The sequence below is a fragment of the Chrysemys picta genome, chromosome 4 (assembly GCF_011386835.1).
Source record: "Chrysemys picta bellii isolate R12L10 chromosome 4, ASM1138683v2, whole genome shotgun sequence".
Taxonomy (NCBI): Eukaryota; Metazoa; Chordata; order Testudines; family Emydidae; genus Chrysemys; species Chrysemys picta.
The window spans coordinates 121,832,309-121,976,487 of record NC_088794.1 but is presented as its reverse complement, the minus strand read 5'-3'; the positions used below and the strand labels follow the sequence as shown (position 1 = coordinate 121,976,487).

General features: G+C 42.8%; 2 protein-coding genes and 1 long non-coding RNA gene across 6 annotated transcripts; 2 read left to right on the top strand and 1 right to left on the bottom strand.

Annotated features, from left to right (window-relative positions):
• Positions 1-31,232: 31,232 nt before the first annotated feature.
• Positions 31,233-47,560, bottom strand: GPR65 (G protein-coupled receptor 65). The gene is made up of 2 exons (XM_024103192.3): positions 45,858-47,560; positions 31,233-32,809 (listed from the first exon to the last, which is right to left on the bottom strand). The coding sequence occupies exon 2, from the start codon at positions 32,665-32,667 to the stop codon at positions 31,660-31,662; it is 1,008 nt and encodes a 335-aa protein (XP_023958960.2). The 5' UTR covers positions 32,668-32,809; positions 45,858-47,560; the 3' UTR covers positions 31,233-31,659.
• Positions 47,561-57,276: 9,716 nt separating this feature from the next.
• GALC (galactosylceramidase) lies at positions 57,277-116,425 on the top strand. 4 transcript variants are annotated; one of them, XR_010600721.1, is made up of 18 exons: positions 57,277-57,587; positions 58,895-58,963; positions 62,396-62,459; positions 65,343-65,456; positions 68,041-68,180; positions 70,465-70,503; positions 83,326-83,456; positions 89,463-89,618; positions 91,877-92,001; positions 92,998-93,125; positions 96,166-96,255; positions 97,849-97,938; positions 99,399-99,543; positions 101,957-102,137; positions 104,943-105,038; positions 107,190-107,353; positions 108,771-108,847; positions 113,638-116,424. XR_010600721.1 is itself a non-coding variant. In XM_024103155.3 (17 exons), the coding sequence occupies exons 1-17, from the start codon at positions 57,375-57,377 to the stop codon at positions 113,779-113,781; spliced, it is 2,070 nt and encodes a 689-aa protein (XP_023958923.2). In that variant the 5' UTR covers positions 57,280-57,374; the 3' UTR covers positions 113,782-116,425. The 4 variants fall into 4 exon arrangements, 3 of the variants coding, with proteins under 3 accessions (XP_008163921.3, XP_042714513.2, XP_023958923.2); XM_024103155.3 differs by lacking the exon at positions 104,943-105,038 and having other exon boundaries at positions 57,280-57,587; positions 113,638-116,425; XM_008165699.4 differs by lacking the exons at positions 70,465-70,503; positions 104,943-105,038 and having other exon boundaries at positions 57,279-57,587; positions 113,638-116,425.
• A 445-nt stretch (positions 116,426-116,870) lies between these two features.
• On the top strand, positions 116,871-131,692 carry LOC135983183 (uncharacterized). Its single transcript, XR_010600722.1, has 4 exons — positions 116,871-117,091; positions 126,294-126,430; positions 126,712-126,988; positions 131,561-131,692. It is a non-coding gene; the product is annotated as an uncharacterized LOC135983183 (long non-coding RNA).
• The last annotated feature ends 12,487 nt before the right edge of the window (positions 131,693-144,179 follow it).

Here is a 144,179-nt window from a genome sequence, read left to right as displayed (position 1 = left end):
TGATGTCATTCATAGGTGTTCTAGCAAAGTTCTGGGTTCCTGGCCCCTGAGTGCCTGAAAACATGTTGGGGTACAGTATTGCTAACAGAATGCAGATAGCAATATCTGTTAAAGTGTAGGTGTCTTGGCCTCCAATGCCATGAAGCGGTGTGCCTCAGTTTCCCCTTCCACACAGCAGTGTAGGCCTGTTATGCTTTTGCTGCTGTGCCAAGCTTCCAGCCTTTTTACAGTTATAAGCTGAAAAGCAACGTGCTTGTGGGACTGTCTTGTCACCATCCGTAGCATGTACAGAGGATGGAATCATTATTATTATTATTTATATGGTGCCACAGGCATGCATATCACTTTATAGATATAAAATAAGAAAAGGTCCCTGTCCAGAGGAGCTTACAATTTAGATGACTTAATGGATCATTTAATTATTATTACTACAATTCAAATATCCCTAAAGGGAGCTAGGAACAGATAAGTTTTGATATGTGGCTAGGTATTATTTTTGTACTAGGATTCAGATCTGGGTCCCATAAACTATTAATTAGAAACCCATTATCTACATAATAAGCTCTTTAATCATGTTCCTGGTGGATTAATGGTGTTGTTGCCAGTGCACTTAGCTTGTACATAACTTATTGACATTGGCATCGCCAAAGCCTGATTTGTCTCTGAAGCATAGTTTCATTCAATAACCTTGCTCTTATTAAATGTTCTTTCACCTTAGCTGTCATGATGAATTTCCTGAAAACAGCTTTTTACTCTTTAATAAGAAATCAAATAGATCTGGTGTGTGTGGTAATTTAACTCCAGCTAGTAAATGTCATTGGGGTTACTAATGCAGTGGGTACCCCATTAGTTGTAGTAGTTTAAGGGGGTAAGGGGAGAGAAATAAGTAAGTTTCTTTAAAACAGAAAGGCTGATGGTTTAGACAATCTTTCTTTAGGGGGAAATTTTAACATATGAGAGTATTTATAGAAATGTAAGTGTATCTGGTTAAGATTTTTCTCTTTGCCACTTTAGAAAATATTTGTGCTTCCTTCCTGCCATGGCTGAATTTCTACATCCTGTTCCTACAGTGAAGTGAAAGACCTGTGTTTCTGACACCAGGGAAATTTATCCTGTGCTACAGATATACCATGATTTCTCTACAGGATACGTTAGGTGGAGGAGATGGCCGGGGAGCGGGGTGGAGTGGGGGGTGGGGTGTCCTTGTTTAAATGCAATATACCCTTAGTAATTACCAGAGATGGACTGATGGCACTAAATTCAGATCTAGATCTGGCTCTGAAACCCCACCATATTATGGGGGTGTTTGGATCCAGGGTTTTGGTTTGGGACCCATCTTTAGTAATTACAACAAACATCAAACGCAGTTGCAAGAACCCCCAGATACAAGTAATAGATGAATTGACTTATTCGCCGTTGCCAACATGCAGCATTATCATAAGTGTTGCGACGAGCTGAGGCAGTTTTTGGGGTGTGATCTAGAGACAAAACACAGTTCAGGAATTTTGCGGGACCTGCCTGCAGTTTTCCTTTTTGGCCACTAGAGGCTGCAAGGCCACAGGCAACCACAGCAGCTGCCTGCAGTAGTAGGTGGGGTGCTCCTATGCACAGCTGACCCCTTTTGAACTCTGTCTACAGCATTGGTGTTAGCCCCTCACCACAGTGCAGGAAAGGAGAGACTGGAGGCAAGAGGCCCAGGGAAGCCCCTCCCCTGCAGGCTGGAGAGAAGAGAAGCAATTGCAGGAGCCTGCAAGAGGAGGGTGGGGAGCTGCAAGAGCCTTCAAGGAGCTGCAGGAGCTGCCTGGTGAGGCTGCAGGAGCAGATGGCAGTGGGATAAAGGGGAGCACAAAGGACAGCCAGGGAGAAGGGGCACCAGGCAGTTGGTGCCTACCGGTTGATGTGCACATTTGGTGTGCATTGAAGGTTGAATTTTCAGCCTGGAGTTGTTGCACACAGAGTGAGGTTGACTGGGGGAGTTCAAAAACCAAAAGGCTGATCCAGAAACATGATTGGTTGTATTTATTTTTTTTAAAAATCCTAGGGTGGGAGTGAGTTCTGATGCATGATTTTAAGCTCTGTGGGTTTAGGAATACAATACCCCGAAACATTAACAGTTTAGCAGAACTGTTACGGAATCAGTAATGGTTCTGCTGCTTTACTAAGGACATTGTTTCAGATGCCACTATATAAATGAAAACAAAACAATTCATAATGGGCTCTCTGGTCTAGGTAGCTGAGTCAGCGGGAGGAGGCATTGGTATCCCCTTTGTGTATTGCACCCTTTAATGTGGAGGCGTCTCCTCCTGCTACAAGGATAGCTGCCATTCTGTGTTTCAGATCAGATGCAGTATGTTACACAGGAAGGCCTTTCCTTTCCTAGGAAAAAAGATGGGTTCTTACCTCATGTTAGCTAATGTGGTAAAATCCTAGTGAAGACCAGGCACCCTGTGGTTCACATGTGTTAGCAGGTTGGCTCCCCATAAAGTTTACCATGGCCTCCTTATGTGTGAAAACCACTAATGGCCTCATCTTCCCTATACTTTTACCTCAGGTCAGGTTCTAGGTGCTAGCTAAGAGGTAAGACCACACCTTTGTTCCTAGTGTGGACGCACCCTTTGCGTCTGTGTCTGTGCTCTCTCCTTCTTGGAGATTGTCATTTTGTGCTGTCTTTGTTTACTTTGTTTTTTTCATAATCTTAAAAGTAATTGTGACTTGAAATACATGTTTCTTTTTTTGTATGAGAAATGATAGGCACAAAGTCCCAAACTAAATCCCTGGATTCAAGTAATCCTGAATGTGTGGGAGGTGTAGCATGTGGTTGCTGAGCTCTACTTATAAAAGCTGAGTATGCACTCAGGAGGCATGTTTTCACCACAGAGGGCAGGCACTGCTTATTAACTGTATGTGCCCCCAATCTGGTCTGACGATGGTGTCTCTTACGCTTCCAGACCTTGGAGCTGTTTAAAATGGGAGCATTTTATTAAACTTTTTTGTCAGAATCCTACAAACAACCCACTACAGCTTGTACAGCCCAAGTCTTTCATGAGCAGGACCCTAAGAAAATTGTGGATTTTCTTTTTAGAAAACTCATGGCAGTGTCATTGGTAAAGTAGAGAATTTCACAGAATATTCATGGAATGAAGTCAGCTGCCCTGGACCAAACCCCCCAAGCCTGCCCCCCAAGCTCCCACTGGCTTCAGGGGAGAGGTGGAGCGAGGGCGGGAAGAGGAGCAGCATGGGTGGGGCCACAGAGGAAGAGCGGCACATGGGAGTGAGGCCTTGGGGCGGAGTGTGGGCATGGCCATGGCCTGGGCACCCTTTCGGCGGCGGCACTCCAAAGGTGGCAGGCTGGCAGCGTGCCTCCAGAGGGAGGTGAGCCGCCATCTGTTTGGGGAGGCTTAGCCTCCCCTGGCCTATTATACCCGCCGCTTATGGGTGTGAGGTACAGTAGCCAGGGCTAGTGCCACTTGGAACACGTGCTACAAGCTGCATTGAGCATGAGATCAGAACACACAAATGCCCTCTTCTGCCCCCCTGCAGAGGCTGTGGCTGCTCGTGTTCCAAGTGGGTGGCAGCACTGGCCACTGTGTTTCACATAAAACTGGCTACCGAGCCCCCTTGAACTGCTATTCTGACATGGCACTGCCATGCTATGAGCTGCACTGAGCATGAGACTGGCACACGTGGATGCCTGGTTCTGCATCCCCACTGTTGGAAAAATCATGGTATTGGGCTAATTTCAGGATTTCTGTGCAGTCCATGAAATCACGATTTCTCATTACTCCATTTGCGAGTACCAAACTCTTCTGACCACACCCAGGTCACTAGTTCTAACCCTTAAAAGGACAGGAAAATATAGTCCTGGCATTCCCCATTCTTCTATCAAAAATAGTTCTCTTTACATTAAAAGACTCTAACGTACATATTCTAACTTACCAATGCTACGTGTGGAGTCTCTTGCCCCATTTCTATTATGCATAGAGATCATATCTTTGCAGTGTCAGTATCAGATATTGGAATCTAAGTCATAGTAATGACAAATCCTTATTAAACAAACTTTAAAGTGGCCTTTGATCAGCCAGGCCCTGCCCCTTCCCACCTTCTCTGGAGAGGCTCGGAACCATTCTTGTGCTCAGTGAACACAGGGACTATGAGAGTGCCTAGCCCGTGTGCAGGAGCATGAAGGATATGTATGTGGGGTTAGGTTTCTTGTGCCCCCCAGATCAGGCTCAAGCATATCTGATCCCTTGTTAATTTGGGGATTTCCATTATTCCAGGTCTTTGGAGCTGTGCTCCGGCTCTGCTCCAGCTCCAGGCAAAAACCTGCAGCTCCACTGCTCTGGAGCTGCTCCGCGTTCCAGCTCCGGGCTCCGCTCCAATGCCTGTATTCAAAGTCCCAAATTCAGCGTGTGACTTTCACTCTGATCCAGGCTCCTTAGTTGTGCCTGCTGTGGGGATCAGGAGGGTAGATAATGTGCTCAAAACGTATGTGTTTTTGAAAGGCATTAGAGGAACAGTGGATTGTGCTTTCCTATCAAACAGGAGGAAGGAACGAAATAATTGGCCAGGACCATGCTAAGGACCCTGACTGAGATGTCCTGATTCCTTAGAAGGCTCACGTTGTTACCACTACAGAGCTCTGCTTGCACAAAGCTGCTCAGTTTCCATAACTTGCAGTGCTGGATCATGAGTAGCAAACATCACAGTAGCTCCATGAGATCATAATAAGCCGGGGGTCTCAGGCAGCGGCAGGTTTGACTGCAGGCATGTGTCACCATGAAAGGCCAAACAGTCCCTGATTTGCCAAAGAGATACAAAATAGTAGGCTTGAAGTGTTCCTATTGATCATACCTCCTACATGGCTCCAGAAGTCCTGCTTTATGCATTCTTCTGCATTCAAACCAGCCTGCTCACATTTGCTGCTTGCTGAAGTATGGCTGTGAAATCCCCTGAGACGATAAGCATACTGCTGGCATTACTTCTCAGAAAGAGAACGTTTGTTTTTCTTTTCTTTGTTGCAACAAACAGGGCATGCTCACAAAGCCTGAAACAAAATATATATTGAGGTGGAACCAGTGGAAACCGCCCTTCCTTCATGCTCTTGGGGCAATGGGAATTATTACTACTGCTTCTTAGGCTATAGGTGAGGGAATGCTATTTGCCATAATAATTCAGTGAAGCACAAAACCAAAAACCTGCAACTCAGTGACATAACTGAGGTGGGCTCCATTGTTCAAGTGTTTATGCAGAAAATAAAAAGAAATAAGAACATACGTACTGCATTTTGACACTACTCCATTTCTTGCACCTGCTGTGACCATAAGATATTAAATAATGCATAAGCTTGGAAGGATTGGAGTTTTATTGGTAAATGTTGATTTCACTGTACACCACAAACTGACAAAATATTTCCATTGTCAATAATAGAAATTTACAGATAGGCAAAAATGCTGCTTGAGAACTTTGAGTCAGAAGTCAGTGATTTAGACTTTCAAATCAGGCTTGTTACAAACGGATGAGTGAGTGAAGAGTAAAAACAAGTATGATTTGTTGATTGAAGGATACGTATATTTTGATATGTATTGTTGACAATTTCGGTTTTAATAGTTTATAAAACTTTGACTTTTTGGATCTCAGTGTCTACTGTCATTAAATAATTGTCTGAGCCCTCCGTAATTTCCCACAACTGTGAATATTTCAATAGATAAAAAAGCTTAAATAAATGTTGATATTATCCATTGACATTATAAAATAAAAACTGAATTCTGCCCAGACTTAATGCTGCAGTGAACAGGATGTACAAGTAGAAAGCAGCCACATGTCTTTATGAGAGGGTGTTGCTATAAAGAGAGAGAGAGGGGGGAAAAGAGAACATTATAAAAACCTTGTTACCTCTGTAGGTATCATGATCTGTTTGCCCTGTATCAAGCAGTGTAAGAACACTATTAGATATTCATCTGCATATTGTTTTGTGCTTTCAAAGTGCTGTTCAACTTTGACTAATCTTCACACCACTCCTGTGAGATAATTAAGTAAATTATATCTCAGTTTTACTAATGGGGAAACCAAGACCGTGAATCTAATTCTACTCTCATTTACTCCCAAGCAACCGCTCTGACCTCAGTGGCATTGCACATGTGAAAGCCAGGCCAGAACTTGGCAAAGCCAAGTTAAAATGGGGTTATATTCTGAAAGGGGACTAAAAGTGGAACTGTCTTACTTTGATAGGGTTATTGTATCTTTTCATGTTCATATTTGCTGACGTAAGTGGGTTTTTTTGTTTTGTTTTTTACTCCTGTTACTGCTGCAAAACCACAGCTATTAGTGAAAGAGCTGGAGTTTATTCTGGTTCGTGCAACATCAATACTTGATGACAAAGTTCAAAATGAGGAGAATGGGTTTGCTTGGGTATAAATGAGCGCAACAAATACCTCTCAGAATCTTTCTTACTTGTGTTGATGCGTGAGTCACACAGAATACACTTTGGCTGCAGATCATAAATTGAAGTGTCAGCTACAAGGTCAAATGCAAATAAATCGTGTGGTTAGTAAAAGGCAGTGTAGTAGACAATACTTGAAAAGTGCTAGGTAATGTGTGTTAAAGAGAATACTCATAGATTCCAAGGCCAGAAGGGATTATTGTGGATCATGCTGTGTGACCTCCTACATAACACAGATCATAGACCATCCCCAACATAATTCTTAGATATGTCTTTTAAAAAAAGAACACCCAATCTTGATTTTAAAAATTGTAAGTGGTGGAGAAGCCATCATGACTGTTGGTGATATAGGACAAAACTTCCAGAATGAAGGTTAAATCTGGGTGAGGCCATGGAGGAAGGGAAAGGAGTTAGGAAGGAAGGGCACATAGGATCATAAGGTGACAAGAATGTGAAATGAGCATGTAAGGAGCTATTTATTACTTGTATTTCAGTAGCATCTGGAGCACAGCACAAGGTGCTGTACAGATGCGTAGTAAACAGTCCCTGTTCTGAAGATCTCACAACCTAGTTTATGACAGGACACAACAGGTGGATGGAGCTAGACAAGTTGGTAAGTTGAGGTAATAGTAAAGCAAATAGTCTGTCCTGTACTAAATAGCTCAATATCTCCCTTTCTATGGTTAGCTGGTAGTGCTTTGTAGGTATTATGCCCAAGGTAAGTTTAAAGGAAGAATGTGAAAGCGCATGAGGTAGTGTCTTTGCAGATCTGTCCATTAGATCTGCGGGGCTGTTCTGTACTTACCTAGATTCTGTTGCCCTCCTCTGTTTCTCCTTTGCTCACAATATGGATTTTCAGTTGAATCAATTATCTTATCTATGGGCCTCAGATACCATGGTAGTGAGTGTGATATAATTTGCCTAGATAGAACATTGTGTGGGTTCAAAGCCTCATACCATAAGTAATGCAGTTTGTAGACACCCAGACAGGAAATGGGTGGTCGCTGCTTTGTTTTAACAGAGATTCCTGTGCAGAATTCAAATGTCATCTAATGTGCTGCTAATATTAGAACAGTCAGCCTTGAGACTGGGTGAAGCATCTCTCCCAGGTGATCATGATTCATATGGAATCTGTGCATTGCAAAGTGAATCAACCCATGTGATTCAACAACAGGAGGGACAAAAACTCTGAACACAAAGTAGTTTCACCAATCTCCATAAGTTGTGCAAAACAAAGCCAGTTTTTTAACAGCTAGTTTTTACCAACAAAAGACCATCTTCTTCTCCCTGCCAATTTTCCTTCTCCCTCTCTTTGCACAGAGGAAGAAGCATCCTGTTTTAAATAGGCTGTTGTTCCTGCCTGACACAGCACACCTGCAGTTATTCATACTGTGTTTTTCCCCATATAATTATTAACATGATGTAATGACTCAGCTCGATTTCTCTCATTATCTTCTTCGAATGAAAGCCAAATGAACTGGCAGAGAGTTACCAGAGAGCTAAAGTGGTGTGTGAGAGACCACTGGGGTGCCAAAAGGTGATGGTTCTGTTCTACTGAACCTCTGAGTAAATATGTGACCGACATGTTCCAGCAAGTTTGCATCAAGCTGAGTGCCAGGTGACAACTAGCATTTAGAAGTTTAAAGCTTTGCTGAAATAAAAGCGTAACAATAGTTGTGAGCTGGTGGAATGGGTCAGAATTCTTAGTAGCAGCACAAGTGGGGATTAGTATCCACAGGCCAGATCCACAGCTGTGTAAATTTGCGTAGCGCCAATGAATTCAATAGATCTATGCTAAGTTGAGGATGTGGCCCTGAAGCTTTTTTCTCCTGATTCTGAGTGTACCCAAAAGAAGTTACAAAATGAGCCTCTCTGTCCCACACCACCATTCAGGCAGGTTAAACTTCAACTTTCTAGCACCTGGATATTGACCTCTGCCTTCTCTAAAGGCCTCTTTCATGAATGCTTCTGCATTGTTTTCTCGGCTTCCTCTCAGTGCCTGTCTGGACCTCCAATCCCCATCTCTCCTTTATTACTCCGCTCTAAACATTTGTGTGAGACTTATGCCAGGAATTAATGTCTTGGAAACCAAGTAGGGCCTGTGCAGACGTGTGGGAGTAGATAGGGTTTCAAGTAAATGAAACAGGATGGGGAGCTCTCACCATATCTGCCGAGGAAGAGGGGGAATGAAGACAAGAAAAGTAGCTTCTGTGGATGGGGAGGGGCCATCAATATCTACATGGGGAAATTGACCTACAGCTATTTCAGAATAGCTCCCCTTGGGGACATGCTGTTACGGAATAAAAGTAACTTTATTGTAGAATAATTACTCTACTCACACAACAGAGTAGCTATTCTGGAATAAACTCACTTTTATTCCATAATAGTGTATCCACACAGGGGAATTATTCCAGAATAGCTAAATTATACCAGACTCACTATAGCAGAAAAGTTATTCCAGAATAGCTGTGCTGGTCAGTTTCCATTGTGTAAACAAGGACTTAGTGTATATCGTGAATGGACCATTATACAGTCTTTTGTAGATATTTTTTAACATCATGTTATCCTACAGCAGCTAGATTGATGCAAATTTGTGAAAGAGCCTCCGACCTGGTGTTTGCCAATTAGTTTGTGGATTAATTAGGCTATAATGCAAACATTTGAAACTAATACCTTTCATGGTATTACAAAAGTTGCTCCATAGTAAATAAAAGTTTCTTTAATATATTCAGTATTATATTAATTGTAATCCTATTGCATGGGTGAGCAGATCAACATTTTTATTGTCTTCCTGGAAGATGTGGTACTGAATATTAAATGGGAGATTGCACTTGTGGCTTGTTGCTTCTGTAAATGGACTTTTGTCTAAAACACATGATTATCCAATCATTTGAGTAACCACAGCCAGAGACATCTTTAAAATGCAATTAAAAAAAAACCCCAGCAACCTCCTAGTCTTCTATAGAAAATTATGGATAAGAAAAATCAGGTTGTGAAACAGTTTAAAGTTCTGCAGCTAAACAATAACATTAACATGAGAGGGGGAAATGGATGTATGTGATATGGTCTGAGAGAAAAATGATTTTGAGTAGACAAGGAGGAACAAAGGAAAAGAAACGTAGCAAGTTTTGACAAAAAGTGACATAAAACTCATACAGCACAATCCAACCTATACTGGAGAACATCTGGATTCAGGTGTCAGGTGAGGACTTTGTCCTCACCCACAACTATTTCACATTTGGGGACAATATATACCTTCAAGTCAGCGGCACTGCTACAGTCAACTTAGGATTGAATAAGGACTGGGAATAGCTGAGCCATTACAAACATTGAATCTATCTCCCCTTGTAAGTATTCTCACACTTCTTATCAAACTGTCTGTACTAGGCTATCTTGATTATCACTTCAAAAGTTTTTTTCTCTTACTTAATTGGCCTCTCAGAGTTGGTAAGACAACTCCCACCTGTTCATGCTCTCCGTATGTGTGTATATATATCTCCTCAATATATGTTCCACTCTGTATGCATCCGAAGAAGTGGGCTGTAGCCCACGAAAGCTTATGCTCAAATAAATTTGTTAGTCTCTAAGGTGCCACAAGTACTCCTGTTCTTTTTGTGGATTCAGGTGGATTCAAAGGGGCAGATCCTCAGCTGGTGTATTCTGGCATAGCTTGATTGGGAGCTTCCAGAAGTCTCTTGTTAAGATTGAATTGCCAAACTAGAAGGTGGACTGGGATGGTTTGACTGGCCTACTCCCAGGATGAGTAGATGGACATGCATGCTCTGCTTGAGCTACCATGATAAAAATAGCAGTGTAGCCAGGGTAACATGGGCAGTGGCTCAGATTAGCCACCTGAATTCAAATCTGTCTGAAAATGTACTCGGTCAGCTAGCCTGAGCTACCACCCATGCTACCCCAGCTACACTGCAATTTTTAGCATGTTAACTCGAGGAGAGCTAGCGTGTCTGTCTACCCAGAGTAGGTAGCATAGGCCCAGATGCAGTGTAGACATAGCCTTGCCGTGTCATTCTGGTACAGATGGAGTAGCCGATAATGTATATAACCTGATGTTAAAACAGGAGCACAATAAAGCTCAGATTCTTTCTTAAGGCATGAGTCTCCACTCCCCATTGGTAAGCGACAGATGTTAATGAAATCCACCACATTGGGTATTCTTCTTGCTTCTTTTTCATATATCCTCAGGCAACATTATATGGAAGAAATACAAGAAGGGGTATTTTTAAAACTAGTCATTTTTATATTTGTTTCCATGTGGCAGCTTACTTTTGCTAAAACCACCTTTTCTACATTACTCATTGGTTTCTTCAGATCAGTCTGCTAGGTGAGAGAGAAAAATAAAACACTGATGCCAGGACACACAAGAGAAGCATGTTACTAGTAGAGATCAACCCATCTCAAGTTACAGTGTTGCAGCCTGATCCGACTTGGCACAGTATCAGACCTTGGAAGGGGGTTGTGTTACCCGCAAAAAATTCTCTGTTCCTGACCCACTCTAGAGGCACCCACCTTTACCCAGTTCCTAGGGCACAGGGCATACTCCTCTGCATTGTTTATGGGGTCTTTTACCAGTGAAAGAGCCTCACACAGTAATATCCTACTTAACCTCTATTTATTAACAATCACTAGAACAAAATGCACATACTACACATACAGTGCTCACCACTCCCAATAAGACAGATGGACTTTTCTTGATGGCCAGTCAGGATCAGGTCCATCTGGGGGACTCCAGTTTCTGTACGGTGTCATTGGCAGAGTGTTGAGGTCTGGCAGCTCTGATCTTTGGGGCTGAATCCTGGAGTTGGTTCTCAAAGAATCTCCTTTTGGACGCCAGTTTATATAGTGAAACTTGAGGCCTGCTTAGCTATACTTTAACCAATTATTTTACTAACCAATCCTAACATATTGTAACAAACTTCTCTAACCAATCCTACCCCATCACCTTAATTAATTTACACCTAGCAAAATAAATTAGACAGAAGCAATCAAAGAACCAGACAGAGGCCATACAGACAATAGGGAAGTGGGGACCATAAAGATGAAACAATAAAGAAATGAGGAGTTCACAACCACTACTAAGTGATTTCTTGCCAGACAGAATGCGATCAAACTAAGTTTTCTTTAACCATCTTAAGACCTGTTTCTTTATCTGGTGATATTAATGCTGTTAGGACAGGCTCTCCTTTTTTACAGCCTGATATTACATTGTTTTAATGTAATTTAAATGGAAAGTGAGGCTGTGACTTCCTGCTTCTTAGTTCATGGCTGCTGCTCTCTTAATATGGCTGCAGACAAAGGCCTTATCCTTATAGTTGGGCCTGAGGTTTTTGTTAACTTTCGAGCAAAGCCATCTTTAATCTTACCCCTTGATGCCAGCTGTGCAGATGTGTCTAGTCTGACCCTGTCAAGATAGTGCTGTAGAGCAGGCCAAGGCATTTATTTGCTAAACATGCCGAGTGTGATTCTCCACTGCATTTCCTCTTGTGCAATCACTTAGGCTACGTCTTCACTGGGGGGGAGGTCGATTTAAGATACACAAATTCAGCTACACGAATAGCGTAGCTGAATTCGACCTATCGGAGCCGACTTACCCCGCTGTGAGGACAGCTGCAAATTGACCTCCGCGGCTCCCCCATCAACGGCGCTTACTCCTACCTGCGCTGGTAGAGTACAAGCGTCGATTCGGGGATCGATTGTCGCGTCCCGACGAGACGCGATAATTCGATCCCCGAGAGATCGATTTCTACCCGCCGATCCAGGTGGGTAGTGAAGACGTAGCCTTAGATCTGTGCTAAGGGGGTGTAATAACACCAGTGTGCATGGAGAACATTTTACATCTACCTAGCCCAGTTCATTGGACTGAAAGAATGACAGAGGGCAACTGAGAAGGAGAGAAGGAATTTGAGGAAGAGAGAAGGGAAAAAGGAGGGAGTGAATGCCAAGAGGAGCAAAAAAGAGGAATAAGAAAACAATCAGTAAGTGAAACTGAGGGTTTTCAAAGTGATCTCTTTGATCAGCTTTACTTCTGAAATATTTACAAACATAACAATTCATTTGTGTCATTTGGCTTTCTCTTTTGTGTGAGGTCTATATTGCTAGCATGAACATCACTTCATGAACCTAGTCAGTAACTCCAACTATTGACATTAGAATGGTCACATTCTAGTCTCTTGGCATCATTTCCAGCATACCTGTAGTAATGACAGCACATGGTGCTTTTTCTGTATGTTACCATCTAGTGCAGGGATAGGCAACCTTTGGCACACGGTTCGCCAGGGTAAGCACCCTGGCAGGCAGGGCCAGTTTGTTTACCTGCTGTGTCCGCAGGTTCGGCCGATCGCGACTCCCAGCGGTTCGCTGTCCCAGGCCAATGGGGGCTGCAGGAAGCGGCGCGGGCCAAGGGATGTGCTGGCCGCCGCTTCCCACCGCCCCCATTGGCCTGGGACGGCGAACCGCGGCCAGTGGGAGCTGTGATCGGCCGAACTTGCAGACGTGGCAGGTAAACAGCCCGGCCCACCAGGGGGCTTACCCTGGCGGGCCGCGGGCCAAAGGTTGCCGATCCCTGGTCTAGTAGCTAGTCTATAGAAGAGATATGGGGCTGGCTACTGCTACTAGCTAGAGGAGTTTCATATATTCATACATTATAAGGCTAGAAGGGAACACTGTGATAATTTTATCTGACTCCTGTGTAACTCAGGTCACAGAACTTCCCTGAATTAATGTCTTAGCTCAAGGTGCAGAGGCCTGTGCTATTGAAGGTAGGGGACCAGGGTTTTAGTTCCAGTTTGTAGTATATGTGTGAGGTTATATAGTAACGCTGTCTGTGCAGCTTGTGCATCTCGTTACAACAGAGTCTGGGAAAAAACTTTTCAGGAAAGATGAATGCTGCCAGACTGGCACCTTGCGGACTGTCCTTTGTAAGGAGCAGCATGGAGGTTCCCCCTTGCTCCACCGGCAAAATAAGCTGCCGCAGCCCATTTTCTGGGGCCACTTACTTTTCCCTCCATATTTACTTTTCCCTCCATGTTTATTGGGGTGGGGAGGAGGAGCAAAGAGGTGAATGTAAGGCTCTTTCCACTCCCTGCCCCTTCAGGCCAACCTGTACCAGCTCAGGACGGAGCCTAAGGCATCACTACTGAATGATGCAACACATTCCCTCCTTAATATGAGACAAGGTGCACTGCACCAACAGTATTTCCAGACTCTCCTGTGGTGCAAGAGACAGGAGTTTGGAATTGCCTTTCACTTCGTTAAGTTAAAAGTTTTTCTGCTGTTACAGTCACGCCATAGTCTTTAAATCTGTGCTAGATGGAGCAAAATTGCCCCCTACTGATCACAGCGTCTCAGTTCACTCATTTAATTCCTTGAGTTGCTGTAGTGTATTTTCAAATACAGAAGAGTACAATGGTCTTTACATATATATTTGGTGACACCTTTCATAGTCAAAGTATTACATGCTTTGCAATAATGAGTTAGGCATGAAATTTGTTAAAGTGATAGAAATGCAGGTGTTGCCCCTATTAAACAGAAAATGATATGTTATCTCTGTGACAAGGTGGGTGAGGTCATACCTTATTGGACCAACTTCCATTGGTAAGTGAGACAAGCTTCTAAGCCACATGGAGTTTTTCTTCAGGATCTCTTAGATCTATGTCAGTGATTTTCAACCTGTGGTCCGTGGACCTCTGGGGGTCCACAGACTATGTCTAAGATTCCCAAAGGGGTCCACACCTTGATTCACAATTTTTAGGGGTCTGCAAATGAAAAAAAAGGTTGAAAACCACTGATCTATGGTATCTATGTTATCTCAAGCAGAGAACGAAGCTACACCATCTCATCCCCTTACAAAAAAGTTTTGGCTCATATGCAGTGTTGCAAATCCAATCATCAGCAATAATATTGGGCTAGTCCATGAAAATTAGGGAGTGACAGTGATAAGCAGTCTAGGAGCTCATTTCATACTGGTGGGCACGGCATAAAACTTTGGAACTGTTACCACCAAGTGGTTGGTGACCTTGGAGGGATCCAAAAGAAATATCAGACCCAAAGCCTCCACCTCCAAAATGAATAGTTTTCAGTTGCTGCTGGTTTCTAAACTACTGCCCAAATGTACTTGTAACTTTCCACAAAATTAAGCCTTTCTGCCCAGAGTATGAGTTGTTAATTTGGTTATGAAATACATCACCAAATTTATTGTTTATACCTAGAGCCCTGTGTCGATACAAGAATGTGGATCTGCATCCAATTCACATTTATGATAATTAAATTGTATCCAACCCATGATCCAACTGCACTCCTCCTTTTATATGGATCCACATCCGCACTAGTACCCTTTAGAGCAGCAGTTCTCAACTGGGCATCTGTGGTCCCCTGGGGGGCGTCGAGCCAGTTTCAAGGGGTCCGTGGCCCCGCAGGACAGAAGCCCCGAGCCTCAGTGCCCCCTGCGGAGCTAAAGCCCTGAGCTCTGGCACTCCCACCCATGGGGCTTTGGGCTTTAGCCCCATGGTTGGCACCAGGGCTTGGGGTTCCAGACTTCAGCCATGCGAGGGACACTGGGTTTTAGTTCGGAGGGGGGGATGGGGCTCAGGGCTTCAGTCCTGAGGAGAGTACCAGAAGGGGGCACCGGGCTCAGGACTCAAGGCTTTATCCTTGTGCCGGACCTCCTAAAACACGGCCCTCCAGGGGGGCGTGGCCCTCCAGTTGAGATCCGCTGCTTTAGAACTTTGCGTGGATAAAAATATGTGGATCTGCATTGGATTGGTGATCTGTAAAGATGGTAAACAAAGGAATGCATTTGCAGATGCAGATATTCCTGGATATAAAGTGGATATCCTTGGATTGGCACAGCTCTATTTATACATGACAAATTCCCGCAATAGCTGCAGATTTCAATGCAACCTAAACTGGAGTTAACAACGAATCCTCCATAATACATTGCAGTATGGTACTACTTCTGTTGTTCCCATAGCAACATATGTACTGGATTGAAATAATTCTGCTGTGCTCTAAAGACCTTTGCAGATTGGGAGGGAAGATTACAGGAGCACATGTCAACATAAATGCTCAGGAAATTGCATATTACATATCTGATGTTTCTGGTGCTATTTCTATAATAACAAAACTTGTTTATCTTTGCAAACAAAATGTGTGAAGAAAAATAAAACTGTGAGAGACAAACAATACAGGTTTGCACTCTCGGCTGAAATGCACCTGGTGCAAAGCTTTCCACATCACCTAAGCCACATGCAAGTCTACTGTCTGCAAGCCATGCAGGGATGTTTTTTTCCCTGTCTGCCAGGGCGGCCACAGAAGTATCAGCATAGGTCTATGGCTTGGCTTCCCAGGCATTTCCCTGTCTACAGCATGAAGTCCTCCTGGGCTAGATGGTTCTCCATTTCCCCTGAACTCTGCCACCTGGGATGGCAATAAAGAACCTCTTTGGAGACCTGTTACAGAGGTGGCAGCAGCTAGAGGGGGTTGGGTCTGAAGGTTGCTTGCACTCTCTGGCATTGGCAGTGTCCATGTTGTTTCCAGTGCCATAGCCTGCGGTGGAGGAAGCTGAGGGGAGGAAGTGGCTGAGCTCCGCAGTCAGGAGCATGTCTAGTGGTGTGGGCTCCAGGGAATTTTCCATCTGGCACGTTGCCCTTCTGGCATCATTCCCCTCATGGAGATTAGGGAGGGGGAGCCACTAGCCCTTGGATTTGGCTTTGTCAACCCTGCCTGCCTCCTTTGTACCATGGGGGTGGGGGTGGGCGGAGGGTGGTGCTACCAAGATGATGCCTGCATCTTACCCAGCAGAGACATCCTCACCAATTCTGACTGGCAACTTTCCTGCCTAGGCGATAGGGGACAAGGGTTATGTCTACACAGAATTTTAAAATGTGGCAGTTAGTCTCAGAGCCTGGGTCTATAGACTCAGGCTCGCAGGACTTGTGCTACTGTACTAAATACAGCTGTGTTGACGTTCAGGCTTGGGCTGGAGCTCCGGCTATGAAGCCCACCTCCTTCTCCAGGCTTCAGAGCCGGAGCTCCAGCCTGAGCCACAATGTCTGCGCAGCTGTTTAGTGCCGTAGTGCAAGCCTGAGGCTGTAGACGCAGGCTCTAAGACTCACTGCCATGGGTTGTAAAACACAGTTTAGGCATACACAGGGTGACGTACCCAGATTGGGTTTAGAGAGGGAATTGCACTCTGCCCCCACAGCCAGCTGCGCTCTCCAACAAGGCACTTAATGGTGGGGTAGGGAGCACAGGTGCAGGAGTCGTAGACCGTTCCTGTCAGGACTGAGATCCCCACTTTGAACTTTAGGGTACAAATGTAGGGGCCTGCGTGAAAAACTTCTAAGCTTAACTACCAGCTTAGCTCTGGTTCGGCTGCCACCATCAATGGATTCCCTCCCTGGGAAGCCTTGAAAAACCCTCACCAAATCCCTGGTGAAAACAAATCCAAAACCCCTTGGATCTTAAAACAAGGAGAAATTAACCATTCCCCTCCTTCCTCCCACCAACTCCTGGTGAATCAGTTCCAACCCCCCCCTGGGATCTACAACAGGGAGAAATTAACCATCCCCCCTCCTTCCTCCCACCAACTCCTGGTGAATCAAGATCCAAAACCCCTTTGGATCTAAAACAAGGAAAAATCAATCAGGTTCTTAAAAAGAAGGTTTTTAATTAAAGAAAAAGGTAAAAATCATCTCTGTAAAATCAGTATGGAAATTAACCTTACAGGGTAATCAAACTTAAAGAGCTCAGAGGACTCCCCTCTAGTCTCAGGTTCAAAGTACAGCAAACAAAGATAAACACTCTAGTAAAAGGTACATTTACAAGTTGAGAAAAACAAAGGAAAACTAACACGCCTTGCCTGGCTATTTACTTACAAGTTTGAAATAGGAGAGGCTTGTTTAGAAAGATGTGGAGAACCTGGATTGATGTCTGGTCCCTCTCATTCCCGGAGAACGAACACCGTCCCAAAACAAAGAACACAAACTAAAGCCTTCCCCCCCCCCAAGATTTGAAAGTATCTTGTCCCCTTATTGGTCCTTTAGGTCAGATGTCAGCCAGGTTACCTGAGCTTCTTAACCCTTTACAGGGAAAAGGATTTTGGAGCCTCTGGCCAGGAGGGGTTTTTATAGTACTGTACACAGGACAGCTATTACCCTTCCCTTTATAGTTATGACACGCCCCCCAAATCACAGATAGTGTTGGATGTTCGGTTCCACACTGGCTGTGATTTCTTCCTGGAGTTCTAGGAGAAAACAGAGTTAATAAGACACATGTACCTTTAGACATACTACTGATTATATAAAAACTAACAATATGTTTCATTCCAAGAACAATTGTTAACCAGTTAACTCTGGGAAACTTTCCCGGGAGAGTGCATCAGCCACTTTGTTAGAAGCTCCCGAAATGTGTTGTATTTCAAAATCAAAATCTTGGAGAGCTAAACTCCACCGAAGAAGTTTTTTGTTATTTCCCTTGGCGGTATGAAGCCACTGTAGCGCAGCATGGTCTGTTTGTAGTTGGAAACGCCGTCCCCAAACATATGGGCGTAGCTTTTCCAGCGCGTACACAATGGCGTAGCATTCCTTTTCGCTGATTGACCAATGGCTTTCCCTCTCAGACAGTTTCTTACTGAGAAACACGACAGGATGGAATTCTTGATCCGGTCCTTCCTGCATTAAAACTGCTCCCACGCCTCGCTCGGACGCATCTGTGGTTACGAGGAACGGTTTGTCAAAGTCTGGGGCCCTTAGCACAGGGTCAGACATGAGTGTTGCCTTAAGCTGGTTAAAGGCCTTTTGACACTCATCAGTCCACTGAACTGCATTTGGCTGTTTCTTTCTGGTTAGGTCTGTCAGCGGGGCGGCGATTTGGCTGTAGTGGGGTACAAATCGCCTATAATATCCAGCCAAGCCTAAGAAGGATTGGACCTGTTTCTTAGACTTTGGAACCGGCCACTTTTGGATAGCATCCACTTTGGCCTGTAGGGGATTTATAGTTCCTTGACCCACCTGGTGCCCCAGGTAAGTCACTCTGTTTTGGCCTATTTGACACTTTTTAGCCTTAACAGTTAGTCCTGCCTGCTGGATGCGCTCGAAAACTTTTTCCAGGTGCTCCATGTGCTCTGCCCATGAATCAGAAAAAATGGCCACATCATCGAGGTAGGCAACTGCAGATTCTTCCAATCCCGCTAGGAGACCATCTACAAGTCTTTGGAAGGTGGCGGGTGCATTTCGCAACCCGAAAGGGAGTACATTGAATTCATACACCCCTGCCTGGGTGACGAAGGCTGACCTTTCCTTAGCGGGTTCATCTAGGGGTACTTGCCAGTACCCCTTGGTTAAGTCTAAAGTAGAGATGAATTGGGCATGTCCCAATTTCTCCAATAGCTCATCTGTGCGTGGCATTGGATAGTTGTCAGGACGAGTTACAGCATTTAGCTTACGGTAGTCCACGCAAAAGCATATTTCCCCATCTGGTTTGGGAACTAGAACCACTGGAGATGCCCATGCACTCTTAGAGGGGCGGATTATACCCATCTGTAGCATGTCCTGGATCTCCCTTTGTATAGCAGTTTTGGCATGAGGTGACTCCCGGTAGGGTGGGGTTCTAATAGGGTGAGCATTACCTGTGTCAATGGAGTGGTATGCCCGTTCGGTCCATCCTGGAGTGGCTGAGAAAATTGGTGCAAAGCTTGTGCACAGCTCCTTGATCTGCTGTCGCTGCAGACGTCCAAGGGTCATGGAGAGGTTCACCTCTTCCACGCCACCATCCTTTTTTCCTTCGTAGTAGACACCTTCAGGCCACTCCGCGTCATCTGTTTCCTGGGCTGTAAACTGGCAAACGTTTAATTCTCTGGAATAAAAGGGCTTAAGAGAATTAACATGGTATACCTTAGGCTTTATGTTGGAGGTGGGGGAGGCTATGAGATAGTTAACAGCTCCTAGGCGCTCCTGGACCGTGAATGGTCCTTCCCACGACGCTTCCATTTTATGGGCCTGGATTGCCTTTAAGACCATGACTTGGTCTCCTACTTTGAAGGACCGTTCTCTGGAATGTTTATCATACCAGGCCTTTTGCTCTTCCTGAGCATCCTTTAGGTTTTCTTTAGCAAGGGCCAAAGAATGTCGGAGGGTGTTTTGTAGGTTGCTTACAAAGTCTAGAATGTTTGTTCCTGGAGAAGGCGTAAACCCCTCCCATTGCTGCTTCACCAACTGTAATGGCCCCTTAACCTCACGGCCATACACAAGTTCAAATGGTGAAAACCCTAAACTGGGATGTGGTACAGCCCTGTAGGCAAAAAGCAACTGCTGCAACACGAGGTCCCAATCATTGGAGTGTTCATTTACAAATTTACGTATCATGGCCCCCAAAGTTCCATTAAACCTCTCCACCAGGCCATTGGTTTCATGGTGGTAAGGGGTGGCAACCAAGTGATTCACCCCATGAGCTTCCCACAGGCTTTCCATGGTTCCTGCCAGGAAGTTAGTTCCCGAATCTGTAAGGATGTCGGAGGGCCAACCTACCCTGGCAAAAATGTCTGTTAATGCCTGGCACACACTTTTAGCCCTGGTGTTGCTTAAGGGTACTGCTTCCGGCCATCGGGTAGCAAAATCCATGAAAGTCAGTACGTACTGCTTTCCTCTGGGTGTCTTCTTTGGGAAAGGACCCAGAATATCCACAGCTACGCGCTGAAATGGGACCTCAATTATGGGTAGTGGCTGGAGAGGGGCTTTAACCTGGTCTTGGGGTTTTCCCACTCGTTGGCACACCTCACAAGACCGGACATAATTAGCAACGTCCTTGCCCATTCCCTCCCAGTGGAAGGACTTCCCCAACCGGTCTTTGGTGCTGTTCACCCCAGAATGGCCACTGGGATGATCATGGGCTAAGCTCAAGAGCTTTACCCGATACTTAGTGGGAACTACCAACTGCCTTTGAGGATGCCAGTCTTCCTGGTGCCCACCAGAAAGAGTCTCCTTGTATAAAAGTCCTTGTTCTACAACAAACCGGGATCGGTTAGAAGAGCTGAGAGGCGGTGGGGTGCTCCGCGCCGCCGCCCAAGCTTTTTGAAGGCTGTCATCTGCTTCCTGCTCGGCCTGGAACTGTTCCCTTGATGCTGGAGACATCAGTTCCTCCTTGGACTGTGGACTGGGGCTTAGTCCCTCTGGAAGTGATGCAGGTGCTGGGGCTGTTTCCATTGACTGTGAACCGCTGTCCGCTGGTGCACTATGTGGTAACTCAGGCTCTGGCTGAGCCTCTTGGGTAGGGTTATCTGCTGCTTCTGCCAGTTCAGGCTCGCTGGTGCCCTCTGGCATTGGAGTTGTAGACGGGTTTGCAAGCGCTGGACTCAGGGCTGGCAATGGTTCTGGTGCTGGTTGCGTTGCCAGTTCCGGTTCTGGGACTGGCTTTGGCTGGGTCTCTGGGATTGGATCCACTACGGCTGTTGCAGTCGTTGGCAGGGGATCCAGTTCCACCACCTTTGTCTGGGTCTCCGGTAACACAGACGGGGCCCTGGTGGACGGCTCAGGAACAGGGATGGGGGTGAAAGCTTGCTTAGCCTGGCTGCGGGTAACTATTCCCACCCTCTTGGCTACCTTCACATGGTTGGCCAAATCTTCCCCCAGCAGCATGGGAATGGGATAATTGTCATAGACTGCAAAAGGCCACATTCCTGACCAGCCCTTGTACTGGACATGCAACGTGGCTGTAGGCAAGGTTACAGATTGTGACACGAAGGGTTGAATTGTCACTGTAGCCTCTGGGTTGATGAGTTTGGGGTCCACTAGGGATTGGTGGATAGTTGACACTTGAGCCCCAGTGTCCCTCCAAGCGGTAACCTTCCTTCCGCCCACTCTCAAGGTTTCCCTTCGCTCCGAGGGTATGAGAGAGGCATCTGGGTTTGGGGATCTTTGGTGTGATTGGGGTGTAATGAACTGTAATCGGTTGGGGTTCTTGGGGCAGTGAGCCTTTATATGTCCCAGTCCATTACATTTAAAACATCGCCCTGCTAAGGTATCACCGGGACGAGGTTGGTTGGTGGAGACTGGTGTGGTGGGGTGAGAAGGCGTCTGGGGTTTCCCTTGGGATGTGGGTGGGGCCTTGGGTTGTCCCCGGTGGTAAGGTTTTGTTTCGGCTTGCCCCTTCTGATATTCGCTCCAACTGCTACTAGTTTTTTTCTTTTCTGCCACCTCCACCCATTGGGCTCCAATCTCCCCCGCCTCAGTTACAGTTTTGGGCTTCCTATCTAGGATGTACCTTTCTATTTCCTCAGGAACACCCTCTAAAAACTGCTCCATTTTTACTAGGGAAAGCAGATCTTCCAGAGATTTAACATTTGCTCCTGATACCCAGGCATCACAATTTTTGTCAATGTGGTAGGCATGACGGGTAAATGACACATCCGGTTTCCACTTTAGGGCTCTGAACCGCCGACGGGCATGCTCGGGTGTTAGCCCCATTCTGAGTCTGGCCTTGTTTTTAAAAAGTTCATAACTGTTCATGTGTTCCTTAGGCATTTCAGCCGCCACCTCTGCTAAGGGTCCACTGAGCTGCGGCCTCAGCTCTACCATGTACTGGTCTGCAGTGATGCTGTATCCAAGGCAGGCCCTTTCAAAATTTTCTAAGAAGGCCTCAGTATCATCGCCTGCCTTGTAGATGGGGAATTTTCTGGGATGGGAAGTGGTACCTGGAGGGGGGTTGTTAGCATTGGCTGGTGCATCCTGCTTAGCCTTTGCTACTTCCAGTTCATGCTTCCTTTCTTTTTCTCTCTCCTCCATCTCTTTTTCTTTCAGCTCCATCTCTTTTTCTTTCATCTTCATCTCTTTTTCTTTCAGCTCCATCTCTCTCTTGTGGGCCTCCTCTTTGGCTTTTTCTTCTCTTTCTCTCTGCTCTGTCTCGAGTTTTGTTAATTGAAGCAGTCTCTGATGTTTTCTTTCATTTTCTTCTGCTTCTAGTTTGGCCAGTTCTATTTTGTTAGCTACTTCTTTGGTAGTCATTTTCCTGTTTTCTTGTGCTGGGTAACCCCGTTTGCAGTTGACAAACTGGGAAGCTCTCAGCTCTGGCTGCTGCAGAGTTAATAGTAACTTTCTAACTAGCTACTCCCGAGGATGTAAAAAGAAAAAAAAACAATTCAGCTTGTAAATACCTTTTACCAGTCATTTGCTAATTGAACCCTTCTCTTAACAAAGGACCTGTAAAAAAAAACGTAACACCTCTGCCTTCAGGCAAGGAGAGATAAGATATGCATCTATCTACTTCCAGCTCGGCTTTCCAAGCAGCTAGAAGGAAAAAAAAATCTCACTGGCTTTTGGGTTTAAAATGATCCCACCTCTGCCACCATGTCAGGACTGAGATCCCCACTTTGAACTTTAGGGTACAAATGTAGGGGCCTGCGTGAAAAACTTCTAAGCTTAACTACCAGCTTAGCTCTGGTTCGGCTGCCACCATCAATGGATTCCCTCCCTGGGAAGCCTTGAAAAACCCTCACCAAATCCCTGGTGAAAACAAATCCAAAACCCCTTGGATCTTAAAACAAGGAGAAATTAACCATTCCCCTCCTTCCTCCCACCAACTCCTGGTGAATCAGTTCCAACCCCCCCCCTGGGATCTACAACAGGGAGAAATTAACCATCCCCCCTCCTTCCTCCCACCAACTCCTGGTGAATCAAGATCCAAAACCCCTTTGGATCTAAAACAAGGAAAAATCAATCAGGTTCTTAAAAAGAAGGTTTTTAATTAAAGAAAAAGGTAAAAATCATCTCTGTAAAATCAGTATGGAAATTAACCTTACAGGGTAATCAAACTTAAAGAGCTCAGAGGACTCCCCTCTAGTCTCAGGTTCAAAGTACAGCAAACAAAGATAAACACTCTAGTAAAAGGTACATTTACAAGTTGAGAAAAACAAAGGAAAACTAACACGCCTTGCCTGGCTATTTACTTACAAGTTTGAAATAGGAGAGGCTTGTTTAGAAAGATGTGGAGAACCTGGATTGATGTCTGGTCCCTCTCATTCCCGGAGAACGAACACCGTCCCAAAACAAAGAACACAAACTAAAGCCTTCCCCCCCCCCAAGATTTGAAAGTATCTTGTCCCCTTATTGGTCCTTTAGGTCAGATGTCAGCCAGTTTACCTGAGCTTCTTAACCCTTTACAGGGAAAAGGATTTTGGAGCCTCTGGCCAGGAGGGATTTTATAGTATTGTACACAGGACAGCTATTACCCTTCCCTTTATAGTTATGACTGTTCCCTTGGGGGGCACTGCCTTTTCCTGGCCTACTTCTCTCCCTGTAGCCTCCAAGGGCACCAGCTGCTGCAAACACCTCAGAAGGGGAAGCAGAGCTGAAGGACGATCTCCCCATAACACAAATGCAGCTCTGGGATACGGCTGGGAATTGGACAGACAAATTATTGAGCTGAGCTGACAGTCGGAAATTTGAAATCAAAGGTTGAAATTTTCTTCAGAAAGCTCTGCAGCGAGGAGGAGGTCAGCTTAACCAGCCGCCTGCTGCTAGCGAAGCAACAAGAGCAGGCAGGAGCTTTAGGGAGTGGGGCACTCTTTGCTGCCAGTGACTGACAGGTCGGGCTCTGCCCCAGTGCCAGCTGAAATACTTGTCATAGTGGGTCTGTGGACCTTAACATGATGAAGAATACTAACATCACAGCTGGTGCTAACTGGCACGCTCACTGGCAGTCTCTGCTGTAAGCCAAGGGGCACGGATGTCACCCTTTCAACTCAGGTGGCAGCACAGGACAGAGACTCATTTGCAAGGCAGTGTGTCAAAGCTTGTGCTCCTGCTACCTTTTCTGGTGCTAAACTGAGCACTCCTGTTTCCAGTGCTGTTAATTCAGCCCAGTTCAAAATAAATTTAAACATTAAAGAAAGGGGGGGGGGGAGGTGAATGAGTTTAGACGCTCAAAGCAGTCACTCTACAAACCAACAGGTGAGGCAATCAGCCATCAAGCCGCCAAATATTCTTGAGTGAGGGAGAGATGATGTGCCACTTCCTGTCACTAACCACATTTAGGTGGGCTGCAGGAGAGTCATGAAGTCCTGCCTGTTGTTTAAAAAGAAGCTGTTTTCAGCCTTTAAAGGATGTGTTGTCATGATCCTGTCACTGTGTGAAGTGTATTTCTCTGAGAGCTGAAGATGTGCAACTCCTGGTCCCAGACATCAACTAGCTAAGGGGAGAGAGTGTGCGAGAAGGGGAAAGAGGTTCCTGTGGTTTTGGAGGCAAGTTGGATTCCAAATGGCTGAAAGACCTGGCTCCAGCAGGCTGAATGCAATCCCCACCCCCAACACTGCAATTTTGTTTGTATTTGTTCTCCAAGTTTGGGCCCATTATTTGTTAAGAGGGGTTAATTAAATATTTCTTCTCCAGTTTAAATTGCAAGGATGTAGAATGTAGTTGCTCAAAATAGAATTTGAGAAGGAAACTGGCATTAAACCATCTGCTCTTAAAAAAGCACTATGGGGTCGTTATTCATCACAAATTAACTTGGTTTTATATCTTATCTGTGAATGTCATATATCTATCATACCTATAGGTCACCAATCTTCGTCACCAGGCATGCTATATAACCCCCCCACCAACCTCTCTTGGGGTACAAAGCTGCTTAGGTTGCCTTTTCTCTATGTACTTTAGTTTCCACGTGCAATGAGTGTAGTGCTGGGTGAAGTGCTTATACCCATATTAATATGTGATTAGACACTAGGAAATTGCATGTGCTAATTTTCTGTCATTTCAACTTCCTATCCCAGAAACAGTTCAGACCCTTAAAAAAAAAAGAAGACAAAAAAGAAGACAGTTTTGTCCTTGGCACTGGATTTTCCAGAAAGTGTTGCTATAGCAATAATTTCTCTCAAAATGCTATATTTAAAGTACCAGCTCCTGTGAGCCACCTCACTCCTTGTGATACACTGATCACCAGCGTCCTTCTACAGCTCACTTACCCCACTTAAGGAATGTGGAGGGTCACATCTCCTTTCACTGGCCCCACGCCCACAGCCTCCTCTTAGCAAAATAAAATGGTTTTGACTTGTCTTTTTATTGTTACTAGCTGCTTCACACCTCTTACCCTACATGCTTCCCTTTTATTATTAATTACTCTAATTTGGTTATAATAGTGTAAGGGAGCATGAGGTTGAGGCCGAGCAGTAGTTCATGGACCAGGGTTCTAGCTCCTAGGAACTATGGGCTAGATCCTCAGGTGATAACTTCAATTGAGCTATGTTGATTTACAATGGGAGAAAGTCCAACCTTGTTGTCACTAGCACACTGATTTGTTACACTGTGTTGTGTTTCTTGTGTAAAATCGGAGATGGATTATTTGATGCATCTTTTCTTTGGTTCTTCCAAAGTTTGAGTCAGGAAGAACAGAGATGGAATCTTTCCCGGTCATTATAAGGCACTGGTTGTAAAATAGCATTGTTTATATTACATTGGTGGTGTGGGTGTAAAGATTTCCTAAGCTTCATAACACTAGTGAGCTAGTACATTTGAATAGTAGAGCCGATATGGTATGTTGAAAAAGGTCTGGCATCGAATACTCCTACCTTTGCTTCCTCTTCAAGGTCTACTTGAGAAGGAAGCAGCTGGGTGAGTTGCTGATATCCCCTCAGCAGAACACTAGACAGAAGAAAATCTATGTAAGCAGGGTCTGAATGAGTTTTCCTCTGTCCTCTATTGATGAACTGGGGGGAAAGACACCAAGAGCAGACCATATTTGCATAGACACACCTTCAGAGGTGCTGGAACAATTTGTGTAGCAGGGGTGCTGACCGCCATTGAACCAAAATGTAAACCCTGTATATGATGGAAACCACTTCAAGCCAGAGGATGCAGCAGAACCCCCAGTTCCACCACCTATGAGAACATTTCCCCCTAAATCCAAGACTGAAGTAAATTTTAACCCAAAAGAGCCAAAATTGATCATTTTGGCAAAGCAGGTCTGTCTGCTGATCAGCTAGCTGCCGGCTGCCTGCCAGTGATGGGGGTGGAGAGGAGGCCTCAGCCTCTGCAGCTCTGGGCTGGTGCCCATCCGCCTCAGGCCTCCCCAGGGGCAGGGCCTGCCTCTCCCTGCTGCTCTGCATAAGTGGCGCGCTGGGGAAGTCGGTGGCTCCACCCCACCCCTGCAAGGAAACACCTCCTCTCTGCCGTGGGCACCACCAATGCCAGGTGGGTAGGACTGGGTGGGACCCCGGGAGATGGTGCTTGGCAGTGGGAGCGGTCAGTGTGGGGTACTGTGTAGTTATGGTGATGGGGCTGTGGGGAAGAGCACTGGGGGTTGGGGAAGATTGCCGATTTGTAAACAGTGCCCTCGTGCTGGGCTGGGTGGAATGGGGCCGCCCCTGCCATGCCCCATTGCCCCTGGCCTGCCCCTTGCTCCGGGGACCGACCTCCCCATGCCATGCTTCATTGCCCCCATGGGAGCCCACAAATATGTTTGGCGCTGGGCCCACAAAAGGTTAATCAGGACCTGTTTCAGAAGTGAGGTGAACCCATGTGAATGCACCACTGAATTCTAGGACTTTTCTGACTGCAAACAACCAACTGTGAATAGTGTGCAGCAGAGGGAAAGGAGCGTGGTGTGTTAAAAGTACATTCATCCATTGGACTTTCACACCATAGAGTGGGAAACTGAGCCAAAGAACTACTGCCCAACGTATTGTGGGGTAGATGTTTACTTGTTTACATACTTTTCAGTCATTTTTGTGATGTTTTCTCAAACTAATCACTTTTAGTATATGTCCTTGCGAGTGGAGAAGTATTGCCTCTTGGAGGCACCCAGAGGTGGTGGTTACTATTTCCCAGATTTTGGGGGTAAGGACTCTATCTGGTACTGGTTTGTAATGTTAAGAGGAACCCCTAGATATTGGACCCAGCCCTTGTTGCTGCTGACACTTCCTGGCAGAAGGTGTAATTCTATATGTAACTAACAGTGCCTTGATTACAATGGTAAAGGAGGATGGTAAATGGCAAACACCTATACTGTTTACTTATAATCACAACCACTTCTTTTTTTCCCCTTCATTTTCTTAATTAACACTAACAAATAACAACCAACATATTCATAAGGGTTTTATTCTTGAAGCTGTAATGAAATTACTAGTTTGCTTCTTGTTCAGTGGAACAAGGAAATAGAATATTTTAACCTTCATACTCAAACCACATTCTTTCCTGTTTCTCAAAAGTCAGATGTGTTTCATGGTGGCTGGGAGTTAAAGGAATGCTAATTTTGGAAATGAAAGCTACTGGCCTGATTCATCTCTCATGCACATCAACATAAATCTGGAGTAACTCAACTGAAGTCAAGTATCAGAGGGGTAGCCGTGTTAGTCTGAATCTGTAAAAAGCAACAGAGGGTCCTGTGGCACCTTTGAGACTAACAGAAGTACTGGGAGCATAAGCTTTCGTGGGTAAGAACCTCACTTCTTCAGATGCAGGTCTGAAGGTTCTTACCCACGAAAGCTTATGCTCCCAGTACTTCTGTTAGTCTCAAAGGTGCCACAGGACCCTCTGTTGCTTTCAACTGAAGTCAGTGGCACTACACTGCTGTGAAAGTGACATGAGAGGAGAATCAGGCCCTGTATTCTGGAGAGTGAGCCAGGGGACTTCTATTGTGAAGAATGTTCACAAAATATATTGGTGAAGTCTGAAATGTAACTGGGTCAGCCTCAAGGTGACCTCATTACTTGCATAGAACTTGTGTTATACCTTTATAACTGGGTTTACGGGACAATGATCCTATCCTCAGTTAATTACTGATGTACAAAAATAACTGTTATTGTGCAAACAATGCGACTGCTACTTACACTGAGCTTGCAAGTGCTGTGCAAATATTAATGAATTATTTCTCAGCAGTCACACACCCCATGAGGATTAGCATTCTTATTCTGTAACTTGGGAAACTGAGATGAAGAAAAGTTCAGTTCAGTGACTTACCTGAGACAATACATTATCAATGTCACGTGTGCCAAGGCCATATCCAAGTCTTAAAGAAAGCCGAGATTAGAACTCATACATTTCTCTTTCATTATCCTGTATTCAGCCCACTTCATAGTACTGCCTTATAATTTTATAGGCCTTTTGCCTGTTAGGAGGAATTTCCTTGCTTAGGGCAAAATTCTCCACTTGGGTTTGCACTTGTTCTATGAATGCACTGTCATCAGGAGTCCAATGCAGAATATGCAATAGTAATCTGCAGTATGGGTAAGTATGGTTAAGATAAATGCTTGGAGTTACAAGGATGGACCATTCCATACTCCTTGGAATGAAGGGAAGTATGAAGGTGGTAGCAATTAGAGAAAGGCTGAGGGAATCCAGGCTTAGAGCGTTTGGTCGTAGCACCGTAGTTGCGTTGGTTTGATTTTTCCCACCCTCTTTTTAATATAACACAAGAATTACATTTATAGCAACAGACATGTTATAATGTACTGTCCATCTTAGCATTGCAAAGTGCTTTGGAAAGGTGTGGGGAGAAGCACTTCCCACATTTTATGGATGAGAAAATAGAGACATGAAGATCTTACACTGAGATCTGCAGGGGCAAGCACCTGGGCAGCACCACGCTGAAGTCAGTGGGACTCCATTCAGATGCAGAGGTCCACCTGGGCAGAATTCAAGGTAGGATCAGGACCTTAGTGACTTGCCAAGTGAGAGACTAGAAGGCCAGTAACAGAACCTAAGTCTCCTGAATCCCACTGCCATACTCTATCCATACTGCAACAGATAGAGCACAGCCTGGCTGCCAAGTGAGTATTACAGCTGCGATTTTTTCCTAACCTTTTCCAATATGCGCTGAAAGATGTTTACATGTTAAGGTATTGCAGCAAGGCTGTTCTCTTTCTGAGGGCAGCTCACAAAGTTGGCCAGTTATCAAAGAACAGTACTTTTTACTACTGTTATGCTTCCTTGTAGCTGATCTTTTCAGGAGTCAACAGGTTCTGATATTTGTTCAAAACAATGCACATCAATGCTAATACAGTGGAGGTGCTTCCTTTTTTAATTCTTCCAGGGTGATGAAATTTCTCGTTCACTTATGAAATGCATCGTGTTCTCAGGCCAGCATTGAAGCACTTTGATGAAGCAACTGGCAGTGCTGCTTCCTGTGCTGTGCTGTCCTTTCCCTGTCAACAGTAAAATTCAACCCACAACTTAAAAGGTTAAAAGAAAGTAATTTTGGAACAATCACATTGAAATGCAAAAAGAATTTGTGGAACAGATGCTATCATGAAGACCCACTCCTTGGTGCTGCTTTCAGGGGCCCAAGTCCTTCTGATATATAAATATATATAGCAAGGCTTTTTTTTTTTAAATGGAAAATTGGGATTTTGCCTAAATGAAAATTTTTGCAGCAAAATGCTTTCCATACAAATGTTCTCTTTGTTGTTTTTGATGTTGTTGGAAAACCGGATAAATGAAATTTTTCAGCTGAAAAGTGAAGTTTTTGGTTTTTGGGTGACATTTTCAATGAAACACTTCCTGTTTTCTGAGACGCTCTAAAAATCAGCACCTTCACAGGAGACTCAGCACTACACAGAACCAAACCCATAGTTAGTATCTGTTGCACAGGTTATTGCTAGCTTCAGGTTTTGTTATAGTTTTAATTTTTTTGAACCAGATCAACAGCCCTGAAAACTGGAATGTGGACCAATATCTATTCTCAGTGAACTGGTGTAAATCCAGTTATGTGTGTGTTTCAACCATGGGGAGGCATAGCTGAGTGGTTTGAGCATTGGCCTGCTAAACCCAGGGTTATGAGTTCAATCCTTGTGGGGGGCCACTTAGGGAATCTGGGGCAAAATCAGTACTTGGTCCTGCTAGTGAGGGCAGGGGGCTGGACTTGACTTGACATCCTTTCAAGGTCCCTTCCAGTTCTAGGAGATGCAATATCTCCATTAATTAAAATTATTATTATTATAACAATAATTAACTTTTAACCATCTGAATCTGGATCTTCCTATTATAATGAAACTATCTCAAAAAGAGAAAGCATATGAATTAACAAAGACAAAAGCAGAGACTTTTTTGGCAAGCCTGTATAAATGTACATAGGTTTAAAACATTGCTGAAGATATTGGGGGGCTCCTAGAAACCTGCTTCTTAAAATTGCACAACCACATTAGAAGGTAGACTAAGATGAGTGCCCCACGTAGTCACCCTCTGTCTGACTACTGCAGTATAATTCCAGTCACACTTGTAACATTTATCCCTGTAATTCTTAGGCTCCTTTTGCTTTTGGAATATGGTTTGTATCAAAAAACCAGGTATTTTTAAAAAATCCCATGAGAGGATCCTTCCCCCCACAATCTTCATATGTATATTAAAATTGGAAAGCAAATAGATTCATAACCTTTCTGCCCTCTTCTTTGTGAGCACAGGCATGCCTGATTCAAGGTGTATGGAATAAGATAAGGGGAACAGTTTTGTGGGAGACACTTGTTAAATTATTGGCAGCACAGCACAAGGTAATTGCTGTTTGATTTCCGCATTTGTTTTTCACTGGTTAGAACAGGGATCAGCAACCTTTGGCACGTAGCCCGCCATGGTAAGCACCCTGGCGGTCTGGGCTCGTTTGTTTACCTGCCGCATCCGCAGGTTCAGCCGATCGCGGCTCCCACTGGCCGCAGTTCGCCGCTCCAGGCCAATGGGGGCCGCAGGAAGCAGCGCGGACCGAGGGATGTGCTGGCCACCGCTTCCCATAGTCCCCATTGGCCTGGAGCGGTGAACCTCAGCCAGTGGGAGCTGCGATCGGCCAAATCTGTAGATGCGGCAAGTAAACAAACCAGCCTGGCCTGCCAGGGTGCTTGCCCTGGTGGGCTGCATGCCAAAGGTTGCCAATTCCTGGGTTAGAACAATGACACTAGTCCTGCCTCTCCACTCCAGTTGTATACTGGTGCAACTTCAATGACTTGCTCTGGTCACATAATGAATCCCTATTAAATCCTCCAATAATAGAACCCATGAGTCCTGACTCACATTTACCTCCTTTAGATCACTAGACCACGTACTTGCCCTTGTATGGTATATGTAAAGCAAAAAAATATAATGGCTGAATTTTCCCCTCAGTTACACCCAGGCAACTCCACTGATTTCACATTATTTTGAATACTATACAGCTTCAGTGGTGTTTCTTGGGTGTAAATGAGGAAAGACTTTGGCAGTTCACTATATTGGGCATTTTGGACAAAAGTTCATTTTCACTTAAAGGTCTGTAGATGACTTCAGTGTCACTGCTGTAGTATTCTTTTTCATAATACTAGTCATAGTAGCATCTGTTGGCTGCTGTAATTCAGATTGCCGCACACAAAAGCAGCGCTTGAGCATGTTCAGGATATCCGTTCTCCCAGTTTCACTCACAAAGCAGTACAGAATTGGGTCAGCAATACAGTTGAAACTTGTTAAGGCCTGAGTAATTCTATAAGGCTTAAACATATGGATAAAGTTGCCATTGTCTGGCTCATTGATGCTGCGAATCAGCAACACAGCGTGGTAGGGAGTGAAGCAAAAGAAGAAAGTAATGGTGATGCTCAATAGCAGCTTCTTGACTTTCTTTTTTTCTCTATCTTCTGTGGCTTGATTATGCCTCACAGCTTGGTAGATTTTTTGGTAGCAAAACAGCATGATTGCCAAAGGGATCATGTATCCTGAGCATATCCGGAAGATGTTTAGTATGGCTTGCCATTTTTCCAAAGGGTATTTATCATAACATAAGACATGGTCAGTGGAATTGCAAACCTTGTGGAATGTTTCATCCTTCACCAGAATCATACCGTTAAGGCTGGTTTCCAAAACCCAAACAAAGATGCTAACAAGCAAGGCAGATCTTCTTGTGCGCAGGTGTTGGAACTTGAGAGGGTGAACTAATGCCAGGTATCTATCAACGGAGATGCAAGTGAGGAAGGCAGCACTGGTGTAAAAATTCATGTACATAAGGAAGGCAGAAATCCGGCAAAGCAAAGCAGAGAATTGCCAGGTATCTTCATGCCAAGTGTAATCAATCCACAGAGGCAAGGTCAGAGTGTATAGGAGGTCAGCTAGGGATAAACTGAAGAGGTATATAGCTAACTCATTTTTTTTCCTTATTTGTATATAAGATACACAGAGGAATGAACAATTGACAGGAATACTGACCACAATCACAATGATGTAAACAAATGGAAACAAGTTCTTATCCAGATTGTAATCATCCATGCACTCAGTGCTATTCATTGTCCCCTCCTTAGAACAATCATTGAGTTAATTCCAGCCTGGATACAGAAGAGCAATCTCTGTAGTCTTATGGATCACTTTCTTCTGCTAATTCCCCAGGGCACAACGACAAGGATCCCATCCACTGCACTGAAATTTCTTTCTGTTGCAAGAAAAAAAAAATCATTTAGTTGATCATTCAGTTAACCTGGTGCGCAAAAATGCAGTGGTCCTTCGAAAGCTCCAAGCCAATGCAGGAGTAAAAGAGCTAGACTCATAAGACTTGATTCTCATAGGGGCCAGTTGCTGCTCCCTGATTCAAAGCTGTCCAGCTTTGGCACAAATAGGGACGTATAGGGGCTGCCCCCAACTTATGCCAGTGGAGGAGCAGGCATAGTAGAGTGCTTCTGTACAGTGCCCCCTCCTCTCCCTGTCCCACCCGTGCCTCACCCTGTTAATGTCCCTGACACATCTCTTCCTTCCCCTTACAGAGGATCAAGCTGGTGGCTGACACAGATAGCAGCAGAGCCTCCTGCACCAGCTTCAAACCAGTGGAGAGTTCTTGTGCACAGGCGGCATTCTTCACTGGCCTTCTCTGGATACTTTAAAGCTACTCTGTGCTGGCTACACAGCGACATTAAGAAATAACTAACAGACTTGCCATCAGGTCAGTTTCATGACTCAATATAATACCTGTAGCTTCAAATAATTAATTCCAAGATCAGAGTCTATGCTGTCCTAATGCACAGGACAATCTCCCAGTTCCTACTCATGAAGCCAGCACCTTCCGCTCTTTCAGATCCCTTCGAAGAGCTCCCTACATGTTGCCTACATGAAATAAGTTTATTTTCTTATTTAAAAAAGGAAGGATTCCCATTTACTTCAATGGGCTTTGGATCAGGCCCATAGCGAATGTCGTAGCAACATCAAATCAAGCTTGAATTGCTGACAATTTCAAAGACAGATTAGGGTTTTTTTAAAGCTGTTCCTAGTGCCATACGCTGTATTGTTCTGGGTTAGCAATGTGCTTCTTAATGCTGAGATTCCCACGGTGATTAATTTCTCCAGTTCTCATTTTTATCTTTTTAAAAAATCGTTAATGATATGGCTCATCTGTGTGAGCCTGTCAACCTTCATTTCACTTATTCTCCATGTCTAAAGAGAATGGGCTTGACCTGTCCCCACTAAAGCCCCTTTACACTGCTCAAGGGGTGACCAGGCCCTTAAAGGGGACAGAAAAAGCCTTCTGAATACCCCAGTGCACGGGTGGAACAAGCAGCCCGGCACCACCTCCTCTCAAAGACCCAACATAGGGTTTGACCAAGGAAGTGGCCAAGGGGAAGTGGCCAAGGGAAGAGTAGACACTCTTCACTCTGGCTATTTAGAACTGTGGAAAAGCTCAGTAACTTAATGCAGAGGCTGTTTTGGCACCTAAAGCAACCCCAAATCTGCCCATTTTGCCCCTTACTCTTCTGAGTTGCACATTCTGTCTTGTGCATCCTCAGAGGTGCAGCATGGAACCTGGGCCATTCCTGAGACAATTAGTATAGGAAAGAACCAGTTCTGATGTGTATTTACTGAGTGAACAGGATATGTGCTTTGCAAAAATCAAGAGATCTCATCTTAATTTGTGTAAACTCTCCTTCTTTCCCTTCCTAATGCTTATAACATCTCCTTGTGTCCCAGGCCTAGTCTACACTACAAAGTTAGGTCAGTGTAAGCCACCCTGCATCGACTTACTCGTGCACGTATCTAGACTTAAATTTATCTCCCACTGATGCAGGTGCCTCATTATGCCAACATAGTAACACCAGCTCCCTGAGCAGCGTTGAGCCATGGTTGATGTATGGAGGTGAACACGGAATGAGAGTGGACACCATAGGTGCCGGAGCACCCACAGAGAAAAATTAGTGGGTGCTCTGCACCCACTGGCAGCCAAGCTCCCTCCCAGCGCTTCCCCCTGGCTGCCACCAAACAGCTGTTTGGTGGCGTCCTGGGAGTGGGGGGAGGAGCGGGAACATAGCACGCTCAGGGGAAGAGGCGGGGCCGGGGCGGGGATTTGCGGAAGGGGTTGGAATAGGGACAGGGAGGGGGCGGATTTGGGGCGGGGACTTTGGGGAAGGGGTTGGAATGGGGACAGGACAGGGGCGGGACCACATGGAAGGGACAGATTTTGGGCAGGGACTTTGGGGAAGGTGTTGGAATGGGAGTGGGGCAGGGGGTGGGGCCACATGGAAGGGGTGGAGTGGGGGCGGGGCCGGGGGTAGAGGGGGTCGAGCACCAGGAGAAAGCAGGGAAGTCGACACCTATGGTGGACACTCCGTTACCTTTGTCAACCCTAATTGTCCTCCTGCAGTTATCCCACACTGCCTGACACTGATTGCTGTGGACACACCACTGCCCAGGGGTCGCAGAGACCATAAGTCCCCCACATTTAAAATCTCTGAGAATTTTTGAAATGCCTTTTCCTGGTTGTCCAGCTTGGTGAGCACACCTCTGTCTGTTCTCCAATGTTACGTGCAGCTGCCCAGCTGACCACACTGGCTACACGCTCCAGACATGCTCCGGCCTGAAGTAGACAGGAGATATTGGATCTCTTGGGCTGATGAGGAGAACAGGCTGTGCAGACACAGCTCTGAACCAGCAGTAGCAATGTCAGTATCTATGAGTAGATTGCTGAGGGGATGCAGGAGAAGGGGTATGACGGGGATCAGCAGCAGAGCCACATGAAAGCCAAGGAGCTGTGGCAGGCATATCAGAAGGTCAGGGAGGCCAACAATTGATTCAGCACTGAGCCACAGACCTGCTGCTTTTACAAAGAGCTGCATGCCATACTTGATGGCTACCCCACCACCACCGCACACACACCACTGTGAATACCTCCAAGGAGCCTGAGTCGCAGGCCTCTGCCATGAACTGCGAAGAAAAGGAGGTAGACAAGGAAGAGGTGTATGGGGGACTGATGAGTGGGGGTCTACCTGTGCTGCAAGCCAGGAGCTGTTCTTGACTCCACTGCAGTTTAGCCAGTCTCTGCAGTCGAACCTTGGGTAAATAAATCTCCCATTCCAGGTACGGCTCCCACAACTTAGCAGGACTCAGTGATTGACTTTTCATTAATTTACTTGTACTAGAATAGGTAGTGGTACAAAACAGAGGTAGAGTTGCTGTCTGCTTTTCATTCCCTTCTAGAGTTGGGCTGGGGGGTGGGAGGGGATCAACCGTGCAGAGTAGTTTGTTTATGTACACAGGGATGTCCCTTTAATCCTCCTGACAGATCTCCATGAAATTTCCATGAGGGTACACTGCAATCCTCTTCCAGAGGTTTCTAGGGATGGTGGCTTTATTTTTTCCTCTGAGGTAGAATACTTTCCCATTCCAGTCAGCAATAACTTCGGCAGGCCCTATTGTCTTAAAGAGGCAGCATACTGGCCCAGGCAACTTTGGGACACCAGCAGCAGCTGTGCTCTTTTTCTCTTTTCAGAGTAGCAGCCGTGTTAGTCTGTATCCGCAAGAAGAACAGGAGTACTTGTGGCACCTTAGAGACTAACAAATTTATTAGAGCATAAGCTTTCGTGGACTACAGCCCACTTCAGATGCATACAGAGTGGAATAAATATTGAGGATATATATATACACACATACAGAGAGCATAAACAGGTGGGAGTTGTCTTACCAAGTCTGAGAGGCCAATTTTTAATAATAATGGAGATATCCCATCTCCTAGAACTGGAAGGGACCTTGAAAGGTCATTGAGTCCAGCCCCCTGCCTTCACTAGCAGGGCCAAGTACTGATTTTGCCCCAGATTCCCAAGTGGCCCCCTCAAGGATTGAACTCACAACCCTGGGTTTAGCAGGCCAATGCTCAAACCACTGAGCTATCCCTCCCCCCATTAAGTAAGTAAGAGAAAAAAAACTTTTGAAGTGATAATCAAGATAGCCCAGTACAGACAGTTTGATAAGAAGTGTGAGAATTATCAAACTGTCTGTACTGGGCTATCTTGATTATCACTTCAAAAGTTTTTTTTCTCTTACTTAATTGGCCTCTCAGACTTGGTAAGACAACTTCCACCTGTTTATGCTCTCTGTATGTGTGTATATATATCTCCTCAATATTTATTCCACTCTGTATGCATCCGAAGAAGTGGGCTGTAGTCCACGAAAGCTTATGCTCTAATAAATTTGTTAGTCTCTAAGGTACCACAAGTACTCCTGTTCTTTTTCTCTTTGTTACCCTCAGGAGTGAAATATCAGCTAAAATCAACACTACCTGTGGAAAATGGTGCCAGCATTCAGTTCCATTGCCCTATACTCATAGTTTCATACCCCTGAGCAATTCCCTACTCAGTTCTCTCACCCCTAGCGGTCATACTCATCATTGCTTGAACTGAGAGTGGCACTGGGCATGAGCACTCCAAAGTAGAAGTGTCAATAAGCACGTCTTGTTTAACACCTTAGGGGAGCAAGGGAAGGTGGGGGGGAGAGTTCTGACTCTTAAGTTTTTCTTTCCATTCCTACTATACTGACAATGGTACCTCTGTGTTTTATCAGAGGCAGCTGCTGTGGCCTTGAGGGGGACCCTCCACACCAGTGGAAGGACTGACCCAGATAAGGAGAAAAGAGAGGACATAGGAGGATGCGTTCTGTGAGATCCTGCAGCCAAATGCTGGATCAGAACATGAACTGAAGGCCTGGAGGGTCAATATTGCTGACTGTGTGGAGAAGAAAAAAGTGGACAGCTGAAAGGCCCAGGAGTCCCAGTAGGAAAAGGAGAGGGAGATGCACCAGGACAAAATGAAGCTTCTCTGGCAGCAAACACAAATTCTGCAGACTCACCGTTCAACAATCCTGGGCTAGACTTCCAATGCAGTTTGTGGAGAACTGCAGAACAGCACCTTCCTACACCCCCTCAGCATTCCACATGGCCTCAGGGCCCACACACTTACCCCTACCACTCCACCTTGAGGGAAAGCATGGACAGCCGCAGCGGCATGTACAAATCAACTGTAGCTCTCACAGGTCAGTCTGTATCACTACAATGGATATCAGTGTTCCTTCCTCTTGTTTATTTATTAAAGTTCCTAAAAAAATTTAAGTTAAAAAGTATTTACTTGTAACTTCAGATTTTTTTGGGAGCTATTTTTGTAAGTAAATAAAAACCTTTTGTTTTGAAAGCAATTAATCTTTATTAGTTTACAACACATGATGTGAAATGCCTGCTGCCAGTGAAAGTAGTGGTCTTGTTCTCACAACCCATAGGATCAGTGCCAAACAGTGTAGTCATAATAAATGTACACCAAGCACCCCAGCATTAATAGGTGCACTGTCAGTGATATATGCACAGGTGTGCAGAAAGCATCACACAATTTCTACAGCCCCAGGTTGAGCACAGTACACCACAGAACGTTACTGTGGCTCGCTGTGCTCTTTCAAAGCTTTCCTAAGCCATGAGATTGTTTGATAGCCCTTGTGTCTGGCTGTTCAAACTCAGCAGACAGCTGCTCCAACTCCATGCCTGCAACAAGTTTTTTCCCTTTTTGCTTCACAAAATTATGCAGGACCCAGTAGGCAGCTATCCTTATTGGGGTATTTTTGCACTGAGAATAACAGTTGAATGTGCTCTTTCAATCTACCAAAGATTAACTGTGATGCTGCACCTGCTGAGCCTGTAGCTGAATCTTTTCTTGGTGCTGAAGAGGTAGGTAGTGTTGTTCCTAAGAAGGGAGATGAACAGAGGATATTTTCTATGGCTGAACTTCAGAAAATGAAGCACTGCATAGTGATTCTCCCCCTCCATCTGAAGCTTCCATCTGTGGCACCAAAAGCTCCCCAGAGTCTTGTTCTAGTGTGAAACTTTCCAAAGTTATATGCTTCTGCCTGGATCATAGAAATCAACAATGGGAAAGACCTGTTAGGTCATATTGGTTCATTCCCAACAAATTATAATAATTAATGGAGATATCCCATCTCCTAGAACTGGAAGGGACCTTGAAAGGTCATCAAGTCCAGCCCCCTGCCTTCACTAGCAGGACCAAGTACTGATTTTGCCCCAGATCCCCAAGTGGCCCCCTCAAGGATTGAACTCACAATCCTGGGTTTAGCAGGCCAATGCTCAAACCACTGAGCTATCCCTCCCCCCAATACGTGAAGGGAAGGTCTTGAGGCTAAATCCCAGGACTAGCTTGTAAAATACTGAGAGTGTATTTTCCCTTCTCAGTTGCAGACTTTCTATGTGACTTTGGGCAGACAAGAATCATAACTGGAAGGGACCTCGAGAGGTCATCTAGTCGAGTCTCCTACACTCATGGCAGGACTAAGTATTATCTAGACCATCCCTGACAACTGTTTGTCTAACCTGCTCTTAAAAATCTCCAATGATGGAGATTCCACAACCTCCCTAGGCAATTTATTCCAGTGCTTAACCACTATGACAGTTAGGAAGTTTTTCCTAATGTTCAGCTTAAACCTCCCTTGCTGCAATTTAAGCCCATTGCTTTGTGTCCTATCCTCAGAGGTTATGTCCCATCTCAGTCTTCTCTTTTCCAGACTAAACAAATGCAATTTTTTCAATCTTCCCGTATAAGTCATGTTTTCTAGATCTTTAATCATTTTTGTTGCTCTTCTCTGGACTTTCTCCAGTTTGTCCACATCTTTCTTGAAATGTGGTGCCTAGAACTGGACACAATACTTCAGTTGAGGCCTAATCAGCGCAGAGTAGAGCGGAAGAATTGTGTCTTACTTGCAACATTCCTGCTAATACATCTCAGAATGATGTTCGCTTTTTTTTGCGACAGTGTTACACTGTTGACTCATATTTAGCTTATGGTCCACTCTGACCCCCAGATCCCTTTCCGCATTACTCCTTCCTAGGCAGTCATTTCCCATTTTGTATGTGTGCAATTTGTTTCTTCCTAAATGAGGTACTTTGTATTTGTTCTTATTGAATTTCATCCTATTAACTTCAGACCATTTCTCCAGTTTGTCCAGATTATTATGAATTTTAATCCTATCCTCCAAAGCACTTGCAACCTCTCCCAGCTTGGTATTGTCTGCAAACTTCATAAGAGTACTCTCTATACCATTATCTAAATCATTGATGAAGATATTGAACAGAACTGATCCCTGTAGGATCCCCTTTCAGCATGACTGTGAACCACTGATAACTACTCTCTGAGTATCAGAAGGGTAGCCGTGTTAGTCTGGATCTGTAAAAAGCGATAGAGTCCTGTGGCACCTTATAGACTAACAGACGTGTTGGAGCATAAGCTTTTGTGGGTGAATACAAATTCGTATTCACCCATGAAAGCTTATGCTCCAATATGTCTGTTAGTCTATAAGGTGCCACAGAACTCTTTGTCGCTTTTTACTTTCTGAGAACGGTTTTCCAAACCATTTTGCACTCCCCTTATCGTAGTTCCATCTAAGTTGCATTTCCCTAGTTTGTTTATGAGAAGGTCATGCGAGACAGTATCAGAACTTTATTAAAGTCAAGATATACCACATCTACCGCTTCCCCCCCATCCTCAAGGCTTGTTACCCTGGCAAAGAAAGCTGTCTTTTTGATTTTTAGATCATTGAAGATCTCCTGATTAAGAAGGCTCCATCTACATTACAAATAACTGTTGTGTCACCCCTCTTCTTTCTTGAGCTAGTCAAAGAATAGTTCAATTTTGTAATGTAAGATGGGCCTTTCAACTTCTTGTGCTTCATATTCACCATTTGTGAAATGTTGTGAATGATACCTACGACCTGATAGTGGTGAGTGGTGAGGCTCAGTTAGTAATTATATTGGGAATGGGCTGCCTCTTATCACCCTTTGCCATCCTTCTGGTAAATAATATAAGTAGGGAACATAAGGCTATAGTTTTAGGGTTCAACTAGTAAAAGTATCTAATATCTACTTCTTCCCACCAGCTGGTTGTGAATCCAAATATCTAAGTAAGAGTCAAACCCACCAATGAGGCAGATTTCTAAATTTCCTTTCCCTCCAATCCAAATATCAAATGTAGAATTAAACTTGAAAAAACATTATTTTCTACATCCTCATCCTGAATCTGAATACCACAATTTAGAGTTAACCACAAACCTTCTGATTTTCAAAATAAGTTTTCCTGTAAATTTGGTTGTTTGCTGAAGCTGTGTCAAATGCATGGTGCCCCCCCCCTTTAAAAATAGGGGTTTAATGTCCCTGCATAGATGCCACGGCTGCTGATTTGAAGTTTCATGTAGTAAACTGCACGCTATTCAGTTTGTCAATCTCAGAGGGCTCTGGTCAATAAACCATCCGGGGATTTGAACCTGTGGTTGTAAGCAATCTGTAGAATAGTCAGCTTAGAGCTCAGACTTCTAAGCCACAACTTTTGGTCTTTAGTGGTGCTTTTACTTCAAGGTTTGCTAAATAAAGTTCAGGAGATAGCACATTTCAATGGGCCATTTCAGTTGTAGTGGGGTTTGCTAACTAATACAGAGAAAGGAATGGTTCTCTCTGACTCATCTGTGGTTTTAGTGTCAGACAGTGCGTCAGCAGAAGAGAAGGAGAAGTTTGCTGTGGTATGAGAATGTTAGAGGCCCAATGTGGAAGAACCATGCTACTGTCAAGTACATTGACTGAGGCTACAGCAGTAAAGAACTGTTCCTGTAAGGGGACAGTTAAGGAAGCCAGCTGGGGCACTGGGATTTCTGAGCGGTGTTAGCAATTTCAGCCTATGCTCTATGGACTTTGCATGCATGGGCTAAAGTTTGTGGATTCATCAGACAGAAAACCCAACATCAGATGTGAGTAGTCTGAGGTTCACGGTGGGTTTTTCACCCAGCTCTAGCGGTTATTGCACTACTTTCTTTACTATAGAGATACTTTCCCAACTCTAAAGGAGTCAAGTGGCATTCAGCACATCACTTGTCCTTGCCAATGTTTGACTCAAACCAAGGCAACTAATTCCTCATTTCTAGGAGCATGAAATTCACACAAATTGGAAAACGGGGGAAAATTCCTCTTAAAGAAAAGAGACCCCAGCCAAACTGAGCCCCTGTGGATATTTAATTGAGAGACTGAGATAATTAATTTAAAAAGGAAAATTTAGCAAGGAGAAAGGAGTATTTAGCAAGAGTGAAGGGGAGCTGCCTTCCATTATGGTTTGCTAAACTGTCTCCCTAGTGACTAGGGCATTTAAATGTAGGCAGAATTATTTCACTTAAAGCACAGAGATTGAATATTTGCAATCAGAGCCTATTTGCAGGTGTTTAGATCCTGGGTTTTGGTCAGGCCCTTTTGTAACAAAGTAAAGTAAACACATGTAGGAAAGCAGGATGAGCAGGAAAATATGCTGCTGTTTCACCCTCCCAACACCTGAGTCACGGCACTCTTCCCTTTCCTGTCATCTACTGTAACTGCTCTCTTGATTCCTCCCACCGTTTACTGTCATACCATTCCCTACTCTTAGACCAGCATCCTGGTCATCCTCCCATCCTTTCTTCTATAATCTCCTCACTGACCATGAGCCTTCTCCTCGTGCTAAAACTGTTGTCTCATGTATTGTATTTGTCAGACTTAGACTGCAAGATCTTTAGGGCTGGGAACTTGCTTTGCTTTTATTCTGCAAAACACTGTATGCAATAAAGATTAGAGATTAGTTTCAGAGACAATTTTGCATGGAAAAAAAAAAGATGGAGAGATGAAGCAAGAAAGGTGAAGATTCAGAGGACAAGTGGACTGTCCCTCCCCAGCAATTCTTTATGTCCTTATTTGAATAGGTCACTGTCCGCAAATGTTCTTTACTAATATCCATCAACAGCTACAACATGTTTCAGCATGAGCTCTTTGACAAAGGAAAGTGCTTGTGCCAGGAGGCAGCTTCTGATCTCCTAAAAAAACCTGTTTTCAGGCCATATTGTTACTATTACTGACATATTGATACTATTTAGGCCCAGTCATGCTTTCAATAGGAGCATCCCATTAGAAGCCTGTCATTCTGTCACTGAATAAACCTGGTGAGTAGCCTGCATTGCATATACTTAAATTTGTAGCTACTTGAAGAGAATCATAACCAGGACTGGCTAAATTCTGCCTTTAGCTACACACTATTTTATTGGCTGGGAAGGGAAGAATTTGGCTACAATGTTTATTTCACCACTTCATGATTCTTGGTTGGAATATTTCATACATAACTCACCTTTTCTGAATGACTGAAATGAATCATTCCTAAAGCCTTCATTCAATAGGTAGTCTGTTCTTCTGTTTTGGGGAGTTATAGTTATTGCTTAGAATGATATTGGGTTATAGTTTTGGGAGTTATATCTATTTATTGACCAGACTGTTTAATCTTCTCCATTATAGAATACATATAAATCTAATTTTGAGTTTGCACTTCAAAAAATAATTTTTATAGGACCAGATTTACTCTTAGTTACATTGGAGTAAATCCAGATTTTGGAGTTCTTCCAGCCTCATGTTTGTGTAACTGTGAGAGTAGAATTTGGCCCATCATATCTTACATTCTGGTTTCCAAATTAGATATATCCCCAACATAACACTACATGGGATTAACACATAACACAGGTGGGAGGGATAGCTCAGTGGTTTGAGCATTGGCCTGCTAAACCCAGGGTTGAGAGTTCAATCCTTGAGAGGGCCATTTAAGGATCTGGGGCAAAATCAGTACTTGATCCTGCTAGTGAAGGCAGGGGGCTGGACTCAATGACCTTTCAAGGTCCCTTCCAGTTCTAGGAGATAGGATATCTCCATTTATTTATTTAATTTAACTTTCTGTTCATTTTCTCCTGTGTCCAGTAGTCCAATAGCAACCAATAGTCCTGATTATTTATCAGTCTATTTCCTTGATCACCATTTTGCTACTTTCTCCCCACCACTCTAGTATAGGAAACCAGCTGTAGGAATAGACTGGGAAAGTTAAATATGGAATAATAAACTTGGGTAACATCTGGAGAAATGGACTGGGAAATCATATCCTTTTGGAGAAGTATGTAAAGAAGCTAATAAGAACCCTTTCTAATCATTCCAGGAGGAAAGTGTATCTCATCTATGGTATCTCTACAGTTCCCATCACCATAGTATGTGTATTCTGAACACTGCAGTTTAGATCTACAGAGCATTGTCCAGAGAGGACTTTGGAGATTCTCTTTGCACATTACCGTTTGAACGCAATAGAATCAGCACCAAAAATATCCTTTGATTTGATCATAAACATGAAATGAAGATTCTAGTAACATTCTACCATTTTCTGAAGAGACCTCCTACTTCAATTCAGTGGAAGAAAGTCTTCCCTCCCCCCTCCCCCCCCCGGACTGGAGAATACCTTAGTCTTGGAAATTAGAAAAGCCCAAGCAGAGTCTGACTAATGGTTTTGTGTTATGAACAGTAAGGCTTATGCGCTCATTCCAACAAATCCTACGTTAGCCACTAACAACCAGCTTAATCTCCTTTGAAGCATCTGCAACAAGCACATTTCACCATTCCTACATTTCTAATTCAAAAAGATCCAACTAATTGCTACAAGCAATTTTCAGTATACGGTGCTACACTGCTGTAAATAAATGGCTCTGCAGGTAAGATAAGCAATTAGAAAACTGTGCTGCAAAAGCTGGAAGATCTGTGAGGGCTGCTGCTGCAGTGGTTCTATACAAAATAGTAGTAAAGCAGCCGGAAGTTGTTGGTGCAGCTAGTTGACCTGAAATGCCTGTTTCCTATCAGACCCAGGTTGAAAATTGTATTGTTTCATGTGCTTAAAATTGAAACCCTCTAACAGTAATGCCTCCCAAATCTAGATTTCAATCTGAATTTTGCAAGTGGTCCCTATCTTTAGAATGAGCAGATCCAAAAATTCAAGTCCGAACCTTGACAAAATTTTGGATGTTTGAAGACCGGATTTTTAATTGGACTTTTTATGCTTGAGCCCATATTTACTTAAAATGCATCCTATACTAGTGTGGTATCTTTTGTGCCCCATGCTTAAAAAAAAACAAAAACAAAAACACGCATCTTCTTTCATGAATTGTTAAATTATACTCACAACTGTTATAAATGTAGTCTCTTTATTAGGGAGCCAGGGAAGCCTACAAAAGCATTAACTTCTGTTAACTCTGAGATATACTTACAAGACTATCATAAAGCAATAAAAAAAATCCCAAATATTATTGTTAAAATAAATCAGCTAACACATAAATAACAGAGGTCATTGGTTTGGTAGGATGTAGTTCACACATTTGTCTATTACTATGATTTTGCTATACCTTATATGAAGCACATTTTTGCTATTGCACATTTAGAGAGAAACTATATGAAATATAATACATATGGTGCTAGAAACATTAATAAACCACTTTCTAGAGCATCTTGTCTTCAGTCTCTCTTGCTTAGTTTATAAGTTCTTTGAAGCAGAGACTATTTGATTTTTTTGTATTGTACATGGCTGTGCATATTATTGGTGCTAAACAAATAATAAAGAAAATAATCAGATGAGCTGCTGAAACTCCTTAGCCATGATGATGCTGGAGCAACATAGTAATGGAAACTATACAATAGAACCTCAGAGTTACAAACTGACCAGTCAACCATACATCTCATTTGGAACTGGAATTACACAACCAGGCAGCAGCAGAGACAAACACATGAAAAAAAAGGAAGTACAGCAGAGTACTGTGTTAAATGTAAACTATTAAAAAAAGGGAAAGCAGCATTTTTCTTTTGCATAGTAAAATTTCAAAGCTGTATTAAGTCAATGTTCTTTCAAAAGTTTACAGCTGAACAACCATAACATTTTATTCAGAGTTACAAACATTTCAAAGTTGTGAACAACTCCATTCCTGAGGTGTTCGTAACTTGGAGGTTCTACTGTAGTTTATAATCTGAAAACCCATCTGAAAATATTTTCGTTATTCCCCCCCTCCTCTACAAAACAATAGAGGCTTTTAACTCAGCCAGTTCTTTAAGAGCAATAAACCATGTCCACCAGGTTGGAGTAGTGTCTTAAATCACCCCATCTTTGGAATGATCCACTCACCCTTCTGCCTCATGCACATGTTGGTACTATAGCATCAGACAATCTCTCTCCACACCCTCGCATGCCTCAGTGTTTAGCAGTTCTGTCTGATGTTGTCACCATCACATTCAAGGAGAACCAGAAGGAGAATTCTACTAGAGGATAATGCTGCTGATAAAAGTTATGTCCCTGCTAGCTTCTTAGATGTTCTGGACTTACCTGGCAAGCTATGCTTTCCAGTGTTGCAGTTTTTACTGTGATACCATAACTACTGTGAACAGCAGCTGATTTTGAGACAGGAAACTACAGCAAAGACTGTCCCTAAAGAAACAGGAAACTGCAATGCATATATTTAATAGAGAATACACCAATGAGAAAGCAGCTCAATAGGTAGGATGTATGTATTCAGAATTGAAAAACAAATCTGCTTTACTTTTCAGGCACTAATTTTTGTCTTCCACTTTGTCCTATTAATCTTGGTTTGGCAGCAAGAAAGTGGGCAAAATGACTGAATAAGCCAAGGTGCCCAAACTTCGCCCATCTGAGGTTCTTACTGAGGATCTGATCCTACTGGCTGAAGTATCAGAAATGCATTTTTTATTCCAGCCTTTCTCTGGCAACCTCCCATTGAATCAGATGGGAATTGGTCTGAGCAAAGCCTGAGTATAAAGTGGAAAGGATCTAAGGGTTTGGCCCAGCAAGAATCAATTCACTTCAAAAACTGTAAATACAGATTTAAAAAATGTATTTATATTCACCCAGTTACAGGGGCAAGTCATTCAATGGGCATTTTGCTTCAGTAAGGACTACAGGATTTGAGCCACAGCATGAAAGTATAATAGACTATGCCTGATATGTAAATGTATATATAGTTATCATTTCCTATGAATTGAAACTAGGACCTGCTCCCACTTAAGTTAAAAGGCGGAAGTTCAGGCCCTTTGAATCTTTTAAGAAATAATCCTGGCTTAATGTGACTATTGCACAGTTGGCTAATCTATACAGATCCTCTTTTTTGATGTGGGTAAGACAATTTGGTTTTGCCTACATTAATTCTCATAACATCTGAGTTTGCATGGGAGTGAGTCACTTCTGCATTTGGGAAACTGGTACAACTTCACACCAGATTTCTACACACTGGGTAACACAAACAGATGGCCTGTTTGCTGATTCAGGTTAAATACCAGGAGAAATTAAATATAGGTCTTGGTGGCTGTAGCGGGGCAACGACTCACCACCGCAGCACCTCCTGCTGGTCATCCTGGGAATTAGCTCTGTCCATTCAGGAGCACCCTCTGCAGGCCAGTGTCTCACTTGCCGTTGGCCCCAGTGTCCTTCTCTTGGGGTTCTGCTGCCTGCAGTACCCCAGTCTCACTGGGTCTCCTCTCCCCAGAGAGCCTCCAACCCTCTATCTCCACCTTGCCTCAATCTTTAGCTACTGCCAGTCACCATCTAGCCCCCACTCACTGCATCAGACTGCAGTATAATTGCCACTCATCATCAACTAGGAGGGTCTGGATCTGCTGCCTTTGCCTACCCTTGGGCTGCCCTTGCAACCCCCATACCCTTCCCAGCCTTTAGCAAGGCCTACAGCCTGGGAGTTTTCCAGACCAAAGCTCCCCAGCCCTGCTCCAGTCTAGGTACCCTGCTCAGCAGCCAGACCTATCCCTCTCAATAGCTAGAGAGAGATGATCAAGCTCTGGCTAGCAGCCCTTTTATAGGGTCAACTGCGGCCTGATTGGGGCATGGCCTCAGCTGAAGCTGCTTCCCCAATCAGACTTTCCCCAGCCACAGCCCTCTCCAGGACTGTTTTTAACCCCTCCGGGCAGGAGCAGGGTGACCACCCAGCTACAGTGGCATATTTCAAAATCTTGAACTAGGATAAACAGCAAATACAGGCTCTGTTGAATCAGAAGACAATACCAGAGAGCTCTTTTCTGTTCGATTCAAAGTTTTGGATCCTAGTTTCCAGCCAGAACGAGACACAACATTTTAATATACGGTGTTTGCAGTGATGGGCTGGATACGTTGAACCTAAAATCACTGAATAGTTTCAGACTGAAGGATGCCTACAAAATGGGGTCCAGACACTGGTCCCCAATATGGCAATTGGGTGGCTTTCTGCAAGCTGGGATGGTGGGCAGATCAGGGCATTATTCTGAAGGAAATTTCAGTCAATCTTTCATTCTGCTCACTGTCAGAAACATTCTCTAGCTTCCAGAGCTTCTGACTCACCTTTCGCCTGCCCATTGTGGACTCAGGAGGAAACTGGAGGAAGCTCAGTTTTTCTGTTGAAGGTTCTCATTGTGCAGTGAGAAAGAAGCAATTTGTTTTTATCATTGTAAAATGTTCAGATTGCTGTTTTTTCCCCCCTTGTATTATGTTGTATATCAGCTACTATTACAAATTTCTTCACTGTGCGCTGATCAGAAAAGGAAGCAGAAAAGGAGATGATGCATCATACACTGTGCAAGAAAACACACTTCTCATAGGTGCCTGCTTGTACCAGGGTTGAATTTGTCCAGTGTCTGTGTCCCAAATTCAAAGAGATGCTGTCACTGTTGGATTGGGCATTTGTCATTGAAAAAGAGAAACTGAAAAGAAAAGAAAAAATTTACTGTGTGTAAAATGCTTTACATAGGAAGTAGATGGCAAGTATTTTGTTTAAAGCTTTAATATTTTTATTTAGTTTGGGATTAATAAGTGCTTCCCTCATTCCTCCCTGGGGTGCATGTACAAAAGCTAAAAGCAACAAATGTAATTTATTGGCAGCACAGCCGCTGACTTTTGTTTTTCCCAGAGGGTGCTCCACCCCTACTCCATGGCTCCACTCCCGCTCAGCCTCTTCCCCCAAGATCCCACCCGTGCTCTGCCTCTTCCCACTCCCCTCTTCCCCCTCCCCCGAGGACCCCGCGGTCCAACGCTTGCTCCTCTCTGCTCCCTCCCTGTGACTCCCACCAGCTGCTCGCTGCTCCGCTGGCCATCCTGGGGCCCGCTGAACAGCTGATCTGCGGCCAGCTCCAGGGCCACGGAACTACTGTTGCTGGTGGGTGCTGAGCACCCCCTATTTTTTTTCTGTGGGTGCTTGAGCCCCGGAGCATCCATGGAGTTGGTGCCTATGATTGGCAGAAGACAAGACCAAGATTCTCAACCCAGATTAAGATTCTTCAAATGCTGTCTATAATTGCCTGCACAGGAAGAAGACTTGGATGTCCTGATTCTGCAAGTTGCTTGGCACCCTCAACTACTGAGAGGTGAGGGGACTCGGCACCTTGCAGGATTGAGACCTGAGTCATGTCCTGAAAATCAACAGATTTGGCCTCTGATTGGCAAATGAGATGATGTTCATTCCAGAGTTGAGGGTCTTCTACTAAGAATAATATGCCTCCACAGATGTATTCATTTAGGTGCTCAGCAAAAATTACCCAACTGACTTCATCTGTCTCATCATGATGGCAAAATAATATTACTAAGCAGCTCATATAAAAGCATTAGGATGTGACAAGCTATATAGTCTAATGGATTGAATATGGACTGGAGGCCAGGAAGTCTAATCCTGGCTCGGCCACTGACTCACTTTGTAGCCTTGAACAGTCATTTAACTTCCTTAAACAGAGCTAATAATACTGGTTTACATATCTCACTGGGGTGTGGGAAGATTAACTAATTAATGTTTGTAATGCTTTGAAAATAAAAAATTGTATACATGAGCTCATTGTTATTAAGGATGAGCAAACAAACAGGAAACAGTCATCATTTAGACACTACAGTTCTTCAGCAGCATAAGGAGCAGAAGCAGTTGCTAGCGTAAGCTCAGCAACATCCCTTATGTGGATAAATAGATAAGAGCTGGCTTTCTACATCTAGATCTGACCCTGACTAGCTATGTGATCGTGGGCAAGTCCTTTCACCTCTCTGTGCCTCATTTTCTCCATCTGCAAAAGGAGTAACTATTCTTGTAAAAAGCAACAGAGGGTCCTGTGGCACCTTTGAGACTAACAGAAGTACTGGGAGCATAAGCTTTCGTGGGTAAGAACCTCACTTCTTCAGATGCAAGTAATGGAAATCTCCAGAGGCAGGTATATATCAGTGTGGAGATAACGAGGTTAGTTCAATCAGGGAGGGTGAGGTGCTCTGCTAGCAGTTGAGGTGTGAACACCAAGGGAGGAGAAACTGTTTCTGTAGTTGGATAGCCATTCACAGTCTTTGTTTAATCCTGATCTGATGGTGTCAAATTTGCAAATGAACTGGAGCTCAGCAGTTTCTCTTTGGAGTCTGGTCCTGAAGTTTTTTTGCTGTAAGATGGCAACCTTTACATCTGCTATTGTGTGGCCAGGGAGGTTGAAGTGTTCTCCTACAGGTTTTTGTATATTGCCATTCCTGATATCTGACTTGTGTCCATTTATCCTCTTGCGTAGTGACTGTCCAGTTTGGCCAATGTACATAGCAGAGGGGCATTGCTGGCATATGATGGCATATATAACATTGGTGGACGTGCAGGTGAATGAGCCGGTGATGTTGTAGCTGATCTGGTTAGGTCCAGTGATGGTGTTGCTGGTGTAGATATGTGGGCAGAGTTGGCATCGGGGTTTGTTGCATGGGTTGGTTCCTGAGTTAGAGTTGTTATGGTGCGGTGCGTGGTTGCTGGTGAGAATATGCTTAAGGTTGGCAGGTTGTCTGTGGGCGAGGACTGGCCTGCCTCCCAAGGTCTGTGAAAGTGAGGGATCATTGTCCAGGATGGGTTGTAGATCACTGATGATGCGTTGGAGAGGTTTAAGCTGAGGACTGTAGGTGATGGCCAGTGGAGTTCTGTTGGTTTCTCTTCTGGGCCTGTCTTGTAGCAGGAGGCTTCTGGGTACACGTCTGGCTCTGTTGATTTGTTTCTTTATTTCCTTGTGTGGGTATCGTAGTTTTGAGAATGCTAGGTGAAGATCTTGTAGGTGTTGGTCTCTGTCTGAGGGGTTGGAGCAGATGCGATTGTACCTCAGTGCTTGGCTGTAGACGATGGATCGTGTGGTGTGACCGGGGTGGAAGCTGGAGGCATGGAGGTAGGCATAGCGGTCGGTGGGTTTTCGGTATAGGGTGGTGTTAATGTGGCCATCGCTTATTTGTACGGTGGTGTCCAGGAAGTGGACCTCCCGTGTAGATTGGTCCAGGCTGAGGTTGATGGTGGGGTGGAAGCTGTTGAAAGCATGGTGGAATTCTTCCAGGGCCTCCTTCCCATGGGTCCAGATGATGAAGATGTCATCAATATAGCGTAGATAGAGAAGGGGCATGAGTGGACGGGAGCTGAGGAAGCGTTGTTCCAGGTCAGCCATAAAAATGTTGGCATATTGTGGGGCCATGCGGGTGCCCATAGCGGTGCCACTGGTCTGGAGGTATATATTGTCACCAAATTTGAAATAATTGTGCGTGAGGATAAAGTCACAGAGCTCAGCAATAAGTTGTGCTGTGTCATCATCAGGGATACTGTTCCTGACAGCTTGTATTCCATCTGTATGTGGGATGTTTGTGTAGAGAGCCTCTACATCCATGGTGGCTAGGATGGTGTTTTCTGGGAGGTCTCCAATGCATTGTAGTATAGTATCCTAGCCACCATGGATGTAGAGGCTCTCTACACAAACATCCCACATACAGATGGAATACAAGCTGTCAGGAACAGTATCCCTGATGATGACACAGCACAACTTATTGCTGAGCTCTGTGACTTTATCCTCACGCACAATTATTTCAAATTTGGTGACAATATATACCTCCAGACCAGTGGCACCGCTATGGGCACCCGCATGGCCCCACAATATGCCAACATTTTTATGGCTGACCTGGAACAACGCTTCCTCAGCTCCCGTCCACTCATGCCCCTTCTCTATCTACGCTATATTGATGACATCTTCATCATCTGGACCCATGGGAAGGAGGCCCTGGAAGAATTCCACCATGCTTTCAACAGCTTCCACCCCACCATCAACCTCAGCCTGGACCAATCTACACGGGAGGTCCACTTCCTGGACACCACCGTACAAATAAGCGATGGCCACATTAACACCACCCTATACCGAAAACCCACCGACCGCTATGCCTACCTCCATGCCTCCAGCTTCCACCCCGGTCACACCACACGATCCATCGTCTACAGCCAAGCACTGAGGTACAATCGCATCTGCTCCAACCCCTCAGACAGAGACCAACACCTACAAGATCTTCACCTAGCATTCTCAAAACTACGATACCCACACAAGGAAATAAAGAAACAAATCAACAGAGCCAGACGTGTACCCAGAAGCCTCCTGCTACAAGACAGGCCCAGAAGAGAAACCAACAGAACTCCACTGGCCATCACCTACAGTCCTCAGCTTAAACCTCTCCAACGCATCATCAGTGATCTACAACCCATCCTGGACAATGATCCCTCACTTTCACAGACCTTGGGAGGCAGGCCAGTCCTCGCCCACAGACAACCTGCCAACCTTAAGCATATTCTCACCAGCAACCACGCACCGCACCATAACAACTCTAACTCAGGAACCAACCCATGCAACAAACCCCGATGCCAACTCTGCCCACATATCTACACCAGCAACACCATCACTGGACCTAACCAGATCAGCTACAACATCACCGGCTCATTCACCTGCACGTCCACCAATGTTATATATGCCATCATATGCCAGCAATGCCCCTCTGCTATGTACATTGGCCAAACTGGACAGTCACTACGCAAGAGGATAAATGGACACAAGTCAGATATCAGGAATGGCAATATACAAAAACCTGTAGGAGAACACTTCAACCTCCCTGGCCACACAATAGCAGATGTAAAGGTTGCCATCTTACAGCAAAAAAACTTCAGGACCAGACTCCAAAGAGAAACTGCTGAGCTCCAGTTCATTTGCAAATTTGACACCATCAGATCAGGATTAAACAAAGACTGTGAATGGCTATCCAACTACAGAAACAGTTTCTCCTCCCTTGGTGTTCACACCTCAACTGCTAGCAGAGCACCTCACCCTCCCTGATTGAACTAACCTCGTTATCTCCACACTGATATATACCTGCCTCTGGAGATTTCCATTACTTGCATCTGAAGAAGTGAGGTTCTTACCCACGAAAGCTTATGCTCCCAGTACTTCTGTTAGTCTCAAAGGTGCCACAGGACCCTCTGTTGCTTTTTACAGATTCAGACTAACACGGCTACCCCTCTTATTCTTGTAAAGTGCTTTGAGATCAATCGATGAAAAGTCCTATTTACAGATAAGCAGTGTTAGTATTATTTCAGTGCATTAACAATTTGATGACCTTCCCTTTATACAGAATGTTTTATTGGAGTAGGATCTGTGTGGAAAACTTGGCTTGCTTTTACTGAATATTGTTTACTATTTCGGTTATTCATATTTTGTAGGTGCATGGCAGTACAGCAATTAAATATCCTCCAACGTAGATAATAAAAACAGACCCCATGAAGTGAGAACCTTCTCATCCCGCTAGGCACCCCTATACCAGACCATACACCACCTAACCCACCACACTCCTCCTTGGAAAAGCCTTGAAAAAAAAGTTTGTTATGTAGTGTACTCTGAAGAAGACAAAATCCAGGTTCTGGCACAGCAAAGTGAGAAGTGTATTCCAGAGCCAAGTATCCTTCGCCAATAAAACCCTGCCACCAGCTCACTACTACCTGCCAGGGGACGCTATAATCTTGTAGCCTTAGATAGGGCCGTCCTTAGGATTTATGGGACCCTATGCAATATTATTAAACTGGTGCCCCTATGCCTGACGGCAGCCCGGGGTCTGAGCCCGGGGAGCGGGGGAGGAACGAGGCAGCAAAGGATACCGAGACGCCCCGCTTGCCTCACGGCAGCGGAGACTCACAGTTCTCCGCAGAGAGCCTCATACCCTCTCCCTCATGCAGAATGTGCAGCGCCGACGCATTCGGCTCTGTGAAAATGGCCCCTGCCTCAGGAGACTGCAGTGAGCACTGGGTGTGCGGGAACCGACCCACTCTTACCTACTATCATGGGCAGTGGGTGAAGCTGCCATTTGGGAAGGCTAGTTCCCCAGCCCACATGTGGCCCCGCCCATATTCCACCCCTGCTCTGCCCAGGCCCCGCCCTCTCCCCACTGTCTCCCTTCTCTCTTCCCTCCTCCTCCTTGATTGCCCTCTTCTAGCCAAATCCCTGAACCCAAATGAAGCAAATGACATTTGAAAAAAAATACTCTTCTGCAATTTCTTTCTAAAGAAAATGGAGCATGTTTTCCAGTGCATGCCAGAAGGTATAGACTGAACATGCTGAAGGTACCTAATTAAAAGCACTAAACTTGGGAATAAAAAATGTCAGTCACGGGTTTTTTTGATATACCCTGAAGTTTGTCAGAGATTTATTTGCAAAAACTTTGTAGTAAGGGCAAGTCAGTTGTCTTGCTGAATACAACATTAATATTATGCCATACATGATGCAGCTCTTCTCTGTTTTACATTTTCTTAATCAGTATTTCTAAGCTGATTTTATATTTTAAATGTACTCTTAAACCTTCATAAAGTAATCATTCCAGATTACTACATATTTAACTCACTGAAACAAAGACATTATTTTAAATTAATCAGTCACAGAGGTTTAGTGTGTTCATAACAATGTTCATTGGGGAACACAAATTTACTTTGTGTGATTTCCATAACAATAGACATGTTTATGAAATTTCACCAACTTTAAAAAATATGTTTCCAAAGATTTAAGGCATAACAAAGCATTTTATATCTTACTAAGGTACTGATTTTGCTAGAAGGTTCTCTTAAAACTAGTTCATCAAATAGTCAGAAGTAAAGAAAGGGAAACTCGTTTGTCCAGCTATCTGGCAGGAAAGGGGTGTTGTCCCTTTAAGGGCTCTCTTCAACTAGGTCACTACAAAAAATAATTTTCCCTCTGCTGAAACTCACACCTTCTTGTCAACTGTTGGAAATGGGCCACCTTGATTGCATTGGCCTCGTTAGCACTACAAAAGTAATTGTCCCTCCCTTGGTATTCATCCCTTCTTGTCAACTGTTGAGAATAGGCCACTTCTACCTTAATTTAATTGTCTCGTTAGCACTGACCTCCGACTTGGTAAGGCAACTCCCATCTTTTCAGGTGCTAGAATATATATTGTTTACTGTATTTTTCACTCCGTGCATCTGATGAAGTGGGTTTTAGCCCAGGAAAGCTTATGCCCAAATACATTTATTAGTCTCTAAGGTGCCACAAGTACTCTCGTTGTTTTTGATGAAGATACTGTAAGATGACGGGAGAGAGCTCTCCTGGCAGTTTAGTTATTCCACCTCTGCAAAAGGCAGTAGCTATGTCACCAGCAGCAGCTCTCCCACCAACATAGTGCTGCCTACACGGGGAGGGTTAAGGTTGGTATAACTATGTTCCTTAGGATGTGGATTTTTCATACCTCTGAGCAATGTAATACCGAAGTAAGTGTGTAGTGTAGACCTGGCCTTATACTTTTACACTTGATTGCCAGAGTTCATGCTACTTTCTATTTTCATGAGTAGAATTTGACTTTATTTAAAGGATGCCTTTTTGCCTTTAGCTGCTGCTTTTACTGTGTTGCATAGCCATGATGGCATTTTTTTAATCTTCTATTTTTTTATTTGGATTACACATTTCATTTGTAAAAATGAAAAAAAAATTTCATGCAGCTTGTAGGCATTTCACTCTTGTGACTGTTCCTTTTAATTTCTGTTGAACCAGCCTCCTCATTTTTGCGTAGTTGCCCTTTTTGAAGTTAACTGCTACTGTGGCTGGCTTCTTTGGTATTCCCCCTACTCCCAGGGATGTTAAATTTAATTACATCATGGTCACTATTACCAAGCAGTTCAGCTACATTCACCTCTTGGACCAGATCCTAGGCACCACTTAGGACTAAATCAAGAAGCGCCTCCATAGGTTCCAGGACTAGCTACTCTAAGAAGCAGTCATTATGTTACATTGGGGTACAGCTGTTGAAGGTAGTTTATTGCTCCAGTGTGAGCATACTTGGCTGCTTGCATCAGTGCTGTCTAGTGTATTTACAATTATATTTTGTGGCAGCACATGGTTTACACCCTAGTGATTTGGGGCTGATATTTCCCCTCCAGACCCATCCAGCTCTGTGGTGCAATGGTTCACCTCAGACAGCTTCAGCAGGGCTTTGGAAACAGAGTCCAGTATCAGGTGGTGCAAATACACACAAAATATTAAAACCCCTACAGAGTTGCCAGATTCCAGTTTTCGACTGGAACTCCCAGTTGAACAGGGACCCTGGCGGCTTGGTCAGCACTGCTGACTGGGCCATTATAAGTCCAGTTGGCGGCGCAGAGACTGGCAAGCTCCCTTCCCTCCCAGGAAGCGGTGACTGGTCCTTCCAGCTCCTAGGCGGAGGGGCAACTACAGGGTCTCTGCGCGCTGCCCCTGCCATGAGTGTCAGGTTCGCAGCTCCCATTGGCTGGGATCCCCTTGACCCCAGCCCGGAGCCCCCTCCTGCGCTCTAAACCCCTCACTCCCAGCCCCACCCCAGAGCCTGCACCCTCAGCCGGAGCCCTCATCCCCTCCAATACCCTAACCCCCTGCTCCAGCCTGGAGCCCCCTCTTGCACCCTGAATCCCTCATTTCTGGCCCCATCCCTGAATCTGCACCCCCAGCCCAGAGGTGGTACTCCTTCCCACAAACCCAACCCCTTGCCTCAGCCCGGAGCCCCCTCCCACACTCCTAACCCTTAGGCCCACCCCTCAGCCTGGACCCCCTCCTGCACGCCAAACCCCAGAGCTCGCACCCCAGCCAGAGCCATCACCCCCTCCTGCATCTCAACCCCCTCTCACACTCAGAACCTCTCATTTCTGGCCCCACCCTAGTCCAGAGCTCATACCCGCTCCACAACCACTGGCCTCAGTCCAGAGCCCCCTCCCACACTTCAAATCCCTTGACCCCACCCAGCCCAACCCCCTCTCCTCCATCGCAGAGTTCAGACCTCCAGCTAGATCCTGCCCCCTCCCTGCACCCCAACCCCTTGCCCCAGCCCAGAGCCTCCTCCCACATGCCAAACCCCTCAACCCCCGCCCCCCAGCCCCCTCCTACACTCCAACCCCCAGCCCCAGCCTGGTGAAAGTGAGTGAGGGTGGGGGAGAGTGAGCTATGGGGGGGAAGGCCTCAGAGAAGGGGCAGGGCCTCGGGGCAGGGGGCGGGGCAAGGGTGTTAGGTTTTGGGCCGTTCAAACGATTGGCAACGCTAAAGCCAGGCTCCTGGCTCTGGCCCGCTCGGTCTCACTACGTCAGGCTCTGAACCTGCAACAGAACTTAATTCCTGCCGCCCTCTGTGGCCGGCGTTGAACCTGAGGCTTGACTCCAAGCACCGCCCTCTCTTCCCACGTGTGGCTGGACCCGCGCTTTGCAGCCTCACTCCTGTATCTCCCCCTCTGTACAGCCCTGGCGGAAACCCTTCAGCGCAAAGCTCCGTCCCAAAGCTAATACGGCGCCTACACTCGCTCTACCGCACTCCCAACATAGCGTCGCAGCGCCATTTTCCTGCCCATACACAACATGGCAGCCACTAGCTTCAGCTCACGTTATCACGTGACCTCCGGCCTCCCTCCCCTTTGGGAAGATGGGGGCGGTTCGCCGAGAGGTCTAGCCCCTGTCAGGTGACCGCCGGCTGGCGTGGTCATATGACAATGGCTGGCAGATGGTTGTAGCAGAGTTGCTGTAGGAACGGGCTGGCTGCTATGGACGCTGCTGGAGGGAGGCGCGTACGGCGCCCGGGCCCCCCTCGCCGGGCTGGTGCTCCCTGCGGGCGAGTTCTGCTGTGGGGCTGGGCCCTGCTGGGCTGCGCCTGGTGCCCTCGCCCCCCGGGGGCTGCTGCCGCCGGCTACGCGCTGGACGATTCGGGCGGGCTGGGCAGTGAGTTCGACGGCATCGGGGCCGTGAGCGGCGGAGGGGTGAGCGGGGATGGGCAGGGAATGAGGGGGTGAGGTGTGGGGCAGGGGTGGATAGAGAGGGAATAGGGGTGAATGGAGGGCTGGAGGGGCAAGAGGGTTGGGGAATTATTGGGTGTGGGGACAGAGGTGGGTGTGAGGGCGGGAGGGAACGAACGAACGGGGGCTGGAGAGAGATCAGACAAATTCTGGGTGGCCACCCACTCATTGTGCTTCCGTGTGGGGTGAAGAGAACTGCCCTGAGGTGACAGTCTCTTGTGCTGTCTGTGCATGAGGCCTGCTCCTCGGATTTGTAATGCAGAGTGAAGGGTTTCATCTAAGGAAAACAAGAAAAATAATAGTGTAGTGAAATTCAGAAAAATGAGCATGTGTCCATGTGTGATGGTGCATTGAGGGGAATGGGGTGAGCATATTGTTGCCAGTCAAATTTAGGTGCTAAAAGCATGGCACCAAGTTAGTGTTGGAGGGAGATGAGAAGTTCCCTAAATGTGAGTAGCAGGTCCTGGCTGAGAGAAGCATTTGAGGTTGAGGAACGGTGTGGGAGAGCGCTTCTTGTTCTCCTTTTCCCTCTTGCAAAAAAAATGTGGGATGTGTGTGAGTTGTGGTCTATTTCCAGTTAGGATGATAGGAGAGTCCAAAGGACAAATGAATCTTTGGTGTAACTCCATTGAAATCTTGGGATTAATTTTATTCTTGACCTACATTTTAAAGAGTTCTCTTTATTGTTTTTAAAATATTTAAACCACCGAATGACCAGTAATTTTCCAGGGAATTCTTCCAGTCCAATGATAAGTGTCACGAGCTCCATTCAAGCTCTACTGTGATAGGTAATTAGCACCTCTCTGGAGTTAGCTTGGCCATGTAGTCTGACTTGGGTTTAGGAGGAAGAAAAGCAGAGAAAGCTTTTAGAGGAAAGAAAACCACATTAGTAGGAAGTAGGTTTTTGCTTAGGAAAATGTTCCTGTCTCCTCATGCCCATGTTGGATCCCATTCTCTCCTCCCACTCCCCAATATATACTTCACAACACCATAGTGGTGCTGCAGAAAGCTGGACAATAGACATTTGTTAATGTTTTTCTACTATAAGACAGTAAATTTTGTGTCTTAAAGGGGTGTTGAGTTTTTGTGGTATGTGGCTGGCTGAGTTCCTGCTGACATGATTCCTTAGTTCTTGGTGGGATTTGACTGTGCTGTTAGTTATATTAGGTTGCCTAGAGCCTTAGATAGGAGGCTCTTTTTATATTATTTTATTTGGATTTAAAATAGTAAAGTAACTCTAAATATGCTCTTTTCCCTTTGTTCTTTTTCAGGCTACCTCTCGACTTCTGGTGAATTACCCAGAGCCTTATCGCTCTCAGATCTTAGATTATCTGTTTATGGTAATAGTTCTATATCAGTAAGACAAATATCTCCAGCCTCCTGTAGAGTTTAATGTGTACTCTTATTTTTAATGGCAGTTCTCTAAAATGCATCAGATACTTTTTTAAAAGTATAAAACCCCCTTATTTTCTAAAGTATTAGAGGGAGTGCTTAAATAAAATCATGCTGTTAATAATTATAATGATACGTAGGGCCAGATTTGTAAAGGTTCTTAAATACCTAGATGCTTTTGAAAATCCTACTAGGCACCTAAATACCTTAAAAATCTGGCCTGTAAGCATTATACAAAGATTAACTAATACTAATTTATTAATTGACCTATAACTGTGATTGCAAACAATATTTTGTTGTCTTTTAGCTGATAAGTAGGGCTTCTGATGTTTGGTTTCTAATTGATAAACACTGACAAAACATTCCCGATATAGAAATATGAAATAGGTGTTTATCCAATAAACTCCAGAAATGGTTATTTGTCTCTAAGCACTTGCCTACATAGAGAAATAATGCAGACTGTGGGCCTGTGATTTCTAAAGCATGCTAATATGCTGCATGTAAATTGGTACATGTAGAATCTGCTGGTGTGCACTAAAGACTTCCTATTTAACTTTACCATAGTGTGGTCTGGAATAGTCCTATGTGAAAGTGCACTAGGGTACAGTACAAAAAATTACTCAGTACAGTATATACAAAGAGAGAGCCCTAACTATCCTCCTCCTCCCCCCTCCCCCCCCCCCCCCGGCTCCCTGGATTTTTGGACGTCCATGTACACCGCAAAAATTGCTAAAAGTAACCATCCCCCCAAAATAAAATTAATAAACCCCAATAAACAGAATTCTTACTGATGATTGATCTAGGAAATCTGTATTCTAATTCTGGCTCTGTTATTGACTGACGTGATTTAACTTTGGGTAAGTCACTTAGGTCCTGATCCTGCAAACACTTAGTATGTGATTGTTTCTTTGCATGTAAATAGTCTTGTTGACTGCAAAGGAACTACTTGTGTGTAAAGTTAAGCATGTTCATTAGTGTTTGCAAGATTAGGTCTTAACCGCAATGAGACCAACTGTCTCTATATGTAAAACAGTAAATACTGGCCCAATTCTGCAGCTTGGTTTGCAATCCTGTCTAAATACAAGATATTATGGTTAAGGCTAAGATTTTTGTCATGGTTATTTTTAGTAAAAGTCATGAACGTGTCACAGGCAATAAACAAAAATTCACAGACGCCGTGACCTATCTGTGACTTTTGCTGCTGCAGCTCCATTTTTTTCCACCACCAACTTGATGGCTGGGAGCTGTGGGGTTCCCACTCCGCCCATGGTGGCTGAGACCTGCAGGGTGACCATATTTCCAAAAGAGACAATGGGACACCCCAGCTGCTCGACTGAGGCATCCCCCTTGTCCCCGTGTCTCTCCCCCCCTCCCCCCCCGTGAGGCTGTCGCCCATTACTGGAACCCCAAGGAGGGTCCCCTCAGGAGTTTGTCACCTGTGGCTGGAACTTTGCAGGTGGCCCCTTGTTGCTGATGTTGCCTGTGGCTGGAACCCTGCCAGGGCCCCACTGGCTGTCAGCTCCAGACTCCTGCAGACCCTGTGGCTTTTGAAGCCGAGAATGTCAAGGAGGTCTCAGGACCTCCATGACCTAAATGTAGCCTTAATTATGGTTATGAATACAGTAACTTGAAGTTACTGTTTGTCCTGTTTGTGTGGTGATAACTTTTCTGGGACCTAAATTTTGAGGCTGAACAATCAACTCTTATTACTCCAAGGTGTGGTAGCTGCCAAGAGTAAACACCCTTGTTAAGTTAAGAGGAAACAACTAATTATACTGAAATGACTAAACAATTTGAGGGTACTTCCTCTTTGATTAGCCTAGATTATGGTTATTACCATCTTGTTATTTCTGTTGGGAGTTTATTTAATTTTGGAAATAGCGATTACTGAGATTCCCTCTTATTGCTATTCTGAAATAGCTAATGATTAAATATTTTGGGATATTGGGCTAGAACTGGAAGGTTTTTTTTTTTTCTAGTTTAAAGGTGGATAAAGGAAGGATTGAGGTGGTCATAATTATTGTGGGTAGTAAATCCTGAAGGCAATATTGAATCAGAGTGCAAAAGTATGTATACTTCATGACTTCTGAAAATTACTGTATATTTTAGTTGGCAATTGCAGAGTATCCTTGCTCTCTAGCTTGTTAAGATTGCTCCATTTCAATACAATTAATATCCTAAGGTTTGCCTAGGATGCAAATTTAATTAGTTATGGTTCTGAATTCTTTAGATAATCCAGTAAAACACTTTTATACCAGTAAAGCTGTCCATTTAGAGGTCTGTACCACTTAACTATATCTGCACTGATCTAGTTACAGCAGTACCAAAACTGTACAGACAGGCCCTAAGTGCCAGGTAGGAGTAGTAGTTGCGCAATAATAACTTGTGCTGTGCCTTGAGAGGGCAATATGCCACTTTCAAATAGCTATTCCCTTGGCTTCAGCCCTGTGGAGCATAGTTTCTGTGTTAGAGAGAGAAGTAGCTATGGAGGTTTTTGATGGGGAGCGGGGAAGAGACATGATGTAGCTGCCTTTGCCTTCTGTGTACTCAGTCATCTGGAAAATGGTCTTTTTTGCCCTTTTTTTCACTGAATTTGGGAATGCAGCATATGACCTCTTATATGTAGAAATTACTTTACCCACTACAGAAATTAATCAGTTATGGTTCTGAATTCTTGAGATAAATGAATATAAGCACCTTTATACCAGTAAAACTGTCCATTTAGAAGGGTGTACCACTTTAACTATATCAGTGTCTAAACAGGGGTCTCAAACACGCGGGCCGCATGCAGAGTTATTTCCTGTGGCCCACCATAGCTCCCTGGAAAAGGTGTCAGTGATGTGGCCCGTGGGCCAATGTACTAGTCCTCGTGTGGCCTCCGTGGTAATTTGAGTTTGAGATCCCCAGTCTAAACTGATATAATTACATCAGTACCAACCCTCAAACTTGCAAACCTTTTTAGTTTTTTGAAGGAACATGGTCATTTTGAAATCTAGGCAACTTAAAATAGTATTGTCCTACATCAGCCTCTGGACCGCCGTACGCATTTTTTGGCTTTACCTTGACATCTTCCTATTTTGTTAACTTTGCTGTGCTAAAGATCCCAAACAGGGAAACATACTAATAACTACAAGAGAGACCGTGAAACCGACTGGAAACCAAGTACTCTCAATTGCACAAAATAAATAAACTGGAAAAAGAGGAATAGCTTTTCCTTCTAATCTTTCACTTGCATTAATCGTAGGTGATTGTAATAATAATGGGTAAAATATTCAGATAGAAATGTGACGAAGTTGATGGTGATGCACTTTTTAGTTGGACATTCTTCTGCTTATAGTGGGAATCTATATTCATTGATATTTTTTTCTCCTTTTTTAAAGCCAAATTTTGGTGCCTCTTTGCATATTCTGAAAGTAGAGATTGGTGGTGATGGACAGTCAACAGGTATGAATTCTTGGGGGACTGGGCTTACTGTTTTTATGCAGATCATTCTTCACTTCAAATGGTGTGGCGATGCAATAGATGAAATACTACCAGTTTAGTGATAAACATTGTGATTTGTTTCACCTCATTTGAAATAGCAAGACTCTACATGATACACTTGGGACTGCACTGCCATGTCTAAAAATGTTTGCTGCTAGCAGGCTTCTAGTACCATTTCTTGAATTAGTGTGGGAAGGGTCTTTTTTTACAAAAGAACTGTGGTACAGACTGTTACTTAGTATGGGTATGTCTATACTACCCGCCAGATCTGCGGGCAGTGATTGATCCAGCGGGGGTCGATTTATCGCATCTAGTTTAGATGCGATAAATTGACTCTCGAGTGCTCTCCCGTCGACTCCTGTACTCCACCGCCATGAGAGGCGCAGGCAGAGTTGACGGGAGCAGCAGCAGTCGACTCACCGCAGTGAAGACACCGTGTGGGAGTAGGTCTAAGTATATCAACTTCAGCTACGTTATTCATGTAGCTGAAGTTGCGTAGCTTAGATCGATTTCCCTCCCTCTAGTGTAGACCAGGGCTATGGTGTATTCTAGAACAAAATAATATCTGCTCCCAATGGACAGGGAGATCGTGCTAGTGAGATGTATTGTAGGGTTCCAGCCATAATATTGAATAGCTTTAGTGTTTCTCAGGTGTCAGCTCCGCTGTGTGAACTAGATATAAACCTTACTTAGAACAAGATAGTTCTTTGTTCTGCTTCCTTATTTGGACATCACACTTGCCTAAGAAAATCAGTTTCTGTGACATAAAGATGAGTGGTGTGTTAATTGGGTTTGATTGATATGAGTATTGTCTGTCTTAATGCTCCATTTTCATACTTTTTGACAGCTCTGGCGAGGTGTGCAAGTGCGACTATTACTGACTAGATTCTGGGCATTAAACGTTAATACTCTGGTACCTACAGTCCTGGATGTCTAAAAGTCCATTTTTTTGACAGGAATTAATTGATGTTCAACAGAGATTGTCAGTCAGTACGTTGCTGGCAGAAAAAGTGGACTTGTGCGTGTCCACAGGGAGAGAGAGATCTCTATCTATCTATCTCTTCTTGAAAATACTGTACTAACATTATTTAGTCCTGGTAAGTAGTGTCTTGGTTTTCAGATGAGGAAACTGAGGTACAGAGATGAAGGGACTTGCCCTTGGCCTTGGTGTGTGACAGAGCCAGGACTGGAACTCAAGAGTTCTTGGCTCACAGTCCTGTATGTGCTTGCATACTCAGTCTATGTCTAACACACACATCACTGTAGTTTCTGGCCATTCTCTTAAAAAATGAGATTTGCTATTATCCCTCTAATGGGGAGAACTATCCTCCCCTATTACTGCCACAATTTTAAAGTGTTCAAATCCTAATGGTTTGCCGATTATCTGACTTGCATTGTTCAGTGATGGTCAGTGTGTAACTGCACAAAACTTGAGTTTATCTTTTGCTAAAACAATTGAATATTATATGGTGAATCCCAGAACTTCTTCCAGCAGTAGAGAAACCCCTCAGTAATACTAGTCCAAATCTTATGTGAAAGGGAAACTTTTCATTATTATGATATAGTGTAGTTTTAACTGAACTCTTGGTTTCATAACAAGTTTCCTCCCCATGTGTTTGTTTCTCTTGCCCCCAAGAAGTAAACATGCAGTAATCTTTGCCACACTGCCTGTAGTTTCTCAGCTCAGAGTCCTTCCATGATGGTGAAAATATTTTTTGTTCTCCTCCTGATACTATTGTGATAATGTTCATGCTGTGATTCCTTGGCCCAAAATAATATTGAAGATAGACTTAGCATCACAGTAATTGGGGATATAAAAAATCGACTAGATCATCAATCAATCCTTCTGCAAGGATAGGGCATAGTCCCTTTGACAGAAAACATATTCATGTTAAACTGATACTGTACTTGATCATGGTCAACAGACATAGGCTATGTCTACACTTATGCGGCATGTAGAATATAGACACTGCACGTCACTAGCAGTGTGGATAGTGAACTGCGGCTTTGTAGAGTGTTGCATTACACAATTGAACCCCCAGGGTATATAGTCTACACAGTCAGCTCTGCTTCCCTTATCAACACTACTATTTTCAGCAGTTTAGTGCCGCAGTGACAAGTGTGGATGCAGCCTGCCTTTCAGTGCGGTGTGTAGCTGTGTGTAGTGCCTATACTCTACATCAGTGGTTCTCAAACTAGGGCCGCCGCTTGTTCAGGGAAAGCCCCTCGTGGGCCGGGCCGGTTTGTTTACCTGCCGCATCGCGGTTTGGCCGATCGCGGCCAATGGGGACTGCAGGAAGCGGCGCGGGCCGAGAGAGTTTGAGAACCACTGCTCTACATGCCACTGTACGTATAGCCACAGCCTAACATCTGCACTGCAATCAAAGGTGTAATTGCAACATGTGCAGATGTACTTGACTAGCTTTAATTTAGCTAGCATAAGTACCAATAGCAGTGCAGCTGCTGCAGCGTGGGCTGTAGAAGCCCACCCAGGACTCTGGGTACTTACTTAGGCAGCTAGCCCATGGTGCCTGTGGCTTCACTGCTATCGGTATGCGCACTAAATAGATTAAAGCTAGCTGGCGTATGTCTACATGTGCTGCAGTCACACCTCCGCTTGCAGAGGTGATGTACTCTAAGAAGGAGGGATGGCTAGTCATTCATGTTGGCTTCCATTGTTCACTTTGCTTTCAAATTTACTTCAAAGAATGCATGAACTGTGCTTGCGGTAATTGCCTAGATATTATGGTGATGAGCAATATTAAAAAAACCCCTAAGATGCATAGGAATTTGTCATGACACAGAAAACAATTTAGTGAAATATCTTTGTTGTTTCCTCTGTAGATGGTACTGAACCCTCCCACATGCACTATGAAAACGATGAGAATTATTTCCGGGGCTATGAGTGGTGGCTAATGAAAGAAGCTAAAAAGAGGAACCCCAACATTAAATTGATTGGTAAGGGCTTGTGTTTTCTCAATGTTCTGTCTTCTGGCTTTCAAACACGATTTCATACCTGGCTCATTCTTAATTGGCTCCTTAGCGTTAATGAAACAAAGTATTCTTTGTCACATTAGCCAGTGTACAGTCAGAGTTCCTTCAATTTGTCTTACCTCTCCTTTTAAAGAATATTATTGTGTGAATTTTGTAAGGTTTTATTGTGACAACGCGTTGTTTGGTTTTTTTTTTTTTTTTTTCCTCTTCTCCCCAGTGCTGGGTGATATTTATGTTTGGCCTAAATCACTAAACTAAAACAGTCAGTATGAGAGTGTCACACTGTGAGATCCAAAGGCTAGAGACAATACATTCAAGACTAAGAATCCCCCACATTATGCATGCTCATTCTTCCTTTTTCCCAGATACCCTTTTTAGGAGGAATCTTTTCTAATCCTACACACAATAAACTAACTTTTCATATCTTCCAGGACTCTATTTATTTCCTTCAGACTTCTATCAAATGCTTTCAAAAACTAGCTCAAGCAAATGTGCTTTGACTTCTGATTTTTCACCTCAAATGGGTAGACAAGTTCTGTGAGGCCTTTACTGTTCTGTTCAATTTAAGTCAGAGCCCAGTGTCTCCAGCTGTGGAATCTATCTGTTGCTACTGAAATGTTTTCCAAACTAGAAGTTGTCATTTAAACTAAAAAATGGTTTCTGTTCTTTTATGGCTGCAAAGAAAATGTTCCAAACCTGAACTGAACATGAACCAATGCAGTGATTTGGAGTGGGTGTCTGAGTTACCAAGCTCATGTGTAATTCCATAATTCCAAACCCACCTCCCATGTTCCAAATGACCCTAGAATTCCTTACCGCGTTGCCAAAACCTCCGGCTTCCCCTCTGACACATCTTTAATCCAGTTATAAGATGTTAATTCTTAGTCAGTCTATGGCAATTTGAAAATGAGAGACTTAGAGGCAGAGTAAATTAAATTGAATTTAATATCAAAATAATGAAAAACCCTATATTTGTATATAAAAATGAATAATATAATTTAGTAAAAAGCTTCGTTGACAAATTTACTGCAGGTTGCTGTGGACTTTCTAATCTACTTAATCAAAGCGCCTTAACTACAGAATCTTCCTGGAGAGCTGATAGGTCCACCTTGCCACTGCGCCACTATTATGCTCACACCAAAGTTGCCCCTAAAAAGTACAGGAGCAGCTGGAGGAGGAGCTCTCTTTCTCCTCACCAAGGTCCTGTGGCCTCAGGGTCGGCAGAGCTGCCCCCATCACTCGTTGTGGCAGAGCTGTCCCCCCTCCCTCGTTGTAACGAATCCCTAGCTATACCAAACAAATGGCTTGGATCCCCAGGGGTTCGTTATAGTGAGAGTGTACTGTAATTTATGTCTCCACTATTTATTTATTCAGTTTATACAGTTTGCCTGTTTGATAAACTCAGTATGAACATTCGTATTGCAATATAAGTGTTGCCGAAATAAGATTGCATACACATACACATAGGAAAATCTCTCCAAGCACAGGTTTACAGCAAGTCTATTAACTTTAAGTGTTAACATATTTGCTATTTGAATCTTCTTAATGACTGAAATCATTTTGAGTTCTTGGAAACCAATTTCTATGCTATCTCCCTTCTATTTGATCACTGGTTTACTGTCACACCTGTTCTGATACCTTGCTCTCGTGCATTTCTTCACCTGCGTAATGACCACACTGCCTTCTCTGCCCCCTGAACCATTTGCATTGTCTTAGAGTTCTGACTGGAAGAGTTGCCTACGTCATGAATTATGCTGTTTTGTAGTTTAGTGTTGCTTAATAGTTTATAGTCAGGAATATTTGGAGAGAACCATCTTTATATATAAAGAATGAGTGAATGATGGAGCTCTTCCTCCCATAGGGAAATTTAACGGTGCATCACTGCAAGGGGCATGAACTAGATTACTGTGGGAGTACCTAGAGTCTACAGATGAGGATCAGAAATCCGTTGTGCTCTATAAACATAGAGTAAAAGACAGTCCCTGTCCTGAAAAGCCCACAGAAACTTTGGAAGCAGAATTTAATTTTTTTTTTATATAATCATTAAAAAGAAAACAGACCAGTTATGGTACAAGAATTAAAATAGGACCAAATCCTTGCCTTACTTGAGAGATTAGTCCCATTCACTGCAGTGGGCTAAAAGTCTATGGTGAGCAGGATCAGACTCTTGTGTTGAAATACAACAGAATGTATTGCTTGATCCTGCAGTTCAAGAATAGTGGGTTTAATTATTATTATTTTTATTTTACTAGATGTAACTCATCATTTGAGCTAGTCAAGCATGATATGTTGGGTAGATGATTGTCATTGCTTAAAGATAGATTCTTAGGTGGAAAGATTTCACTAAGGATGTACAGCTTGTGCTAGATTCTCAGCTAGTGTAAATGAAGCATAATTTCATTGAAGTCAATGGAACTACACTGATTTGTAGTGAGGATCTTTCCTTGCATCTTTCAGTTAATATAGGTGGTAGCTTGCTCTTGTTTCTTATTGATGTATGCAGTGCGCCTAATTAACTGTCCTTCTCTTTTGATTTTTCTCTTTGTAGGGTTACCTTGGGCATTTCCTGGATGGATAGGGAGGGGTCAGAACTGGCCCTATAATCATCCGGATGTCACTGTTTACTATATTGTTTCCTGGATTCTAGGTGCCAAGCAGTATCACAATTTGGACATTGATTATATTGGGGTCAGTAAAGTACACATCTCAAATTTCTGTTTGTTTGTTTGTCTGTTTCATAATTGTTCTTTGTTAGTCCCTGATTTTGATTCTCCACTCCCATCTCCCAATCACTCTGTGGGAGCCAGTTAACAAATCATTCCATATCCAGAGCATTATGTTTGCCTCTGGTTTTTGGTGGAGCAGGCAGAAGTCACATGGGCTGGCTTTGTTTTGCTATTCTTAGGCCTTGGCTACACTTGGGACTTCACAGCGCTGCCGTGGCAGCGCTGTGAAGCGCGAGTGTAGTCGTGCCGCCAGTGCTGCGAGAGAGCTCTTGCAGCGCTGTATGTACTCCACCTCTCCGAGGGGAATAGCTTGCAGCACTGTGAGCGAGCGTGCAGCGCTGCAGGCTCTGATTACACTGGCGCTTTATAGCGCTGTACTCGCTGCGTTCGGGGGGGTGTTTTTTCACACCCCTGAGCGCAGCAAGTTGCAGCGCTGTACACCGCCAATGTAGCCAAGGCCTTAGTGGATGCAATGCTGATTTTCAGTATTTGAGGGTTCTGTACTCTAAACTGTATAAAATGAATGGCTGACTTTGTCTTGTGCAGTTTGAAGTTCATAGGTAGTAACTCAAAATGTATTAAGTGAAGTTTGAGAACTTCCCAAACCTAGGTTATATGACCTATGTCAGGGACTGGCAACCTTTAGCATGCGGCTTACCCTGGGGAGCCCTGTGCCAAAGGTTGCCGATCCCTGACCTATATAATGCAGTAAAAAGCAACAGGGGGTCCTGTGGCACCTTTAAGACTAACAGAAGTATTGGGAGCATAAGCTTTCGTGGGTAAGAACCTCACTTCTTCAGATGCAACCTCACTTCTTCTTGCATCTGAAGAAGTGAGGTTCTTACCCACGAAAGCTTATGCTCCCAATACTTCTGTTAGTCTTAAAGGTGCCACAGGACCCTCTGTTGCTTTTTACAGATTCAGACTAACACGGCTACCCCTCTGATACTATGTAATGCAGTGATATACTGACAATATTTTGCAAAGGAGCAACAACATACAAGTTCCCCCTTAGCTTGTGATAAATTACGTGATCCTGAGGTGCATGTGTTTGTAAGCAAGTAGAGGGACTGTGCTGTTTATTTTCTTATTTAAACAGATTGTTTCTTATAGCTAGAATGAAAGAAAGTGGCAGATCACCTGAGATCTGGGGACTTTGCCTCTGATTTCAGTGGAATTTCACCCACATGTTACAGGACTGAACTTGGTCCACTGACTATTTTGAAGCTGTAGCAGTGTGCTCAACTTGTTAAATATGAAGGGTTGGAAACCTAGTTTGGAATTCTGAAACTGCAGTCCATGGACCCCAGAGTTCACACGCACCTTTCAGCAGCACAGAGAATGTGTTATCTGATTTGTTTGCCTCAGCTGGAGGCTATTTCCACCCCTGGATATTGTTAAGTCCTTTCTGCCTGGGTAGATTTTTATATCCCCCATGGTCAGTGAATGAGGACGATATTTCTGAAGGGCAGTTTTATTTCTGTTTTGCCTTTGGAATAGTCACTTCCCTGCGAATAGCGTGGAGCTCTTGGTGTCTAAATTTCTCATAATTATTTGAGTTATGCTGTGTTTGGCTTCAGCACTATATTATACAGGAAACAATGTTTGGCCTTTATAAAGTTGATGGAAATATTTCTAAGTGGAAGCTTCATTTCTGTAGACTATATGCTCTTGGTGATATTTTGTTTGGTAGAACCCTTTGGTTATGGTGTCTTAAAAATGGGGAAATAGCGAAGACTGTATTGAGCAAGAGAAACTCATTGCCAGTTAGCTGTTTTAACGGTTTCATAGCCACCTCTTCTTGCAGCAGATGTGGTACAGATTAGATACCATCAATTGTTTTCTTAATATATGAGGAACTTCAGAAGCCTTTTCAATGCATGTGTTTTGATGGGACTTCTGAAATCAGTCCAGTAATGTTAGAATGTGCAAGTTCAAATTTGCAGTCATAGGCTTGTGTAAATGTAGAAACCTACTAATAGGCAAGTTATTCCTTTTCAGAAGGAAGATAGGTAGTTATGTCTAGGGGCCTTTGAACTTTATTTAAAGCTGCCACCTTTAGAGCCAATAACAAAAGCAAGTGGAGTTGCTCTCTCCTTACACAAGAATCTGAAGCCACAGAATTCAGTTACAATAGTGGCTGTATAATTTTACAGATTAAAATATTCCTTTTTTGTATTGATGTGATTAATTTTACTCTTCAGACTAATACGTTTATTTTTGAAATTGCTTTTTATGTTCTATAGATATGGAATGAAAGGTCATTTAATCGCAAATATATCAAGGTATGTAATGATTTTATCTTTGTATGTACAGTGCTACTATATTTTATCAGTATGTGTAAATGACTTTTGAAACTTAGAAATAAAGTGTTTTGGCAGTTGTATGTAGGTTGATCAGCTTTTCTGAATTTGACTGAGTTAGGGTTCAGTTCTGCAAGTAGAGCCCTGCGCGGGACTATTTTTTAATCCCACTCCTGTCCCGCCCTGCAATACCCACTCCCACCTGCTCCTGCATTGTTTCTTGTTTATCCTGTTCCCATTTGCAAAAACCATATATCCCACAAATCCTGCAAGAGACAGATTTCCCCATGTTACACTAAAAAATCCCCCCAAAACCCCACAGTTGGTTTTATATATAAATGGAATTCGGACACAATTTTCACCACTAAAAGAATAAAACAAATCTTGCTTAAACCATGTAAAAAATACTTACTCTTCTGTTAGAAAGAGAGTTGATGTTTATTATATCTCTCGCTTACATTTAAGTATTAAAACCTTTATTTAAAAAATATGGCTTTACATTGCTGAAATTCTATTTATGACAAACTGACAAGAGATTTAGTGTGTTTTCTGAAAATTACTGCAATCTGTTTCCCCTCACCCCCCAATCCCACCTGCAACAAAGTACATTTTTTCTGCTCCCACTATTATGGCAGTGGGTCCTGCGGGATCCCAGTCCTGCTGCAGGGCTCTGCCTGCAAATACACTGCCCACTGAACTCCCATTGTTGCCCATAGTGGTTCCAGGCGTGAAGTGCCTTCAGGGTCAGATCTCTCTCTTCAAATTTAAGTGGCTGAAATAAAATTGCTTTGAAGTCAGGATAGTATCACCTTAAATTGTGGGTGGTAATGCTCTCATGTGAGGAAGTTACATATGGAACTCTCATCCCTAATGGAAACTCCAGTAGACACCATTAGGATCCTTCAGGGTGGTCACTTTTGATTTCTGTTGGCTGCTACTGAAGGGCCTGTAGCCCAGTAGACATGTTGCATTGTTCCAAAACCTAGTTGCCAACTGGAACCAGTTGAAAATCTACAGAAATTCCACTGGGAATAATAACATCATCCTTTATCTTATCACCACAGAACTCGTATAAGGTTTTCATTATGGTACCAATTATAAGTTCTTAATGAAATGCAGAGTATATGTTTAATTCTATTTGTCATGGTTGAACTGGAAGTTTTCTCACAAATACCCATGGTACCTTATCAGGGGAACTACATGCCACTTCCAAAGCTAAATTCTGCAAGAGGCCAAACTTCTTCAACACCCATTTAAAATAAAGGGAAGTTAAAGTAGCTCAGCCCTTCACATGACAAGGCCCTGATGGTGACTCAAAACCAAAAATACTTACCGTTGACAGAAGATGTGTAGTAGGGCATGTAACATTAAAGTGGAATTTTATTAAGGCAGGTAAACGGTTTCTACCTTAAATTCAATTCTCTTTTGTTGCATTTTAATCTTTAGGAAATAAAAATTATTTTTCTCTTACATTTAATACTGGATTGTATTCTCTATGGACTGACATTGAATTTTCCATAGAAGTGAACAAGGATTGGATCCCAGACTAGATTACTCTATTAATTATAGAACTGCTATAGAACTTCGTTTGCCATAGAGTTTATAGTTTTTTCTACACATGATTATATTAGAACTGAGTCAAGCCAATAGTTCTAATGTAATTATTGGTAAATCTTAATATTGTTGGGTTTCATTCACTATATTGGGCCTGAACAATTGGATAGATAATTTATTATAGAAACTGTGGGGGATTTTTTAATGTTATTTTTTGACTTCCATATGTCTTAAGAAATTTGCCTGTGTTCATAAAGTTAACACTTATTTCTGTGTTCTTCATGTTCACTTTCTTCTGTTATACAGAAAACATTCCCTTTTTCCCATTCCACCTTTGCTTGCCATACAATTTTAAATCCAAGCAAAGCTAACTTGGCACTTAAGCAATAAAGGCCTCTATACAGCAGTACAGACTTGCAGTCATTGAGGCAGTTTTCTGAGAAAAGCTTTGTGGCCGATTGAATTGTTTGATTTTTAACTTGGCCCAACTACATGTGAGTTCTTCTGAAACTAGATTTTGTTTATCCCATACGCCTATTATAGAAAAATGCTGTTGGTTTACTCTGAAACCACAGAGTATTTTAGTTAACTAAGTCTAAACCTGGCCCCACTAATAGGATAGATCACTTTAGTCAACGTCTCTCTCCTTAAGAAGGAAACAATCTGCTCTTTGCTCAGGAGCTGGGGTTGGCTTAAATAGAGCACTGCTCACTTGAAAACAAAGGGCACGATCCTGCAAAGTGATGAGTGCCATCCACTGCCATTTAATTTAATAGGAGTTGAGGATACTGAACACCTGTTGGGATTAAGTCTTTCGGAACAGTGTCATCCATTGAGGAGGAAGAGGATTTTTTACTGTACCATATACTAGCCTTACATTTGCAGCTCCTTATTGGTTAGTGGATAGGTTCTGGTTGGGTAAAGCTTTCCTTAGACAAATGTGTCTTGTCCCTATATGCTGGATTTTGCCTGATCTGCCGGGAGAGGAGAGGATTTCGTCTCTACTTCCAAGTGGGTATTTAACTCTTATGAAGAGGACATAATCCTACCATGTGCCAGAATAAACTAATACAGCTGCAGTTTAGTTCTGTCACTGTTTTAGTAGCTTGGCTTCCTAGACCCTCCAAGTTTTGGACAAGATTCTGCCAGCCTTGCTCACCTTGAATTGTACCTGACTCAAAATAGTCCTATTAAAGTCCTAAAAGTAAATAAGCTTGGCAGAATCTGTCCCCATGATATGCAGTTGGTATTATCCTTTAAACCAGTGGTCCTCAACCTGTTTATCATTGTGGGCTGCCGGTTGAGAACCATGGCATCCCCCACCCTGAAACTGCCCACAGTCCCCTATGCCCAGCGCCCCTGTCCAGAGCAGGGCCAGGAGTGGAGCCCTGAGCGTGGACCGAACAGCCACAATGCACACTGCCACAATGTGGGGTCGGGACCCACGGCCAGCCAGCAGCCGGGACCCCCAGCAGCTGGGCAAGGAGTGGAGCGCCCAGGGGGCCAGCAGCCAAGACCCGAGAAGGGGGCCCAGGAAAGGAACCTCACCTAAAACCTCGGGCAAATCCCTAGTTCCCAGAGCGCCCCCAACCTATCCACGGACCCACTCTCCTGCCTTCTGCCCCACTGCGGCACTCACTAGCCTCCTGCTGGCAGGAGTGCTGGTGCAGGCTGCAAGACCCTGTCTCCCCTTTAGCAAGACCAGCCAGACCAGAGCAGAAAATTTAGAATTTTTTTTTTAGCGCGCAGCTGGGCTGCAGCTGTGGGCTAATTGGGCTGCGTGCAGCCCGTGGGCGGTGCGTTGAGAACCACTGCCTTAAACCATAAGTCTTCTTAGGGACCACCTCTATAGTAGGTGGGATTAGCCTGGGACAGTGTCTCCCAAACTTGGGATGCCGATTGTGTAGGGAAAGCCCCTGGCAGGCCGGGCCGGTTTGTTTACCTGCCGCGTCCACAGGTCTGGCCAATTGCGGCTCCCACGATTCGCTGCTCCAGGCCAATGGGAGCTGCTGGAAGCGGTGTGGGCCGAGGGACTGTAACTCATATATTTAAAAAAAAAATTTAGAGGTTTAACAACCTCTGGGATAAGTAGTTACAAAAAACAGGATTATTGACATATTTTCTGTAAGGAATATATGATATTCACACTTGATGATATCATGTGATACATTATATTTACTATGCTACTTGTTTTGCCCACCATTCTGTGTACCTGATACTTATTCTGATGTTTCAAATCAGCATCTTTGACCTTTAAATTCACACCCGCAGCATCTACATGGGGAAGTTACAGCACAGGTTGGTGTGCACTTCTATTCACATCCCCCTGAGGCTGAACTTCCGGGCATTGTAGACATGTCCTTAAATCAGCTATCATATTTAAAAGTCCAGTTGTCACAGAAATAGTGTTCTTCTGGCTTCACTCCCCTCCTCCTGCTGAAAATAATTACACTACTGAATTGGTAATATTCCATCCTTGCTGAGTTAAGAGGTTTGTGATCTGGTATCTTACAACAACACTTCAGGCCTAGAAATGGAAGTGCTGTATCAATTATTAGAGAAGATTCCTAGTGCTTATGCTAGCCCATGAAAGACCTGACATCTGACTTTTAAATATGCAATGTTATATGTAGTCATTTTCTGTTTCAACTGTGCAGAACTCAGAAGGAATGCAGTTACTAATGGAGTCTGGATTTACATTTGGAGGGATTAAAAACATCGCAATTTTCAAAACACTTTTTTTCTATAACGTGTAGCACATTCAGGATAGGTGACTGTGTGATATGCTGTTAAAGATTTTTATCGACGTGAACTTGGAATGACCTCCCTTATGGCTTTTGCTCTTGTGAGTAATGCAGCCTCACCTGATTCATGCAGATAAAACCTCTGTATCACACTATACTCCATGTACTCCACACATTGTATTAGCCAGGAAAAACTACTATTCTTTTCTTATCTAAAACTGAGTACACCTTATCAAGAACTTCTGTAAGCTGAGGAATGAATAATTTTAACTAGGAGTGTAAACTTTAGAATCAGGTTTCTGGCATGAAAACTCCTGATTACAAGTTCAAAATATGCTTTTGGGAAATGTTTTCTACCCTTGAGGAGAAGTCCTATTTTCCATTAAATTCTGTAACTTTTCTTTGTTTTTTAACCATCTCAGACAATGTTATAAGACTTGTATCCCTGCTATAGAACTATATAGTATGGTTCAAACAACCTAGAAAAAGGAATTTATTATTTTGTTAAATTCTAGAAGTTACTCTAAAAACCTATGTAAAACCCTGTTGGCTTCACCCCTATTAAATTGCATAGGACTTTTCCATAGGGGTAATATTCATTGAAAACTCATTCAAGGCCTGATCCTGCACCCTTTAAAGTCAATGGGAGTTTTGACATTGACTTCAATGAATGCAGAATTGAGACCATAGTGAGTATGACAGCAATGTTCAAGAATGATTGACTGGCAGGTTTGAGAATGGTCTTTGGTTTGTCACCTTAGAAATGCCAAACAGACACTGATAGACAGAGATGCTGGAACTAGGGATGTGGAGGTTGCTGCTGCACCCACTGGCTTCAAGTGGTTTCCATTATACACAGCAGGATATACGCTTTGGCGCACGGCCTGTCAGGGAAATCCACTGGTGGGCCAGCATGGTTTGTTTACCTGCAGCGTCTGCAGGTTCGGCCGATCGCAGATCCCACTGGCCGCGGTTCGCTGTTCCAGGCCAATGGGAGCTGCAGGAAGCGGTGTGGGCCGAGCAATGTGCTGGCCACCGCTTCCCGTAGTCCCCATTGGCCTGGAATGGCAGACCATGCCCAGTGGGAGCTGTGATGGGCTGAACCTGCAGACGCTGCAGGTAAACAAACCGTCCAGGCCTGCCAGTGGATTTCCCTGATGGGCCGCGTGCCAAAGGTTGCTTTCCCTGATATACAGGGTTCAGAGTTTGGTTCAATGGCTCTTGGCACCCCAATATAAAAATTGTTTTGGCACCCCTGCTGTTAGAAGTTCTTTGGCATCTGGCAGAGCACCACCTTGAATTCCTGATCACATGAAAATACATGACGTGTATGAACTCACAGTTGTGCTCTTGCCTGTTGAAACACTTACTGGATACATATTATTGTTTTTGGTCTAATATCCTGTGTGTTTGAAACCTTGGTTAGATACAGTGCAGATCAGTTTGATTAGAATTGCTTAATGTTTCATTATGCTCAGTTTTTAGCATGTGAAGTTAGATTAGTTAATTTAACTGAATTACTTCCCTATGTTTAGAAAAGGAGACAGACCCAGAATTTTAGGAAGATTTACTTTGGAATCACTGGCAGAAAGTTATTCTACAGTTGTAGTGAAGGTCACCTGTTCAGTAAACACTGGTCATCCATAATACTGTCATGATCTTTCTCACTGATGGACTAGTTACTGATAGTTTTTATATTTTAGGGCTAGTTGCTTATCAGCTATTTGTATTTCTAGGCTTGGATTTCTGTTGCTGTGTTTTGCTGTGTAATCCCAGGAATACTGCAGCTTCTTCTGGGGAGAAAGAAGAAATATTCCCACATACTATTGTCTTACTCCAGTTACTCTCCACTTTACCTGTCCATAAGATTTTTCAAGATATTTTTTAAAGAGCTTATATAAACTAATCTTCAAGTGAGCGAAAGGAGTCTCCCTTGAACCGGTATATGTACTCTTTCTATAGTGCACCTCCATGCCACCTGAGAATGAGGGCACATCTCAGTCCTAAACCTTGTGTTACTAGGCTACTGGGTCAGATCCATAGCTTCTCTAAACCAAAGAAAATAAGTTGTGCAGTTTCTGGCTGAATTGGTAGAACCAAAAGGGAGGATAATTCCACTGTACGATCTTGATTTAACTGCCACTGGAATATTGTTTGTGGCATGTTCTGGGCATCTCGTTACCAGAAAGCTAGTGACAAACTGAAGAGGTTTTGGAGATGAGCATCAAAAAGTATTAAGATACTGGAGGGATGTTATTTCTATAATATTTCTGCTAGCAACTGCAGATAAATGATTGGCAAAGAATCCTGCCCAGAGTACTTTATAGTCTAGCTGAAGGCTTGAGGAGAAGTGAAAAAAGACTAAGCTACTGCAAAGTATCCAAATCCTTAAAATATTGGTAGATGTTAGTATGTTTAAACACTGAGGAGAGAATGGGAGATTACTTAAGTAGGTAACAGAGGATATAAATCATTGGGAATAATGGACTAAAATCCGAGAGAATGTAGGCTAAATATTGGGGAAAAACTAATTGATATGTCATTTATTCTGTAGAATAATTTCTTGAAGCGGTAGAAGTACCAACTTTTGAAACATAGTGTATTAGAAAGTGTTCTGTAGGTAGTAATCCTACACTTGTAGGAATACTAAATAACAGTACAAATCTTTTCCATTTCTAAATTTCAGACTCTGTTTTCTTTATCCAGACCCCAGAATAAGGGCATGAACAGCTTTCATTTCCACATTTATTATGGTGTTTCCAGCTCTAAACTTCATTGTATGATTAACTTACTGCCATCACTGACTCTCTTTAGATAAATTCAAATATCCATGGCAATTAGTATACTGACTCAATACAATCAAGGATCATTGGGCATAGCATACATATTCAGGGGTGTGTGTGTGTGTGTATCAGAAATAGTACAAGGCATTGAGGAGACTTTACTACTGGAGAAACATCCATTTGGAGTAATGGTTGTCTGAACTTTGAAGTTAACGATTGTGTTATTGTTCACATGTAATTTCCCCTTTTATATGAGAGCCCCTATTGTTGATGTATTTTACTTGGAAAGCAATATTCCCAATATCTTATACTACAGTGTATATAATTACCGTAATCTTTCAGATTTATATTGTCGTGATAGCTGGTTGATGAAAGCTATGCTTCAAGTGTATTATCTCTTAATAAGATACTTTGCCATACTTTGGACAGAGTGGGTTTAAAGAACCTTGGTATCATCACTGCAGATGGAGATTGGGACATTTCAAGTGACATGATAGGTGATCCCTATCTTGATGATGCTGTTCAGATAGTAGGGTAAGTGTGGGAGCAAAAGGGAATTTTAGAGAATGTTGGGGGCCAGCTAACAATTTCCTGCACCTCCTAAAAAGTCAAACTTTTTAAAAAAAGTCTAAATTTGGAGTTTGGGATCCATTCAGATTAAGTTGAATTTGTACTCTTACTTTGTGCTTTGCTAGCTTTACAGCATTCCTTCGATTATCTTCTCACAAGAGGCTGAGCCTTACTTATTTCATCCCATGCTTTGACACTTTGCTCAAATCCCTCCTTAAGTGTGGATAAAAATCAGTGATTTAAAAAAAATAAAAATAAAAATCAGATTTTTTAAAAATTTTAATTGGGCATTTTTGCTTTTGTTTAAATTATTTTTTCTTTTAAAAATAAACCGGTTTAAAATTAAATCTGAATAGAATACAAAATATGTTAAGACCTAAACCAGTGGTTCTCAACCTAATTGTGGGCTGCATCCAATACTAGCTATATAGCCCTGAGGATGTCATGGGCTGCGGCTCTGTGCCGATCGGGCCGCAAGCAGCCCACAGTTTGAGAACCACTGGCTTAAACTTTATTATAATTTAATTGTAAATGTGAAACATTTTTTGATGAGAGAAGTTTTATGTACCCAAAACATTTAAGATTGTTTTGTTTAATAAAAATAATGTATGTGCTATTTTGGGTGTTTAATTAAATTCCTAATGCAGCTTGACACAAATCATGAGTAAAAGGTTAATTATCCAGTAAATAACAATATATCATTCACCATTTTCTAACCTAATAAATATATACAATTAATAAAGAATCTGAAAATATTAAACTACACATTTGCTTAAATAAATATACATAGTTATAGTGTACTTTCTTAGGTAGCAAAAAGATGTGCCAAATCTAGTGTAAATGCTGTATTTACTTGTAAATCAACATATTTTAATGGTTATATTAACCAATGAGTGCACCTTTTTAAAGAAAATAACTGAAGTATGAATGAAAAGTTGATTAAAATGAATGATTTAAACCGAGGCTTTCCAGTTGGTGATTTAAATTGCTGATTTAAATTGTCTTGATTTAAATCAATCCACCCTGCTCCTTACTTGCTGCTTGCTTCTGTCAGCTAGCTTGACACCATTCCACTGTTCTTGTTTTCTTGCTCATCTTTGCTTCCTCAACTACTAAATTTTATTAATGCATTTGAAAGGTCTACAATATGTGCACAATGCAAATAAACTTTATCAAGACTTGTTTGCATCTAATACATTCTCCTGACCTTCTACTGTTGTCACTCTTGTCGTTCCCACACCCCTTTTTGTTTCTCATCCCTTGCTGATCTGTGTCTAGGTAAGCTTATCACGACAGGACTGTTTCTGTTTTTTCGTGTGCTATGCACATTCTTTAGGATTTAGGGATAACTCTGTTCTTAATTCTTATAACATACATGTACAGTACAGGAGTTACTATTTATAATGCACCATTATAAGAAGAGATCCTGGTAATCAAAACTGAGATATTGGCACTATTGGGAAGAAAAGCTTTGTTTTTAGACATGTGCTAGATAGGGACACAGTTGGTGGTATAGACGTGAATGCTATTTCTGGAACACTTAGCTTATCGAAGGAAAATGAGAGAACCACAGTGCTATAGTTGTGGGTGAGCATTCTTTAAAACAGGATTTTATAAAGAAAGTAACGTTCCGACATGTTGAGCTTCTGAACGTTAACTATCTGGGAGATGGTGCTTAAAAATGTAATCTGAGAATATTCAACATAATATTAACATGGAGTTAGTTGTTGCATAGGAAACTTTTGTCCTTATAACTTGTATAGTGTAGGTAAAACTTCTAAATCGAAGCACTGTGACTTGCAAATTATGATATTTTTTTACTTTTAGATGTGACTTTGTTTATGAAACTTTCTGGATTAACACATTTGGAAACTGAAGTCCCCTGTATATCCACAAGATAAGCAGAGACAATACAAGTTTTTGACTATGACCCACTAATAGGCCTAACTCCTGATTGAGGATATATGGAGGGTAGTTCAGTCTTAAGTTTATTAAATCTTTGGCCTCTGTTTGACACTGTCAACAAGAGTGCCAGTAGCGGTGGGTTTTTATGTCCTACAGTCTTCTCAGTGTCTTGTCTTTCAGCTAATCTCTACATCTCTCCCCATGTCCAGTCTCTCTAGCCAAATCTGCTTCATTCTCTGCATTTCTGTATTCTTGTTCTTTCCTCTTCTGTCCCCTAAAATCCTTATTATTCCTTAGACATCTTTCACCTTCTGTAATCTCCTCCTCTGACCACCCCTGTTACACAGCCACCTTTCCGTGCTGAAATGGAATAATGGGATCAAATCTATATCCTGTCTTATGTAGGAGGACAGATTAGATGTTTAGAAAGATCACTTCTGGCCTTAAAATCTATGAAATAATTGACATTTCCAATGCTATGTTGTTTGCTCTGTGAGTTCTTTCACTGCCTTCGCTCACCCTTGAATCAAGCATCTTGTTCTTTCTTTCAGGATCCTGTATGAGTCCGTTCTGCCTACACCTCTCGTGTCTCATTCTCAGACCCACTCCCTCTTTTTCTGCTAAGTTCCCCCCTCCCCTCCACCAGTGCAAGAAGCTGAAGCATATTAGTGTTAGGTTATGTGATGAGGGTCTCACTGTCTTTCTCTGCTCTTGTTGAATGCTAGTGTGGGGATTGAAGTTTAGGACTTTATAGTTGCCATTTAGGTCCCAATGTTACTGAGCTGCTGCCACTCAGTAAATACCAACTTTATCCTTTGGTTGGAGTGGTTTTCTTGATGCACGTAAGTGCAGAATGATGTGACCTATGGTTTTGTCTCCACTTCATACCTTAGATGTTCTGCAGAGCTATCCATCTCTAACAGCACATTAAGTCTTTTCTCTTTGGAAAACTTTTATTGTTGAGATGCTTAGTTTTTCATCCAAATTTATAACCCCCCCCCCCCCCCCCAAAATGAAAGGTACTTACTATTTTTTCAGCAGTCTCCTACAAAATGTCTCATGTTTCAGACTCAAATTTTTTGCCATGCTTTCGAAAGGGCAAACTCACTCAACAGGACGCCCCTGCTTCATATGCTAATAACACAAATATAAAACATTGAGGGCATTATAGGATGTCTCATCTGATCCTTATTCTATCAGTAGATACAGTGAGAATAAGAAATGTAGATAAACTTAATTGTGTATTTCTGTAACTAAGAGTTAATTTTAAATGTTGCCCATTGGCCAGTGTGAATATGTATCAGGAAATGAAAACTTTTTCAATGACAAGTAATAGCTCTCTTGTCTCCAATCTGATTTTTAAAAAGTGTTGGCTCAAATTATGGTCTGTGATGATCATGGTCTTTAGAAATCCGTGCACAATTAAGCCTGCCTCTTAGAAGTCAATGGCAACACCCCATGGCCCTTGGTGTTCTGTAGGGTAGATAATGATGCTTCAGTTTCAATTCTTCTCTCAGAGGACACAAGTCACCCAATAATCATGGTATGATCTGTCATCAGTGAGAAAAAAGTTGCTGTTGAGGAGAGATTTTAGCTATGATCATAGTAGCGTGGTTTGTTAATGATTGCAATTTAGTGGAAACCAAATGTCTTTGACTCATAATTGAATGGCCCTCCAGGAAACAAGGGAAGCTCTGACTTCTGCTTGTATGAGGTGATGATATGTCCAAGATAGTAGCTTCTTAATAATGATCTCAAAGGCCATGTCTAGTCTGAAGATGTCTAGCTAATTGCCCCCTTGCTTCCTGTGAAGTAGGCAGCTATTACTATCCTGCTACAGTAGGAGAAACTCAGAAGTGAAGTGACTTGCCCAAGATCACATGCTGAATCATTGGCAGAGCTGGGATAGAACAATGAATTCTTGTCTTCTTTTCTGCCATGCAGCCTTTCCTGTAAATCAGAATTTTCGTGTTTGCATAGCTCAAAGAGAACAGAGGCTAGACAGTTCCATCTGGGTTTATTTATATTTTATGCTGAGACATAAAATAATCCAAGTTTGAAGGAAGCCAATTCAGGAGATTGTAGTGTTCAACATTCTACTTTGCTAGTTTTGTGATGTGCATGAGAAGCAATGATATCACATTATGAGAAAATAAGACCTGAACAGTCAGGAAATCTCAAACTGATATTCTCTGCTGTTAGCTCTGTCCTGTGGTATGCTGGTTCAGATTCTGATCTTTACAAAGAAGTAACTGAGCTGTCTTTGGCCCTCTGCATGTAGCATTTTCTATTCCTGTTTTTCTTCTCAAATTTCAGTCCTGTCATGATGATTAATATGTACCACAAAATAGATGCTATGCAAAGTGGGTGAACTAATGTTGCAGGAGAAACCTCTGCTTTTAGATTTTCCTTATTTGGCGTTTTTGTTTTCTTGACTCTAATATGATGTTAATGGTATTTTGAAGGCAGCAAACTTTACGTGTGTATCATGTAAACAATAGAATGTTCTGGAAAGTGCTTTCTCCTTAGACATCTAAATATGATTTTAACAAATACAGTATTGTCTGAGAGCAGCTTGCTTTGTTTCTGAAACAAAAACTTCCATAAGAGTAATTCCTCACATATCCCCAATGTGGACTGTAAACCTTATCTATGTTCCGTAGCTTCAGTTTTAAACTGAAACAGTCAGCTGGAGATGCAGTTGTTCTTCATTGTGTTTTTATTATGAAATATTTGCTTTAATTTCAGAAATGTTGTATACCTTTTGGATCAGACTTGTCCATGCTTTTCTGTATGTATTCCTTGTAACTTCACACCCAGACTATCGAACTGGTGACATTTTGTAAGTCACTGATCTGCAAATAGACTATATCTCATGAAATGTAGTTGGCTTTTCCTTGTCTAACTTTTTCTTTCATACATGCAGAGTGTAGATAATGAGAATCAAATGTTTTTCATTTTCCCAACCTCCCTTATGTACTGTGCAATCTGGGACTAACTGAACTTTAGGGCTTGACAGAAAGTGTTAAAAGAACATTTTGTCCATTTTGATCGCCAGCTTATGGTTGACACTTTTTGCTGAGTATACTCTTGACATAACTGTTCTGTATTGAGGTGTAAGAGGAAGATAATTTTTTTAAAAATTGTAAAATGTTCATTTGGTAACCAAGGAAAACTGCTTTCTGTTCCAAACCTGGATTTGTGCCAGTTTGACACACTTTTTTTTTTTCTCCTTCCACTTAAAAAAGCTATTAAGGTACACCATGGATAAACGAGGTCTGCAGCGGGTGAGGATCATAGCCAGTGATAACATGTGGGAGCCAATTTCCTTTTTCATGATGGTCGATTCTGAGCTCCATAAAGTGGTTGATATCATAGGGTAGGTCGCTTTTTTTTTCTTTTTTATAAAGCTGCTTTCTTGGTAGCCTGCTCTGATCATGTATTTCCACCGGTTGCTCATATATAACTTCAGAGGTAGCATTTGCTGGGAGCTTTGGCTTTGCTAAGCTCTCACCAAAGGTTTGATACCTTAACCTTTCTTGCTAAATAATGTACTCTGTTGGGTGTAGGGAGGTGATCATTAGAGCTTTGTGTACTAGCCTGGTTCCTTTCAAATTTCACCTGAGTTTTCCATCTGAGTGCACTTAGCCTTAAAATCTGCTGACAGTTGCATGCCCAATCAATTCAGTCATAGACCCAGGCCCCTTCTCTGACCAGCCCTGCCTATTTTGGGGGATGCTTGGAACTCCTACAGTTGGTGCACAAAACATGCTTTGACACCGCCCTCTTGCAAATATTCTGCTATGGCTGGTTTCCCCTAGGGTCTACGCTGGCAAAAACTGTCATTATCCATAGGTTTCAGGGTAGCAGCCGTGTTAGTCTGTATCCTCAAAAAGAACAGGAGTACTTGTGGCACCTTAGAGACTAACAAATTTATTAGAGCATAAGTTTTCGTGGGCTACAACCCACTTCTTCGGATGCTCTATATGCATCCGAAGAAGTGGGTTGTAGCCCACGAAAGCTTATGCTCTAATAAATTTGATAGACCATAGGGTGAATTGAGCCTTATGACTTCATCTGTGATTCAACTAGCAATGCTTGATTCAATTAATCTGCTGAGTCTCGTTACTGGTTTAGGTTAGGAAGGCAGGCTTTGTTCATGTGGAGGCCGATATGACCATCGGACGCGTGGACATGTTTTTCTAGTTGAGTTTCATTGGATACCAGTCTGGTGTCTCAGAAGCAGAAAATTAAAATTAACTACAGACCTGTATTGATTCTCCAACACTGGCAATTTTAAAATGAAAATTAGATGTTTTTCTGAAAGACATGCTCTAGGATAGTTGGGGGACGGGGGAAGTTCTATGGCCGAGGCTGTACAGGCTGTCAGACTAGATTATCAGAATGGTCCCTTCTGGCCTTAGTATCTAGGAATCATCTAACAAGTGAAGATGTAAAACTACTGTAAAAAGGGCTAAAATTATCAGCATGTGTTCATCTTACGAGGAACCTCTGGAAGTGCCTTTTCTTTTTAAGCCTGATATTACTGTTGACTTACTCAAGCTGCCATTCCCTGAAGACAAATAATAACTCTGTTTTTAATACAGTGCCTTTGGAAATAAAGGCATCAAATGTTTCTTAGTAGCTATTAATTTAAAATACATTATTGTGAAAGTGTCTATGGGTGGAATTGGCAGCTTGAGACTCATGTTAACAAACCTGTTCTTCTGAAGTATTAGAGGAGTAGCCGTGTTAGTCTGGATCTGTAAAAAGCAACAGAGAGTCCTGTGGCACCTTTAAGACTAACAGATGTATTGGAGCATAAGCTTTCGTGGGTGAATACCCACGCATGCGTCTGACGAAGTGGGTATTCACCCACAAAAGCTTATGCTCCAATACGTCCCTTAGTCTTAAAGCCACAGGACTCTCTGTTGCTGTTCTTCTGAGAGTATATAAGGTTGAATAAATACAGTACATCATTTCAGAAAAGTCTGCTTTCCTAGCCATTCTATCTGAGTTGAGTTAAAATGGATTAGATAATCAAGATGAGAAAGTTGAAGGGTGGTAAGAAAAAAAAAAAAAAGGCTATTATCCTAGTTAAAACTTAAACTTTCTTATAGGGATGATATTGCATAATTAAGACTTCAAGTTTTGTGCAAATAAGCCAATTTTGTAAAGCCTCCTCAGAATAGAATTTTTCAGACATTTTTTTATGACTTTAAATATTCCCTAGCAATGTTTTGCAGCCTGTATATCACAATATTGTGCTAGTGCATGGAAGTCAAAAAGTAAAATAAGCTAGTCAATTTTCTGTCCAATAGTGAGAAGTGCAAAAGGCAAACAGCATAAATAGTAAATCTGGAAAATCTAGTTTAATTTTTGTTCACTGTAGATTACTGTTAATTCCACCTTCAGTTATGAGATTTGTTTCCTAAAAATTATTTTTTTACCTTGTTGCTCTAACTGGGATTTAATTTAGTTCCCTCATGCAAAACTTCTGCCACTCACTGGACTGTTTTTCTATGGGAGTGCTACTAGTCCATCACCTACTATACAAAGATATATTTAATGTTAAAATGCTTGATAATATCTAGACATGTATTATAGTAGAATTTAGGTACCTTGGTCATGGATCCAGGACCCCATTGTGCTAGGCACTGTGCAAACACACAGCAAAAAGATTGTCCCAGTGTTTCTTGAAAAATGCAACACTCAATACATTGCTCCTTCTTGTCTGAAAGATTTTGTTTTTGTTTTTGTTTGGTTTTTTAAATGGAAGGGGGCAATGAAAATACTACTTAGCCAATGGCTGTGGAATGGAGAATAAATGTCAAAAGCAAGAGCAGTTTCCCTCCTTTATTAAAAACATGATGTTGTTAGTATCATTCTGTTTTACTTCTGTATAGCCTTTTCAAAACTCATTCCTTCTGCCAATACTTCATGCTGGCTTGTTAATTTCCCATCGTCCTACATCCTATGTACTGGCCTTGTCCTATCTCTTCCCTCCACATACTTTCAATTTTTTCTACAATGTGTCTGCTAAAATAATATCTTCAGAGGATTCTTACCAACTCTCCCCTTACTGGAATTTTGCAGTGCCTTTTCCTCTTTTGGCATTGAGCTAACAATGCTAATTCTGTGGAACTCCATTCCTATCTACCTCTCACTACCTGCTCTCCATCCAAGCTTCTCTCTTGTCCCCCATTGCCCACTCCTGCTACTATACTTCCTCTTCTTCCATATGTTTGGAGCAGCTTCCCTGTTAAGGTGTCTTTAGTTCTTTGCTGCTGTAAAATAAGTCCTAAAATCTTACCTATTCTGTTAATGCATCCCAGCTTTATGGATCACTCCTAACTAGGATATGGATCACTCCTAACTTTAGCCTGTAGGGCTCAAATTCTCTGCTGCCACCCAGAGATGGGGAGAAGCTGAGAAGGAAGAGATACCAGGGAGCCAGTTATGACGTTCTAACACTTTAACCTAGTGGTCCCCAAACTGTGAGGTGTGGCCCCCTGAGAGGGAGCGGGGGCACAGCAGGGCCTGGGCCAGCCTCCCCAAGGGTCAGGGAGGAAGCACCACCCAGCCCTGCTTCGCCCTCAGCTCTGCTCTGGCTCCGCCTCTGGCCCCAGCCTGGGCCCCTGACCATGGCTTGGCCACGGATTCCACTCCTGGCCCCTAGCATTGGCCCCCAGCTCCGCTTCCAGCCCTGGCTGTGGCCCCAGCCTCGGCCCCCTTACCTGTCTGTGCTCTCCCCCCACCCCCTCCCTCCAGGAGCCGTGGCCCCCCTTCTGGCCCTGGGTTGGGGTGTGTGTGCGCGGACACAGGTAAGGTGAGGTGAGACTGTGAAAAGTTTGGAGACCACTGCTTTAACTAGTTTTATACACTCCATAGCACACTAACTCCCACCACACACCAGTCTGCTAGCTAGGGGTAGCTTCAGAGCAGTATGCTGTGGCCGTGTCCCCTGTGTTGGAGCATGCTCGGGGCGTTGGGGTGGGGGGTGGGAAGAGGTGGGGGTGGCATAGGAACCAGCTGTTCTAGCTCTAAGGCTGTTGGGGAATCTACAGAAGAGATGGGAACAGCTTGCTCTGCTGAGGAAGTTGGAAGACGTGAAGAATCTGGCCTTTTGCTCTCTGTGAAAGGAACTTGTTCTGTGGCACAGTGCACCTCTTGCTGTGTGCCATATACCTTATTTGTCAGGTCAGTGTAGCTGAGGTGCTCGGGTGGAAAGGATAACTTAAAAGAAGATTGCAACCCAGTCTAGTGTCCTCATAAGTTTTAAAGTAGTGATGGATTCAGCAGACTGAGAGCATATTGAAGGGCTATTCTGATGGTGAATGCTTATTTGGTGCCATTAGATGTTTAAAAACTGGTGCTTGGCAGTGTGAGTGAATCAGCTAATTACTATAGCTATAAAAAGTCAGCCCATGGGGTAATGAGGCTTGAGCTGTGGCCTACTCTATGTGGAGTCATTTAGGTCTTAATAAAAGAAACCAAAGCACCTAGGGTACAGGTAGTGTCCAAGGAGCAGAGAGTTCATGATTATTGCTCATTCACTAGCATCTGGGGGGAGGGGGGGAGAATGACCCACTTCTCACTTTTGGTGAGACTGTTCCACTTAAGCACACACTAATGAAACAAAGGGGAGTGGGTGGGGGGGTTGTCTGATAGGATGTGGTCTGGAAGTGGAGCAAAGCTGCTCATAAATATGTTCTGAAAATGGTCTTTCTGCCCTTTTTGCAAGACCCAGTTTCAGCTACTTCTTTTTTAACCTTAATCCTTTGGTCATCCCCTCTTCTTAATGCTCTCCTCTCATTCACATTATTTGATTATTCCACCTCTTATTTATTTTCACACACTCACAGAGAGAGAGAGAGAGAGAGAGAGAGAGAGCTTGGTCTTTGTAGTTAAAACCAATACCCAGACTTGTGTTTTATTACATTGCATTCCTGCGTGATCTTGAGCAACTCACTTTGCATCTTTTTTCCCCCTCTTCTGTGAAATGGGGATAGTATCTGCCAGGGGTGCTGAGTAATAATGTTTGTAAAGCATTTTGAGAGCCTTCGAGAGAGGGGCATAGAAGTGCACATTTTACTCCCTCTCTGCTTTACATCTGTCTCTACAAACTATGCTTTTCATCTAATCACTGAAGCATCAAAGTTAATATTTTAGTCACTTACATTTTTGCTTCCAAACCAAAAAGAGTTGAATGTGTATACAGTAAGCCTAACAGCAGAGGGATGAATATTCAACGTATTTATGAGCATTGTATTATGCCTTTATTAGCTTAGTAAAGCTATACGTGAATGAGTACCATATCTGGAGATGGTCCATACTCCTCTTAAAGGAAAACAGATCACTTAGTTGAATTCTTTCTTCTTTGTTTTAGAAATATTATTTCCTTTCCTTGCCCACAAATCAGCAAGGTTCCTCCTGCCTCTATATTAGACTAATATTAAGGACCCTTCTCAGACCTCTATCTATAGAGTTTATGGTTTTGTTTTCAGTGTGTAGTTAAGTTTGCTTCCTTGTTGGTTACTCTGTTATCTGAGGGAAAACTAAAAATGCCCCTTATTGTCTGAAAGAAAGCCTTTGAAACTGTTGTAAGACGAAATTGCGTTAGTGAATCAGTGGTAACCAAACCAGTTTGAGCACAAAAGGTCTTCTTTGAGAACAAATATCTCCAATAAGAGTAGGAAAGATCTGGCAAAGAGAAATAAGCAGAACTCCTATCATATTCTGTACAGAACCTCAGTTTATTGCAGCTGCTCCAAACTTTCAATGCTTTTTCTTTTGGCTTTAACAATATACTTGCTGAAAATTCAAAGATTTGATCTCTGAGGAAAGAGTATAAGCGTAAGCATAAATAGCTTGGTTAAGTGATGACTAAGGGGAGATCTCACTGTATGTATAGGGCTTTGAAGATACCCAGTGCTAAGCATTATTATTAATCCATAAGTATGTGAAAGTCATAAAAACCCCGGAGAGGATTTATTTAGGGTGGTACAAGGTGGTATAATTAGCAGCAATGGGATAAAAGTATGAGGGCACTAGTGCTGAATATCAGGAAAAAATGTGCACCCTGGGATATGGAATAAAAAAGCCTGATTTGCATTTGATATTTAAAACTAGACTTGCTAAAGCATCAGAATACATTATAAGGAAAAATTGTTCATTGGCACAGATGGGGCTAAATTATTAAATATTCTAGCTCTCTTCTGGATCTAACTAGTACGATTCTCTGGAGTGAAATCCACATATGACTTTTTTTTTTTTTTTTGGCACCAGTCATTTTGTTGGTGCTTTGAGCTAATAATTGAATGTGTCTTGAGTTCTCCTGCTTTTCTTGTGTTAAGTGCTGTCCTTTTTTTGAAATGCTATCCAGGGCTCATTACCCTGGAACAAAAACAGTGGCTAGTGCCTTAGCAACTCAGAAGAAACTATGGGCTTCAGAAGACTATAGCACTTTCAATGATGAAGTGGGTGCAGGCTGCTGGGCTCGGATCCTGAACCAGAACTATGTGAATGGAAATATGACATCGTAAGTTTTGCATGCAGTCAGTTATTTTCATAACTTCAGCATAGTGTCATGGTTACAAGGCTATCTGTACTTCTCTGGTCTCTTTGAGTGCACCCCTCAGGTGTCAGGCCTTGTGTCTTTACTACTCCTGGCTGGAATTCCACAGTTTGACCACTTTTAGACCAGACTGTGGGCCGCGGTGTCTGTGTTTCAACCGTGATTACCCAGCAGATCCAGCTGAGTTTGGACAGCTGTGGTTCTTTTCTTTGGGGGTCTGACAGTGGTGACAAAACAGCATCCTTAAGAGAAAAGTGTATGTTTTGGAGTAGGAAAACACATGAGAGAGAGAGAGAGGAGGATTTTATAGCAACAATCAACACACATCTGTCTGATCTAAAGGCTTACCACCCCCTGATGATAACCTAGGGAGGCCTAACTTGACATACCCCAGCAGGTACCTGCATTTTCATCTGGTTCTGCTGAACAACTCCCCCTTATGCCCCTCCCTAACCCCCTTGAGAGATTTTTCTGTTTTAAATCTGCCACAGTTCTTTTCTTTTAATTTTCTGGTTCCCAGGCCTTTTCCTGTCTTGGCTAGAGGCGGGTGTGAACTGTTTTGTGGGAAAGTCTGTTCTGAAAAACAATAAAACCAAAAAAGTTGGAAATTTCCCACAAAATGAAATTGGGGTCTGGGGGGTGTGGATGGAGAAAGAGGTTGGATTGATCAAAAGGTTTTGTTCAGATTTCAACATTTTAAATTAAAAAATGTTTATAATATAAAATATTGAAATGAGAAGGAATCTCAAAATGAAAAATCAATGTTTGGTTCCTAAAATTTCAAAACATTCCATTTTGATGTCAAAATGCTTCATGATTCTTTTTGAAATGGAAATCGGTCAAAATCTACCTTATCCTTTGAAACGATTCACTGTCGATGAATTGGCATGTTCAGACAGTAAAACAATCCACTGGAAGATTCCCAATCTGCTCTAGTCATGGCATGCTCTCTAAAAAGCTATCAAGTGTTTGCTCAGTAGTGTCTTATCTTGAGTCATTCTTTTTCCCTTTCTGCTTGTTTTTTCTTACAGTCCTCTATTAAACTAAACCAACATATTCATACAGTAAACATCCCAATAACCACATCAACACACAATATTCATCAAGTATTACAAGCAGATCCATATCTGGTTTACATTGAATAATAAAACCATGTTGGCCTTTCTACAGAAAACAGGCTAGTATCTAATTATCTGCATGCCTTTGGACTGAAATTTGCTGTAGTTCCTGTCAGCCAAGTTGGAGCTCTTGAACATTTAAATAGAACAAGTTGTTTAGTGTACAAAGCAAAAAGTTTTCTTCTGAGCATCTTTTTTGTCGACTTTTTAGGACCCCTTTTTAAAAATTCAGGTGCACAGTGGTACACAGTTATAATGACCACTTGTGGGAATTAGGTACTGGCACATACCAGGGGGTACTAAAAGAATAACTATTGTTTGCCCACAGCAGCGACTAGATATGTATGCCATCACAAATGGGGGCTGTAATTTTATACATGCAAATATGCCAATCTGAGAACAAGCTCTCTTGATTTTTGGGTTTCTTTAATTTTTTCAAAAGTAGTTGATCAGACTAATGCTTTTTTGGTGTACTGAGAACTTTTCCTTTAATGACTGAGGTTCCTTGAGAGGACAATGTGGGGTAAAGGTTGCGCTGCTGCTGTCTGTTTTGGGTGGGTAAAAAGAGTTCATTCCACAAGTTACTTCATTTAGCTTTTTTCACTAGTGCTTAAAACCATATTATAGCCTTAAAAGTTCTTCATATATAAACCAAGTGCTTGACTTTTCCTCTTCAAATTTCCCAAAGACCTGATGTGGTGAATTGAGCAAATATCATAAATTGATAAACGGATGCTTTAATTAAGGGCTCTACTGCAAATGAGGTTAGGATGTGCAAGTTGAGCATACTAAGGATCTTGCAATACTTTTTAGTCAAGTTAGTCTTGCTAGTCTTCCTAAACTTTCTTTAGGTGCACAAGTATAGAAACACAGATACCTGCAGAGCTGCCACATTCTGTACGTCCCACCACTGAGAGGTGAAAACATTATCTACTATCTGTTCTTATCAACATTGTTTAATATCTGCCAAAGGAAGTAGCTCCATTGAAATGTTTAGTTTATGCAGACACACATGGGTGTTCAATCTCAGCACTATCAGAAATATTTTGTTAAATTTTCTGCACTCAAAACTATTGTGACTTTAAAAACAAAACTATTTTCCAGCACCATTGCTTGGAATTTGGTGGCTAGTTATTATGAAGTTTTGCCCTTTGGTCGAGATGGATTAATGACAGCGCAAGAGCCATGGAGTGGCTATTATGCAGTGGAAGGTCCCATCTGGATCACAGGTAAATAAAAAGTTCAGATAGACCTATAAAGTATAGACAATACAATACTCTGGGTTGTTTTTGTTATGCTAAATTAAAGTAGTACAAAGTCCCCTATTTTTGGTGTTTAATAATTTTCTTTTATGTTCACTTTTTATTGGATACAGTACTTTTATTGAACATTTTTACTTCGTTAGCAACTGGAAGACTCTCCCTTAATCATTTTAACTAGAATGGGGGCAGGAAGAAATCCTTACAGGGAATGAGATCTGGTTCTCTGCTCTGACTTGTGCCACACGTACAAGAATCACATCAATGTAGTTCATGGCTCCCATTATTAAAGATCTCTGTTTTCATTGCAAACGACTGTTTTTGGGTTTTGTAACATTTTTGTGTTTCTAAAAAAAAGGGCTTTGAGCTAAAACCTCTGTAAAACCTAGGACTCTGTGCCTGATTTTTATTTTCTATTTTATCTGCAAAATATCTGGGTACTCGAGTTCTGAGGGGGAGGAAAAGAAAACAGAACTGGAGTACTCTTATGTTCTGTTTGTGATGGTTGAGATTGTAAACCATCACTTTGCACTGTCTATCTAGTATATAAAAATTTATGTATATATGTATCCAGTGGCCACCCTCTGGTCCACCCATAACCTTTCTTGTTTCTGCAGAGTTGGTCACCAGATCAGGTGACCTGCCCCTTCCCCTATGTGGCAGGATCATGTGAAGTTCCCCTATATTGGATCTTCTGCTATTCATCTGCAGACAGAAAAATGTATCATGTAGCAAGGGGTTCAGACATAAGAATCAGCTATACCCACCTTCTTGATTCTTTGGTCTCTTTCCAATTAACTAGCCAGAAGTCGTGCCTTGTAAATTCTATGGAGATTTCTCTCAAAGTAAAGTGTATGGTTGTAAAACCAGTGGCATCAAAGTTACAAAATGGTAGCAAGATGACCTTCCTGGAATGAATGCTGACTTTTTTTTTTTTTCCTTTGGTTTCTTTTCACTATTGCACAGCACACACGACCCAGTTTACCCACCCTGGCTGGCACTACCTGCAGGTGGATGGACATTTAAAAGATGGTGGCAGCTATGTAGCTCTGACCGATGGCCTAGGCAACCTTACTATCATCATTGAAACTATGGTAATGTTCTCCAATAACCAACAAAGCAGTAGAGATTTAGGAGGATTTTTCTGAAAAAAATTGTCTTGCAGAAACTCATTATGTATGTGCTGCTTGCAGCTTTGCCAGGGAGAGCAAATAGAGATCCTTCTCTTGTCTGCCTGTGCTTGGATGGTACAGCTATGTAGATCTTCCTGGAAATCAGGGTGTGTGTCAGTCTTGTATCGCAGGCTTAACTTGTGACACAGTGCAGTAGAAAACTGTTAGATGAATAAAGTATTTACTACAGTTTTAACCTTTATAGGCACTTTATTCTTTTACTTCTTAAGTCACATTAACAAGTTCAGTATGTAACGAGAGCTTTCCAGCCTTTTTACTGTATAGATACAGTAGCATCTTTGGGCTTTGAAATATTTGTTTCTAATATTTACTCTGCATGTTCTATCATATTTTATAATGTGTGTGGTTTTTTTTTTTAAACAAGTACTGACGTTCACCAGCCTCTTCAGTGGTGGTTTGAGGGTCAGTACAGTCCTCCTCACCAGTCTCTGGTGATGGGGGTCTTGGAAGATGGTCTTTATTCTCTCCTGCCCTTTGAAATTTGAGCTGTTGATTAGTTGTGGTTGGTCATGGGGAAGGCCCTTCATTTTCAGTTTACTGCCTTTTTTATACTGAAAAATTCCCAGGTTATTCCAGTATTATCTGGCTTCTAGTGATTTTCTTTCATAGAATCATAGAATCATAGATTATAGGACTGGAAGGGACCTCAAGAGGTCATCGAGTCCAGTCCCCTGCCCGCATGGCAGGACCAAATACTGTCTAGACCGTCCCTGATAGACATTTATCAAACCTACTCTTAAATGTCTCCAGAGACGGAGATTCCACAACCTCCCTAGGCAATTTGTTCCAGTGTTTAACCACCCTGACAGTTAGGAACTTTTTCCTAATGTCCAACCTAGACCTCCCTTGCTGCAGTTTAAACCCATTGTTTCTGGTTCTATCCTTAGAGGCTAAGGTGAACAAGTTCTCTCCCTCCTCCTCATGACACCCTTTTAGATACCTGAAAACTGCTATCATGTCCCCTCTCAGTCTTCTCTTCTCCAAACTAAACAAACCCAGTTCTTTCAGCCTTCCTTCATAGGTCATGTTCTCAAGACCTTTAATCATTCTTGTTGCTCTTCTTTGGACCCTTTCCAATTTCTCCACATCTTTTTTAAAATGCGGCGCCCAGAACTGGACACAATACTCCAGCTGAGGCCTAACCAGAGCAGAGTAGAGCGGAAGAATGACTTCTCGTGTCTTGCTCACGACACACCTGTTAATGCATCCCAGAATCATGTTTGCTTTTTTTGCAACAGCATCACACTGTTGACTCATATTTAGCTTGTGGTCCACTATAACCCCTAGATCCCTTTCTGCCGTACTCCTTCCTAGACAGTCTTTTCCCATTCTGTATGTGTGAAATTGATTTTTCCTTCCTAAGTGGAGCACTTTGCATTTGTCTTTGTTAAACTTCATCCTGTTTAACTCAGACCATTTCTCCAATTTGTCCAGATCATTTTGAATTATGACCCTGTCCTCCAAAGTAGTTGCAATCCCTCCCAGTTTGGTATCATCCGCAAACTTAATAAGCGTACTTTCTATGCCAATATCTAAGTCGTTGATGAAGATATTGAACAGAGCCGGTCCCAAAACAGACCCCTGCGGAACCCCACTCGTTACGCCTTTCCAGCAGGATTGGGAACCATTAATAACAACTCTCTGAGTACGGTTATCCAGCCAGTTATGCACCCACCTTATAGTAGCCCCATCTAATTTGTATTTGCCTAGTTTATCGATAAGAATATCATGCGAGACCGTATCAAATGCCTTTCTTTCTTTCTTTTTTTCACCTGAACTTTGGATCACGTAAGTACATGAAAATGCTGATTGTGAAGAAAATACAGTATATTATATTAGATAGACTACCTTATTAACAAACACATCTATCTATTAAATTAAGTTAATGTAGAAGATATGCATGTGTATGTGTATTTAATGTACAGTTCATGAAATAAACCATTGCATTAAACTGCTTTTACTTTCAATATTCTTTTACTTTTCTCTATTTGTTGCTGTTCTGTCCTCCCGTCCCCCAATATTCACCCAGCAAACTGTGTGTAAAGTTAATTTTTGCACTGATTTTTCACCTGTTTTTTTTTTTTTTTTTAATTTTGTAATAAACACTGATAAATTCCCAGGAAGATTTACATAAATTAAAAACTGAAAATGAAGGGCCTTGGTCATGTGGTATTGTGAGTTCCTTGATTGAGTAGGCATAATATTTTAAAATCAGGCGGAGGGCTTGAATATCCCAGAAAAAGATAAAAAGTTTATAGTGAGAGGGAACAACAGATGAAGCAGGGCTAGGGGATGTTAGAATTTTTTAAGCTTTTTTTTTTTTCTTTCTGGGCCACATGCAGGTCTAAATGTGACTTGGGATTTTTGGGCCCAGTTTGAGATACCTTAAAGGGGTCTGATTTCAGAGAGTTCTGAGCAACCCTTCACCCCTGAAAATCACGCTTGTTTAAGGCTTCTCAAATTGGGTACCCAAAAAGCATCACTTCAGAAAATCTTGGTCATCATTCCTGCAGAAATCAAACTACTGCAAGATTTATTATCTGGATGCAGAGTTCATTTAACTTGGTCTCATCTTCACGCAAATCAATTTTGTGTGTGTTTTAGTCCTACTGGTGAAGGGTGTGATCAGTTCTTTCTCCAGCTCCTTAATTGCCTTAGTTCCATTAGATTGGCAAGGAGTCCTGGGCACCCTGTCACATTGCTGATTTAAGCAGCATCCCAAATAAAAATATGGTCTGCTGTTCTCTGACTCTAACTTCCATTACCCCCAAAATAGCAGTGAACTTGGAACCAAACCAATTTATCAGATCCCTTTTGTTACCATTTTGTTAACGTTTATGGCTTTTGGCTCATACTTGGAGATCTTGACTCCCATCAAAATTGGCAAATGACCGATTTCAGTGATGTATGTTCGCATCTGTTCCATTCATTTTCTTTCCAGACTTATCGCCACTCTCAGTGTATCAGGCCTCCACTGCTTCCCTTCATTGTGTCACCTCAGAAAGCAACTTTCTACCTCAAAGGATCCTTTGTAAGTAAATATTTGTGTGTATGTATCATATAAATGTATTCAGGGACATCAGGCTGCTGCATATCGTTTGATACATGTACACTGGGCTTATAACAAAATGAGATGTCACTGCGTAATGAACTGGCTTTGTGCATGTGCGTGATGTTGGCTTCTAAAATTGTAGCCACGCAACGGATAAGGGACTGACTACTACTGTAAGCTGAAAGTTCTCCTTTACTTATGTGGTGGAGGTCTATACTTTGGGGGATGAAAGATGAGCGCTGTCGTTCTCATTCTATAAGGTATATAAGAGACTTACATAATTATTGTATTCACAGAAGAACGATTTGTTACACTATGATCACCTTCACCTACCAAAAACTGATTCCCCCAACTCCAAAAAGCATTCAAAGAATGTTACTGTTTTTTCCTTAATGTTTTCCTGAAAATACTTTTTGGTGGTGTGGAGAGGAGAAATCCACAACTTTCTCCCTCCCTTGTGGGCATGTTTAACACTCACTTAATGGGGACAAATCCTCTTCTGTGAAACAGTTTGTTACCTCCTCCTGTAGCTATTCTGCTGAAAAAGAGAGGCCTATGTTTCAGCTTAAACATTCTGCTCCATGAAAAGGTAGTCTGGATACCTCTCGGTGGGTGGATGAGTGCAGCTCAGCTGGGAAAAACGTGAGCCATGCTCCAATAGCCACAGTAACTAGTCTTTGTTAAATGGCAGATTTGGGGAGTTACTTATCAGAAGGCAAAAGTGTTTGAACGTTCTTAGGTTTTAATTTCTAGTAGGATTGGTTCCTCTCCCTTCACAGCTGTACAGGCTGCTGTGTTGCCGGGGCAAATAGTGCCTCAGTCACCACTGGAATAATGGAATAAAAGACTTACGAGCAGCCCTCAATCATTGCTCTTGGAACACAGCCTCCCCTACTGCCCCAAGTGGTACTGCTCTTATGCCATATGGCTTGCCAGGAAAATTGTATAAGGTATCCTGTAGGAACAGTGTACACACCACGTCTCTAACTCTAGATTTTTCTCTTGCTAACTTCACTGTGACTAAATTCAAACTCTAGAATTTTGTTGAATGATTGTTTTTAAGTAACAGAATTATAGTTGCCCTCACATTCCTATAGTGCTGGGATGCATCAGCTGCGTTATTCAGTGGTTCCAATTAGGCCCAGGCACTAGTGATCAAAACTTGTGATCAATTAGTTATCCAGATAGCTCTGTGAAATGAATGAGGCAATCTAAGCCCAGTTGCTGGAGGTAGATGTCTGTATCAGAACCTTCATCACAGTTGACACTAATTGGCCATCTTGTTGGCATTCTTGATGGAAGCCAAGGATTCAATGGGCTATTAAGAGTGAATTCCCCTCTTCATAAAAGCTGTTCCTGTGTACTGGGGCAGAGACCCACAGATGTGAGGGAATTGTGAGCTGCCACTGCCCATGCTATACCTGTTCTGTGGATAAGCAAATAATGGTTGTCTTTTGGGCTGTCCACCCAACATGTTTCACTAAAACAGACTTAAATGTCTTTAAATCCTCAGTATTTCCAAAGAAGAATCTTATGAAAGTGTTTTTTTTTTTTTTTAATGTTTCTTCCTAGCATAAAGTGAAAAACTTGAAAATGTGGTATACTAAGCTTGGCTTCAAATCTGCAAATTCTACCTTATTCCATCCTCTTCCTCCTGTAAAGGTGGGTTTGTTACTTACTGATCGCTGTTAATTCTCCTCAAACTAGGGTGACCAGACAGCAAGTGTGAAAAATCGTGACAGAGGGTGGGGGGGTAATAGGAGCCTATATAAGAAAAAGTCCCAAATATTGGGACTGTCCCTATAAAATCGGGACATCTGGTCACCCTACCTCAAACCCTTGCCATTTTGTTATTCTGGGTGACTGATGGGGGGAGTGGAAGAAAAACCTGGCTTACAGATAAAAATGGTTTTGACACCTCTGATTTGTTCAAAGACTTCTGGCCATTCTGTATTTTATGTACTAGGGGTTTAATCCTATCCAGCTCAGTTGTGGAATGTTACATGTATAGGTGCAAAGTAAAAAAGTGGAATTACTTCAGCTTTACCCCAGTGTGAGAAAAGAATTTGGCTCTTTGGGCTTGACCCCATATGATGTAGGTGTACAGTATTCCTTGTGTAATCATAAAGTGCTGAGCAGGATGCTGAGTTCAAGGGACATTGATACTTTTGTTAGTGAGAGCCCTGCTGCGTGGCTGCCACATCACTCTTTCATGGTAGCTGGAGTGAATCTTGAGAGAGGAGGATGTAGCTAAGCGATTCATTAGCATAATGATATACTCAGAAAGAAACTCTGTTCTTTCCCCTGGTCTTGCCTCTTTTTACCCTGTACACTTGAGCACTGGAGTAGGTGCACAGTGGATCTGAGCCTTTACTGTTCAGTGCAGCACTTAAACTTGCTTACACCCACCTACGTGTCCCTGACATTTGCATTTGTGCTAGACTGCATCAGTCTTGCACTCTGTTGCTCATGGATTTGCAGAGTCAAGGCCTTATATTTCTCTGGCTGGGACCCCCCACATCCCACCTTCACAGCCTCGACCCAATGTCCTCTTCAGGACCTGCTGCTTCTCTGTGATGATGTTCTCTCCACACATTTAGAAGTAATGTGTGGGAAGAGGGACCCCTGTTGCCAGTGAATCTGTTATATCCCAAGTAATGAGAACATGAGAATACAGAGAAGCTTCTGCAGACTGGGTGCTGATTGCCTCGATAAATACCACTTCTCAAAAAAGCTGTTCTCAATAGTATGTGACCTTACTTAAATTCTGTTGTAAATGAGTGTTTCCAGATGATCTCTGTTCTGCCAACTGCTGCCTCTCCTCTTCACAGTAAGCTCCCTGGTGTCTTTCATGCTTGGAATGGACAAACAGGGCTGTGCCTCATTAGCTTGTTTATAGGTAGTTTGCAGTGATGCAGTTAACTGGAGGATGGAGTGAAGTACAGAGTTTGGGGGTAAAGCTCAACATACCTATAGGGAAATTAGACCTACTGATGCAAGACGGTATGCTTTGGTGTTAACTCGGAAAGTTAAAGGCAATGCTGCATTATTTTGGCACTCGCTGATGTGATCACTTTAGCCGCCTCTTGCATTTTTTTAGCTTGTGCTTTCTTTCATTACAGGTACATGAAGGGATGTTCAGCTTAAATCTGGATGTGGATGAAGTCTACACATTAACTACCCTCATGACAGGCCGGAAAGGCACTTACCCAGATCCTCCTCAGTCCAAGCCTTTTCCTTCAAATTACAAGGATGATTTCAACATTCGTAAGTCAACTCTTAATTTCTTAAGGTCTGTGCTGCCTGTGAGAGCAGAAGGGCTATGGTGCTTAGATGAATAATCTGCATTAGTACGGCCTAGTCTACGCTAAAATGTTAGGTCGACCCAGTTACATCGCTCAGGGGTATGAAAAGTCCACACTGCTGAGTGATGTTAAACTGGCCTAATCCCTGTAGACAGCACTGGGTCAAGGAAGAATTCTTCCTCTGACCTAGCTACTGCCTCTTGGGGGAGGTGGATTACCTACGCCGATGGGAGAACCCCTCTGATCAGCGTAGGTAGTGTCTACACTGAAGTGTAGACAAGCCCTTCAGCTGGTCTGTGAGAGAGTGAAATACATCACACATAGTATAGCCTTCTGGCTGCTACTGACTGCCCTGGAGTATAAATACTGAATACTTCAAGTGCTGGTTCCTATGTGTATTCCACTGTGGGTGTGCACGCGCCTGAGACTAGATTTCTAGCAAGTGGTGTCCACTGGTCTGCATCTGCGCAGTTGTTCCCCTTGTGCTCTATACCAAAGAGTTAGCAGTCCCAACTGACACCTCTCCAGTTCCTTCTGACGACCACATGGCCTGAGTCAGAATCCTGAAGTACCTGGAATTGATCCTCTTTGACATGCTTTCCTGTAAATATTTGTTTTATATATTGTTAGTTATTGTTAATAGTTTTCATAGTTTGATAAGTAGTTAGTTAATTAGGATCCCTATTCTGGGAAATCTTCCGATTCATTGTTGTGGGACTTGGATTATGCCCAGGCTCCCAGGCTTTAAGAATTGTGTCCCTTGCCCCCCGCTCCTTTTTGATCAGCAATGACCACCAGAGTTGCCTCTGCTGCCTTAGAGATGCTCCTGTCTCCACTAAGTGTGGTATAAGCTGCTCCTTTCCTTGCAGAACATGGCAGGCATGAGAACTCTGGCTTGGGAAGCACCTGCTGGAACATGTTATGAGGCCTCAGTTGGATCCAGGCCACTGAGACCCATCCTCCTGTACATCAGCCTGAGAGGTTGAGAATTGTGGTTTCTAGCTCGATGTCTGATTCAGGAGCAGTAACAGCTTGAGCGAAGGACCTTTAATAAGAGACACTTTCATAAACATCAGAGTGGATTCCTTCCTAGATCTAAGAAAAGGGATCCCTCCCTGATCATGTCTAGGTTGGATGAGTTTTTTCACCCAGGACACAAGGACTTAGATCCTCGTAAGCTTCATGACCATGCTCAAAAGGCACATAAGAGCAAGTCGTCTTCAGCACTGCTCCCCCATCATCTACACCTCTGTATCACTAACAGAAAGCCCTGAGAGCCAAAATATTGTGAACTGTTGGTACTGGCAATAACCATGTGGTCAGAATTGCTAACACCAGTGATACTGTCACAGCCTTGGAAGGAACGACAGATTACTAAGAGCTTTATTATGCAGACTCTGAGGGTGCGGGGCGACAAGACTCAGCCATCTAAGGCTCCAATGTCTAACCCCACATCATATTGTATCTTTGTCCTCCTGGACTCGCAATCCCCTTTGTTGTTGGGACTGACCCTCCCCAGCAAAATTCTAATGCCGGGGAGAATCTCATCTCCCATTCCATTCATTAGCCACGGTTTCCTGACACTGGTACCACCAATGGAACCGGACCCAACCTTATCTTCCAGAGAGTCTAACGTTCCAGTGGAACCATCTTCCTCTCCACTGAGGGAGTTCAGTCTGGACAGAGGATTGAGAGCCTCCTACTTCCAGTCTCATCTGATTAAGTGGGGACACCCCCTTGGACCAATGGTACTCTGCGTCTTAGTGACCATCACAGCCTACTTTCAATCCCTCATATTGACCTTATTGGGGACCATGGGACCCATATACACAAGAACCAGAGTCTGTGTGAGCCGGTAGGGAAATCATACCACCCCTTCCCTCAGGGGATTTGTTGGAGCCTTCCTAACCTATGGAAGAGGAGGAAGATGAACCAGATCCACTGTTACCACTAGTGCTAACCCATTTCTTCCTTGCTCGATGAGGTGATTGCTTCATCCTTGCCTTGTCCTTTAGTCTAGATGACCATAAACATTTCTAAAAACTACTTCAGAGAGTAGCAGAATAGCTTCAGATCCCCTTAGATGAGGTCTAGGATGCGCAATACAAGCTCTTGGACATTCTATAGCCCAAGGGGTTTAGCCTAATAGCATGCCCAGTCAATGAGGCCATATTGGAACCAGCAAGAACTGTATGGTAGAAGTTAGCCACTCTAATTTTGTGCTGCTGTTGATTCTCAAGCACAGATGTGCCGATGGAAGAAATTATAAATATGGAGAATACTTTTGAAAAGAACTTTCTGAAAACCTGAGGCGTGTATGGGAGTAAAAGAAATAAACCTAACCCTCATTGTTGGATTTGTTGTTCTTTGAATAGGTAATCCGCCCTTTAGTGAAGCTCCATATTTTGCTGATCAGACTGGGGTATTCGAGTACTTTGTCAACACTTCTGATCCAGGGGACCACATTTTCACACTCCGCCAGGTGGTGGTTCAGCGACCCATCACCTGGTCTTCTGATGCAGACCAGGCCATCAGCATTATAGGAGGCTTTAAATGGTATGTCGAATCCATTTTAACTAGGCTTTGCAGAATTCAGTTTTTAGGATTTTTTTTTGTAGTTTTGATGGATAATATCAATGTTTATTTTTAAGAACTTTATTTAAATTTTCAAGTTGCAGGAAATTATTGGGAGGGTGTCAGACAATTTATTAATAGACTGTGAGACTAAAAAAGGTAAAGCTTTATAACTGTTAAGACAAATTGTCAACAGCACGTGTCAAAATATACAAAGAAATATCCTTAAACTCTTTTAAAAAAAAAAAAAGTCAAGTAGCATTTTTTCTTTGCCTATCTGTAAATTTCAATTATTAATGGAAATATTTTTTTACTGCCCTGTGTGTGCATGGTGAAATCAATGTTTACTGACATTTACTTTTAAAAATTTCATCCTTCCAAGACTAATTTTAACCCAGTATTCCCATGCATGTGGCATCCCATGCCCTCTCACTGGGCAGCTTGTCTTGAATTTTCATTCCAAAGCTAATTTGTATCTAGACTAATCCACACCTGGGATAGATTGAGTGTACATATCTGTCTTTCTGAATGCCAAGTATTGAATGATTTTGATTTGGAATGCTGAAAAAATTCTAGGCCAAATTAGTGGCAGCTTGTAAACACAAATCTAATTTTAAGGTAGAGGTCAGATTTTTGTGAATCCAGTGCAAATATCTGTCCATGTGTTTGTAACCATGCTGAATAATTCCACTTAAAATCTGTTGCCCAAATGGGGAAGAGTGTATGATGACTTTAAGATGCAAAAGCTTTGGGTCAAGCTTGGCTGTGATCTGTAATGTCAATTCAAATGTTTGATGTTACAGAAGTGGGCTGTAGTCCACGAAAGCTTATGCTCTAATAAATTTGTTAGTCTCTAAGGTGCCACAAGTCCTCCTGTTCTTCTTTTTGAGAAATTTGAGAGTTCATTTGGTTACATTAGTCTTGTGGTGCCATCTTCTGGCCAGTCCCAAAAATTGCACTGACTTGATCTATAGAGCACATGGAATACTGCAGTTTAGGTAAAGATGGCTGTAGATGCGTCAGTGAGGTTAGTCAAAGTACGTTAGTAACCTGATAAACTGGAAGACTCCAGTGAGACTCTACACTTGAGTTGGAGGTCTGTTGGCTTACATGCGATGACTAATTGGAGAAAAGAGGGGATGCAGAATCAAAGTTGTGCACGGGTTGGGTGGTGTGGAAAATAATTGTGGGCATTTTGAGTTCTCTGTGTTTGTCAGTATCTGTTTATCCCATAGTATTGTCAAAAATGTTCCTCCTCCACATTACTGTTCTCAGATTAGTAGGACCCTTCGTTTTCATTTTTTATTTTATTTATTTTTTTCCCAGGAATTTATTGATGTTTGTTACAACAACAACAAAAGCAGCTGAAAATTGGGTGCAAAAAACTATTATTAATTTTTCTGGGCAAATATAAGGGTTCATTTTGGCGAACAGAAGGATGGGGAGGGAGAATATTCAGTAGATTACATTGCATTCCACTCAAAGCATTAGTTTGTTGCAGAACTAAAACAGAACTCAAAGCACAATGCCACCTCTGAGTTTAAGAAAATATATCTCTAATCCCCAAATAAAACTTTTCATTTGAATAAACATACTTTTGTAGACTTAGAACTATCAGCCTATAAATATTTACATTTAATAATTGGGCCCAATATTTTAAATATTTATAAATCCTCGCTGTCTTATGTGAAGTCCTTCAGTGTACTTCCTAGTGTTCTGAAACATTTTGATACAGATTTTCATTGTCTTCTCATTTTAGTGAGTCAAATCTTTACACCATTATCTGCTAACAGCTTGAAATGTGTACATGGTGGGCATGAGACTCGTCAGTATGTTCAGATGTGCACGCACTTCAGAGTTTGTGTGCATACCTGTTTGTTTATTGTGTGCATCTTCTAGACTAATACACAGCCTTACTTCAACAGGCAGCTTTGCATATACGCATAGACTAATGTATTATTGTAATACATATATCTCATACAATGTATTGTATTTTCTTAATTAAACAATTATTTTTTATATTTGAATGATACAAAAGTAGAGTGAAATTCGGGGGGGGGGAATGCCTTTTTTGTTGTTGTTGTTTGTTGTAAAACCCTGGATTTTTTTAAAAGTTTTAAACTGAAAACGAAGGAGTTTACAGATTAGCAACCTCGTATTCTCGTGTGTTGAATGTCTGAGCAATTGAATGTTTGCCTGATAATCACTAGTTTTACATATCTGTTGCATCTAATTAGTGCCCCTTTGATTTGCTTGTTTCATTCCCAGTTCAAGTCTAGCCTTAGCCTTGTTGAGGTACTTGTCCTTTGATATTCTCTGTCCTCATCCCTTGCTGTTGAAATGATGAGGTGGAGTGTTGAATCAGCCCATAACCTCATCTTGACCATAGAGTGGGGGATTTATCTACAGCCACCAGTAGATCTATCTCAGTTCTACTTCCAAGTCACTAACTTCTTTTTGTGTTGTCTGTTGTTCCTGGAGTGCTTCCTAATGCCTTGCTTCCCAGCAGCATTCTTTATTTGGTCTAAAGGCCATGTGGACCATTGTGATCCATGGTCCGTGGCAATAGCTTTGGATAGATCTGTGTTTCCTCCTGGCTTTTTGCATGCAGTCTAACTGATGACATGAGAAAAGGGTCTCTGTCTGCTTGGTGTTTTGTACTGTGGGTTTGCACTTCCAATTTCTTGGTACTATTGGCTTTTTGCTGAAGTATTTATAAGTGCTGTTTTTGAATCCTGTATCTAGTGAGTAACTGTATAACTGAGAAACTTATCCATCCTTTAACAGTGTTACAAAAGAGCCAAGCTTCAGACATATCTTCCAGTAGAAGGAGATAAAAGAAACAGATATTCCTTCAGATGTATTTATCAACTGACTTGAGGGGTGAGGCGTACACTAACAAGACTTTCTGAATAGTGGAAGTTTGCTGAATGTGTGGCCTTGAGGCACTATCTCTGTTAATGTCATTTATCTTAAGGCACTTCAGGTTTTAAACATATTGGGTTTTCAAACGGTTTGAGTTGTGGGTTTTTTTGTTTGTTTGTTTCTTTTATGAGCCAGAAAGTATCTTGGTACTGTGTAAAGGTGTAGTGCAATTTACACTGTAAGCTGCTTATCCTTATACTATAACTGCAGAAAAATATACTGCTTTGTAGTACACCAGGATGTCACCCTGGAATACTGGGGCCAGTTCTGGTGCCTACAATTCAAGAAGGATATTGATAAATTGGAGACCTTCAGAGAAGAGCCACAAGAATGAGTAAAGGATTTGAAAACATGCCTTGTGGTGATAGACTAAAAGAACTCAATTTACTTAGCTTAATAAAGAGAGGTTAAGGAGTGACTTAATTAGTCTGTAAGTATCTACATGAGGAACAAATATTTAATAATGGGCTCTTCAGTCTAGCAGGGAAAAGATACAACATGAACCAGTAGCTGGAAGTTGAAGCTAGACAAGTTCAGACCAGAAATAAAGGTTGTTTTTGATAGTCAACCATTTGAACAATTTACCAAGAGTCATGGTGGATTCTCCATCACTGACAATCTTTAAATCAAGGTAGGATGTTTTTCTAAAAGAAATGCTGTAGGAATTTTTGGGGGAAGTTCTGTGGCCTATGTTACACAGCTCAGACTAAGTGATCACAATGGTCAAATGCTTAACTCCCATAGTGCTTTTATCCATAAATCTTAATATTTTGCACAGCTGGGTAAGTGTCGTACCCATTTCACAGCTAGGGAAACTGACACACAGGGAGTTGATGTGACTTACCCCTGATCATACAGTGAGTCTGTTGAGAGTTGAACTTTGGTCTCCTTATACTTGGCTTGTATGAAAAGCTCTGTAGAAATAGAGGTTAATCTTTCATTTTTGTAGTGACAATAAGACCTGAAATATTGGGGTTGATTCCATTCCTCTAGACCAGGGGTCTCAAACATGCGGCCCACGGGGCTATTTCCTGCAGCCCACGCCCGCCCCACCCAGCCTACCTCCAGTCCAGGGGTGGGCAAACTAAACCCGCGGGATTGCCCTGCGCCAGCTGGCATCACATCCCTGCGGACAGGGGAGGAGGGGAGAAGCAGAGGGCTCCATCCATGTGTTGCCCTGGCTTCCAGGCATGCCCCCTGCAGCTCCCATTGGCCGGAAATGGGGAACCGCGGCCAATGGGAGTTTCGGGGGAGGTACCAGGAGGAGCGGCAAGGGAGCCCTGCATCCCCCCTCCCCCAGGGGCCGCAGGGACATGGTTCCAGCTACTTCCCGGAGTGGGGCCGGGGCTGGCAGCCTGCCACCCCGGAGCCTGGAACCCGAAGCCCTCCTTCACCCCGCCCCCCAACTTCCTGCCCTGAGCCCCCTGCTGCACCCCAACACTCTGGTCTGAGCCCCCTGCTGCATCCCACACCCCTCCTGCACCCCAACTCCCTGCCCTGAGCCCCCCTGCCTGCACCTCAACCCCTGCCCTGAGCCCCCCTGCCACATCCCACACCCCTCCTGCACCCCAACTCCCTGCCCTGAGCCCTCTGGTGCACCCCACACCCCTTCTGCACCCTGTGCCGCCTGCTGCACCTCAACTCCCTGCCCTGAGCACCCGCCACACCCCTCATGCACCCTCTGGGGGGCGGAGTTGGGGTGGTGACTTCGGGGAAGGGGTTGGAATGGGGGCAGGGAAGGGGTGGGAAGAGGCGGGGCCTCATGGAAGGGGTGGAGTGGGGGCAGGGTTGGAGGCAGCGAGGGGATGGTGTCAGTGATGCGGTCCTCGGGCCAATGAACTAGCCCTCAGGTGGCCCTCGTGGTCATTTGAGTTTGAGACCCCTGCTCTAGACTAAGGTTTGAGAGATTTGCTGGGATTTGCCAAAGCTGTGCAGCCCCCATTGAGGATAGCAATTGCAGGACTTAATCTTCATATTAAAAATACTTATTCCTCCAATGTGTGCCATTGAAATGGCCGTCAAGCTATACAGAGAAGACTTAAGGATAGTAGGGAAGCATCTTTATGCTTCTTTCTTTATTCTTTATTAAGTGTTAACTTTCTCTTGCAGGGTAAATGTGACGATAACTTGTGATGTCTACATAGAGCGCCTGGGCAACGGTGGTGTGTTCATTGCAGGAAGAGTAAACAATGGCGGGATATATGTTCGACGTAGCAAAGGACTCTTCTTCTGGGTGTTTGCAGATGGCACCTACCGGGTCACTGGTGATCTCGGTAAGTAACTCATTATTAACACACAAACCCTTTTAAAGGGCTGACACTTGCTTATATCTAACCTGAAATAAAGCCAACTGGAGGTTTGACGAAAAAGCTAGAGAAAATGCAGGATGCTTAATTTCATAGATGGCACTTGCATTATAAACCCATTGTCCTGTAATGACAATGTATCCTTCTTGCAGATAATGCCTGCAGGCTCCTGGACAAGTACATGGCTTCTTTTATTGATGATAGTTATCACTGTCTGTCTGTGCTGTATGCTTAGAATAATTGAAATTAATTGATGTAGGATGCCTTTGTCAAGATGACGTCCATGCAGGTGCTTAGATACCAGGGTGGTGGATGTGATATGAGAATGTAGGTAGATAGCATACAGCAACACTACACAATCAGTTTGATAGGATTTGAGAAGAAATTATACAGCTGAAACAAGGAGAATTTTGGTAGACAAAATGTGGTTCAAACTGGAACTTAGCGAGGTCATTAGATTTAACATCCCTACTCAAGGGGAGAATAATCACTGACGTTCTGTCTACATATGATTAATTAAAGTAGTTTTATTTATCTCACCTAGAAGATATTTCCAGTAAAAGAGTATTTTATCACTTAGCCTTCTTTCCTGTGAGTCAAAACTGAACAGATGTGTTATCTATTGAATCACTAACACTACTTTCTGTATCAGGGGGTAGCCGTGTTAGTCTGTATCTACAAAAACAACAAGGAGTCTGGTGGCACCTTAAAGACTAACAGATTTATTTGGGCATAAGCCTTCGTGGGTAACGAAAGCTTATGCCCAAATAAATCTGTTAGTCTTTAAGGTGCCACCAGACTCCTTACTTCTTTCTGTAGCAGTTGACTGTCTGGTCTCCTATCAAAGTTCTGATCATACCTTACCTGCTCATCTGATCAAATCAAAAGTTTAGACCCATACTGGTATGACAGTTTTTTGTTTAAGAATGTATTACATTTTGGCATATACTTAGTACATAAACGAAGAACTGCACTGAGATTGCTCTCTTACTTCAGTGGAATGACCATATTGCTGACAGAACTTTACTATTAACCTGGGTCAAAATCCTACCAGTGAAAGGATCCATATCCTGGGTTCACTCAACTGACTTAAAGTCAACAGAGACAACTGCTCTGTTGCCGACACTTGTTATTTTGGATGAAACAATGGAAGGACAAATGGTCTGGCTAGCCTAATAGGATGACTTGGTTGTTCTGCTAAGGGCCTGACTCTTTTTCCAGGGATTTGGAGTCTCTCCTCCCTCCACACTTGAGTAGAAGTTGCAGGTTCTCAACACCTCTGAAAATCAGGTGCTAAATATCAAGCCAAGAAAAGGAAGGTCCCTATTATGCCTATGGGATTTGGAATTGTTTGTTATCCACTAATATCGTATATGTGTTTCAGCTGGAGAGGAAGTCCTGATGAAAGGAATGTCTGGTGTGCGAGCCAGAGTATGGCACACACTCACTCTGAATCTCAAGGTAAGGATGCAAATTGAAAGCCACAAGAATTAACCAAAATATTCTTTGCAGAGATCACCTTAAAATACAGCACACTGGCACCCTGGGATATTGACTGTCCAGTAGCAATTGGTGATTGCATCAGTTAGTAATAGTCAAAGTAATGATAATACTTCATGTGTTACATCTTCAAAGAGCTTTACAAACATGAATCCTCACAACACCCTAGTGAAGTGTTAATCCTGTTTTGTAGATGGTTGAGGCACAGATTGGTCTGACCCAGTATGGCCATTCTTATGTTCACCAAAGGTCCATCAAGCCCGGTATTCTGTCCTCTGACAGTGGTCAATGGCAGGTGCCCCAAAGGGAATGAACAGACAGATTATCATCAAGTGATCCATGCCCTGTCACCCAGTCCCAGCTTCTGGCAAACAGAGGCTAGGGACACCATTCCTGCCCATCCTGGTTAATAGCCATTGATGGACCTATCTTCCATGAATCTATCTAGCTCCCTTTTGAACCCCGTTATAGTATTGGCCTTCACAAAACCCTCTGGCAAGGAGGTCCAGAGGTTGACAGTGCGTTGCGTGAAAAAAATACTTTCTTGTGTTTTCTTTTAAAGCTGCTACCTATTAATTTCATTTGGTGGTCCCTTGTTCTTGTATTATGAGAAGGAGTAAATAACACTTCCTTATTTACTTTCGCTATACCACTCAGGATTTTATAGACCTCTATCAAAAGTCCCAGTCTTAGGCTACATCCTCACTACGGGGTGGGGGGTCGATTTAAGATGAGCAAATTCAGCTACACAAATAGCGTAGCTGAATTCGACGTATCGGAGCCGACTTACCCCACTGTGAGGACGACGGCAAATCGACCTCCGCGGCTCCCCTGTCGACGGCGCTTACTCCTACCTCCGCTGGTGGAGTAGAAGCGTCAATTCGGGGATCGATTGTTGCGTCCCCATGAGACGCAATAATTAGATCCCCGAGAGATCGATTTCTACCCGCCGATTCGGGCGGGTAGTGTAGACCTGCCCTTATTAATCTCTCCTCATACGGAAACCAATCTATACCCCTAATCATTTTTGTTGCCCTTTTCTGAACCTTTTCCAATTCCAATATATCTTTTTTGAGATGGGGCGACCATATCGGCACGCAGTATTCAAGGTGTGGGCGTATCATAGATTTATACAGAGGCAATATGATATTTTCTGTCTTATCTTTCCCTTTCTTGATGATTCCCAACATTCTGTTCACTTTTTTGACTGCCGCTGCACATTGAGTGGATGATTTCAGAGAACTATCCACAATGACTCCAAGATCTTTTTCTTGAGTGGTAACGGCTAATTTAGACCCCATCATTGTATATGTATAGTTAGGATTATGTTTTCCAATGTGCATTACATCTCTACCTCGATATAACATGACCCGATATAACACGAATTCGGATATAAAGCGGTAAAGCAGTGCTCTGGGGGGGTGGGGCTGCGCACTCCGGTGGATCAAAGCAAGTTCAATATAACGCGATTTCACCTTTAACGCGGTAAGATGTTTTGGCTTCCGAGGACAGCGTTCTATCGAGGTAGAGGTGTATTTTGCATTTATCAACATTAAATTTCATCTGCCATTTTGTTGCCCAGTCACCCAGTTTTGTGAGATCCTTTTTAGATCTTCACAGTCTGACTAGGACTTAAATGGTGAAATGATCAGTGCAATACCACAGAGGGAGATGTTGGAACATTGGGATTAAACGCTGCAATTTTTAGTTCCCAGGAATGAGCTGTAACACCCCCTAAACTGTGCTTTGCATAAAGTCCTAGTGGAGTTAAAGTAACTTTGTTTTGCTTTCTGGTGATACCGCATTCCACTAGGTATAGAGATGTAGTCTGCCCTGCTGTATACCACAGGCCTTTATATTTCACCCAGTACCCCTGTATCGAACCCAATAACTTGTGTTTGACTAAAGTATATTTTACAGAGAGGCATCTAGACTTGACTTGAAGACATCAACAGATGCAGAGTTCACCACTTCCCTTGGTAGTTTGTTCTAATGGCTAATCACCCTGTTTTTTGTTGTTTTTAAAAATTCTGCCTAATGTGAATTTTTGTCTGGCTTCAGCTTCCTGCCAGTGGTTCCTTTGTCCACTCAATTGATGAGCCCGTTAGTAATTAGTATATTCTTCCGGTGAAGGTACTTATCCACTACAGTCAAGTTACCTCTCAGATCATGTGTATATGGTAAATTAGTGTGTGGCAAAACGGGGTGCAGATCTACAGTGCTACCTGTTATAGTGGGCCCTGCTGCTTTTACTCTTGCTTATTTTAAAATTCTGCAAAATTCTTCATATTTTATTTTGTCAAAATACCTCAAAATAATCATGCCAGTTTCAATTATTTTGGTAATTTATTTCAAATTACCTGTCAGCAAGTGTGTCTAACAATACAGACAACAAAAGAGAGTCAGGAAATGTTTTTTGGCGAATAGATTCTTTACTAGGCAAGTTAATACAGAACTTTGAGTAGTAATTCATTTAAAATACAATACAGAGATGTATTTCCTGCACCCCTGGAAGCAGTGCAAAGGCTTGGGGAAGTCAGGAGTAATGGAGGAGCTGAGGGAGAGGGAAGCAATTGCTGGGAAGGAGCCTGAGAGTGAACCTGGAAAGTTGTTGAATATTGGCACAACATTAGCACTTTCACATTCTTGTGGAATTTCCCTACTTTGCCATGACTTAAACAAATTTAACATCAGTGGGTTAGAGAGCTCTCTTAGGACTTTTGGGCTAATTATGCAGGCCTGCTGATTTTTAAAATGTTTATCCTTAGTGGATATTGTCCAACATCCTCCTCGGTTACAAATAGACTGGAAAGTACATTCTCCTCCTCATATAATAAGAGTACATTGTCACATTTCTTTTTGGGTTTGGAGCAGAAATATTTATTTAAATATGTTGTCTTTTTTCCTGCATCGCTACTAAGAATGTTACCATTTTACGTAGCATACCGTCTCTAGCCATAATTTGGCAGCATTTCTCCATCACCTCCAGGACCACTGTCAGCAACTCCTTAAATATTCATATCTAGCCAGCTTTGTGTGGTGTTGACTCATGTAACTAAAAAAGCAGATGTCACATGCTTTTCTGTGGAACTTCTAAAACCAGATTTCCTGCCCTTGTGTAAACTTTGCCATCACACCTAGTCTGAGACCAGTTAAGCACAGGCTTGAATTGAGAGAAACCTTTTTTAAAATTGCATACTAAGCCTATGCCCCTAGTTGCCCACATTCCAGCATGTTTGCTGTAAGACTGGCACATTGCTTTGTGGGTGTTCTTGGTTCATCTTAATTTTTTTAGAGTTGGAGGAGAAGGGATTATCTTGGGGTTAAGGCTCTGAACTGGGACTGGAGTGATTTGGGTTCAATTTCCACTCATCCACAGACTGTGTGACTTCAGAGAAGATTCTTAATCTTCATGACCCAGTCCACGTCTGTAAAATGGGGATAATGAAACCTACCTCACAGGGATGTTGAGGGTAAAAATGTGCTATTTGTGAGGTACACAGATATAGGGGTGGTAGAGAGAAGGTTGTCAGTGTCATTTTGGAACTACCTCTAGGACATGTTTCTGTAATTGATAAATATTCCCAGGAAACCTCCTATTTGATGTGATGGTAGAAAAACATGGAGCTCTCTCTAAAGAGTTCTAATAGTGGCCAAAGAGGATAATCCCTGCTGGACCACTCTTTCCTTCTGTTCAGTGTTCCCTCTGCAGCTCTTGCCTTCGGTTATAGCAGCCCTTAGTACAGGGGTCGGCAGCCTTTCAGAAGTGGTGTGCCGAGTCTTCATTTATTCACTCTAATTTAAAGTTTCACATGCCAGTAATACATTTTAATGTTTGTAGAAGGGCTCTTTCTATAAGTCTATAATATATAACTGAACTATTTTTGTATGTAAAGTACATAAGGTTTTTAAAATGTTTAAGAAGCTTCATTTAAAATTAAATTAAAATGCAGAACCCCCCGGACTAGTGGCCAGGACCCAGGGAGTCTGAGTGCCACTGAAAATCAGCTCGCATGCCACTTTTGGCACCCATGCCATAGGCTGCCTACCCCTGCCTTAGAAAGTGTAATGTAAACTCTGATATTTGGTGCGTATTTTTGTTTGTTACTGCTATTTAGTGGAAAATAGTAATATTGCTACTTAAAATGTTTACACTGAAAGTTACTTTGTATTAATGGCAATCAAAAGCAGTAAAAATGTATTTTAATTACGATCGTGAGTGCATACAGTTCTAACTACACTTAAGGAACGGAGCTTTTGATTCCTGTTAACCTTGGAGAGCTAACACAGCTCTGAGAGAATGAGCTGGATTCTATTCCTCCTTGTGTCTGGCATTTCAGTTAGTTCCATCCATGCAAATCCACTGACGACAATAGGGGTTACCCAGGGTAGTCTAATGGCAGATTTTGCCTAGCGGAACTCTTACATCACCAGAAGTAAGAGGAAAACCCAGTTTAACTCTCAAATTCTAGGTTGATTTCGCAAGGTTGGAGCTTAGGGGAAATACATCTCTACATGCAAACTGTAAACGTATTTGATTTGGAGTTAACTGAGCTGATAAACATAACACGATGATGCAGTATTTTAGCCGCTATTCAGTAGAGAACCGCACTTGAAGCACTATAAAGGGCTAATGTTTTCACAAGTGCCTCCAACATCTTGTAGATGAGATAGGGAAAGTCAACCCCTAATGACTAGTGTGTTAAACTGATCACTGGATTTGTTAAACTTTCTTCCCTTTCTTTGGACAGGGTTCTTCTGCCTCAGGATTGCTCAATGGTTATCCTCTCTGGGAGAACGTCACCTTATCTGAGACAAGCCATGGCTGGGCGGCTATTGGAACACGCTCCTTTGAATTCGCACAGTTTGACAATTTTCACGTTGAGGCCAGTTGAGGTTGCTGGCATACTAAGCCAAGCCAGTTGTTTTATTACTACTTTGAATCGGAGCCAGTTCAAACTTTGGAGATAACTTGTAAATACTATTTTGAGGTTGATTTGTTGGCCAGCGTTCTAAATTCCATCCTTATTTATTACTGTTTGTTAGAAATTTACTTGAGTAGGTATGTGTTACACATGCCTGTGACTTAATTAAAAGGATGCTCTGGGATTTTGACCTTTAATTTTCAGAGATAAGTTTTTGTTTAAGTTAGAGATGGCAAACAGGAGCCATGGATTGAAACTCTCTTGAATATGCCCCAGTTCACTTGTAAGCCATTTGAAGAAATTAACGTGCAGTATGTAGAGGACCTCCGAAGCTTCAGTTTTAACACTTACCTGGCTCTGGTGTTTTCCTTTCACCCTCCAACTAAGAATTAAACATCTAAATTTAGTGAACATATTCCTAAAGGGTCACGTTTACTGTTCCCAAATTCCCCTTTCAACAAAGTGCTTAATTCTGTTACAATAGAAAGATGTTTGCCATAGTCTGAGGCTAGGGAATACACAAGTGCATTTGAATTACTTCTCCCACTTGTAAATGAGACCTGCAATACCAGCCTTTAGACATATATATTTTGAGGCTGTAATCTGTACATTGGAGTACAAACACAGCTTATGGTTGATTTGGCCATTTAGGAAGTGCCTTATTTTTAAACTACCTCTGTCATTAATGACAAAGTAGCAAATGAGCTATTGTAATACAATCAGCTGTTGATATCCCCACTCCTTTCTGTGCACTATCTTGGTTGCTTTTCCAGGAGGGAGGGGAAAGATGGGTCTCTTAATTTGGTGAGGTGCTTAGATAATATGGTCATGAGCTCTTGAAGTACAGATGAGCAGATTTCCTCTTGAGTTTACACCCAAGACAGCTGTGTCACTCAGCTACTGAATGGTCTCTGATAAGTAAAGACCCCATTCTGAGATGCAGAAATGATCTTTCACTGGATGTTGACAACTGTAAACTTTTCCATTCATGTCAGGGCAGGACTCCGAAGTAGCTAATATGTGAAAAATGTGCTTCTTTTCCTAAAAGGTTTGTCAAGCATCTTCCACTTATGATACGGGACTCTATCCTAAAACAGAGAATAAATTAAGTATAATTATATGTTATAAATCCTCAGGGGGAAAAAACCCTCTCCATTTTGCTGTCATTCCTTGGCTTTCCAAGTCACTGCAACAGCTGCAGAGTTAATTTATTCTTGAATGTATAAGTGAGTCTTGAAGTACAGAGTGAGACTCTCATATATTGCTACTCTAGGTTCTGTAGACTCCTGCATTTTTCTTCCTTTGTTTGTTCGTGTTCTGCTCGGCTCAGTTTGGAAATAATAACTTGGTAGTTCAACGAGATGTATGTCATCTTGTCATGCTAGAAGGGAAAACTTTCCATACCTCCTAATTGATTAATGCTTACCAAATTTCACTGTTTTAATTCAGGAAATCCAGTGAGACAAGAATCTAACTCAAGAGTTGATAACACACTTGAAACCTGGATAAGGACATATTTATTAGGCAATCTTCTGTCTTAAGAGACTGCCCCAAAGTATCTCTAAACATACTGAGCACAGTTCTGATCCACTTATATTAGAAGACTAATTCTTAAGCAACTGGTTGTTCTGAATGGTTGCTTAAGACAGGTATAATGTAATTACAGGTATTTTGCAGTTTGAAGATAACGGGATAATGCAGAGCATTTTTCAAATAGCTTTTGGAGAAAGATATCTCAGAATTCCATCCTTGCATCCCACTCTAGCGATTATTTTCCGAAGCAATTACTGATGCGTCTTGTGACTATTAGCAAAAGCCTTTATACATAGTCTCATACATTCAATTAACCTTGAAAACAATAAATTTTAAAGTGATTTTTAACTATTGTCATGGGCAGTAAGCAAGTTAGTTTTTATTTGATAAATGAGAGAGAATTTCTAGGCCAATATTTCAGACTGGGGTGGCCTAGATTTAGGTGCTTAACTTTATATTTAGATACCTAAATAAGTGGTCTGATTTCCAGAGGGATGTCAGTGGGAGCTGCAGATGTTCAGCACTTCCCAAAGTCAGGCCACTTGTGGGTCCCTAAAGTTTGACACCTATTTGAGGAATGTCTGTAAATGAACAAGTTACAAGAGAAATTTAAATTTGGCAGAACTAGATATCTGTTCATAATGGGATATTTCTGCAGCAATTCTAGCTAACGCTATTAGCTGCAGGGTGTATATGCGTGGGTGATGGAACAGCACTGATGATGCAATTATTCCAAAGAATACAGTTTTTACATTTTTGCACTAGTTAATTAACCAATTTTACTGTTTTTGCATTATGGACTAAATGTGTTGTACATTATTGGGAGTATAGTTTTTATGTTAACTTATAAAATTAAAGTTATAAGGGATTTAAAATGTTTTAAATTATTGTGAATACTACGTTTACTGAAGTTTTGTTGTGTAGTCATCTTATACATCTGTAATTCTTTCCCTTTGAATGGACTGTAATGCACTTGGCGATAGCAGATAAGCCGTTAAGTGTTTCAGTAAGGGACAGTTTTACGTGGTTGATTATAAATACTAATGATTCCAAATGAGCAAATAAAACACTTTTAAAAAAACCTTCATTTGTGCAGAGCCATTCTGTAAATGCATCTTGGTATCCTTCAGAGAGAGGACTGATAATCTTTCATTTGTGATTCCTGATAAGGATGCTTGTCATTAGGCTAACTGGTCTGGAAGATTTTGCTACTGCAACTTTGAATGACTTTTAACAGTCTTCATTTACAAAGCTCTCAAGAAGATCTCCATAGCTTAGTGCTTGCAATCCTGATGTGATATTCTTTAAACAGTATTTTTACTTAACTGTGTCTGTTACAGCTGTCCCCGTGCTGGATTCCTTTTTTCCCCTTCCTTTCTGTTTGTGTGCTGAGTGGCCGCCGGCCCCCCGCCCCCAGCCATGGAACAGCCTGGCCCTGTTCATGGAAATGGCTTGTGCAGACTGACTGGAGCCATTGCTCTGCCTGAGTTTGCCCTTAAAACCAGACATTTTCTGATCAGACCCCCGGAGAAGGTCCTTGCTTTGCCACCTGGTCTGATCAGCTAGGGGGCTTTGGGGGGCCCTCTCCCCACTCTTGTTTGTTTTTGAGCGTACCCCCGTTTTTAAACTCCCCTCCCACGAACAATGAATTTGTGCCTGGAGATCTCCTGATTATTGTAAGCGAATCGAGCCCTCTCTGCGTCCTCTGATGCTGAAACTGCTGTTACTGCTGCTGCTTCGGGGATTGGTAAGGAAAAACCTCTTGCACACTCCCCTTGTTCTAGCTGCTGGCTTTCTTTCCCCTGCAGGCAGACCCAAGCTAACTCCTTGGTCTGTATCTGTAATCTGCTTCTAGCTCCGCAGCGCCTTTGCTGCTAGAAATAAGCCTGCTTGCAGCCACCGATAGTTAGCCCTCTCCCCCCCCACTCCCCCCCCGGAGCTGTATCCTGGGCACACACCACTCTGCCCTCTGGAACTACCCCTAGTATAAGGTGCACCCATTAGGTTAGATTTAGCCTTTAGTCTAGATAAATTGTAATTTAATTTTGCATAGTTGTGGTTAAGTTAGGTTTAGAAAATTGCTTGCATTGTACTCTGTAAGGCCTTGGCTACACTTACCGGCAAGTTCGACGGCTGGAAATCGAACTTCTGGGTTCGACTTATTGCGTCTAGTCTGGACGCGATAAGTCGAACCCAGAAGTGCTCGCCGTCGACTGCGGTACTCCAGCTCGCCGAGAGGAGTACCGCGGAGTCGACGGGGGAGCCTGCCTGCCGAGTGTGGACCAAGGTAAGTTTGAACTAATTCGAAATAAGGTACTTCGAACTTCAGCTACGTTATTCACGTAGCTGAAGTTGCGTACCTTAGTTCGAATTAGGGGGGGTAGTGTAGACCAAGCCTAAGTTAGGCTTAAAGAATTGTTGCATTGTGTTTTGTTACTTGCTAATTTGTGTAGTTTTGGTTAAGTTAAATCATAGATAAGATTTTGCTGTGTTCTGTATAATTGTCTCTCTGCTGTTTAAACTTGCAGCCTGTCTGCTCGCTCGCGCGCGTGCTCTCTCTCTTTCTCTCTCTCTCAATCCCTTCCCCCACATGCTCACCCTGCTCCTACTGCTGCCAGATCTCAATTGTATTACTGAAGTCTAGCATAAAACCCCATTGGTTACGCTTTTTCTCTCGAACACCCCTCACATTTTACATTTACACCACTGTGACACATTTTTACCTAAAGTTGTTGGTTATTTAACACATTTTACCCATAACTGTTAGTTGGTTATATGCTGCTGTGACACACCCTTTACATAGAAACTGTTAGCTACCTGTTACATTTATACTTCAGTGTTAATTGGTTACCAACTGTATTGTACCCCACTATTGAAACCCCCTATCCTATTTACTAAAAGAAACCCCTCCCCAGTTGTCTACCTTAACAAACCCCATACCCCTCACTATTAAATTTTCCCGGTTTTTGCATTTTCTTAATAAAGTTTATTTTACACCCCACCAGTGCAGTAGTTGTCCCCCAAGATCTCCTACCTGCTGGCAGGGTCAAACTGGAGCAAGGATACACTTTCTGAACCCTTTGCACTTAGCTAAGGGTATGACTTTTTTTTAATGTCCAGTCTTGCAAAATGCAGAGTGTTTTCAAATGTCTTTTGGCTTCATTGGCAGTTGACCACCTTGTAGGATTAAGCTTCAGGTCCATTTATCTACAGATGGGTGACGAGTTATTATAAAGGGCTCAGGTTTTATAGGGTTAAAAGTGACTTTTACCTTCCCTTGAATTCAAATTTAAAAACTAGGTTAAAAACATCAAACTCCAACTTTAAAGGAGAACAGAAATTCCTGGCATGAACAACCATGTAATCTGGGCTGTTTCTGCTCATGTTACACCACTTGCCATTTAGACTGGTAGCTTACATTTTCAATGCATGCTCTTGCAAATAAAAGGCCTTCAAGTATCTGAGTGTCCCCCACCATCATGGCAAGGGTGCTGCTTGAGCTGCAGCAGAATTGTCTATCACAGGATATAAATAACTTCAATAATGCAAAGGTTGGGTCAGAATAAATCTAGTATAGGTGTATCACCTAGCCCAACAAACCAGCACCTGGTGGGTTATAGGATATGTAGACTGGTGTTGGTTCAGTCATTATAAACCACTGTTGAGATTTTCAAAGTAGTCTAGGATGTGTACACACATCTGCTTTGAAAAATCTCAACCAGTGTCTTTTCCATTCTTTGGTGGTCTTCCTAGGATTCTTCAGACATGGTTTCAGGCATCCTCATACCATCAATACATGAGACTTTTAACTACCAAGGTTGCTTTCTGTTTTGGATGTTGTGAAAGCCAAGACAATAACAGGGTTCAAAAATTAACTAGCTAAATTCATGGAGGATAGGTCCATCAATGGCTGTTAGCCAAGATGGGCAGGGATGGTGTCCCTAGCCTCTGTTTGCCAGAAGCTGGGAATGGGCAACAGGGAATGGATCACTTGATGATTATGTTTTGTTCATTCCTTTTGAAGCACCTGTTACTGGCCACTGTCAGAAAATAGGATACTGGGCTAGATGGACCTTTGGTCTGACCAATATGGCCATTCTTACGTTCTTATGTCAAAACCAATTGCAAATGCTTTGGATTAACAGAAGGAGAATGTTTCTTATGAGAACTTAAGCCAATTATCCTAAATACTTGTCAGTGTCCCCTGATGTCTCCCTGTTGCCATGTAAAGAAGAACATCTGCAATTACATTTTCCATTTCTTTTAAAACCACAAAAATTGGCAGGAGAATACAGGCAGGTGGAGTATCTGAAACTGCCCTGAACTCATTTTTGAAATTGACTAGATCTCAAGCTGACATTTTCCTTTTAAACTATCAGTTGTATTAGTCTACAAACAGGAGAAGCCTGGAAGAAAGTCAAGTGAGAAGCTGTTGTCTATCTCAGATTATATCTTTAATTTCTTTTCTGGGTTACCAGAACCCAAATACAGCTGCCTCAAACTGGCTGGCTTGCTGGAGCTGATGTTGCTATGTGATGTTTTGGTGCTATTGTATATGTATTCACTAAGCCTTATGAGCATTTCACAAGAATTTGTATCCCAACTATGATTTGCAAATTACATCTACTGCAGGTTAGTGGGGAGTGACTTTCTCCCATGATGGCTTTTCAGTGGCCTATGTGAATGAAGTGTTTAGTTCCAGTCCAGATCCTAAAGGCCACAAAAATGGCCTCAACAGTTATTGCTGCTCTTCAAGGTGGCTAAGGACTTAAAATGCCTAGAAGCCTAATTTATCCTCTTGCTTTTAGGTCTAATCCTCCAGGTCAGAGAGAAGCTACATGTGCCTGTGTGTGTGTGCACACATCTTCACTTCCATTGCCTGAGTTCTATTTGTTCTGTGGTTAGACAGGCTATTAATCTGTAGAGCTGTCAATCCAGCACCTTTCCTGAGTGTGAATTAACACAGAGACAGGATCTGCTTTGGAAAGAAAACAGTTACCACATTTAAAAAGGCTTGCCAGGGTTAGCAAGGCATAACAAAATAGCCCCTTAGTTTACCAATGATTGGGATGCAAGCTTTTTTAAAGCTCCATATAATACATTTTGTTCATACTGAAAAGCATGATGACAATATTACATTACAATTAATGTCCTGACTTGTTAAGAACAGAAAAATAAAATGACAAATGCTTATCTGGCACCACAACAAAGATGAGTTATAGATGTTCAGTTTGGATGCGCTTTGTGTGTGGAGTTGGAAGGTTCAAAAATCATCCTGTACACATCAGCAACACCGACAAATACATTAATATCCAGCAAATTTTGTTTGCTGCTCGACGTGCTCCTTTCATTTCCTAAGATCCATATTATGCATGCTTTGGTGTCATCCTAATAGTAATGTTCTTGTTTGTAGAATCAATGTGTAAAAGAAGACCAGGAATAATTGCCCCGAGTAAATATTAAGATCCAAACTAAAATTCTTTGAGGATCTGAATGACTTTGAAGCCAGTGTGTAAAACTGCCCCCTATTTGCCATTGTACACCCAAAACCCGGGTTAAACACCACTGTAGAAAGTGGAGGGAAAAATCAGCCCAAATGTTTAAAAATGAGTAGCTCTTCTCCTCGCCTTCCCGCCCGACTTTTAGTGTCTTAGATTGCATGACTTATTTAGAGCTCCTCTGTGTGGCTCCCCATTTTACAGGGTATAGGGAGTGTACACACTCCCTCTCCCAGTAACCCATAGGACTAAAGTGCAGAGTTGTACAGTGAGTCATTGGCTTGGATTAGAACTAAGGCATGTGGGTTCTCAGAAGCCTGCTGCAAACACTGGTCTGCTGTGACCCTAAGACCATCCCAATGCTAGAGGGAAAGGGGTTCACTGGAATCAGAGTTTCAGCTGGCCTGATCAGTTCAATGTACCCCAATTCACTAATATCATAATCTGATTAGCTACAGTGTCATGTAAGGTATCACTGGAAGACCAATAACACACTTATCACTAATATTCTTGCATGGTGTATGTATGGTAATCACCCAAAGGACTGTACAAATGTGAAGGACATATGAGACTAAAATGTTTGAACCAGGCAAGTCTGAGGAGTAGATAAACAGCTTTTTTTCAGACAAAGGAAAGGCCAATGCCTCCACCCAGGTGCAATCACAGACAATTGGCAATCAGTCAAATTGCCATTCATTGGCATCCTGGAGATTGCAGGGAAGAGATCAGCTTGGATTGTAGAAAGCACTACTGGGGAAGAAACCGTCATGGAACCTTGTCCATCAGACTTTTTGGTACCATTCCTCACAGCGGGGGCCCTAAACTTTGAGAAGAATGCAGTTCAGAAGTTCACTGGACTATAAAAGAGAGGGGCAAAGAACCCCAAACGATCTTTCACCTAAGATGACAAAAGAACTAAGCATTTTGGACGCTGTGGGAGAACCTGACCAAGGGGGCGATTAGCCTTCTTGATGGAAGGAGGTGTAGTAAGAATCTTACCTTGAACCAAGACTATAGTTTTGGTAAGTCTTAGTCACTAGAAAGCATTTCACGCTTCTAATTGTTTCTGAATCCCTTATACTTGAACTCACTTGAAACCTCTCTCTTTTTACTTGGACACTTCAGGTCCAACCCAGTACTGGGTAGGACTTGAAGTGATTATTAACTCCAATTAAAGCAACTAAGCTGCTTTGCTTTGTCTCTTTAAAGGAGCAATGGACCTTATTACTCTGAATGTTCCAGGAAAGGGCTGGACATTTCAGGACAGATGATTTTGGGGAAATTCAGGACTGCGGGTATATTGGTGTCACTTGGCTAGTAGCAAGCAAAGCTGGTGGAGACCAGTTGTAGTGTAAAGAGCAAGCTGGTAGAGCCCTGCAGAACCAGGGCTGTTCAACACACAGTGCATACAAGCTGGGAGTGTCCAGAAAAGGAGCTACAACAGCAATGCATTTTAAGGCACTCTGGGTTACAGAACAAGTGGTGATATAACCTCTCTCTGGTCTGGGTTGAACTCCAAAATGTGACAACGTCACTCCTGGAAAGGCTTACTTTAACATGTCAGACTCTAGTGTAGAGCTGGTCAGGAATTTTTTGACAAACGGTTTTTCCACTGGTAAAGGCAGATTATTCAAAACTGAACCCCCACCCCCCCAGGAATGTGTCAATTTCAACAAATTGTCCAAAAAAAAAAAAAAAGCAAGAGTATTGAAAATGTCAAAACATCTCATTTTTGACTCTCTTGGAATTAAAGGTTTTGATTTTTTTGGTCAAAACTATTTTAAATTTAGAACTTTTTTTTTTTTTTTAGTTTAAAAAAATTAAACTAAAAGTAAAAAATTGAAACAGTTTCAAAATGATCAATAAAAAACATTTTGATTGACCAGAACTGATTTTTTTTTCTTCAGGTTTTCTGATTATGGATGTGTGGTGTGTTTTTTGAAATTTACTTCCTGTCCCAATTGGGTGGGGGAAACCATCTCCCACCCAGCTCTGATCCAGCATTTCTATCTTGGCCAGTGTCTTCTATGCTGGGACAGTGGCAGGGCTAGGTGGGGTGGGAAAACACTTGATCAATATCCCTCACATGCTGGAGTTAAGGTTTAAAGTAAATCAACAGTTTTAAGATTCTCAGATGAAAGGCTTTGTGACCCACAGAGTCTATCGAATACATTATTATTATTTGAGTCTGTCTGAAAAGAGCATGCAGCAGTGACAGACAGCAAATCCTATTAAGGATGTCCATTCTCTACTCTACTCTAATGTGATTGCTCTCATGGTAGGAGCAATAAATGGCGGGGTTCATGGAGCTGTAAAACAGTGAGAGATCATTCGGGTTTTGTGCTGAGTCCAAGTGAATGCTAATACTTCAGTGTGAGATCTATAAAGCTGCACTGGGGCACACAATGGCTGTGGCTCAAACTGCCTATTTCCTATTCGGTCTGATATTGCTGGCTAATGGCTCAACTTGAGTTTTCTTTCATTCCTCCACTGATGCTTTATCCTAAGATGCTTTTTGCCCATGGTCTATGGACTTCACTCAGCTTAGCAGGACAAAACGAATATATCATCCAATCCACATCCCAGGCAATGTAGAATTATTCCCTGTAGTCTATTTTCAAGTGCCTTGCTTCATCTAGTTTTAAAAGTACCATCTTGATGGGGCTTCCACCTCTTTCCATCATGGGATTATTCTCTAGTTTAGTTTTGTCTTGCTACTTGGAATGTTTTGCTAAGGTTCAGCCTAAGTTCTCTCTATCTTAATTACTTCCCATTGCTTCTCATTATACACCTCTGTATCATACCAAGCTATCTTCCATTTTGGTGTTTAGAACAGTGAGAGGTTAGGCTAGTGGACAGAGTGCTGGGAGTTGGGGAGAGACCTGGGTTTTAGCCCCACACAGGGACAGAGGTCAGGAAAGGACCTCCTGGGTCATCGAGTCCAGTCCCCTACCATGACAGGCAATTCCATTATATAATCTCATTCATAAATTTATCAAGCTCCATCTTAAAACTATTTAGGTTGTTTGCCCCATCTATTCCTATTGGGAGGCTGTTCCAGAACTTCACCCCTCTGATGGTTAGAAACCTAATTTCCAGCCTAAATTTATTTCTGACTAATTTATAACCATTTGTTCTTGTGCCAATGCCGTCCTTTATCTTAAATAGCTATTCACCCTCCCTTGTATTTACCTCCCCTGATGTATTTATAAAGAGCCCTGCTCAGCCTTCTTTTTGCTAGACTAACCAAGCCAAGCTCTTCCAGTCGCCTCTTATAAAACAGGTGCTCCAGTCCCCTGCTCATCCCAGTTCTTCTTTGCACCTGTTACAGTTTGAATTCATTTTTCTTGAACATGGGTGACCAAAACTATACAGTATTCCAGATGGGGTCTTACCAATGCCTTGTGCAATGGCATGAATACTTCTCTCTCTAAGTAAAATGCACTGCCTGATACAACCTAGGATCAATTTTGTCATTTTCTCAGCTGCACACATTGCTTATAGTCCTCCTATGATCAACCCACACACCCAGGGTCTCTGTCACTTCCAACTGATGCGCCCCCAGCTTCTAGCAGAAATTCTTGTTGTTAGTCCCTTAGTGCATGGTGTGGCACTTTGTACTATTACATTTAATTCCTATTTCTATTACTCCTGTCCTCAAGGTCATCCAGGACTTCCTGTGCAATACTCAGATCCTCCTCTCCATTGATGGTACCTCCCAACTTTGTACTGTCAGCAAATTACATTAGTATATTCCTCCTACTTGTGCCTAGGTCATTGGGTTCCAAGTCCAATCCTTGAGGAACTCCACCTGTAACCTCCCTCCAGCCCAAAAGCTCTTTTCAGCACAACCTGTTATCTTCTCCTCTGGAGCTGGTTCCTTACCAGCCTTACAATTCCTGGCTCCGCCACTGACCTACTATGTGACCTTGGTCAAGGCACTTCATTTCACCTCTCTATGCCTGTCTCCCCTGTGAGCCTGTCTTGTCTATTTAGATTGTAAGCTTTGGGGCAAGGGCCATCTCTATTATGCTTTTCTACAGTTCCTATCACAGTGAGGCCCTGCTCTCTGTTGGTGTCTGTGTGCGCTACCATAATACAACTAATACTAATTTAAATGTTTGACTCCTTACCTCTTAGCCCAGGTTATGTGACACTCAAAGCAGGACCAACACCAAATAAATCATCCCAGCCAGGGCTTTGTGAAGCTGGGCCTTAAAAACCTCTAAGGATGGAGATTTCACCACTTCCCTAGGTAACCCATTCCAGTGCTTCACCACCCTCCTAGTGAAATAGTTTTTCCTAATATCCAACCTAGTCCTCCCCCACTGCAACTTGAGACCATTGCTCCTTATTCTTTCATCTGCCACCACTGAGAATGGCCTAACTCCATCCTCTTTGGAACCCCCCTTCAGGTAATTGAAGGCTGCTATCAAATCCCTCCTCACTCTTCTCTTCTGCAGACTAACTAACCCAGATCCCTCAGCCTCTCTTCATAAGTGCCCTAGCTCCCTAATAATTTTTGTTGCCCTCTGCTGGACTCTCTCCAATTTGTCCACATCCTTTCTGTAGTGGGGGGCCCAAAACTGGATGCAATAGTCCAGATGTGGCCTCACCATTGCCAAAGAGAGGAATAATCACTTTCCTCGATCTGCTGGCAATGCTCCGACTTCTACAGCCCAATATGCCATTAGCCTTCTTGGCAACAAGGGCACACTGTTGACTCATATCCAGCTTCTCATCCACTGTAATCCAAGTCCTTTTCAGCAGAACTGCCGCTTAGCCAATCGGTCCCCAGCCTGTAGCAGTGCATGGGATTCTTCAGTCCTAAGTGCACGACTCTGCACTTGTCCTTGTTGAACCTCATCAGATTTCTTTTGTCCCAATCCTCCAATTTGTCTAGGTCACTCTGGACCCTATCCCTACCCTCCAGCTTATCTACCTCTCCCCCCAGCTTTGTGTCATCCACAAACTTGCTGAGGGCGCAATCTATTTCATCATCCAGATCATTAATGAAGATATTGAACAAAACCGGTGCCAGGACTGACCCCTGGGGCACTGCTTGATACTGGCTGCCAACTAGACATCGAACCGTTGATCACTACCCGTTGAGCCCGATGATCTAGCCAGCTTGACCACACTTTGGTTCATTATGAAATATACTCAAGAGACCAAATAACCAATGTCAGTCAGGTTTATTAATATGATATAAGAAAAAAGTTCTCTACAATACCAGTTTTCAAAGAGCAATCCTGTGTGGCAATGTTACATTCACCGTAGGCAGAAGGTGTGCTCCCTGAATTTGCGTCTCTAAAGCCATCCTTTTATACTCGTGTACCAGTAAAAGGTATTGTATTTGTCATTTGAAACTGGATTTAATTAATCCGCTTTTTACCTTGTTTGTTTCTAAAACACCCCTCTTTTTTTTTGTTCTGAACTCATGCATTCCAGGTACTAAGGAGCATGAAGTCACCTGCCATATTTCTGTGGGTAATTCCTTTCCTGTTGCCATGAAGAAATGATCATCTCTCTTGACACTGACAGTTCTCCTAGCAACTCAAGCCAAGGCTTACTTCAGCTAATGCAAGGTGTGGTGGGATACTTGGCATAAGTGTACAGGATTATAACAAAGGTATAGGCCAATCTGGGCTACATAACTACTATAATAATGCTTAATATGTATACTTAAAGGCTTAAAATATATATTGTGGGTAGTATTATCAGCATAATAGACACTTGCTAGCATATATATGTATTAGTCAACTGGTATAATAGTTTTTGGTAAATCCTATATTAACTGGTTTAGTTCCTTCTGCTCAGCCTAGATCATCCTTGATTTTAATTTAAAATTTTTCCTGATGTCCTTTAGGTGACTGTTGTGACACTTCCCAAGGGTGCCTGGGGCACTATGCTACAACCTGCTCTTAGCATGAGAAGTCTTGTCTATGCCTGCGTGGGTCAGCTCCCCAGCTCCAGAAGCAACGGGCAACACAAGCACTCCCTTCTAGACTGCTGCAGACCCCACCCCCTCCAGATTAGCGATAGGCGACATCCCCGGAACACTCCGAGCACCTTCCTGGAGTACCCAGCCCCTGTGTCACTTGACGCTTGCATTATTCACAAAGCCATACTTTCCAGCTCACCAGGTAAACTTCAGATCGCTGCTCTGCTTAACACACAGCACTTAGATATGTTTGTAGTGAAAACAGGTCAATGCTTATTTAAGAAAGGCTAGAGATTCACGTGATAGCAAGTAGAAGTATTGGAAACAAATGGTTACATATACAATAAAATCATAATACACATTCTAGAACCTAGCCTTAACTAGTTACTTTCATGTGTTTATAGAGTAAGGCTCACCCCACAATCCTTCCAGAGTTTTAAAGCCAGTGATCCTCTGTTCATAAGACACACATTGCTAGTTTCCTCCTCAGTGAAGGATCCAGGTGTATCTCTGCACCCCCAGATATGCCCCCAAAATCTACTGTCTTTACTCAGAAAGGCTCTCCTCCTGCTTTTTTTTCTTCAAGTAAATTTCCTCTCAAATATTTTCCAAACTCTGTATCTAGACTGTTCTCAATGGTACCAGATGACAGAACAAGGAGTAATGGTCTCAAGTTGCAGTGGGGGAGGTTTAGGTTGGATATTAGGGAAAAAAAATTCACTAGGAGGGTGGTGAATCACTGGAATGGGTTACCTAGGGAGGTGGTGGAATCCCCTTCCTTAGAGGTTTTTAAGGTCAGGCTTGACAAAGCCCTGGCTGGGATGATTTAGTTGAGGGTTGGTCCTGCTTTGAGCAGAGGGTTGGATTAGATGACCTTCTGAGGTCCCTTCCAACCCTGATATTCTATGATTCTATTAGCTTTTGGCTCAGTATGCAAGCAGACATACATTGTGAGAGAGACAATGCCCAATATATACAACCAGACAGAGAGATGAGTCTATTACCACTTGCTTGAAAGGAACTTATCCAAGACAAGTCATCCCCTGGTTATCTGCCATAAGAACATCATTTTCAGTACGGACTTATATACATTTCACCCTGATTATGATGACCAGTGGGCTGCTGGCTCTTGGTAGATACCTCACATGTCATTTCACCCTGATTATGATGACCAGTGGGCTGCTGGCTCTTGGTAGATACCTCACATGTCAATCTTTAGTTAATTATTATGTAAATATTTAACACAGGGAATCCCTGTAAAATCCTATGCATGCCCTCTGCCAATTGGCACCAGGAAATCCCTGGTTCACAACTGTTCAGCTCAATAGATCTCAACATCAGGAAAATTTTCCTAATATTTATCCTAAACATACGTTTTAAAATTCTTGCTACCATTCTAAAGAATTTCTCTCCATCCAGGCTGTTTACATCTTCCAAACTACAAATATTTATAGAGGTTATTATGTACCCAAATAATTGTTTAGCCAAACTATAAATAGAGACTTTAATGCTTTTTGTCTGTCTTTTAAAAGTCAATCCCTCAGACTCCAGTATTAAAGCTAGTTTACCTTCCCTACACCTGTTAAGTTTAATAGTCACTTTTGGGGGTTTTCCCTTACCACTGTACAGGTAGTGGGACTGAAAAGGTTTTCATTGTAATCCAGATTTTGTAGTATAAATACAATTAAACTACTAATTGTGAACAAGTGTCAGAGATCCCATGCATAAGAAAATGAGGGTAGCTCAGCTAGTGGGTTATTTATCATAAACCATAGGAGAGCTCGGCTCATCACACAAACTATATGATGCCTACAAGAACAAAATCCTGAGTGCTAGTTTTAAGATATTACATTTACTGTGTGGGATAGAGATATATTATACATGTCTCTTGCTTTTTGACTGTTCTCCAGAGAACATTGGGAATGACACTTTAAGTGTAAAAATAGATTCTGATCATTTTTATTACTTTCCTTCATTCTCTTCCTCCCCCCCCCCCCATTTAAAAAAAAAATCAACTCCTGGATTTTGGGTCAGCCTTCCCAATATGATCAGGAGTGGGAGGTGTTAATGGTCTCCAAATTATTTTTTCCTTTCCCTTCAGGTTTCTGTTTATCATCTGTCCCTTTACCACCAAAATCTTTTGCAAGCAAATTGTTTAATGCAGCCTGATGCAGGAAAGGTGCTGCCTGGCTTTTATCATTTCAAAGACTGATTACTGCAATTCTCTGCCTGCCAGCTTCCCTGATGCCTTTGAAGGCTTCTGCCGGGGGTACTTAGCCATACTAGGTCATCTCAAAAGAGAAACCACTTTGCAGAAATTTCTTTGGCTTTCATTTAAGTAACATGTTGATTAAATCATTGGTGAGTTGTGTGTGTTTGTCTTTTAGTCTTTAGCGGGTATTGATAGGCTATCTGGGTGTCATTACTGAGACTGTCACAATTTCCTCATTAGAAAATGGGTACAATAATACAAATGCTGTAGAGATACAAACTTCTCGAGTGGATCTGAAGGATGGCTCTCTCTTTTTCAAGGAGTATGGATACAGTGCTCATGAGGGCCCACTGTGGCCCATAACTGCTGTAGATGGGTCTCCCCAGAGATGGCCCTGGTGTGTCCTACGGGAACCGCACAAATCCTTGAGAATCTGCCAGGATTCTCTAGGTCTGAAGAAAAGTATCTGGCCAGACTGCAAGCCCTAGATGCTCAGGAGAGCAAAACCAAAGGCCCAGCCAATATGCTCACATCTGCGGCCTTTTAAAAATCACGTCACTGGAGTTAAGGAACAAGGATCACATTATTGCTTAGTTACTGGTGCAACTTCCACACTGGCATCCTATTCCCCCATGTAAAGCCTCTTAGCCCTAACTGAAAACGGATAAACAGCAATGCTATTCCAGTTCATTGAGTGTGACTGACACAATATTTGAAAAACACCACTCAACCAAAGCAGTCAAGAGGGCTAGCACATACTTCAGGCTACAAGAAAACCTCATTAAAGCTAGCCTGAGCTGTACTCAGAAAAATCTATAGAGGTATCACAAAGATTGGTTTCCAAATGAAAAATAGAGGGTTGACAGGAACCTTACGACTTTTTATCTTTTGTGACAAGTTCATGAAGACAGAAAAACTTCTGTTTCACCCCAGAGCCACTAGATGGCAGTGTTACTATAACTAAGAAATATTTGGTGTTTTCAGTAGATTAAGAGCCAGTCTCTCTCGGTTGTGAAAATGTTGAACAGATACAGTTTTATTTGTGGGGAAAGATGAGGTTGAAACTATGGAAGACTTCATGCGCACAAAACCTGTTGCTACTCACACAAGGAATATTCATTCACCTCTTACTAATTTTGTATCTGCTCTACACAGATTAAGCTAAACAAAGCAAGTGCTTCATAAAGCATCTGTTACCCACATGGGTTTGTCTGCAGCTATGTAATTTAAAATAAAAAAAACCCAACGCCTCCTACTGTTGCCAGAAGTAGGCAGGTGTAAGTTAGTTGTTGCACAAGTCTCAAAAATCCACCCCCCCCCTTTCCTTCCTATTAAGAAATGTATGAGTATTCTTTCTAGAGCACCATGCATTTGCATTTTGCTTTAGAGGCAGTTATGAAACATAGTCCCAGCCCTGAAAAGGTTGGCATTGTAAGGCTCTGATCCTGCAAAGGAATCCACTGGCCAAAGACCGATTTACTTTGATGTGACTTTGCAGGAAGGAGAGTCTGCACTTGCATATGCAGTTGTGGGATGGAGGCCCAGATTACACAAAACAATGACCAAGGGTGGCAGGTAAGAGAAGGGCATGTTTTACATAAAATAGGGTCATGAGTTTGCTAGTTCTCAGTGTCTGCATCTGGGTGATTGATTGTTTTTTTTTTTTTTTTTTTTTTTGAGAGCGAGATTTCTTTGTGTTTAAATGTTATTTTAACATCTTTGGGACTCGGGCGAGGAGCAAAGTCAGAGAGAGACAAAAGGGATAGGGTTTGATTGCAGAGGAAGCGGTTACATGGTCTAACCTGTTTAAGACACTTCCATATTCAAAGAGGTGGATCTAGACTTAGGGAGTGGCATCGTGGGAGAAAGCATGTACGCAGGTATAGGGCGACGATGTAAAGAGACCCTGAAGAGAAGTGGAATTGGCAGAGTGCAGCATGGGTGAGAGGCAGGAGATGAGATCTGGGAGTGAAGATTCATGAAGGCGAGGATAAGTTTGAAGAGGATGCAGGGCCAGCAATAGGGCTCAGAGGTCAGTCAGAATTACTTAATCATAGAGGTCGGAGAGGCAGATGGCTCTCATGGTTGACTGTTCATGCGAGCTTTTGCAGAGAAGGTGGTGTTGGGGGAAGAGGAGGAGGGTAACCTCTTCCAAGTGTGTCAAATCCCTCTGATGATGGTGATTTATTTGCATTGCCATGGAGCCTAGGGGGTTGATCTGCTTTGAAGAACTACAGACGTTTGGTTTATAACCTTAATATTGCTCATTTATGTTTTGATGTATTTCCTTGTTGAAATTCCATTGATTTTTATTGGTCTGCTTTTATAGTTCCTTGAGTATCCTGTACACTTTGGTCATGACCCTTTCCCCTATTGTTTTCCTTTGATTGATGTACGTGCTCTTCTGCCAATGTTTCAGATCTTCATATTGCATTTCTCTGCTCTCGTTCCTGGGACTAACTGGGTTCTACTGTATAAGGGCTAGAAACCAAAGTTTCCATTAGCAGTGAGGTACTGAAATATGAGCATTAAACCTTGATGGCCTTTTCCTTTTACTTACAGTAATCTGAAGGCCAATTGCTTACCAAAAAAGCTTAGATAAGTGAAGAATACACGGTATGGTGGAAAAGAGATCCCAAGGCAGCACAGGGCCTGTGGAGGACAGCAGTTATTTACAGGCATCTTTGGAGCCAGGTGAGTTACATAGGTCTGCCTCACTAAGCAAGATAACACCAGGATACTGCGCCTGATTATTGCACTGTTTGTGGAGTCAGCACAAGGAGGCAACTTGGCAGCGTGTTTGTGATGGTTTGAGATGCTCTGTGTGAGATTAGTTAGTAAGGGAATTTACTTAAGAAAGAACTTTAGTTCCTGAGCGATAAGAGAGAGCCAGGGTGAACTGCTGATCTAAATTAGTGGTTACCAGCGGCTGGTATAGGTAACTGTCCTTGTATTTCTGGCTCCCATTCTGTAATGCTGAGCCCCCTTGTCTGGCCGCAGTGCACCACTGCTTCCCTCGTACGATATATAATAGTAATAAGCTAATAGTAAGGCGTTCTGGTAACAGAGCCTCACTACAATCCTGATGCCTAAGAGATTCATACATTACACACAACAGAGAGCACTTAGGGAAAATGCTGTACCAGACATATGACTCGAACCATGCTTTAAAACTTGTCACAGGCAATCTTGAATTAGCAATGAGCTGTATTAGATGAACTTGTTGATTTCCAGAGGTAGCAAGAACCTGCTGCTCCCACTGACTTCGGTAAGCCCTGAACCTGCTTGGGAGGGCTGCTTCAGCACTTCTGGAAATCAGGCACTGGGTATCTTCATACGTGCAAGTTTTCTGTTCACGTTCCATTAGTGTTCTGTACCTGTGTGATACGCTTTAGTGAAGGTAGTATCATTACTTGAATTTGTCACTGAGTTCAGTTTAAAGTGGTAGAACATCTGAAGAGTCAGACAACAGAATTGTGCCCTCTTAACATGCTATTCATTGTTAGGTCTCCATTTTACGTGCAGGGCCTATTGGTGAGCGGCACCGGGGGATGTGGGGGGCGTGGTGTCAGACAGCACGGGGAACAGCTGCCCAGGGAGTTGGGAACCAGCTCAGCTCTTTGAGCAGCTACGTCTGTGTTTATGAAGTCCCAAGTTATAGCATCTGCTGGGAGATGAGTCAGAGCCATGAAATTAGGATACAAAAGTTACCCAAAGTTTGAGGTCATCTGGAGTCCAGGGTTTTGGTTTAACTCAGTAGGAAAATATGGTCCAGTTGCAAAGTTTGGATCCAAGAATTTGGTCCAGACTTGTCTCTAGAAAGGAATGGACCAGAATTAGACTCATCGTGTGAAGCTAATTTATTTTTCAAAATAATACTCCCAGAAAACAGCTTAGCCCTCTTGTTACCTAACTCGTGTTGTTCAGACTCTATGTCCATAACTGGATCTAGTACTGCCTTTCTATATAATCTAAGAGTGAAATCCTGGCCACACTGACTTCACTGGGAATTTTGCCATTGACTTCACTGGAGCTGGGATATCACCTGAGGTATTTATCTTTTACTCACTACCATAGCATGTGACCATCTTCCAAAATTACACCAATCGTTGTGAATGACCTAGAAGCTGGCCTCCGTTTTCTCTTCTCCCTCTAGGGTGACCAGATGTCCCGATTTTATAAGGACAGTCCCGATATTTGGGGCTTTTTCTTATATAGGTTCCTATTACCCCCCACCCTCTGTCCTGATTTTTCACACTTGCTGTCTGGTCACCCTATCTCCCTCTCTTTCCAGTCACAGCGAGAATTCTAGGAAGCTTTATTTACTCTTCTTGTCTTTCTCTCCTCCATTGTCAGAGTAGGCAGAGATAATGCTCATTAGTGTAACAGGGACGCTATGGCAGAGCGGTGGGTCTTGCCTATTGCACTGTGGTCATTTTTGGCTCTCATGGGAGGAAGTTCTGAACTCATTTACTCCTTTGTTAATAACAGGCATTTGTTAAACACCATCTTTTGTCCCAGAGCAAATTAACTAAATAAAACACCATGGTGTATTCAAACATGGCCTTTAGGATACTTTATTAAAAACAATAAATCAAGTGCTATGAAGGCCATTATTGAACTGGCTTTTATTGAGTTCTTCCATTGTTTTTACCATCCTCCTTTAACCCCTCCTCCGACTCCTTTTGCATTTATGATTTTGAAACACGCTACGTCACACAGACCCGCATGGCACTTTAATCTAATGCCACGTTTTCGGAGGTTGTTTGTATCACTGAGAACCATATGATCATTTTATGAGCCTTTTGTTTTAGGGAATTGCGCTCATTGCCTTTATTACTCTGCCACTCTTTCTCTCAAAATCTGGTTATAATTATAAATAGCTTTTGTTAAAAGCGCTAGTGGGAAGACTGAACACCGGTCTGTAGGGAGCCAGGGTGGCTGCCCTCCGAAACTGAAGGTAAAGGGCCGCTCTCTCAGCCTGAGTGGGCGGGGCCAGGCCAAGCTCGCTCCACCCCCCAGAAGGGGAGGGGTGGAACAGGAAGTATAAAGGGCGGGGCCCTTATCTCAGTCAGGGCAGCACCAGGGAGGGAGGCAGACACAGACCATGGGCTGCTCCCTTCAGACCCTGCTGCCACTCCAGGGGAGGCCCTGGACCAGTGGAAACCTCACCTGGAGGAAAGACTGGGGCTGCCAGGACTGCCCGCTGCCGAGTACCCAGAGGAGCTGGAGGAGCCTGAGCCCGAGGGGGAGCTGGAGCTGCCAACAGTGGACTACACCGATGCACTGGCGGGACCAGAGGGATTCGGACGAGCAATCGGGTAGGAAGTAGCCCAGGGACAGGTGAGTCTATATAGCGGAAGGACCCCGCTGACCCAGTGGCGGGACCCTCATCCTGCCACTGTCAGGGCCCTGGGCTGGAACGCAGTGGTGTAGGGCGGGCCTGCGTTTCCCTACCCGGCCGACCCATGCCGGGACCTTTGCCGGCGCTCCCCTGCCTGAGGGGCGCGCTACGGACCCTTGCCGGCGCTCCCCTGCCTGAGGGGCGCGCTACTGACCCTTGCCGGCGCTCCCCTGCCTGCGGGGCACGCTACTGACCTTTGCCGGTGCTCCCCTGCCTGAGGGGCACGCTACAGACACTGGCTGGCGTCCTTCCCGCCGCTAATTCCCCAGTGGCAGAGGCATGACCCAGGCTGGCCAGTGACGTCATAGCTCCCCACCGCCCTCTAGCGACACTGATCACACAGTGACAGTTGTTTCTCTTAAAATGCTGCAATCTACCTATTGAAAAATATTAGATAAAAAGATTGGTTTTGTTTTCAACAGGGTTACCTAACAGCATTTTCTTATTCCTAAATCTGCCTTACGCTTATGCTGGTAGTTAAATGGACAAGGGAAAAACCCCAATGTATTGAAAGCAAAAAAGCCTCTCTCACCTTCACACACCCAGCCCTAAATTCCATAGAAACTTTGCAAACTCTGGAAACCAAACACAATTTTTAGATCCTATTGATAGATGAGGTTTAACTGATGGGCTGTCTACATTATAAATTGATTTAGATCTCTGGATGGGAGACCGATGCCTGTATATCACCAGCATTAAAATCTTGTCAATATCCATCCCTATCTTCTCACTTTCAGTTTCTTATACTCTCTTTGGATCTTGGATTATAGGTATAAGAAGTCTTTTCTTTCCTAACTATGCCAGTCAGACACTGTTTAAAATTCCAGAGGCCTATCTTTCATATACCATGAGCCTCTGGGAAGTCAATAAATGTCAAAGAAATGTCAGATTATTTATGTATTTATTAGGTTTATGGTGCATTTCTGAGGAGGCCGTGTGGCATTTGGTCATCACATTCTTCGAAGACATAACACAGAGTAACAGCGCTGTAAATACATCAAATGAATTTCAACATTAGCCACAGTACAATAAATCTGGATTGCACTTAAGACATCAGAGTGTTGAAGAAGTCACTTGCCTCTCTGGCGTTTTCCTTTGCCAAACAGTTCTCTCAGCTCTGTACTTTTTTAAAGTGTATATAAGCACCTGTTTAGAGCAAGCAGAAGCCAGACTGGTTTTGGATTTAGCCTATTCATTTCATGGGATCATTTTAATCTGAATTGCTTCCAACTCCTTCAAACTTGTTTGTACCATATGTGAAGTAAGGACCATCATAAAGAAGACTTAGTGCTTAGATGTCAATAGAATAATGAAGCCCTTTCCAGGGCCTCCAGATAAATAATTTATGGCTATAGCACTGGCAACAGCTTCATTCCAGGATTGCCTAGGCTGTTTGTGAAGGATTTCTCCCCTCACCTTCCATAGTGGTTGCCAAGTAGAGCAAGGTCAGCACAGATTTTGCCCAGCCATGGGCACTGTTGGCTACATTTAAGGCTACGTTTAATTTTTGTGAAATTGAGCTGATTGGAGCCCCCTTCAACTTTAAGAGGGATGTTGCACCTATGGAGCTGAAAGGCATAAGCTTGCAATGCTTCATCATGATCTCAGTGGAAGTCACATGGAATCTGCAGTCATTGGTAAAGAGAGAACGATGCACATGGGCCATGTTTTAGATTTCTGCTAGCTGAACGTGGCTCATGGATTGCCCTTGAGTTGTCCATGAAATAAACAGTATAATGCCTTTCCTGTGTCAGTGGTGTATGGTATGATATCTTCATAAACATAATTTCCATAGTTCCTTTAATCCTGGAGTACCTCCACATGCTGTACAAACTGCTATGTTTCTCTGTATACAATAAATACCTTTGTTTTAATGACTAACTAATCAAAACAAGAAAGAACCAAGCTGTGTTGAGCTCTCAGAACAAAATGGCACATAGACTACTCTGAAATTTAAAGATGTGGTGCTGAGGAAACAAAATGCTCACAGTAGCCTAACTACTGTACATCCACCTGTCAAGGCTGTATCCCCACTTTGAACTTTAGGGTACAACTGTAGGGGCCTGCATGAAAACTTCTAAGCTTAACTACCAGCTTAGCTCTGGTCCGCTGCCACCATTTCAATGCATTCCCTCCCTGGGAAGCCTTGAAAAACCTTTACCAATTTCCTGGTGAATACAGATCCAAACCCCTTGGATCTTAAAACAAGGAGAAATTAACCATTCCCCTCCTTCCTCCCACCAACTCCTGGTGAATACAGATCCAACCCCCTGGGATCTAAAACAAGGAGAAATTAACCATTCCCCTCCTTCCTCTCACCAACTCCTGGTGAATCTAGATCCAAACCCCTTGGATCTTAAAACAAGGAAAAATTAATCAGGTTTTTAAAAAGAAGGCTTTTAATTAAAGAAAAAGGTAAAAATCATCTCTGTAAAATCAGTATGGAAATTAACCTTACAGGGTAATCAAACTTAAAGAGCTCAGAGGACTTCCCTCTAGTCTTAGGTTCAAAGTACAGCAAACAAAGATAAACACTCTAGTAAAAGGTACATTTACAAGTTGAGAAAACAAAGGAAAACTAACACGCCTTGCCTGGCTATTTACTTACAAGTTTGAAATAGGAGAGACTTGTTTAGAAAGATGTGGAGAACCTGGATTGATGTCTGGTCCCTCTCAGTCCCGAGAACGAACACCCACACAAACAAAGAACACAAACAAAAGCCTTCCCCCCTCCCCCCAAGATTTGAAAGTATCTTGTCCCCTTATTGGTTCTTTAGGTCAGATGCCAGCCAGGTTACCTGAGCTTCTTAACCCTTTACAGGGAAAAGGATTTTGGAGTCTCTGGCCAGGAGGGATTTTATAGTACTGTACACAGGACAGTTGTTACCCTTCCCTTTATAGTTATGACAGTAGCCTAACTACTGTACATCCACCCTATAAACTCTGGGGACAAGAGAGAGAGAGAGACAATTGACAGACAATATAAGTATTGGTAGGAGGAATTCTGGCCAAGGATACCTTTGATTACACCATTATTTATAATTAAAAGGAGCCATGTGATCTTTAATATCCATGCAGAGCGACCTTGCTTTTTAATTCCAATCTGAAAGACCTATGTTCAGTATTCTCCCTGGAACTCAGTGCATCTACTGTAGAGGGATGAAAGGTTGGGTTGATGTCTGGATTCATGCCGATGGCTCATTGGAGCTGGACATTTGAAATGTGCTGTGCTTAGACTTCTAAGCCAACTGCTCTGGAATGTAGCATCTGCTGCAACATGATGGTTAAAATGGGGGCAAATCATTAATATTTAATGAATTTCAGTTTGTGAGTAATCTGCCAATAGATTCTGTTTTTTATGAATTTGTCCATTTGATCAGACTATGGGTTGCTTGCAAATGTTTCTCTGACTCTTTTTGACTGTTTTTTGTTTGTAATGTGTATTGGCCACCAATTTGCATGATATTGCTGACCAAAACATTTATAGCCTGGAGGAAGGAAATGAAAGAAATTGCAAGATGGTCACAAACATTTCTGGGCACGTATCTTGTGCGAACATTCTCATGCTTTCCACGAATGTTCCTGTGAACAAACAAATCACTAATGACTGCTTATGGAAAGTGAATAAGAAAGGATACTATAATGGAAGTGAACTGTTGATTCTCCATTCAAATGAATGTTCACAAATCCTTTATTGTTACTCTGTATTATTGTTAGGTTTACACTCTGATCTGCAACATAACATGACAAGTGAGTAACACAACAAACTTTAAAGAAAGGATGCCATGAGGCAGGACAAAGGTTACAGGAATCAGATCACACAGTTATTCAGTTTTGGTATGTTCACAGCTTGGTGTTTTAATCATTTAATATAGACACGTGTGTGTTTGTGTATAGTCTTATTGCCTTTTACAGTACCAATTTAGCTCTACTGTTGATGAAATCTAAGTTGTTTAAATTATTCCAAGAGATCTGCAGTGGAATTTTTCTCTGGTCAGTGAATAATAATGGTATATCCAGGCTGCCAAGACTATGGTGCCATTTTACAGAAGATAAAGGTGGTTAATAAATAAGCTACTCTGGAGTGTTAGTTTCTGGATAGACAATGTAATCAATTAGGAAAGAAGTTTATTACTGAAAGAGTTTTTATTATGCAGCATTTGTGTCAGCATATTGTTAGAGCCCTGCAAATCTTTGGATATCCGCTTTATATCTGCGGACCATTTTTGCTGATCGCAGATTGGCTGCAGATACAAATTTTGTATCTGTGCCGGGCTCTACATATTGTCATTTTCTGGACCGTATAATAATATTGTATTGTACTTCTATAGAGCTTTTCATCTGAGGAACTCCTCAAAGAACTTTACCAGTATTGATTACTTATCACAATGCCTCTGGGAGACAAAAAGAAATATTCTCATCCCTAGGGGACATTCAATATATCACATAGTGTAAGTGAAGTGATATGCTCCAAGTCACACTGAAAGTCCTTGGCAGAGCTGAGCAAAGAGAGGAAGTTTGGATTTGTATTTAAGGGACTGGAAAGAGGCATGTCCACATGGAAATGTAGTGCACGGCCAGCTACCTAGGGTGTAAATCTGTAATGCTAACCTGCTGTGCACTGTCACCGTGTGGACCCTGCTACTGGTGCACTAAAAGCTCCATAGCACACTTTGCCATCCTGCTACCACACACTATAAGTTTGCAATGGTCACATGGCCAGCTAGTGTGTGGCAGGCTAGTGCACTGTAGATTCACACCCTGGCTTGCCACACACTGTCTGTCTACACAAGCCCTCAGACTTGAGGCATATGGATTCTAGTCCTGGCTTTGAGGCAGACTCTGTGTGACCACTTAATCTCTTTGTGCCTCAGTTCTGGGGATAATGATACTTCCTTTTCCCATCCTTTGTCTTGTCTGTTCAGACTGCAAGTTGTTTGTATTGTGCTTAGCACAATGAAGTTGTTAGAGCCTTGGGCCACCACCATAGTACAAGTAACCCAGGTTTTCCTGTTCAACGCCTTTCTCCCACTGGCGATCATAACGTTTTCCCTCTACAGTGCAGCACATACACAATTAAGCCTGGGTTAGGTGATGGATGGCAAATGTGGGTAGCCCAATGTGCAGCAAAGGCCGAGATGGACTAAGGTCTGACTCTAAGGTAATGGTGATGGAATCCATTCAGAGGTTAGAACTGTAAGTTTTCGATTAGCCTGTAGCCACAGCACCTTGAGCTGTAATCTTGTCAGTTTCTATAAGCTGTGTAGGGTGAGGACTGATCAGTACCTGGACAGGAAACCTTTAAGGAAAACTCAAACTGCTGTAGGTAGCTGAAGTGGGTATTCAGTAAATGTCAGTCTTCCCCCTCACCCAGGGTGAGCCTATACCACGGCATGGCATTAGGGGGTGCTGTGCTGCTAGAAGCACTGCCAGTCAGGTGTGGCATAAAACTGAGGTTCTGACTATTTGTGGTATTAATCTTCCCATGGCTTGTTTTGCACAAGTAGCGATGTTGGCCCTGAATGTCCTGGCTAACTTCCAATCCAATCCATTACAGTATCAAGTATCAGGGGGTAGCTGTGTTAGTCTGTATCTACAAAAACAATGAGGAGTCCGGTGGTACCTTAAAGACTAACAGATTTATTTGGGCATAAGCTTTAGTGGGTAAAAAACCCATGCCCAAATAAATCTGTTAGTCTTTAAGGTGCCACCGGACTCTTCGTTGTCATTACAGTATGGTATTCGGGCAAGGACAAAGCATAGTGCTTCACTTCTTGTTGTAAACTGTTGGGCAGTGTTGCTGTGCACTCTTAAACAGCTGCTGTGTTCCACACCCGAAGTGAGTGTGTTTCATTGATAGGTGAAATTAGTCCTGTTTGTAATAAGATCTGGGTTTAAATATGTTGCATACAGAAAATGCAGCTTGGTATTGAATTCAATTGAAGAAGCAGCTTGTCTGCCCGACCTCCCCTGTTGTGCAAAGCCTGGCCATTATTGTGCAGGTAATCCAAGAGATGCTGGGAGGACGGAGAAATTATCCCGCACTCCAACCAAGCCATTCTGTTGTCATAGTATAGCAGCTGCTATAGTGGGAAGGTGACTCTTGTGCTCCCTCTACATGACACAGGAGGGTTGGGCCTGTTGAGCTCCAGAATGGATTCCCCTTTCCTGACCCTTTGTAGCCTGCCTCTCCCATGCAGTGGGCCCATAGCACTTCGGTTGTCTAAGCTTTCTGTGGCTGCTTGGTGGGGGTTAAAAGGCCAGAAGGGACTATTATGAACATCTAGTTTGACCTCCTGTGTAACACAGGCCAGTGAACGCCCCCAAAATCATTTCTAGAGCGTAGCTTTTAGAAAAACATCCAATTGTGATTACAATTTCTCAGTGATGGAGAATCCCACACTCTCACTGTTAACAATTCATGCTTTATTTCTTGTCTGAATTTGTCTAGCTTCAGCTTCTAGCCACTGCAACAGGTTATATCATTCTCTGCTAGATTGAAGAGCCCATTATTACATATTTCTTCCCCCAAGCTGATACTTAGACTGTGATCAAGAAACCCCTTAACCTTCTCTTTGTTAAACTAAGTAGATTGAGTTCTTTGCATCTATCACTATAAGACGTGCTTTCTAATCCTTTAATCATTCTTATGGCTTTTTTGAGCCTTCTCCAGTTTTTCAACATCCTTCTTGCATTGTGGACCCCACAGCTGGGCACACTATTCCAGCAGTGGTCACACCAGTACCAAGGACTGAAGTAAAATAATTTCTGTATTCCTACTAGAGATTCCCCTGTTTATGCATCCCAGGATTGCATTAGTCCTTTTGGCCACAGTGTCACATTGGGAGCTCGTGTTCAGCTGATTATCCTCCACGACTCCCAAATCTTTTTCAGGGTCACTACTTCCCAAAATAGAGTCCCCCATCTTGCAAGTATGGCCTACATTTTTTATTCCTAGATGAATACTTTTACATTATGCGTTTTAAAACAGCTAGTTTGCTTGTACCCAGTTAACCAAGCTATCCAGGTTGCTCTGTAATAGTGACCTGTCCTCATCGTTATTTACCACTTGACCAATTTTTGTATCGTCTGCAAAAATTTATCAGTGATGGATTTGTTTTCTTTCAGGTCATTTATAAATAGCACAGGGCTAAGAATGGATCCCTGTGAGACCCTGCTAGAAACACACCCACTCACTTGATGATTCCCTTTTACAATTACATTTTGAGACCTAGCAGTTAGATTTCTTTTAATCCATTTAATGTGTGACAAGTTAATTTTATATTATTCTAGTTTTTTAAATCAAACTGCTGTGTAGTACCAAGTCAAAGTATGTTATATCAACACTATTACCTTTATCAACCAAACTTATCTCATGAAAAAAGAGTTAGTTAATAGGATCTATTTCCCATAAACCCATGTGTAACGAAGCAAAGACTCTCTGGTGTGGCGCCTCCTGCTGGTCGTCTTGGGAATTAGCTTGATTCCAGCCCAGAGCGCCCTCTGCAGGCTGGTGGCTTGCCTGCCGCTGGCCCGAGGTCCCTCCTGGACCTCGGTGCCCCTTTACCTCGGGGTTCTGTCCCAGCAGTACCCCCACGCTCTGGGTCTTCCCTCCCAGGGGAACTCCCAACCCTGTAAACCCACCTTGCTTCAGTGGCTACTGCCAGTCATCATCTAGCCCCCGCTCATTGGGGCAGACTGCAGTCTATAATGGCCACGCATCATTGGCAAGGGGTTAGGACCAGCTGCATCTGCCTATTCCCAAGCTGCACCTCCCCAGCCCCAATACCTGTGTAGGCCTTCACCAAGGCCTGCAGCCTGGGGATTTACCAGGCTGGAGCTCCCCAGTTCCCTTTGCCCTTCCCCAGCACTGCTCCACTTCAGGTACTTTGCTCCCAGGCAACTAGCTCTTCCTACTCCAGGGCTGGAGTGAGACTCCTCAGTTCCTGAGTCACAGCCCCTTTATAGGGCCAGCTGTGGCCTGATTGGGCTGGCCACACCTGTGGTCAGCTACTTCCTCAGCTGTTTTCACTTTTTCCCAGTTGCAGCTCTCTCCAGGGCTGCTTTCAACCCCTGTTCTGTGGGAGTGGGGCAGCTGCCCCACTACATCATGTTAATTATATCACCCTCTTTTAATTCTTTATTAATCGATTCCCTTCTCAGTTGCTCTATTAGCTTGCCTGAAATTGATGTCACACTGACAGGCCTATAATTACCCAGGTCATCCCATTTATCCTTTTAAAATGTTGGCACAACATTAGTTTTCTTCCAATATTCTGGAGATTCTTTATTGTTGCAAGACTTATTGAAAATCAATATTGATGGACCAGTGAGATCCTCAGCCAGCTCTTTTAAAACTCTTGTATGCAAGTTATGTGGACCTGCTGATTTTAAAATGTCTAACTTTAATAGTTAATGTTTATTATCTTCCTGAGATTCTAGTGAAATGGAAAGAGTGCTATCATCATATGATGAGACTGCATCATCTATTTTTTCCCTAATACGGAACAGAAATATTTATTCAACACTTCTGTGTTTTCTGCAATATCATTGATAATTCTATCTGGTAATGGACAAATACCAGTGTCAGGATTTGTTATAGATGCATTTTTTATTTTGTATAGCTGCCTTCACTTCCCCCTAAACCAGGTCGGTTATTTAACGCATATGTCCTCCTTCCTTGGTTGTGGCTTTTTGGGATTCTTGCAAAGTGTTCTTAAACAACTTGCAATTATCATTCACATTTTTCTGATTAAATTCTTCTTCCCAGCTCATTTGGCTCATAATTTTTTTTAGCTTTGTGAAACTGGCCCTTTAAAAGCATCAAATATATACATTACTGGTTTGGACTTTATTCTGTTTGCACATTAGAAATGTGATCAAGTCACGGAGACTTTCACTTAAGCCACCATTAATTGTTAGATCTGTGATTAGTTCCTCTTTATCTGTCAAGACTAGATCTAATATTGAATTCCCCTGTGTTGGTTGCAACACTTTTTGAATTAGGAAATTGTCTTCTCTGATGTTTATAAATTGCAAGGACATTTTAGTACGGACAGCATATGTCTCTCAAATTGAAGTCCTCCATGATCTCGCAGCTTTTTCCTATACATTATAGATAGATGCATAAGGAGCTGATCATCCTGTTCCCTAATGTGATTTGGTGGTCCATAGCAGACACCAACTAATACCCCATCTTGTGTTTTATGTGGTAGGACATTGATCCATAAGCTTTCAAGATCATTTTCTTCTGAGTTATCAATGAATCAGAAACAGGTAATGCCATTTTTGACATACAGTGTGCATTGACTTCAGAAGCCAATCCAGTCTTAGGACACGTCTTCACTATCTGCCGGATCGGCGGGAAGCAATCGATCTATTGGGGATCGACTTATCGCGTCTAGTGAAGACGCGATAAAATCGATCCCTGATCACTCTGCCGTCGACTCCGGAAATCCACCACGGCAAGAGGCGGAAGTGGAGTCGACAGCGGAGCGGCAGCGGTCGACTTGCCGCCATCCTCACAGCCAGGTAAGTCGACGTAAAATATGCAACTTCAGCTATGCTATTCACGTAGCTGAAGTTGCGTATCTTAGGTCGCTCCCCCGCCCCCCCCCGTAGTGTAGACCTAGCCTTAGTGGCATCTTATATCTTGGCTCTGTGAAGACAGCAGACCATCCTGTTGTCCTCTTGTCCCATGCAGAATGTTCTTTGGATTCTTTTGAATCACCAGCAAAGATCATCTCTCTTCCTTGGATGGCAGGAGAACTCTTTGTG

Excerpts from the sequence above, each read along its gene's own strand:
- GPR65 (XM_024103192.3), bottom strand. The coding sequence starts at position 32,667 with ATGAATAGCACTGAGTGCATGGATGATTACAATCTGGATAAGAACTTG.
- GALC (XM_024103155.3), top strand. The coding sequence starts at position 57,375 with ATGGACGCTGCTGGAGGGAGGCGCGTACGGCGCCCGGGCCCCCCTCGC. Across the intron at positions 107,354-108,770 it reads CCGGGTCACTGGTGATCTCG|CTGGAGAGGAAGTCCTGATG; the intron begins GTAAGTAACTCA and ends TATGTGTTTCAG. Across the intron at positions 108,848-113,637 it reads CACTCACTCTGAATCTCAAG|GGTTCTTCTGCCTCAGGATT; the intron begins GTAAGGATGCAA and ends TTCTTTGGACAG.